This window comes from Malaya genurostris, chromosome 3 (assembly GCF_030247185.1).
Source record: "Malaya genurostris strain Urasoe2022 chromosome 3, Malgen_1.1, whole genome shotgun sequence".
Taxonomy (NCBI): Eukaryota; Metazoa; Arthropoda; class Insecta; order Diptera; family Culicidae; genus Malaya; species Malaya genurostris.
Genome location: NC_080572.1, coordinates 127,698,241 through 127,842,419, shown reverse-complemented (window position 1 = coordinate 127,842,419; position 144,179 = coordinate 127,698,241). Strand labels below are relative to the sequence as shown.

At 36.0% G+C, this 144,179-nt stretch overlaps 1 protein-coding gene across 1 annotated transcript; it reads right to left on the bottom strand.

Annotated features, from left to right (window-relative positions):
* Window positions 1-29,058: 29,058 nt before the first annotated feature.
* LOC131437037 (uncharacterized) lies at window positions 29,059-118,290 on the bottom strand. Its single transcript, XM_058606082.1, has 5 exons — window positions 117,144-118,290; window positions 100,010-100,055; window positions 76,906-77,035; window positions 35,152-35,273; window positions 29,059-32,160 (listed from the first exon to the last, which is right to left on the bottom strand). Coding segments are annotated over exons 1-5 (978 nt in total). The 5' UTR covers window positions 117,146-118,290; the 3' UTR covers window positions 29,059-31,482.
* Window positions 118,291-144,179: the final 25,889 nt, after the last annotated feature.

Below are 144,179 nucleotides of genomic sequence, written 5' to 3'. Positions count from 1 at the left end.
AACTCCATGCTTGAGGGAGTTAAGATACTCGAGTGCAAGCAATTGTATTCAGCATCTATTGACGATGGAATTAAGTCTTACCGGCCCTCAGATTCGTTTCAAGTAACATTTGCCGGATCTGCGTTACCTAGCCATGTCTATATCGATAAAATTCGTCTTCCTGTTCGGCTTTTCGTACCGCATGTTATGAATTGCACGAACCGTAAAAAATTTGAACATACAGCCACTTATTGTAGTAATAAATCTAAATGTATAAATGTATAAATGTGTAAATGGGGAGAGTCCTCATGATGATCTTTCAGTATGTGGTGCATTTAAGTTGCGTAAAGACAAAATGAAGCTTTCTTTTAAAGCACGGTATAAGCGCACATATGCAGAAATGATTAAAACGATCATTTATTTCCCACCTTTGGAAACCGAAAACGGTTTTTAAAATCTTGCGGAGCCAGAGGAATCTGACTCTGACGGAAATAGTGAAGATACCTCGTTGGTCACTCCTCAAGGGTCTTTTAAAAGGAGATTACCAAACCACGAAATACCAAAAAAGACACCTAAAATTACATCTTCAAAAAAAGTTGAATGTAAATCTAAAAGCCAAATTCAAAACCAAAAACTGTGACTCCTGGTTTGTCAAATTCACAAACCAATCCAGGAACTAGCACAAGAAAAGACAATAATCCAGTGAGCTCCGTTTCACAGCCACCATCAGGATTACTGAAGTTCTCGGAAATTGCAGAAAGGATTTTCGCAGCATTCAATATTTCTGAACCTCTAAAGACCATCATGACGGCATTCCTTCCAATGGCTAGAACTTTTTTGAAACAGTTATCAGCTCAATGGCCAGTTCTCTCAGGTTTTGTATCATTTGATGGATAATTATTCTTCCGCCGCGAATGATCCAATCACTGTCCTGCAGTGGAATTGTCAAAGCATCATCCCAAAACTAGATTCATTTAAAGTTTTGTTGCATAGTCAAAAATGTGATGTATTTGCCTCGTGCGAAACATGGCTTACATCAAATATAGCCTTAAATTTAAAATGACTTTAACATTATACGTCTCGATAGAGACTCTCCGTATGGTGGAGTGCTTTTGGGAATTAGGAAATGTTATTCCTTTTATAGGTTAAACTTTCCTTAGACTTTTAGTATAGAAGTTGTTGCTTGTCAAATAAACATTAAAGGAAAGGACATTTGCATTGCTTCGGTATACATTCCTCCAAGAGCTCAAGTTGGACAACGACAGCTTCATGAAATGATCGAAGCCCTCCCTGTTCCAGGATTGATTCTGGGAGATTTCAATTCGCACGGAATTATGTGGGGTTCCGTTTACAATGATAGCAGATCATCTTTAATATATAATATTTGCGACAATTTTAGCATGAAGGTATTAAATATGGGTAGCATGACACGGATTCCAAGACCTCCTGCACGTCCAAGTGCATTAGATTTATCTTTTTGCTCGACTTCAATTCGACTAGATTGCACCTGGAAAGTATTTCCTGATTTACACGGTAGCGATCATTTACCAATCATTATCTCAATTAGCAGTAACAAAGGCATTTCTAGTTCAGTTAATATTCCATATGATTTGACAAAAAATGTTGACTGGATTAAATACCAAAGTAATATTTCAAGTGTCTTAACTTCAATGGAAGAGCTCCCCCCACTTGAAGAATATGACTTCCTCGTTTGTTCGATTCTGGAGGCCGCAGAACAAGCCCAAACCAAACGATTTCTTGGTCCATCGTCTAACAGAAGGCCCCCAAACCCTTGGTGGGACAAAGAGTGCTCAGATGCTAAACACGCGAAACAAAATGCTTTCAAGACGTTTTGAAAACGAGGAGGAGGATCTTCTCAGAATTTTGAAAAATTCTTGACTTTAGAAACCAAGTATAAGAGCACTTCGGGCCAAGAAATGCAGCTATTGGAGACCTTTTGTCGAAGGTTTGTCAAGAGAAACCTCAATGAGCACTCTTTGAAATACGGCCAGACGAATGAGGAATCGTAACATAGGGAATGAGAGTGAAGAATACTCGAATCGATGGATATTTGATTTTGCGAGGAAGGTTCGTCCAGACTCTGTTCCTACGCATAGCATTATTAAGGAATCTTCTCCAAATGATGATTCCATTTATAGCCCCTTTTCTATGATGGAATTTTCCATAGCACTCATGTCTTGTAACAATAACGCTCCTGGGTTGGAAAGAATTAAAATCAACTTGGTGAAGAATCTGCCCGACCTTGCAAAAAGACGTTTGTTGGAATTGTTCAACAAGTTTCTTGAGCAAAATATTGTCCCACCTGACTGGAGGCAAGTAAAAGTTATCGCCATTCAAAAGCCGGGAAACCAGCTTCCAATCACAACTCATATATACCCATTGCAATGAAGTCCTGCACCAGAAAATTGTTCGAAAAAATTATTCTACGACGTCTCGACACTTGGGTCGAGACGAACGGTTTGTTGTCAGATACTCAGTTTCGTTTCCGTAGAAATAAAGGGACGAATGATTGCCTTGCATTACTTTAGTCTGACATCCAAATTGCCTTCGCTCAAAAACAACAAATGGCATCTGTATTTTTAGACATTAAAGGAGCATTTGATTCAGTTTCCATTGATGTTCTTTCATACAAGCTCCACCAACATGGACTTCCACTGATTATAAATAATTATTTGCACAGCCGGCATTTTTCACATGGCGATTTGGCAACATTCAGAATCAGCTATATGGGTCTCCCGCAAGGCTCATGCCTCAGTCCGCTTCTCTATAATTTTTACGTGAATGACATTGACAGTTGTCTAGTAACCCCATGTACACTAAGACAATTGGCAGATGATGGCGTGGTTTCAGTTACTGGACCCAAAGCTACTGATCTGCAAAAGCCATTGCAAGATACCTTAGATAACTTGTCCGTTGGGGATGTTCATCTGAGTATCGAATTCTCTACGGAGAAAACAGAGCCAGTTGGTGTTTCAAGAAAATATGATCCCGCGCAGCTCAGCTTTATCTGATGGGAAGAAATATCGCTTGTAGTTTGATTCCAAATGCACTTGGGGAGGACACATTAGCTATCTGATAACAAAATGCCAACAAAGAGTAAATTTTCTTCGAACAATAACAGGATCTTGGTGGGATGCTCATCCGGAAGATCGAATAAAATTGTATCAGACAACGATACTTTCAGTGATGGAATATGGATGCGTTAGTTTTTGTTCCGTTGCAAACTCCCATATTATCAAATTAGAGCGAATTCAGTATCGTTGTTGGTGAATTGCCTTAGGCTGCATGCTTTCGACACATGCAATGAGTCTTGAAGTTTTGGCAGGAGTTCTTCCATTGAAAGATCGCTTTTGGGCAGGGTTTGGATGAATGAAGCAGTGAAGAAGAGTATACATGCTTCACTGTTTATGATATTCATGAATATACCTGCTTTATGAATCATGTCGCTTTTGAGGAAGCGTGAGCCTTGTTGCTTTATTGAAGTGGCTGTCCATGCACGAGAATAGAAGAGAGCGAACAATATTCACCCCTACTACTGTTTCTCCTTCTCTCGGTAAGAGAGAAGCTCTAGCCCCATAATTCACTGCAAGCAAATTAGCTTCACGGTGCAAGATAGTGATGAAGATTGAATATTCAGTTTTCGCTAGCAGACTGATGACTGGCTCTTAACTGTCGCATGTTTCTTCGAGGTCCGAACGCGATTCACATTTATACAGAATTGCACATACAGGTACAGCCACCGCTCGATCGTTTATTAGAGTAAAGGTTTTGCTGTAATGGTAACATGTGTTTCTTACAGCTCTCGAAGCTCATAGCAATATACAATGAAAATTCAATGAAAAAATGTTCAACGCGGAATACTGATTGAAAAACTTATTTTTTATCCTACTGGTTGATTACCTATCATGCACTACTACGATTAAACCCAATTAAACACTATTCAGCAGGAATTTGATTTACACAAGTAACAAGAGTTCAGGAGCTAGTTTCTCTCTAACAGCCAGCAAACGAAGCGTTTGTTTGTTTGCAGTATTTGGTGAGATCACCAGATCGCCATTGCGAATTGCTTCGCTCCTGTTACTTCTGTTTACAATAATCAAGTATAACTAAGAATTCTTACCCTCTACTAACTTGACACTAGTTGAATAAGTGATATGCACCAGTTTTCGTGGCATAAAGTCATCATTAACAGCCGTTCGCGTCGGAGAGCCAGTCATCAGCCTGTTAGCGAAAACTGAATATATAATCTTCATCACTTACTAGCCCCGTGAAGGTCGTAGCATGCAATGAATTGTTTGTGAGAAGAACGACGTTCAGGACCACGAGAGAGCAAACTATATTCACGGCTTCTGTGCTTCATGAAGACACTAATACCAGCACACTATACCATCTGTGCATATGTGGAATATATTTGCTTCCACTAGCATTTTGTTTGTGTGGTTCTTTTTGGCTGGAAAGGCGTCCTCTTTGTGAGCGGTGGAATTGTTCGCTCACAATGCAATGGAAACTATATATTCATTCACCAGTGAATGAATATTCCAAACCCTGCTTTTGGGAGCTTTCATCACGACTGCTAATAAGATGTGAGGTACTGAATCCTTTGGTTATTAATAATTTCCAAAGGCTAGTTGAGCTTCAATCTCAAACAATATTCATGACAATATATTTTAACCATATGTCACAGGAAATCAACCTTTCAAGATTTATTCCTATCCGTGACAGCCTCCTAAATGTTCCTGACTCAACGTCTATGGGTCTATGGTGATTCTTCAAGATCTATGAAAATTCCACTAGTGGGCTAAGAAGGGTTTTGCCTTTCTCTATAGCAAGGTATTAGAATTGCTGGAAAACTTTTGAACGGAGCCTCGGAGACCCATAGTGTTATATACCATTCGACTCAGTTCGACGAAAATGTTCGCAAAATGTCTGTGTGTGCACTTTTCGAAGATATTTATACGCGTTCAATTTTCTCAGAGATGGCTGAACCGATTTTAACAAACTTGGGCTCGTTTGAAAGCTACTGTCGTGCCATTGATCAAGTTCAAAGATCAAATGGCTGTGACTTTTGGTTCCGGAGATATGATTGTATTAGTGACGTAACCTACAAAAAGCGTTGTATTTTTAATCGCTCAATTTTCTCAGAGATGGCTGAACCGATTTTTATAAACTTACGCTCGTTTCAAAGCTACTGTCGGGCCATTGATTAAGTTTGAAGATCAAATATCTGTGACTTTTGGTTCCGGAGATAAGTGACGTAACCGACAAAACATGTTGATTTTTACCGCTCTTATTTATATAAGGGTGCCAATATTTTGGGATCACTTTAATTTCGTAAAGCGCTAGTGCTCAAAAGTTTAAGCACCTCGAAAAATGTCCTCATGCAAAATTTGAGCTAAATCAGACATGCGTAAGTGGTGTTGGACGGCGGTTAAGGTTTGAAAATTTTCGATCTTGAAAAAGCACCATAGGGGGGAGTACATGAAATTTTCAAAATCGATTTTTTTTTAAAGCCAAAAATCTTAAAATTGCATGAAACGTCGAGATTTAGTGTTATTTCTAAAAAATTTTTTTTAGAAAAAAAAGACTTTCTAAGACTTAGAAAATTTTTGATATATATGAAGTCCCAAACAGTTGATTTTTTCAAAAAATTTTTTTTTGGAGATGACACTAAATACCACCTATGGTGATTTTTCAAGATATATGAAAATTCCACTAAGTATACTTAGAAGGGTTTTGCCTTTCTCTATACAAAGGTATTTTTAGTTTAGCATCACTCTTCTCATACAAATAGGCAACGCAAATGTATGCACTAGTTTGGAAAAATGAAGCTGACTGTGTGACATAAACACTGAAGCATGCTTTGGTGAACTACTCGAATCAATCTGTATCAATTGGTGTCAAAATTAGTATCCGAAATTATTTAATAAAAATATGAAATATATTTTCATGATAGAGTTATGAAGGAAGGGAAAGGCATTATCACACCACTAGGTGGATTAAGAAGGGTTTTTTTTTCTTAGCCGGAGCATCTGCTGTATGAGCAGCTAAATGTTTAGAACAAACTTTGGCTTGCTATGCAGCAGCCTGCATATCACTAACAATTTTTCACGATTTGTCCAATAAAACGGGGTGCCGGTAACCGAAATCAGTGGACATTTTGAAAATGACAAATCAAATCTTTGGTTACGAAAATTTTGATAGCATCTGGTATTAAATCACAACAAAACCGATTTCACTTCATAAATATTCAATCCACTCACCTTTCCGATTGATACTCTTCAATTTATGGTACTATAAAAAAAAGTCGAACAAAAGGCGGGTGGGTAATGTCAGAGACATAACTGGATGTCGTGAATACGAAAACAACTGACATGTTCCTTAACACTTCCGAATATCGATTAGTTGATCAATTGTATGAATTATGCAAGCATTCCCCTTTTCCACATTTTTCGCAAAACCAAAGAAGGCTTCACTTGATCACGCAGTGGCGATAGAATCCAAACTAATCCAATTTTTGTTGAGAGGTTTCTTTTTACGTGATTTCGTTTGTAGCTTTTTCACTAAAGGGCGGTCCTAACGGCTATAAAAATAACCGCATACAGAATTTGAATGTCGATTATTTCATTTCGGATTTGCATAATTTATTGAAAGAAACTATCAATATGCTGTAGGGATTCGTTTATGGCATTCAGAAGGGTCAAATTGTGGAACTCACTGCGATATTAAGCACTGTTCGGAAAATTTTCTGGAACGATTTATTGTACAGCAGCAGATATTTTGTTCTCTTCTACATACATACATACATACATACATACATACATACATACATACATACATACATACATACATACATACATACATACATACATACATACATACATACATACATACATACAAACATACATACATACATACATACATACATACATACATACATACATACATACATACATACATACATACATACATACATACATACATACATACATACATACATACATACATACATACATACATACATACATACATACATGATATGAATCATTTTTCGCAAATTGAAATGCTCAAAAATTTGAAAGAAAAGTGCGTCATCCAGAATATTGACATTGTAAAATAAATTCTAACGAAGTATTAATTGTCAAGGTATTTGCACTTAATGTAACTTAATGTTGAAAACTTCTCCATGGGGGGGAGGGGGGGGTTTAAACCACCAAAACCCCCACCCCCCTGCGCACGGGTATGTTCCAGGGTAAAAGTCACAATGCGTATCTCAAAAATTTGCGTTGAACTGCTTTTATTCTCGTAATCCAATTGTTACATTGTTATAGGCTCACAAGAGCTTTCAGGTAGTTCAGGTAACTTCATATCTTCATATCTTCATATCTATTTATTATATTTTATATTTCTAACAATACCAAATGAAGAAGCATAAATCATTCAATGATCTGGTATTCAAAACGAATAAATCTGATGTTGAAAATTTGTTTTTCAATATATTCTGTGTTAAGGTTGAAATCAATTTCGCATCGGATATAAGGCATGAGTAATGGGCGGAACAAAACGATAATCATTATTTAACAAGTGATAAAAAGTGTAACGTTTAAGGCGGGTCCCTTTCGTCTAGCAATACCATTTCTACAGGAACAGTTTTTATTGCCTTGGCTGCTGTGATGAATCAATTTAGTAGGTAGCGCAGATGTGATATGATGAAACAGCAACTGTGGCTTATACTTCAGCTTGTCATGTCCACGGTGAATCTGACTTTTTAGCTACCATGCCTGCACCGTCTGTTACCCAAAACAGAACGTAAAGCGCCCACCTCTTCGTACAACGGAAAACAGCACAAAGCGCACAAGTTAATTTACAGCTTCCGATTACCTTTGACCGGATAACAGTCAGTCAGTGTAGGACGCCGCACCTCGGTTTGCTTTCTGGTGCGGTTGCCGAATAAAAAGATATAGCTTTGTCCGCAGCATGAATATTCTATTGTCTGCTTAAATTTGTCAAGCTTCATTTTGCACCTTTTGTCGCATTGTTGTCTCTTTTGCGGAAGGAATTCCGCTTTGGATGAACTGTTAAGCACGATTAAGCTTTTAAAGAATGATGGATAGGTACCACATGTGCAAAGAATATAATAAAACGACTCGTGTTATGAGATTAGCTATGGGTTGATGAAAGCCGCAGAAAATCTAGAAATGGGCGTGTTCATAATTATGTCTCAATTTCTGCGAATAGCAGATGTGTTATAAATGTTAAAGAATAATCTTTGTGTATTATTTTACAAGCATGCTAAGCATGCTGCTATCCCTTGGCATGAAAATACGCTAAATAACATTCCACATAAAAATGATACTATAATAAGGACCTTCTGAGCATTCTGGATTAATGATTCAGAGATGACTGGTATATAAAAAAACTCATAAGCGTTGGAAGTTAGTTATATCGTTTCATTGCGTACCTTTAAACAATGGATATGATAACTTATTGGCGGATTACACATTGATTTAGATGTAATTCCTAGTTCAGAAAAGCTAATAAGAACTGCTTACCTTCTATATCAATACGCTTTACCTTTTGCCTTTCTCATATAGAAAGGTTATGCAATCACTGTGAAAACCGACTTTTGAACCGAGGCCAGGAGAGCCGAGTGTCATATACCATTCGACTCAGTTCGTCGAGTACGCAAAATGTCTGTGTGTGTATGTGTGTGTGTATGTGTGTGTGTATGTGCGTATGTGTGTATGTAACGTTTTTTTGCACTAACTTTTCTCGGAGATGGCTGAACCGATTTTCACAAACTTAGATTCAAATGAAAGGTCTTGTGGTCCCATACAAAATTCCTGAATATTATTTCGATCCGACTTCCGGTTCCGGAATTATGGGGTAAAATGTGCAAAAAATGTGAAAATAAGTGCACTAACTTTTTTCAGAGATGGCTGAATCGATTTTCACAAACTTAGATTCAAATGAAAGGTCTTGAGGTCCCATACAAAATTCCTGAATATTATTTGGATCCGACTTTCGGTTCGAGAGTTATGGGGTAAAATGTGCAAAAAATAAGAAAACATGTGTTTTAACTTTTCTCATAGATGGCGCGACCGATTTTCACAAACTTAGGTTCAAATGAAAGGTCCTGTGGTCCCATACGTTATTCCTGAATTTCATGCGGATCCGACTTCCGGATCCGGAAATATAGGGTAAAGTGTGGTAAAAATTGTACACCATCACTGAAAATGGGGAAAAACCTTAAAAAAATTTCTAAATCGACCTCAAATCTTTTCCAATTTGATGGTTTTTATAAGTAGACGGTCAAACAAACCGATTTCGGTTATTCTTTTAAGAATCGAAGAAAAATAATTTTGAAGAATACCACAGTATTATATATGATAGTTTGATTGATATGAGAAAGGCATCATTACACCACTAGGTGGATTAAAACAGGTTTTTTATATATATAAAAAAATAGGTATAGAATTCGCTCAAACTTTAGAAAAATTTTCCGACCAATGTCATACACCAATCGATTCAGCTCGACGAACTGAGCAAATGTCCGTGTGTGTATGTGTGTGTGTCTGTATGTGTGTTGTCAACTAAGAGGTCGAGATCTCAGAGATGGATGAACCGATTTTGATCAAACTAGTCGCAAATGAAAGGTCTCCCCGTCACCCAGAACGCTATTGAATGGTTTTGAGATCGGATGTTTACTTTTTGAGTTATACGAAGTTTTATGTCAAAATTTTCAGTTTTTTGAAGGTATCTGTCACAATTGACCTTGAAAACAGAATATATTTTCAGACTTAGATTCCGCACGGTAATACCTATTCAACAAGCCATAGATTGTTAAAATCCATCCATTTTTAACGGAGATATCGAAATTTTTGTGTAAGCGACTTTTTCCCCTATTCCAGCAGTAGAAGTTTTGAGCGCTGTCTGGCAAAGAAATGCTTGGGAGCAACGTGAAACACGATTTTCTATACTTTTACATACAATTGTTTCTAAGTACCAAAAAGACTGTGTACAGCATCTTTTTTCATGACATAGTTGCTCGAATATGCCATATGTAAACCAGATGATGGCAGAATTTTCGAGTTGAAAGCAGTTCCATAATCATATTGTTTTAAACTACTTGTTGGAAGAACATAACACGAATATACCATTCGAATCAGTTCGTCGAGATCAGCAAGTGCGTGTGTGACCAATAATTTCACTCAATTTTCTCGGAAATGACTCAACCGTTTTCTACAAACTCAGATTCATATGAAAAGTCGTATGCTCCTAAACAAGATTCCTGAATTATGTTTGGATCCGACTTCTGGTTCCAGAACTACAGGATGATATGTAACGAAATTAAAACTGTGTAGCTCATTTTTCTCGTAGATGGCTGAACCGATCTAAGATTCAATTGAAATCTAAGAATCATCTAAAATTCAAATGAAAAGTTTTAAGATTCTGTAAAACATCTTGCTTTTCAGTCAGATATAACTTCCGGTTTAGGAGATACAGGTTGATTGGTATAAAAATGTCTATTTCACATAAATTAATCAGGTTTATCGGGTTAGCAGATTTGAATAGTCGATAACCAAATAAACTTATTGCAGATTTAGTGATATTCAGTTTCCGATTCGGAAGGTACCCAAAAATTTGATTCGCACTACGATTTCTCAAAGATGTCTACATTGATTTTCAAACATTTTGAAACAAATGTATACTATACAGCTACTCAGGTGAATTTGTCTGACTTCGGCTACATTTCGGTTCCAGTATCGAATCGTTTCTCAAAGCTCAATCGTTTTCTCAAAGAAAGCCGAAACGAATTTCAGAAACAAAAATTCAAATTAAAAAAAATCCAATTTTATCCAATTCTGACTTCCGAATCTGGAATTGTAGGATGATGAATAGATATAGAAGATGACAATCCCAAAAAGCTTTAAAGTTGGACTCGTTTTCTTGGTTTTCAGGTATGTTCTGTAAATTTAAGGTCGTTGATTTGACTTGTTGTCTAAACGAACGAGCGTTTAAAATTGTTTCCCCTACACACGGAACGACCGAAATTAGCTCTGCGCCTAATTCGTATTACTGTTTTTGAATTAGTTGATTCTAACAACAAAATTTCCAAAATAACTATAAAATTAGTTAAAATGTAGAATTTACTGTGCTGAAAAAAACTCTTATTTTTAGAGAATGTGTTTAGTTGGCGAATATTCTGGACACAAACCAGCAATATTTCAATCCAACACGAAATTCTCATTGACAACTAATTTCGTTATTAAAATCAGAAACTTTGATTCTATTTATCTATCACCGTCATTACTGAAGGACAGCAGTGTCAAAGCAAAACAATCCATTAAAAAGCTAAAAGGGACAGTCTTGTTGAAACTGCTCGCAAATTGTTTAGATGTTTTTCGCATGTGTTACGATATATCCCTATATAATTTTCTAAACCGATATGTAAAAATGACGTAAACTGTTAGTGGAAAGTGTATTTATTCAGAATTTGTGCGCACTTGAAGCGATTGTGCGTAATAATGTTTTTACGCGGAGCAGTGATGTGAATTTCGAATGTTTCACTCTAATTGTGATGAAGTTTTTTTGTATCTTCAAACCTTCCGAGCTGCGCCGTCCGGTGTACTATTTGTATTCGGTTTTTGTTTTCCGAGTGCTCAAAGTTTTCAGTGAGAATGAAGAAACAGTGATTTAGAAGAAAAAAAATTCAAAAAGATGTTTACGTTTCGTTTATGTCTTTTTCTCCAACACAACATCGTATTTATACCTGCCAATATAGAAAAGACAACCGCGTCTGAATTTTTTTCGGCAGTAGTGTGCCATCTAGTGGCTAGTAGTCATTAAGGTGTTACCGTTTCGGTGACAGGGCGCCATATAGCTGCAGATTGCAGAAGCCAATTCAACCATTCATATTGGTTGAAAACAACATTATATTTCTTTAATTCAACTAAAAAATTAGTTGACTGGATATGAAGTGTGCCTTAGCTAAGAAATGACAGTACGTTTAATTTGTGAATTCAACTAAAAAAATAGTCATTTCAACAAATATTTTATTATTATTAAGGGAATGAGAATAAAAAATCTAAATCAGCAAAAGTAAGATTTTTTTAGTTGTCTCAAAAAATAACTAACTAAAATCAGCAAATCAACTAAATTTTTCGCGAAAATGCTGATTTCGGTCGTTCCGTCACGGAACGACCGAAATTAGCTCTGCGCCTAATTCGTATTACTGTTTTTGAATTAGTTGATTCTAACAACAAAATTTCCAAAATAACTATAAAATTAGTTAAAATGTAGAATTTACTATGCTGAAAAAAACTCTTATTTTTAGAGAATGTGTTTAGTTGGCGAATATTCTGGACACAAACCAGCAATATTTCAATCCAACACGAAATTCTCATTGACAACTAATTTCGTTATTAAAATCAGAAACTTTGATTCTATTTATCTATCACCGTCATTACTGAAGGACAGCAGTGTCAAAGCAAAACAATCCATTAAAAAGCTAAAAGGGACAGTCTTGTTGAAACTGCTCGCAAATTGTTTAGATGTTTTTCGCATGTGTTACGATATATCCCTATATAATTTTCTAAACCGATATGTAAAAATGACGTAAACTGTTAGTGGAAAGTGTATTTATTCAGAATTTGTGCGCACTTGAAGCGATTGTGCGTAATAATGTTTTTACGCGGAGCAGTGATGTGAATTTCGAATGTTTCACTCTAATTGTGATGAAGTTTTTTTGTATCTTCAAACCTTCCGAGCTGCGCCGTCCGGTGTACTATTTGTATTCGGTTTTTGTTTTCCGAGTGCTCAAAGTTTTCAGTGAGAATGAAGAAACAGTGATTTAGAAGAAAAAAAATTCAAAAAGATGTTTACGTTTCGTTTATGTCTTTTTCTCCAACACAACATCGTATTTATACCTGCCAATATAGAAAAGACAACCGCGTCTGAATTTTTTTCGGCAGTAGTGTGCCATCTAGTGGCTAGTAGTCATTAAGGTGTTACCGTTTCGGTGACAGGGCGCCATATAGCTGCAGATTGCAGAAGCCAATTCAACCATTCATATTGGTTGAAAACAACATTATATTTCTTTAATTCAACTAAAAAATTAGTTGACTGGATATGAAGTGTGCCTTAGCTAAGAAATGACAGTACGTTTAATTTGTGAATTCAACTAAAAAAATAGTCATTTCAACAAATATTTTATTATTATTAAGGGAATGAGAATAAAAAATCTAAATCAGCAAAAGTAAGATTTTTTAGTTGTCTCAAAAAATAACTAACTAAAATCAGCAAATCAACTAAATTTTCCGCGAAAATGCTGATTTCGGTCGTTCCGTCACGGAACGACCGAAATTAGCTCTGCGCCTAATTCGTATTACTGTTTTTGAATTAGTTGATTCTAACAACAAAATTTCCAAAATAACTATAAAATTAGTTAAAATGTAGAATTTACTGTGCTGAAAAAAACTCTTGTTTTTAGAGAATGTGTTTAGTTGGCGAATATTCTGGACACAAACCAGCAATATTTCAATCCAACACGAAATTCTCATTGACAACTAATTTCGTTATTAAAATCAGAAACTTTGATTCTATTTATCTATCACCGTCATTACTGAAGGACAGCAGTGTCAAAGCAAAACAATCCATTAAAAAGCTAAAAGGGACAGTCTTGTTGAAACTGCTCGCAAATTGTTTAGATGTTTTTCGCATGTGTTACGATATATCCCTATATAATTTTCTAAACCGATATGTAAAAATGACGTAAACTGTTAGTGGAAAGTGTATTTATTCAGAATTTGTGCGCACTTGAAGCGATTGTGCGTAATAATGTTTTTACGCGGAGCAGTGATGTGAATTTCGAATGTTTCACTCTAATTGTGATGAAGTTTTTTTGTATCTTCAAACCTTCCGAGCTGCGCCGTCCGGTGTACTATTTGTATTCGGTTTTTGTTTTCCGAGTGCTCAAAGTTTTCAGTGAGAATGAAGAAACAGTGATTTAGAAGAAAAAAAATTCAAAAAGATGTTTACGTTTCGTTTATGTCTTTTTCTCCAACACAACATCGTATTTATACCTGCCAATATAGAAAAGACAACCGCGTCTGAATTTTTTTCGGCAGTAGTGTGCCATCTAGTGGCTAGTAGTCATTAAGGTGTTACCGTTTCGGTGACAGGGCGCCATATAGCTGCAGATTGCAGAAGCCAATTCAACCATTCATATTGGTTGAAAACAACATTATATTTCTTTAATTCAACTAAAAAATTAGTTGACTGGATATGAAGTGTGCCTTAGCTAAGAAATGACAGTACGTTTAATTTGTGAATTCAACTAAAAAAATAGTCATTTCAACAAATATTTTATTATTATTAAGGGAACGAGAATAAAAAATCTAAATCAGCAAAAGTAAGATTTTTTTAGTTGTCTCAAAAAATAACTAACTAAAATCAGCAAATCAACTAAATTTTTCGCGAAAATGCTGATTTCGGTCGTTCCGTGTAGGTATGAATAAAATTTATGAAGTTTCTCTGACAAATGTCGGATAAGACGTTCGTAATCTTCCAATCCATCAACCAAGAATCGACATTCTCCTCTTCGTCTGATTTGAAATGATACTTTTACTACCGCGAGAAAAGTAGAAAGCTCAGTACGGAATACTTTGAAGTCGGAGATCATCACCGTCACTGGAGGCATAGATTGTTGTTTCTTCCCAGAACGACATGCGTCCATTTTGGGAATTTTCGAAGAATTTTCTTCTATGTCGCTACAATCCGATTCAGGAAGAATATCGTAAATATTGTTAGACGGCATAGGTTCAACGGAAGGGAAGTCCGTCCGTTGTCTTTTATTTCTACATTCAGATTCTATAAGATCGTCAATGTTATTAGAAAAAAATAGAATAACGGATTAAGACTTCTTCCGTATTGAGTTATTTTTAGCCTTAGGCTTGTTGCCTTTCCGGTTGGACGCAGGCATTTTGGAAAATGTAAATTAACTAGTTTAAATTACTCTTCGATTAGACTCCTTGTTTGCACAAGTCTTGATAAAGACTGATTTTGTACTTTACCTTACCTAACAGCTATAGGCCTGGGGTGTCCTTTGCTGTATCAAGCATACGTCTTCACATAACTCGGCCCATGGCTGCTCGTCGCCAGCCACTCAAGGCACGGATGCTTCTGATATCACCCTCCACTTGATCGATCCACCTTGTTCGATGCGCTCCTCTTCTTTTGTACCAGTCGGATTAGATTCAAGAACCATTTTTACTGGGCTGTCGTCCGACATACTTATGATATGCCCAGCCCATCGATTTTAGCTGTCCGTACGATGGCCGTCTCCACGTTCCGTCTTCCATCTGCACTCCGCCATAGATGGTCATCAGTACCTTTCTTTCGAAAACACTGAGGGCGCGTTGGTCCTCTGCCAGCATAGTCCAGGTCTCGTGGCCATAGAGAACAACCGGTCTAATGAGCGTTTTGTAGATGGTCAATTTCGTGCGGTTGCGTACTTTTTTCGATCGGAGGGTTTTTCTGAGTCCAAAGTACGCACAATTCCCTGCCAAAATACTTCTCTGTATTTCTCTGCTGGTGTCATTATCGGCGGTCACCAGTGAGCCCAAATACACGAACTCGTCAACCACCTCGATATCGTCACCGTCTATCAATATTCGTGGTGGGAGGCGTAGTGTTTCTTCTCTAGAGCCTCTTCCTCTCATGTATTTTGTTTTCGACGCATTTATGGCCAGTCCGATACGACTAGCTTCAGCTTTCAGTCCGATGTAGGTTTCTATCATCTTCTCAAGGTTACGTGTCACAATATCAATATCGTCAGCGAAGCCAAAAAGTTGTACGGACTTTCGGAAGATCGTGCCACTCGTGTCGATCCTCGCTCTTCTAATCACACCTTCCAGGGCAATATTGAACAAGATACAGGAAAGTCCATCACCTTGACGTAGTCCTCTCCGAGTTTACATTTGTTCCAAAATGTTTGAAAATCAATGTAGACATCTTTGAGGAATCGTAGTGCGAATCAAATTTTTCGTACGTCCGAAACGAAAACTGATTACAACCAAAATTGAAATAAGTTTATTTGGTTATCGACTATCCAAATCTGCTAACCCGATAAACCTGATTAATTTATGTGAAATAGACATTTTTATACTAATCACCCTGTATCTCCGAAACCGGAAGTTGGATCTGACTGAAAAACAAGATGTTTTTTAAAATCTTAAAACTTTTCGTTTGAATGTACTTTCTGTATTTTTCGTACCGCTGAAAAATTATCTTTGGATGGAAATTATTTCGAACACTAACAAAATCAGAATAATCAAACGACTTGTGTGAAAGTCGGTATCAGAAGAGTGTGGTCATGATTGTTCGCGATCAATGAAGTTGAATGATAAAATGAATCTCAGCAAATTTTCAGTTTGTGAGAAAGTCGATGAATCGTTTCAAACAGGTGAAAAATGTCAATGTAATGATTTCCAAACCCCGTTCAATCGATGATGTCCGTAAAAGCAGCAAGAGTTGTTAGTTAGAGTATATTGTACGGATCTGTTCATAGCCACATAAACGCAAACAATTTGAAATGTCGAAGAACTCTGCAGAAACCGATGTTTAGAGAAAAATATGCCTAAATACATCTCGAGCGGGTTGATATAATTTCGATCGTGTCTGGGCCAATTGAAGACGTTTGGGCCCACATGAATCAATGGCCCCAATTGGTGATGCTAGTTTTATTTTTTGGGCATTGGTAATGCTTATATAAAACTTAAGCCGAAAAAAACATAAAACATCCTTTGGATTCAAATGGAATTGTCCCATTGCACACTTCAATCTTGCTGTTTTTGGATAAAAGTTCAGCGCATTGTGAAGGCAATCGTGAAGATAGAAATTCACATTTCTGGAATTTAAAGAAAACAACGAATTATAAAATAACGTGCTCTCGTCAATCACTTTCTTTTTTATTTCGTTCTTTAATTTGAATTGACGGCATTGAACACAATTTATATATAAAAAAAATGCTGTATGCTGTTCATTTGGCGCCTATATCTAATTGAACATGTGGTTCAAAATAAAGAAACACGTGAATCAAGTAGGCTCAATAAATTTTTTTAAATTAATAATCTAGTATTCATATTTTGCTCTCCAGCGAGCAAGCATTACACAACTCGATATGCGTCAAACAATCATCGAAGATCTAGCATGCATTGAGCGGAAAATTTCCAAGTCCATACAAAACATTTTTCAAGATTTTCTCCACTTTCCCGAAGGATTTTCTTTATGTAATATAAACATCACCTTTCGAACAAAAAAATCATTTGTAAATCGGTATTTAAAGATTTGAAATTTAACAGTGATGTTAAATAATTATTTGAATATTTTAAATTGGAATGCTTGATCATTAAAATCGAGTGAAGATGAATTTTATAATTTTCTCAAAGTTCACAAAATTCAAATTGCCATTGTGACAGAAACTTTTCTTAAACCAAATGTTAAAATTTTTTAAAAGCAATTCACATTATGTGGTTCATCGATTTGACAGGTTTACTGGAATGGGTGGTGGAGTTGCTATTTTCGTCCAACGACTAATTAAACATCGAATTTTACCTTCTTTCAACACTAAAGTTATTGAAAGCTTGGGAATCGAAGTTGAATCCGTTCACGAAATTTATTTCATTGCTGGAACATATTTGCCATTCCAATGCACCGGCGAACAATTAAATTTCTTTAAAAGCGATTTGCAAAAGCTTACGAGATATTGACCGAATTTTTTCGTAATAGGGGACTTGAATGCAAAGCATTTCCAGTGGAATTGTAGGCAACATAACAGTAATGGTAAAATACTTCATAATCAACTCTCAGCTGGTTACTTCACAGTTCTTCATCCCAGTAATCCGACTTGCTTCTTTTCCGTGAAAAATCCCTCTACGATTGATCTGGCTCTAACAGATAAAAGTCACATTTGTAGTGAACCGATTACACATGCTGACTTTGACTAAGATCATCTTCCTGTAACATTCAGACTTCCCAACGTAGCTTTAATTAATCCAATTAGTTCTATATCCAACTATCATAGAGCTAATTGGTCAACTGCTGTCTCGCCCAACAAAGTTCCTGCAGTGCTACTACGAAGCCGCGGATTTGAGGCTCATCATGCAGCATTCGGTCGTATCCTGGGAAGCCAAACGATTTGCCGTTTCATGTGCCAAAGACGGTAATCAGTCGCTCCTAACATCGAGAAAAGACACTGTTTCGAGCCGCTCCAACATGGAGAACAGACGCTCGGGTAGTCTCGCTCTATGTAAAGAGAAGGCAAGCCCCTCTTCCTTGTCAGCATACGAACAAGGTCCCACCGGGGTTGGTTACTCCATCTCGTTACTCGTACCCCAGGCGGTACTGCGAGGAGATAGGGATAAGAGTTACTGGACTAGAGGCTAAGAAACACATTGGGGCCTGAATTGCGCATTGTCCAGTCGTTTACCAACCACCAATTCATGCCAAATATAATTTTCAGTTACTCGAATTGCCAGAAGCAATGGTTCGGTTTCGATCATGGAGAAGTAAGCAATCGTTAATGTTTTCCTCCTTAATATTCGGTAATTCTTTGCTAAGCTTTAAGAAAAGGTATTTTTTTATTTGTTTTTTGTTATCTCGTAATTTGGAAAACTTACTCATGAATTGCTGATCATATTTCCGATAGCAAGGAGAAAAGTTTATGTAAATCATAAAAAGGTGTGCCTTGGTAAAGTTGAGCGTATTTCCGTCAAAAGTTTATAGAAAGGATGGATCGGAGAGGAAATGAATGTCGGAGGTTGAAGAATGTCGGAAGTCGCAGAATGTCGGAAGTCGCAGATTGCCGGATAGAATGACCAGCTGTTTCAAGCGGAAGAAAGAAAGAAGTCCTTCTCTAAATTACACAAAAAGGAACCTAAAAATTCACCATCGAAAAAGTCAAATTCAAAACCGAAGACTGTGCCTCCTGGTTTGTCAAATTCACAAACCAATCCAGAAACTAGTACAAATAAGACAATAATCCAGTGGGTTCCATTCTACAGCCACCAACAGGATTACTGAAGTTTTCAGAAATTGTAGACTGGATTTTAACAACATTCAATATTTCTGAGCCCCTAAAGACTCTCATAACAGTATTATTTCCAACGGCTAGAATATTTTGGAAGCAGTTATCAGCTCAATGGCCAATTCTCTCTGGGTTTGTATTATTTCATGGATAACTTATCATTCGCCAAACTTGATTCATTTGAAGTTTTATTAAACAGTCAAAATTGTGATGTATTTGCTTTGTGCGGAACGTGGCTTACATCAAACATAGCTTTAAATGTTAATGACATTAACATTATAACACATGGATCAATAAGTCCCGAGACTAACAATGGAAACAACATTTTTTTTTGCAAAAATTTTTTTTTATTCATCAACATAATCACCTTTTAGGGTGATACAATGGTTCCAACGTTTTTCCAATTTTTCAATACCATGTTTATAAAAAAAATTATCTTTCGCTTCAAAATAAGCTTCAGTTTCAGCGATGACCTCCTCATTTGTGCCAAATCTTTTTCCCTGAAGCATTTTTTTAAGATCAGCAAAGAGCCAGTAATCACTGGGGGCTAAATCTGGTGAGTATGGGGGGTGGGGAAGCCCAATTCGTTCAATTTCGCCATTGTTTTCATCGACTTGTGGCAGGGTGCATTGTCTTGATGAAAAAGGATTTTTTTCTCTGCATGTGCGGTCGTTTTTTTGCGATTTCCTCCTTCAAACGCACCAGTAAGTCAATATAATAATCACTGTTGATCGATTTACCTTTTTCGAGGTAGTCAATGAAAATCACGCCATGCGTATCCCAAAAAACTGACGCCATGACTTTGCCAGCTGACTGCTGCGTTTTCGGACGCTTCGGAAGGCTTTCGCCAGCTGTGCTCCACTCAGATGACTGCCGCTTCGACTCTGGAGTGTAGTGATGTTTCCATGTTTCGTCCATGGTCACGTAACGACGCAAGAAATCTTTTTTGTTGCGAGTAAATAGCGATAAACTGCATTCTGAATCATCGACTCGTTGCTGTTTTTGTTCCATCGAAAGCAATCGCGGCACCCACTTGGAAAAAACCTTTTTCATGCTCAATTTTTCATGAAGGATAGTAAATACACTTCCATATGATATCTGTGTCATCTCAGCAATCTCACGGAGCTTCACTTTACGATCTTTCATTATAATTTTTGTCACTTCACTCACATTTTCCGGTGTAACGGCTTCCACAGGTCTACCCGAGCGTTCCGCGTCATTTGTGTCGGTACGACCACGTTTAAACTCGGCGAACCACTGACAAATCGTTGCTTTTGATGGACAAGAGTCCGGATAACATTTTTCAATCCATTGTTTCGCTTGCACGGTGTTTTTACCCAATAAAAAACAATCTTTTAAAAAAAATCGAAACTCGGTTTTTTTCCATTTTTTAAACAAACTACAAAACGACTTTAGACGCTAAAATGAAAAGCTTCATTAAAGCTAAGAAAAGCGGTTATTGGCGTCGATTCGTAGACGGATTATCGAGAGAAACATCAATGAGCACTCTTTGGAACACAGCCCGACGAATGCGCAACAAAAACACCACAAACGAAAGCGAGGAATATTCTAACCGCTGGATATTCGATTTCGCTAAAAATGTATGTCCTGACTCTGTTCCGGAACAGACAATCATGCGCGTCGCTTCATCAAACAGAAACGAAACACCTTTTTCGATAGTCGAGTTTTCACTTGCGCTTTTATCGTGTAACAATAAATCTCCGGGGTTAGACAAAATCAAATTCAACTTGTTGAAAAATTTGCCTGACTCTGCCAAAAGGCGCTTATTGAATTTATTCAATAGGCTTCTTGAGGATAATATTGTCCCACATGACTGGAGACAAGTAAGAGTTATTGCCATTCAAAAACCAGGGAAACCAGCCTCCGATCACAATTCGTATCGGCCGATTGCTATGCTTTCCTGTATCCGGAAATTGTTCGAAAAAATGATTCTGTTTCGTCTAGACAATTGGGTCGAGACTAATGGCTTACTTTCAGATACACAATTCGGCTTCCGCAGGGGCAAAGGAACGAACGATTGTCTTGCGTTGCTCTCAACCGAAATTCAAATGGCATTTGCTCGTAAAGAATGGCGTCAGTTTTCCTAGACATCAAGGGGGCTTTTGATTCAGTTTCCATAAACATCCTATCTGAGAAGTTGCATCAGCATGGTCTTTCACCAATTTTGAATAACTTTTTGTATAATCTGTTGTCCGAGAAATACATGTATTTCGCGCATGGTGATTTGTCGACAATACGATTCAGTTACATGGGTCTTCCTCAGGGCTCATGCTTAAGCCCCCTTCTATACAATTTTTACGTAAACGACATCGATAAATGTATCAACACATCTTGCACGCTAAGACAACTTGCCGACGACAGCGTTGTGTCTATTATAGGACCCAAAGCTGGCGATCTGCAAGGGCCGTTACAAGATACTCTTGTCAACTTATCCACATGGGCTTTTCAAATGGGTGTCGAATTCTCTACGGAGAAAACTGAGCTGGTTGTATTTTCGAGAAAGCGAGAACCAGCACAATTACAGCTTCAACTAGGGGGTGAAACTATAGCTTAGGTCTTCACATTTAAATATTTGGGGTCTGGTTCGACTCCAAAGGCACCTGGGGATGTCACATTAGGTATCTGAAAAGAAAATGCCAACAAAGAATCAACTTTCTTCGTACAATAACCGGGTCGTGGTGGGGTACCCATCCAGGAGACCTGATCAGGCTGTACCAAACAACGATATTGTCCGTGATGGAATACGGATGCTTTTGCTTCCGATCCGCGGCGAACACTCATTTCATCAAGCTGGAAAGAATTCAGTATCGTTGTTTGCGTATTGCCTTAGGTTGCATGCAGTCGACTCATACGATGAGTCTCGAAGTGCTCGCGGGCGTCTTACCGTTGAAAAACCGATTCTGGGATCTCTCATATCGATTGCTAATCCGATGCGACATCTTGAATCCGATGGTGATTGAATACTTCGAAAGGCTTGTCGAGCTCAATTCTCAGACCCGTTTTATGTCCTTGTATTTTGATTACATGGCTCAGAATATTAATCCTTCTTCATTTGTTTCCAATCGTGCTCATTTCTTGGATACTTCTGATTCTACTGTGTATTTCGACACATCCATGAGAGAAGAAATTCGTGGAATCCCGGATCACGTGCGCCCTCAAGTGGCCCCAAATATTTTTTATAATAAATTTAGAACAGTTAACTGTGAAAAGGTGTTTTACACTGACGGTTCAAACATCAACAGGTCCACAGGCTTCGGCATCTTCAATCAAAACCTCACCGCTTCTCACAAACTCAATGATCCGGCTTCAGTTTATGTTGCAGAATTAGCTGCTATTCAGTACACCCTTGAGATCATTGAAACCTTGCCCAAAGACCATTACTTCATTGTCACGGACAGTCTAAGCTCAATAGAAGCTCTCCGGGCAATGAAGGCAGGAAAGTATCCCCCATATTTCCTGGGGAAAACACGGGAACATTTGAGAACTTTATCTGAACGGTCTTATTCAATATCGTTAGTCTGGGTCCCTTCGCATTGTTCCATTCCAGGCAATGAAAAGGCTGACTCGCTGGCTAAAGTGGGCGCATTAGAAGGTGATATTTATGAAAGACCAATCTGCTTCAATGAATTTTTCAGTATTTCTCGTCAGAAAACTATCGAAAGTTGGCAAACTTCATGGACGAATGACGAACTGGGACGATGGCTACACTCCATTATCCCTAAGGTATCGACGAAACCTTGGTTCAAGGGGATGAACGTGAGTCGTGATTTCATTCGCGTTAAGTCACGGCTCATGTCAAATCACTATACATTTAACGCACATCTTCGGCGTATCGGGATCGTGGAGAACGGGCTCTGCACCTGTGGTGAGGGTTATCAGGACATCGAGCATGTCGTGTGGTCGTGCGTAGTGTATCGCGATGCCAGGTCGAAACTACTGGAATCCCTCAGGGCCCGAGGTAGACCGCCTCTCATATGCCAGTACCTTAAACACATTTATATACAAGTGTAATGTGTTATCCCTCGCTCAGAAAGTATAAACTCCACCTACAGGTTCGACACTAACATCCGCCCGATTCTCTCGATCCCCGTCCCTGTCCACCATCTTCATTGGAACTAACAAGATCTTTTTTTGTCACTAACTTATTCGTTACCCCTTCCCTGTCTTTTTACCATCTCGATGGCAACTAATTAGATCTTTATCGTTTTCAAACATTTTGTTCCCACATCCCCTTTTTACCTCGTTTCCACAATATTTACTTTTTTTTCATTCTCTTCCGTAACATCACCATCATCGTCCACGGAAGGCCGCTCCAGTCGAAAACCAGCATGCGGGCCACCCGCCGGGCCTTCGTAGCCCGGGGGTGTTTCCCGCGGACCCACACGGACCGAAGGACGCGGCCAACATGGATCTTCGCCAACGGCATATGGAAGACTGAATTCTCGAGAATCCGCTACCGCTACATTACATAATGATACTATTCTAGTTTTAAGTTATTCGTAATTAAGATTAGTAAATACCCTTGGCATCTTAGAGCTTAAGCAGTGTGCCTTAAAAATTATATTATAATATTGAATAAAAAAAATACAAAACGACTTTACTCCAACCTCGATAACTCAGCTGTTTCTGGTCGGATCGACTTAAAATTTTGACCCGTTTCAAGCAAAGGTTAGTACTCTAGAAAGACGCGGTTACTGGTTCACTACGAGCGCCATCTCAGCTTTAGTCTCGGGACTTATTGATCCATGTGTTACGTCTCGATAGAGAGCCTAGAGCTTGCTTCATTTAGAATTGGAACAAACTTTTGCTCATATTGTGCCGCTCCTGGTGGACGGATTTGGAAGTTCTTGGCGCCCACGTGTCGGGAATTTTGTCAGCTTCACGTATGATTTTTAACATTTCGAAAATCGACTGTACTTTGTAAACAATCAACATGGAAGCCGAAAGAAGGGAAAAAATTGTGCACAGCTATTTGGAAAATCCATTGTGGTCTGCATCTAGGTTAGCTAAAGAGCTGAAATTGCCCAGAAGTACCGTATGGCGCGTTATCAAACGGTATAAGGAAACATTGACGACGATTCGGAAGCCTCAAACCAATCGTCGGAGTGGAACTGTCGACCGGAAACTGCGGACCATAAAACAATAGTGTGGTCAAAATTCGTGCTCGGAAACTATATGACCAAGTTCGACGGGTGTCTTCTGATGGACGATGAAACCTATGTCAAGGCTGACTTCGGGCAAATCCCAGGTCAAAAATTTTACTTGGCAACGGCTCGGGGGGATGTTCCAGCCAAATTTAAATTTGTTTTTGCCGACAAATTTGCAAGAAAATTTATTATTTGACAGGGCATTTGCTGCTGTTACAAAAAAAACGAAAGTTTTCGTTACAAATAAGACAATGACATCGGAACTATACCAAAAAGAGTGTCTCCAAAAACGTTTTGCCGTTCATTCTATCCCACATTCATCCTGTAATGTTTTGGCCAGATTTTGCAAGCTGCCATTACAGCAAAGTCGTTCAAGAAAAGTATGCAGAAAAAGGGGTCTAGTTTGTTCCGAAAAACCTTAACACATCCAACTGCCCCCAGTTCCGCCCTATTGAGAAATACTGGGCAATCATGAAAAGGAAACTCAAGGCAAAGGGAAAGGTTGTCAAAGAAATCAATCAGATGACGACCTGGTGGAATAAGGTATCTAAAACGATAGACGAAGAAGGTGTGCGCCGCTTAATGAGCCGTGTTACAGGAAAAATTCGAGAATTCCTTCGAAACCGTGACGAATAATTTTATCCGTATTTTTGCTTAAATGTATGAAGAAAACGCTACATTTGTAAAAAAAAGATCTTGAATTCAAAAATAAATAACCGAAATACAGGCAATTGTCTTCGTTCCAATTTTATATGAAGCAAGCTTTACGAATGGTGGAGTGCTTTTAGGAATTATGAAATGCTATTTCTTTCATTCCTTATTATTCCTTATTAAGCATTTCTTCGACTTCTAGTATAAAAGCCGTATAAATATTCAAGTAAAATACATTTATATAGCTTCGGTATATATTCTTCCAAGAGTTCGAGTTGGACAACGACAGCTTAATGAGAAGGTTGCAGCCCTTCCCCTCCACGATTGATTCTGGGAGATTTCAATTCGCACGGAATTATGTGGGGTTCCGCTTACAATGGTAAGAGATCATCTTTAGTATATAATGTTTGCGACAATTTCAACATGACAGTTTCAAATAACGGTTGCATGACACGGATCCTAAGACCTCCTGCACATTCAAGTGCATTAGATTTTTCTCTTTGATCGACTTCGACTAGATTGCACCTGTGAAATTTTCACTAATACAACAGGGCATGATAACTGGAAAATATTGACTGATTTAAACGGTAACGATCATTTACCAATCATCATCTCAATTAGTAGTAGCAATTGATAGAAGGCCTCCCAACCCTTGGTGGGACAAAGAGTGCTCTGCGGCTAAACTCTTAAAACCTAATTCTTGCCAGTCGTTTCTAAAACGGGAAGGAGGAACTCCTCCGAATTTTGAAAAATTCTTGACATTTTATATATATGATATATTTGATTCTTGACAAATACAAGAGCATACTTCGGGCCAAGAAATGTAGCTATTGGCGACATTTTGTCGAAGATTTGTCAAAACAAAACTTCAATGAGCCCTTTTTTTTAACACGGCCAGGTTAATGAGGGATTGTAACCTAGGAAATGAGAGTAAGGAATACTCGAACCGATGAATATTTGACTTTGCTAAGAAAGTTGGCAAGATTCATTTCCTGCGCAGAGCATTATTCGGACTTCCAGCGGATATAAATAATTATTTGCACAACCTTTTGTCAAGAAGCGCATGCCTTTTTCACATGGCGATTTGGCAACATTCGGAATTAGCTACATGGTTCTCCCGCTAGGCTCATGCCTCAGTCCGCTCATCTATAATTTTTACGTAAACGACATTGACAGCTGTCCAGTAGCCCCATTCGAACACTAAGACAATTGACAGAGGATGGCGTGGTTTCAGTTACTGGACCCAAAGCAGTTAATCTGCAAAAACCATTGCAAGATACCTTAGATAACTTGTACGTTTGGGCTGTTCATCTGGGTTCGAATTCTCTACGGAGAAAACAGAGCTTGTCGTCTTTTCAAGAAAGCATGATTCCGCGCAACTTCAGCTTCATATGAGGTTGCATGCATTCGACACATACAATGAGTCTGAGATTCCACCACGACTGCTAATAAGATGTAAGGTACTGAATCTCCTGGTAATAACTACGGAAGGCTAGTTGAGCTTCAATCTCAAACAAGATTCATGACAATATATTTTAACCATATGTCACAGGAATTCAACCCTACAAGATATTTCTATCCGTGTCAGCCTCCTAAATATCCCTGACACAACTTTATTTTTCGACACATCCATGCAGCGTGATGTGCGTTGAATCCTAAATTCCTTATGCTCGATGGAAATCCCAAAAATATTTTCAAGTATGTTATGGCACATTGACTCTGAGAATATTTTTCATGCGAACGGACCACGAATTGATGAGGCTACTAGGTTTGGTATGTTCAACAGTAATGTTTCGGACTTTTTTTTGCCGAGCAGCAATTAAATTTAAGTGTGTACATGGTGAATTTTGAAAAGGCATAGTAAAGTAAGTCGTATTCACGACAAAAATAATTTGTCGATTACGTCACTTGTATGATTATATCTCCGAAACTTGAAGTATCAGCCATATGATCTTCGAAAACGACCTTATAATCTTCTAATTCCGAACGAATCTAAAATTATCGCATTATTTGTGATACCAGCCAATATTTCTTCTATCAACATTCACTTTGAAGAGGAATACCGAAAGACTCTGTACTCGCTGAGAGTAAGTCATAATAGTAAACGATAGAGAAAAGTTCTCTCTTTCTTCTGGTGTTAAAAATAATATTCTATTTTTTATAGCTAGACCGCAATTTCATTCCAAAATGGATGCATAAAGGTTGCTTATTGGCCTTATAACATTGTTGTCACGATAATCGCTCTTGGTCACCCTAGAAATAAAGTAGCGCCAAAAGGTGGCGAACAGTGGCAGTTTTTATTATAAAATCACACTAGCAAATATTTCGCATTAAACTTCCTCCTTTGATTGAATCAGGAACATATCGTTAGAAACATGACGTTAGAATTGAGTTTGAGTGTTTATATTATCGGTTTGAAACCAAAGCGCCAGGGTCAAGATAAAATACTAAAAATTGTAGATACAATGATGTAGCATTGCTTTCGAATAATAAAATAGAACTATGCAGTTGAAGCTGATCAACACTCAACTGAAACATCGACTGTAGATATGCTATCAGAATTCAATACGTGTCCCGCCCTTGTCGCAACACACATAAAACGTGTAAATTATTGATTTCGGCTAACCCATATATAAGAAAATTGACGTTTTGCCGTTTATGTCACTTATACCATTACATCTCTGGAACGAAAAGTAACAGCCATTTGATCTTTGAATTTTATTAATGGCGCAATAGCAGCTTTAAAACGAGAATAAGCTTGCGAAAATCTGTTCAGCCATCTTCGAGATAATCGAGCGGTAAGAAAATAAGAGCGTTTTATTTTTTAGGTCACTTATACCATTGTATCTCCGGAATCGGAAGTGGTTTGATTTTTGAATTTGAACAGTGGTACAATAGTAACTTTCAATCGAACCTAAGTTTGCGGAAATCGGTTCAGCCATCTCCGTAAAAATTTAACAGCAAAAAAATTCGAAAGGTGCACACACAGACATTTTCCTAACTCGTCGAGCAAAGTCGAATGGTATATAACACTATGGCTCTCCAAGGCTTTATTCGAAAGTTGGAGTTTCCAGCAATTCTATTATCGTTGTATACAGAAAGGCAAAAACATTTGATAATGATTAGTACGCTATATTTTACCTGAGTATGAAATCGATGGATTGACGAAAATAAATTGACTAGGAAAAATAACAACAACAAACCGTTCCAACAAACGAATATTTCGTTAAGTATGCCGTCCAACAAACGCCCAACAAGATCCAACCGCTTTCTCATTGGGACCGAGTCGAGATTCCAACTTCTTGGATGTATGCACAAGTATTGTTTTGCACTGAACAGACACAAGAGTGATCAAAATGCATCTGAATGAAAATCGTGAAGGCAGTACTTGCCAGAACTTGGAATCAAGCGGTTTCCTCCAAAAGCCGATTAGCCTGATTTTGTTGGATACGTTTGAACAAGTAAGTCCATTTTTAAGATGGCCCCAAAATGCAAGCTAGCAGGTTCGTCACCTCGTCAGCGATATGACACCCCCAACAACAATACGTTTGACAACAATAACACTGACAATGGAATCCATGATAAGACACGTAACGAACCAAGAGATCCTCAATCCTCGCTGGATGGAAATGGAAACTCCTCTCCCACAAGAAAAATGGTAACAACTAGGTTCAATAGTATATTGAAATAGTTTGACTTCCAAAAAACTGCTTATTCGGTCACGTAAGGCTTGTACGCAAATATGCCTGAATAGAATGTTTTATTGAATAAAGAAATACTTTTGCGAGGCTAATCTGTTGTTCAAAGGGCTTCCTAAAATGTATAATTTAAATAAGCTTATTTAGAAATTATCGTAATCCACGATTTTGAAACTGGATATTTTCTCATGCGAAAAAATAATCTTGGCTTTTACAAAAATAGTAACTAAAAATTTAGTTTGCTAAACTTTTCATTCGAAGATTGTGTAAAAAATTTACAATTAAATGGATATTCGGCTTCCCTTGTTTTCGACACAAAATAAAAAATAATCAAAACCATTGTAGACGAGTAATTCACCATTTGCTTATCTTTCTTTCAATACGTGATTTCTACTATTATCAAAAAGGTCTGATTCGCAAAAGGAAATTTCGGAGAAAAATTGAGGTTGCTTTAAGATTTCCGTTATTGTCATTCATATTATAATTTATTGTTAAATAATCTTGTTATTTTATATGTACTCATAAGTTAAAACGAAACTCTAAACCATTTTACTGTTGGTTCAATTCATTATTAAAAAGAAAATAATATTTTGTCATTTTGTTCAAATACTACTCTCTGTAATCATAACATTACTTACTAAAAGTTGATATCAATCGTATTTATGAAGAAAAACTAAACGTATTTTAATATAAAGGGTAAAATTATTACAATATACATTTATAACAATGCAAATTCTGTTTGTTCGTTTCCTCCTAGCGGTATGTTTCTTGTTTCATTTGTGAATGTTCATTCGATCAGTTCATAAGCATCATCGATATCAGAACGATCTAACAGTATATTGATTATAATGGAAGAAACTTGGCAAGATTTTATCTCTTCCGCCCACAAATAGATTTTGCGATGTTGGAAAAGAAAACTCTTTTTATTGATTTTTGAAGGATCGAAGACCTGAATGTAAATGATAATATGTTTGCTATTGTACAAATGAAAACCATCGAAAAATCTTATATGTACACATAAAACGCGGGTCATCATTTTTACAATGATGTATCGGTTTCTGACTTTAGAATAAAACAACTGTACAAATCTTAAATCAATGACTTATTTTGTTACGTCTAGTGGAATGTTCGAAGAAAAACAACTGTCTCCATAGGATAAAATTCCGAATCGATCTGAATGGATCTCTTTAGTTGGTGATGGCTAAACCTAAAGTGTATGTGAGCATTTCAACGATCAAGTGACGTTTGAAGGTTAAGTTTATATTGTCAAATTGTTACTAAGTGGGACTGAAACCAAGAGACGAGTATTGTTGTAACTGTTGTTCTACTTTTGGCAGTAAGGTGTAACCCAAACAACATCGACTAACGATATATTTATTTCCAAACTCTGTGCTTGAGAAGAAACATGTTTTATTTTGTTTAGTTTTTAATTATCTCACTAAAATTATAATGTGTTTAATACTTCTGCTTCTGTCGACTTTCTAGGGTTTAAATGTGTCATAATGTATATTTTCCACATAATATTTTAACTTTCTTTTTGGATTCCCAATAGTTTGAGAATTTTGGAATGAAGCATGTATTCACCGTCGGAGGGGAGCCTATTAGGAGATTCGTATAATATTTGAGATTTGTTTATGATCAGCAGTTTTACCTTTTCATGTATATTTATTATAATCCTACTCAAGCAGCTGGAGTCTATTGTTCACTGTTCGGTTGCTATCAATATATGTACTGTAAATAGCATTTGGTTGCTTTGCGCTCTAAACATGCTCGCTTAAATACACATTAACAGACACTATTAAGTCACATTTTTTGTGCAAGTTCACATTAGCAGCGGTTATTGTAGATGTCGGGTTTTTGTGCTTTTATCTTTTGAGAGGTATATAATTCGTTTCTAAAGAAAATCAAGAGACAAAAAGGAAATGGCACACTGATGAAAGAAAATGAAACTGTGTTATTATTACTACTAAAATATATACAACGGAACCTTTTATTTTAAAAAGAAATACGCACTTTGTACATTACACACAATTTTTTGGGTCTTGAGTTTAAAGTGAAAAATTAGTTGAAGATTGGACTAAAACCCTTTGTAGATATTCGATGCTATGTGCTTTCAAAAAACAGAATTTATATCAAAACGAAAAAAGAAAAGAAAACTATATTCTAGTATTCTCAGAAATCGGCTAATTGTATTGAGAGCCAATAAGGCATACTTCATTCATAGCTTGAATGAACGACTAGCGATAGACACATTCAATGCACTGAAATTATGTTTCTATATATTTAGACATCGCACATGCTTCTCGCCAATAATGTGTTGACTGTTGATTCCATTTTTACAAGGTTGTACTAAACAACTTTTAAGGCATCTAAAAGCTCTCAGCGTTTTCTAATGCTCGTGGTATATTGTTAAATATGTTTTATTAGAATTGCTGCAGCAGTTGTTTTAAATACTGTGAATCTTGTCGCTGTATGTGCTGGATGTCAGTAGTATAGTTCAGTCATTTTGTGAATAATACTTTTTGAGTCGAATAGCAAATATATAGATGCAGAATTGTGTTGGCAATTATTTTTTATATCTTGCTTAAATAAACTTCATTGATGCTTAGAATCAAATTTAACTCTAATAAAGCTTTCTCGGTTTTGTAACATTTTAATACAAATTTATCAATCTCTAGTAATCTATATTCGTGAAAACAAATATAGATAATTGAGATGAACAGAGAGATAAAGTGTAGGTAAACTTGACAACATAGTAGGCATGTCTTATTACGCCAATGCACTGCAGCACCAAGCAGCGCACAAGTTCCCTTATATTTCGGTAATATAGAGAGATGTGAAAGCACAGCTTTAAACAATCAGAAAAATAAATGCGCTGTCCTCAAAGTTTAGAAGCATTCGGAGCTGCCTGAACAATGTTCAGTTTGCTATTTCCATTATCGTAGTGATGATGATGTCTAACACTGCTATTTCGACTGCTGCTTTCGTATAGGATAACCTTCTTGTTAGTTTTCCCATGACGCTTCATTGGTTTCACTTGCTTCTTTGTGTTAACTGATTTAGTCGGCTTTTGAGTTCCCGTGTGTACCTCGTTACTCATCAATGTAGCTTTCTGAGACGGCACCGAGGGAGCTATAAACCGTGTTAGGCGACCAGCATTATTTATGAAGGGAAGTTGAGATGGCATGGATTGCTGTGATGATATAGCTTCCTGGTCAGCGAGATTCTGTGATCGGTGCACATTGAATTTGCTGCGTGTCCTCCTCTGATCACCCATGCCATGCTTATGTCGATGCGGATGAGTTGCTTTAGTTGTACCGGTACTTTGACTATTATTGTATTCAAAGAACACCGGAGGAAGTGCAGAAGCATTGGTGCGCTGAAAATTGTAACACTTTTCGTCGATGTGGCGCTTCACCTTGTAGTTAATTGGTTTACCGCTGCCGATAAAACCTATGTATTTTGTTTGATTGACGACTGACTGGTAACGAAAATATCCTCTCTTCAGAGTTTCGTAGAAATGACAACGTGATCGATTCACAATATGGCCTTTGTTTTTCTGAAAAGAAAAGACAAAAAATAATATCATTAGATATTTAGTCTCGAGTATTCGAAAATTTTCAGTAGCACAGCATGTAGCATTTTTACCGCCTCGTGACTTTTTTATTTAGTTACCAAATCTTGAGACACTATTCACAATATAGTGTCATCTTTACCTGACGAAAAAAACCTTTTTAAAGTAATGCCGTGGTCTCATGCGTTTCAACATTGTTCCGTTCTATTCCTTACAAACGTCAGGTAATAATTGAACGTGCCTGTGTAACGCCTTATCTAAAAGGCTATAGAAATGTATCCGAGGAAACGCATTCGATGAGGTAAAATTAGATTTATGACCATATTCCCAGAATCATTACGTCTTTTTGTTCCAAAGCATACAGTAATGAAAGAACTGGATGGATTTCTGACCACATGCCGAGTGTCTTTTTACTTTTTGTAAATCGTGGACGTAAAGTATCGGTGCGAAATCAAGCATTCAATGCTCAATATGCATTTCAAGTTAGAATCGATATTTATATAGTGCTGTATTGATACATAAGCGAATAAGTAAATCCAATTCAATTATTCAATAAAGTAATCAAAATTTGAATCAAACTAGATCACTTGAATTTTCAAGTAGTTATTACATAATAATCAATCAACACACTGAATTAGAGAATTAAAAGCAAACCGGATCACACAGAACAGTATTTTGTTATATCAGCTTGGTTCAGTGTTGCGATAACGATATTCATTCCATTGATGATAAATTGAAAAAATCGTAGAGGCAACGAAAAAGAGTGTCGTTGGCTGTATATGACACTAATTTGTCGTTTCAAATCAGTGCGTCCAATATGAATACAAGTAGGAATTAATGATAAACTTCTAAGGGCAGTTGTACCGATCTAGTACATTATGTTATTATTTTATGCGTTTCGTTTTCGACATTGTCATGTCAAAGGTTAAACTTTAGGAAAAATAAATTAAATTCTGAGTACAAAGCAAAAAAAACTACCTTTTTTAATCTATCTAGTGGTGTAATGATGCCTTTCTCATTTTTCTTATGTTTTCAAAAATATCACTAGAAGATTCTGTGAAGAATTTTTTTTTCAATCTTGAATAAAATAAGAAACTTTCTTTGTGTATAAACTAACATTAAACTTTTCAATTTGTTAATTGTTATGTCAAGTTAAAAAGAATTTTTCTTTATTTTGCACCGTCGCACTAAATGATGAAACACACTTTACCCTATAGTTATGGAACCTGAAGTCGGACCCGGATGAAATTAAACAGCAACCTATGATACTATAGTAACTTTTATTTGAGCCTGTTTGTAGAAATTGATCAAATCATCTCTGAGAAAATTGAGTGAGTCTCGTTTTAAACCTTTTGACCACTTTTTCCGGTACTTCTGGAACCGGGAATTTGGAACCAATAAAGCCGAAGTCGGCTCGTTTAGTAAATTACTAATATAGCCTACAAATTGAATCAGTTTTAAGCCAAATTTAGAAGAATTTTACCCTTTTTTGCATCGTCGCTGTAAATGATGGTGTGCGTCTTTAAACACAGTTACCCTATAAAAGCATGATGAATCTCAATAGCAACCTATGGGACTACAAGATTTTCTATTTTATGAGTGACATTATTTGACACATACTCACACACAAACACGCACAGACACATACACTGCTCAGCTCGATGAACTATGTCGAATGATAAAGAACACTTACCTAGGCCAATTTGCACTAGACAATTTTTCAAGTGATTGATTAAACTTTCTATATGAGAAGTGTACTTTTATAGAAAAGCATCGTTATCATGATCTTGTAATAACACTAACAAGTAGGTACAAATTGAATAAAAGAATTAGAAATTTACATATTTTTCACTTGAAAAATATAAATTTTAATGTGGCAACCCTGCACGCTATACGAAATTGAACAAAGCAAGCTGCGAACGGAGCAAAGCTGCACGTACCGTCGCGTACTAGTTTTGCATCGTCATTTTGAACTACGATTTGAATGTTTTGATACTCAACGCCTTATAATTTCGGAACCGGAAGTTGGATCGGGATGAAATTGCACAGTATATTTTAGGACAATGAGAGCTTTCATTTGAATCATGATTCGTGAAAATCGTCTTAACCGTTGCTGATTTGCGTTTTTGGAAACTTTCTTCATTATTATCGGTGCTTTCGGAAGCGGAAACCGGTGACTAGTACTCCCAAAGTAGTTTTATATATTCACTAACTAACAAGATCTGCCAACTAGATGAATTTATCAGTAAGTTTTATAAAAATGTGCACCTCGTTTTGTCATCGCTTGTGAAAAAATACTCATGAAATTGAAAATTTTCACTAATCGCACTGTAATGCCGGAACCGGAAGTTGGATCTGGATGAACTTTTCGGTGACTTTTCAAAGAATTTCTACACCTTTTATTTGCTTGTTTATTTGTGACAATTGGTTGAGAAAATTCCGAGAAAATGGAGTGCGCATTATTTTTTAATGATTTTGCACATATTTCAGCACCTGAGAGAAATATTTTGAAATCTCTCGCTCAGCACAGTACGTTCGAGATAATTCCAATTTAAAGTATTCGCATATGTTTATATCTGATTTCGATCAAAGTTATGGTAAAAAAGCTGAATCTTTTCTTAAAGTTGTTGCTTCGAAAGATGAAATTGTGAGTATAAATGGGAGCAATACGTTTGATTCTGAAAGCGAGAAACTAGGATTGAAACACAAAATATCCAAGAAAAATTATTCTACCGGCTATGTCCAAAGATCGATTCAAAGATAATTTATCTTACATTGATGGTGGCATCAAATCATTCTACGGTAAAATGAAATTTAAATCTTATATGATTTTAAATGGAAATAAAACTTACTTAAAATATCAGAATTCAGGATAAAAATAAAAAAAAATGCCTCAAATTCGTCAAGTTATTTTGTTTGTTTGGGCTACTGAATAATCGCACGTCTAACTTTCATAATAAACATTCAAAATCTTACCATGCCTTTGATTTTCCAGTTTCTGTCGAAGCATAAGTACATATTGGTTTCTTCGCAGCGTATCGCTACTCCTATAGTGAAATTTTTCTTCGGCAATGGAAACGCTTCTATGGTGAAAGTCTCTGAAATAAAAAAAAATCTAGAATTATTTTACGTTAATGATAGTAGCAATATAGTTTCAAAAATTCGTGCCATGTTGAATGAACACAGACAGGATTGATACAAATAAGATTTTATAGATATACAATCGATTAAGTAAGAGCGTGCTCATCATGACTTGCCACCGGTAAGTAGTATCGATTTAATTGTTTTTGCCGTTAATACGACTTACTTTACTATGAGGCGCCTTTTCAAACTATACCCTGTTCAAGAATGAGTAGAATTCAATCGTGAAAATCTCTTGTTGTACATAATCCAACAACATAACTTTTTTACAATCTGTCGGAAATATGATCACGAATCAGGAAACAGTGTAAGATAATCATAAATAACTCAAAAACAAAGTTTTCTAAACCTTTTAAAACTATGAGGAAAACTCGCTTGCCTTTTTCGCACCCGACGGTTTTGAAGTAGTCAGGCACAGAATCAATCCTGATGTTCAACTGGACGAGTATAGAAGGTGCGTTGGACGGAACTCGATGTCGTGGTGAGGTTCTTCGTCCTTCAGTTATGTCTGTGACATTACCTCCCCGTTTTTTTTGTTCGCAAAAATTAATCTCGGTCACCATTTTCTGGTACAAATGCTGTGCAGATTCAAAATTCGATTTTGTACGCATAAATAAACGATTTTCGGTTTTGGCTTCTTTAGGAAAGGCGAATAGTGCTTGTGAGACCTGGGGTGGCATTATGTATCTCGATTCGACTGAAATTTCATCGAATCGACCACGTTTCGTATTATGGTTCTCGATTCGAAGTCGATCATCGAGCTTCGTTCGACTTCACTCGAAGAAGTATTAGATTATCGAGAAGTTTTGGCATTATGGAACCAAAACAATCGAGCTCGTAAACGACTGAACTCGATAAGAAATGGTCGAAAGCCTTATTACTATCGACTATGAGTTTTCGAATACGTTTCTTTTTATTTAGGTAGTTATCGATAACATCTTAGATTTTCATAAACATATTAGTATTGATAATCTTTATTTTAATGCATTGTTTTGTATATCGTTGTATATATTTTGTGTGTTTGGCATATTATGTACAAGTCGAACTGTTTAGAAAGCATATTAATTGAAAGCGTGTTTACTTAAAATAACAAAAGTAAGTCGAAACTAACCTATGCCCAGTAACTGTAGTTTGTAATAAAATTTCTGAATCCTGTGGAATGAAAACGTCGCTCAAACGGATTGTAGGAAAAAGCTTATTCGCTCGATAACAATGAGCAAATGATGTTTTTACCCATATATCTAACTCAAGTAAATTGAAAAATTTGTCCAAACACCTTGAAAGTATTTAGAATATGCCAAAAGCATCACAATCTCGTGCTATTAGCGTGTATTTGACTCTTCAATAGTACCTAAATAGATTATGAATACTACAAAGGATGGGTTGCTCCTGGGATATTAGCTAAAGCAATATATCCTAATAAATATGAAAAAAAAACTACATAGAAAGCTGCAAAACCTAAAAGCCTTTGATTAAAACTACACATATGGATGACGTAAATTATATTAGACTTGAAACAATACATGAAAAATACAGAATTTTTTTTATTATAATTTCAAAAGTACATCGATAAATTGTGTACAAGAACACGCTTGAAAAAATTCTTTACGTTTTCAAATGGAGTGGAAACGAATCTGCTTCTTGATTTAAATTTCAGAAATGTGTTCATGTTAACCGCAGTATTACAAACAGTTTGCTTCTTTTCAGTACTTGAACTGAATAAATGTATTCGAAAATACCCAAACAATAATTCAGTTTAATTTTTTTCATGATTGCCATGTATATGGGTTTGTTTACCTATGTATGTTATGATCAGAGATGCCAGATATTTTCATAGAAAATCTGTATTGATTCGTATAAAATATCTGTATTTATCTGTATTCGCTAATAAAATGAAATTTCTACAATACAATTATGTTAAAAAGTGTTATTCCAATAGATTATGGTTATAGAGTGGTATATTAAATTTCATATCTTATATTATATTCATCGACGAAATTTTATAGTTTTTTCCTATCAACAACAATTGAATTATGGTGCTATATACTTGTCTAATTTGAAAATGTTCACTTCATAAGTTGAGATGGATTTCCAAAACCCAATATGCAACGTTAAGTCAGGTAATACAACTATCAGTCTGGCAATAATGTTTCATGATGGCAAGACTTGTCTAACTTTTAAGTTCAATTTAGTTACAAATTTTAATATAAATGGATTTCAGTGTTCTTCATTAAATATCTGCACAAAAAATATATATTTTAAAAAGTGATTTGTTCGTTGATTCCTATACGTTTATCTCGTCATTGCAATCAAATACTAATAGATAGCTCAAATACTAATAGATAGTTTAATTTTTTCCTTAATACTTTTGGTGAAATCTGTATAAATCCGTATTAAATTTAAGAAATCTGTACTTTGTATTAAATCTGTATGCGCATGTTAAAATCTGTATAATACAGATAAATCTGTATAAATGGCATCTCTGGTTATGACAGTTCGAGCAGCGTCAGTCGAAATCTAGTACCACATTGTTAGGATCTCGATCACAAGGTCGAAAGCGATACGTAATGCCTCAGTTCAGTCGAATCGACTTCAAAAATAATCGTTTCGAGCAACTCGATTCGAGATGCATAATGTCAGCCCTGTTTTTTTGCTCGTCAAAAAGAACCTCGATCAACTATCTTTTATATTCACCTTATGTTAAACACACACACACCCTATATTTACATCGCATCTTCTATATGCACATTCTGCTCATGCAGAACACTTACACTCACACAAAGAAGCACAAAACGTCAATTGAATCTCGCGCATTAAAAGTATTGAAGCTACCGCACGCGTTTTAACTCGTTCCTCACGTTCTCCGAAAGCCGTGACACTACTTCAAAGGAGAAGAATTCACCGTCATCGCTTAAATCAAAATTCCGCTGTGAATCTATCACCGATGGATCATCGTTCCAATCGTCGTCTCAAACAATAAGTGATGAAAAACCTATTTAATCCACCTAGTGGTGTAATAATGCCTTTCTCATATCAATCATATTCTCATATATAAAGGGTGATTTTTTACTGTTTTTTGGCAACACTGTTTTTAACAGATCACTCGTGAATCGTGTCTTTAGTGTCAATGTCATATTTCTTCGATTTGGTTTATAAGACCAGTCAGAAGCATTGCAAGAGCTACCAATGCATTCGAAAAAAGTCACTGTTTGGTGTGGATTATGGGCCGGTAGCATTATTTGTGAAAATTCCAGCCGATATGTTAGAGACAGTGTGCCAAAATTGGACTTTGCGCATGGGTCATCTATAGCGCATGCATGAGATCATCTTCAAACATTAAATTATATTGACCGTTCTATCGATTTTAATAAAGATTTCATCAATTTTCTCAATTTGCTGTGTTTTTTTTAAATCAAATCCTATACCACTTAAAAATCACTTCTTAATACTGTGGTACTTTTTTATATAACTCATTTTATCCCGGCTTTAATCAAAGAGATTGTGTGTGCATTAACTAGTTATTATATTTTAGTTTTAGTAAATGTAAACGAATTACACTGATCGCATTATGCGATGGCTTCACTTATCTGTCATCTTTTTTGCGCTTCCTTCCGATATTGTATTCGCTGAACATGAGGTTCGATACTATAAACTTAGAGTTAAATAAAGAAGTCGAAACTTCGTATCTTGTTAATTAAATACATAATAGTGGTGTCAGAAGTGGGATAAAATGTCCATCCCGGCAGAAGCACTAGAAGGGCTTACAACCGCGTTCACCATTGCGCTGAGGGCAGCGGTACGAGAAGTTACTCATGCACAAGCAGCAGCCGCCGCAGTTGCTGGTCCAGCACAGGAAGGAGGAGTGAAAGCAGCAGCTTTTTCTATTGGTGAATATAAGGCCGTCTACTGTTCGTCTGTTGAGGACTACTTTAAACGATTCGACTGGGCACTAAACCTCAGCAAAATCAGGGAAGCTGAGCACGCCGCATATGCTCTCGTTCATATGGGAATCGAGTTGAACAGCGCACTCAAGTTCCTGATCAGCCCTTGGCAGTCAGAATACGCGGAAATAAAATTGACTGTAGTGAAACATTTTGACAGGATCAAATAAGTACGCCGAAAGTATTAAATTTCGTCAATTACGACAGCAACCGGATGAAAACATTGCGAATTTCGCGTTGCGATTGCGACAAGCTATTGCATACTGTGAGTACGGAAATTTCCTGGATCGGATGCTGGTCGAACAGCTGCTTTTTGACTTGGAATCAAGAGCAATATGTGACGAAATTGTTGCCAAAAATCCGGAGACATTCGATGCTGCCTATAGAATAGCACATACAATGGAAGCTACTCGAAAACAGCAGTTGAGGTAACACCAAATCCAGCAAACAAGTTAGGTTATGCTCCCGGAACCAGAAACCGGGAACCAGGACAGCCGAAATCCGTGAAACAAAAATCGTAAAAAAACCTAAACAGGACTGCAAACTACACAAATCGATAGCCATTATCAATAGGCAGCTAATATTGATAATGGTTATCGAATTGTGTAGTTACCCTATAATTCCGGAACCAGGAGTCGGATCCGAATAGAATTTGTGAATTCCGTATAGGATCACGAGACATTTTATTTGAACTTAAGTTTGTGGAAATCGGTCGAATCATCGCTGAGAAAAGTGAGTGATATCCGTTTTGGAATATTTCGTTGCTTCCAGAACCGGAAACAGGGAAACAGGATAGCCGGAATCGGATTGTTTGGATGCTTACTGATAATAGCTACCGATTGGGGGACGGGTATAGTGTGATGGGTAAGCCGATGCATTTCAAGCAGCCCATCTGGGTTTGATTCCCAACCCCGCACATAGGGTCAGAAAGTTTTCTGGCCCGAAGAGGCGAATGACCTTTATAATCTATAAAATTAACAAAAAAGCTACCGATTGGTGCAGTTTTGAGGCCAGACGAACTGAGTTGAATGGAGTATGACATTTTCACTGGTCGATTCTCAAGTGATTGCATAAACTTTCTTTACGAGAAAGACAAAAAAAAACTCGAAACGACTGTTAACTGTGCAACGATCGCTATTGCATTTATTTTAGTAATCGTTTGCTATTTCTAAATGATACACACCACTTCTCTGTTTTTCCGTTCCATTATTCGAAAATAAAACAACTTTTTGTGATGGTGAACATAGTAGATTGATTTTAAAAACCTCATACAAGTCAAAAATCTAAACCATGTGTATAAAAAATTTGACAAAATTAAGTCGTTTAGTAAAGTATATATAAAGCTTTTGAAGGTTCTTTATAATTTTGAAAGTAATAATTACGCTGTTTATCAAGACTCTATCTCAGTCTGAGTTTACACGGGTAACACTGAGATATTTTTTTTTATTTCTCGGTATTGAATTCTTGTGTGCATCATGGTTCTCTTCCTGCACGACCGATCTTTATACACCGAACAGTAGACTACCAGAATGCTTATGCGCTAAAATAGCAGGAGGTGGAGATTTACAGATAAAAATCTTGACCACATCACGTGCCACATCAAAATCCCGGATCGTCGAGTTCCGAAGTGGAATGCAGTATCTTTGTTCGGGTTCCAGCGACTTACCGTTCCACGCGAATGAGATAAAATCACACATCCATTAAAATTTCCAATAAATTAAACAATTAGCATCAATTTGCAGATTATCATTTGTTGCTGTTGGGGACCATAACGCCGTTAGATCGGATTATACAGAGAATATATCAAACAATAGTTGCAGTCAATAAAATAACTTTATGTACACCTTCCGTATAGATTTTTGCTGCTTTGCGTAGAAGATAACTAAGCTGCTTTTTTCGGAGCACCGTTTATTGAAATAAAAACTAACTTTCAAATCAACTGATCAAGTATGAGTTTAGTGAATCGATTCTACCTTTCTACATTAGGATTCCAGCAAACGATTCAAATCTGTACTATCTTCACAAACGAAATGCTTTTTAATCAGAGCTGCTATCTTTACTATCCTCCAAAAGTATATATGAAATATATGATTATTTTATTTATTATATTTCTGTCACAATAAAGCAAAACTTCGAATCGAACTAATTCTTTGGGATGAATGAATTGAGGTACATATATCCTGCATAATTGCTTAATTCTCCAGCAAGATTATTGGTCCTTATTTCAAGGTACTAGTTGATTGTGTATACTTCAAAAACACATGTCCCGTCATTGCCGGTTGTTCTTAGTTCCATCGATGATTTTAATTGGAATATAATTTATTATATTTATCAGAGATTTTGAAATGCAGATTAAAATCAGCAATATCAATTTCAACATAATTAATTTGTGCATTGAACATCATCATTGAAACAGGGATCTCGCCTTCTATAAGGTTGCAACGTCGCAGCGAACATCGTCAACGGACTAGATGGCAAACGGGAGGATGTGCTTTGCTTATCAACGCGACAGTGTTCGTCGGTCATCGGACCAGCGGTGACAATCGGAGCACTTTCATCTGCCTGGCGGAAATTGAATCATTTCCTGTAAGATCAATTTTAATTTTAGTCCCAGTAGAGACTAGATGTCCGGTGCCTGCGTGACTATCAGAGTTGATAGCTTTATCATACATGGAGTGAGAATATAATTGAATTGCAGAATCTAACACCTAATTTTGTATAATGAAAAGGAATATTATTATAAAATAGCTTGTCCTGATATAGGTATCGATGTACCCCGTTCACACTTTAAGAGAAATGCACGAGTTTGACTTCTTAAATAGTAAAATATAAAAGCAACAAATTGTGTTCTTTTCAGCCATCACCAATGGTGTAAAGATGCTATTCTCATAAGTGCATGCATTACTGTATGATTCTTCAAAAAACTGTACTTTTAATGAAGACGTTCGGACGGCAGAAACAAAGTACAATATAGTGTAGTTGACAATAGTACGACTTTGAAATGAGCAAATCAAATGGTGGTGGTTCAATGCGTAGGGTACTGGTCGTACAAGCCAGTTGTCGTATGTTCGAGCTGCGACCTGGAAGGACTACTAGCGTCAGTAGGATCGTATCACCAGCCATGCAATGGTTCTGTACGCTATGATTCGACTGCGAAGTCTGTTGAAACAGAAGATTAAATTCCACAAAAGAAATGTGGTAATACCAAGGCTTTTTTATGTTGAGATGAATGCGATATCCAACTAATGGCACTAACTTCCGGTTCCGAAGATATAACGGTATAAGTGACATAACCCACCAACTTCACTCATTACTATTTGTTAAGTTTTCTCGAAGATGACTGAAACGAATTTGACTACCTTGAGCTTGTTTATCTATTCAGTTTTGTCAGATATGCTGATTTCGAAAGTCTTAATAAAATTTTTACCAGGAGTAGAAACCTTTTAAATTTTTCCTGACTATTATTAAGTAAGTTTAATAATTGCTACAGCATTTTGTCTTTATTTCGTACAATAGTTAAATGTAAAATTAATTCAGCGATATCATTTCACTCCAGCTCATCTTGGTACATCTATACCCAATCAGGTGGTAATAACAAAATTATAACAACTGGAGTAAATTATTTCAGAAATATTTTGTAACAAATTTTGAAACAAATTTGGCTGATAGGCTGTTAAAATAACAAAAATCATAACATAAAAAACTTCAGCGGGAGCAAAATCGTAACAGATTTTAGAACGTTTGTATCACAATTATTATGGAATTTGATGTAACTATAGAAGTCCGAAAGCAGAAACTTATAACAATATTGTAAAAAATTAGATAGCAAATTTAACACAGAAAAACTATTTCACAGCTAACTTTTAGCATCGTTTCAATCCAAAATTGTTGACTGATTTTTTTTATTAAATGAATAATTTATTTAGTGATCTGATTTCTTCTTTTAGTTTTTTGAAATTCTGATCATTATATTTCGATATAAAGCAACAGAAGAACTCATTTTTTTCAATTAATGAACTTCATCATGAGTCTTGCAAATGAAAATAAAACATCATAACTGATTTAGTTTAGGACTTTAGTTTCTAGCCAATGTTCATTCAAATATCACCATTATTTTGCAGTATTATATCAATTGTAATCTTATTAAAGAATCCTGAATTCAGTTGTAATGGATGATACTTTGATATTTACTTGTTTTGCTATGTTGTATTTCACTTAAGATCATAGCTGTGACTTGTTAAAAAAATTGAGCTACCTGTTTTGTTTTGCAATTTTATTAGCGAAAGTAGTGCATGTGAAGTTCGTTTTCATTTGTGAAAAAATTAAAAACACATTGTTGAAATTAGTATTACAGAAAAGTAAGCAGCGAAACTGTTACTAATACTGATTGTTATTTCTATTTCTTGTCCTAATCTGATCTAACCTCATTTATTACCTTATTCTTGAAATTTTTCTAATCATACTTAAAATTTGAAGAAAGTAAGAATAAAAACAAATAATATAAGATAGATCTGAATGGACAGAAATTGAATGAGCTGAATGATTTGTTTCGAAAGTAACCACGAATTCGATTGCAATTATGAAAACTACTCGTCCTGTCATGAGCCCAAAACGATTCACGTTAATGTTATACCAAATACAAAAAAAAAATTGTATTTGGTTATACTATGTTCACATCTGCAGAAAATAACATGTTTTAACGATAGTAATATAAAGTTAGAACTTAACTGTTAACACTTGTATTATGTTATACGCATGACATATTGTTTGTTATTGAGTTTGTTTATAAACAAACTGCAAAATGTTTACGTCGCAAATATTAAGCACTTGTTGAGAAGATAAATTACTGTGGAACTTTACTGGGTTCCGGAATACTCATAGAATAGTTTGTAGTACTTCGGAATAGAATCTACAGTGAAAAAATTAAAGATTGCATTCCCGGTTTCAAGAAGAATGGTTTTTCACAATGCCTCGGAAAAATTGGTAAAAATATTATGTCAATCGCTTCAATTTTCCACTTCTTCACTCAGAAAGTTTTCTTCTACGTAATAAAAAGTCGTTTTGGCCATTGGTTGGTTTTAAATGTTTATATCACGTTAGTTGTCAACGTTTCGAAGGGTATTTGCTTCGAAACTTTGGCCATTCACGTGAAATAAATATATTTAGCAATAAATGACCAAAAATGTCATGTCTTTAAACAAAAAAACAAGCATGGTTGTACAAGTTTCCTGTTCTGTTTTGTCATAGCTACTCTGATGGAAAACTGTTTCGATAAAAGCTTGTCAATTGACATAGTCGAAAAATGACGGAAAATGCTAGCAGGGCTGTGCTTGACTTAATGATCAGTCAATGTTATTTTGGGAAAACATGTTTTAATGTGACGTTTCTGAATATGGAATAACACGGAAGAAAAACATGTTATTTCGCTTAAAACATGAAATCAGAGTTAAAACTCGTTTTAAACCGTTGTGTGAACGTGGTATTAAAACTTGTTTTATCTCATAGTGTGAACATAGTATTATGGTTTGCGTTTTAAGAATAATGTCTCTGAGCGTATTTTTTCCAAAAAATCATCTTTTCCGTGAGTTTTTCTTTACTTCACTCCTCAATCTGTTTTTCGCTTAGTCATACAAACCTACACAAAACGAAATCATTATCAGATGATATATTTTAGGTATGCATAAAATCGGGAAAGAAATAGTGTTAAACTTGTTTGCACGCTGCTATTGCAAATTAAAATTGCTCATGGCGTACACTTTCCGTTCCGGGAAAATAACCAACGAAGCGCATTTTTCTCTATTCTTACCATTTTCTCGATGACGAATCAACCGATTTAGACAATCTCAGGCTTGTTTGGAAACTACAACGTGGTTACGGATTAATGGTACATAAATGATGGTGGAAACTTTTGGCTCCGAAGATAAAACCGTGTGAGTGATATATATATATATATATATATATATATATATATATATATATATATATATATATATATATATATATATATATATATATATATATATAACCGTATAACCGACAACAAATCGTTCTTTTTCCAATGCGAAAACTAATGAGGAAACCTGCAGTAACTAACTAAATAAGATCCAGCAATTTGCATTTTCCTTTTATCAGTTGATAACAAATGAAAGAGAGATTTTTCGGAAAATATTGATTTTTAATTGAAGTCATTTAAATAAAAACCATGTTCTCTCGCCAATTAGTGAAAAAAAAATTCTGCATTATGTTATTCCGAGAAAAGCTTCCAGTAGTAGGAACACAGAATAACAGACATGACAGTATGAGTAAATTCTTATAAAAATAATTTTTCGTGATGCACTAGTTTCACCTATATTGTACTGCGCGAACTATTTACTATCTGTACACCCCTTGTGTTATGTAAATTTTTTTTACTAGTTGGTTTCCCCTCGTTTGTCAACACCGATCAGCTGCTTGCAGGGATGCCTGATTTCATCAAAATATTTGAAAATGAATCGTCACAATAAATAAATATTATTTTTTATTGTGCTGGTAGTTTTCACTCGAATTTAAGTGGCGGCCAGAAGCAAATAAATATTGTAACAAAACGGGTTCGATTTTGTATTGCGTTGGAGGATGAGAAGTAGGTACAATTATGTATATAGTTTTGGCAATATGTATTAAATCTGTATCCTGCATGAAATTCGCATGGACGTGTACAAATCAATACATTACAGGTAATTCTGTATGATTGGCAACTCTGTTGGTAAATGAAAAAAATAAACACAGCCTAGATGACAGACAGGATGTTTTTGATAGGGTAACGTGGCGCCATCATGACACATATGAGTGCTGTCCCAAATAAAGGAATATTGAGTGTCCTGTCTGTTAGTCTGTGGTAGGACCCCTCCACAAGAAATCAAGCAATGGATTTTTTTATCTAACAATTACTCTCGTAAGTGTGATCATTTTATAAATGAAGAAAAATAATAAAATGTATATTATTTAGTTCTATCAAACATTTAAAGTCGAGCCCACTGTAGTGATCCCATTTAAAAGGATATTCAGACTCATACGCACACAAACATTGCGTTCTCGATTAACTGATCCCTATAGTAGGTATATGGTACTCAGCACTACTGGCTTCTGTTGAAAAGTTGAATTTCACAGTGATTGTATTATCGTTTTATATGAGAAAACTCGAGGGACGTATAACCAGAAGGTTGAATTTCTATAATCGAAAAAGGTTGTTATATGGGTCATACAGAAGAAATAGAATAACCAGCAACATGTTTTAAAGATTCATATTCTTTTTTTCCTGATTGCTTTTTGTAATCTGTAATTTCAAAATATCAATGAATTGATATCACTGTTTTGGAACGTTAAAGCTTTTCTGAGAACTTCGGCTTGCGAAAATGGAACACAACCTTTAAAAACTAGTTCCGGATAGTCAGCTATCAAGAACGGTATGAAAGCATAAAACACCATAAGGAATGAACCACAATGAATCATTGATCAGTAATCGATGAGGTCTTTCATAGTTATATATCGACAGCATTTTCCGGCTAACTAGGTTTACAATTAAGAGGGTCCAGTATTATTGCTTCATTTCTAAGAACTAACATCCAATATAATGTGAAAATGTATGCAATATTTTTATTATATCAGCGAGAAAATTTGAATCGAATGTAATAATTTCAAACTTATCTCCTGATACAGTGCATTGAACAGAGAACACAGGTATTAAATGAATGAGTTTAATGTGATGTACGTGTGAGTTACAATTCTACACATGATTTCAGTTGAGCTATACACGATTATTGAACCACAGATAACAGACGTCTAAGTCCAATTTTTATTGTGTGTTAAAAACAAACTGACCTTTTGTCAAGTGATCACTAAGTAGCAAATAGACTACAAAGGCAATTGTAGCGGCTCCGGCAAACGCTCTTATAATCGAACTCGTCTACAACTGTAACCCAGGTCGGCGGCTCAGAGTAAATGGTGCTAGTTTAATAAGCCAGATATCGTATGTTCAAGTCCAGACTTGGAAACAGAAGGTCAAGTTCCGCATCGGTATGTTTTACTTTGCTGCAATGGCAATCATGCTTAGAAAATCGTACTCAAGAGAGATTTGGATCCAATTTTGATTTATTTCCTCTAAACAGTTTATATTCCTTCGTGCCCTTATTTTATTTCTGAGCAGTATTCGATATAATGTATTTTTTAATTTATTGATTTTGAAACATTTTTCCCCAAATAAAAGTCAGAACCATGAAATGAAACCAGTTTGATAAACATTTTGAGATTTCTAAGACATTCGTTGAATGTTAACCTGTTTCATGAGCATCACAGGATTCAGTCCGTAGATAATTTAATAATAATTTCATTATCACCTATTTTATTGAAAAAGTTGCAAATGAAGGAGAGGAAGTGTGTTCACTGATGGAGGAGGTCCGTTTTTGTGTTCATAGTTTGTATCTATGAATATTCAAAGGCTGCGTTTGCAATGCCACGTTACGAGCAATGATGAGATTGCGTTCAATCTATTCAGTGTCGGCAGCTGTTACTGCTCGAGCTACGGCCACGATGTTCAGTTCAGCCTGAGCAGGCGAAACAGGTAGGATATAAGTCATGATAAAAGTGCGCGCATCGTCGGTGACTTGACACCAGCGCGTGGGGGGTCTGAGAAGGAGCAAATTTTATTTATCTTTTTTATTTATTTTGGCGCCATCTTATTTACTTTGTAATATGTAAAAAATGAATACATTTAAATACATTACGACATTTAACGGGTCGACGTACCACCACACGATCAACTGAATCGACCAGATTGTTGGTCATCGACAGGAGTAGATAGAAAATATTGTCATTAATCATTCGTCAATTTTCGAACAATTTTGAACCATAGTCGGTGTTGCTACTCGTCTACTGGATCGATAGCATGGATACACCGGTTTTCTTCTCTTCCATTTATTCAAATTAATTCCATAAAATATCAACGCACGAATTTGATTTATGATTGGTCAGTGTTTCTTAAATTGAATTATAAAAAAATTATACAATATTGATTATGTTGGATATTACTATGCGGAATATTTCTTTGGTCAGCACGGTCATGTAGACAAGAAAGAAAGCTTGAAATGGAATTTAGAAAAAATGTGTTATTTTGTATGAAACTGAAAATCGTAAGTTTCACATTACAAACCCTTTTTTAGCGCGCCACACAATGAAAACGAAACGCGGTGATTTATTTTGAATATTGCGATTCACCAACAAGTATAAATATTCAATTCACGTTCACTCGCATTGTCACACATGTCCAAATTTAAATCATCGGAGAAGATTTAACCTAACAGAAATGCTAGTGTTGGCATTCAAAACATTATAGCAATTTACCCACGTGCAGATTTGTATGACGGAAGAACATCCGAAAGCAAAGATATCAGAAAGATTATCTGTTCGCATGTCGGATTGCAGTTTGTCGTCAATGAGAACTTGGAACGACAAACAGTAAAAAAAGTTCTATGCCAGATTTATCGATAAAATAATATATATCGTGCTGAAGTGCAAATAAGCCATGTAAGCTTAGATCTCTCTTGTGTTTCCAGGTCTACATCAATTATATGGTCAATACAGGACCAAATTCTCTTCACAGCGAAACTTGATTTCACCTGCAACGTATTGATTACAATAATGGTAATGGCAATGAATATGGTAATGAGAAAATAGAGCTTCGCAGGGTTTAAGCATGCCCTACAAAGTTTTATTTATAAGATACCGTTTAAAATTCTAAAACACAAATGATCGAGTGTCGGTGAATCAAAATTGTTCAAACTATTGATGGAAATGTCCGTGAAAAGGTGAGGCACATTCGTCGATGACAGCTTTTCCATTATTTTTTCTCTTGAAGTCGTGTGAAACTAATGTACACAGAGTAGATTCCGTTGAAATGTTAATGTAAGAATTTGTATTACTAATCGAGAGTATCCCTGGAGAGATATAGATTGCTAATTTATAAAATTAGCAACTCTGATATACTTCTTAAACTAGAATGCGCACTAACGTATGATTAATATGTAATTAAATCGTCATGCATTCAACACAAATTTATATGATGCTGTATTGTATTTTTCCATTTTACTACTATACGAGTACATATGCATAGGTTTACAATTACCAAAAAGTGGAATCCACATATGCATGCGCTAGTTCAAACACAAACAAGAAGTAAGACGTGATTGTTTGAGAAGAAAATAGATTATCGTAAACGAAAAAATAATCAGACCGTATAACTTTGCCAAACCGATGAACCAAAGTCAATAAAGCCGAACAAACATGTACGGTGACTCTACTCATAAGCAAACTAAATAATGGAGTTATATTAAAATAGTTGTGATTGGTAAATAAGCGACAAGCGAGTATTATGATTTTCAAAGCAGAGTTTTTAAATTATGGGTGAATGCTTTAAGTAATGAAGGACCTGTGTAATTGTTAATCTGTATGTCTTCATGACTCTATTTAGGAAAGAAAAAATTTCATTACATATAATGATTGATTGTGTCTTTGATGAACCATGTAAAGGCTCAATCCCAAATCATTGGGCATCTAGTTTTGTCGAATCGTAAATGACTGGGTTTCGCAATAATTATTTAGATACATGTTCTGGTAGTGAAGACAAGATATTTGCAAGATATTTTCCTTAAGAGTTCAGTTTAGTGATTTTGTGTCAAATGACGGAAAAAACAAGAGAAGTTGTTTCAAAATTGAGCACATGTTTTAAAACAACAGGATTTGCCTCCCCTATCGTTGGTTTAGTGTACAAAAAAATAGCTAAACTACATCTCCGGTAAGAATGCTGAACTTAATCTCCGGAAAGATCTTGGAAGGTTCCAAGGATGTTCCAAAACGTTGCACCCGGGGCAAATGCCCCCTTTGACCTACCCCACCCCCTCCCCTCCTTGGATACGTCACTGCAAATAACGGTTCTATTATTATGAATGGCTCATGTTTGTAAGAGTTCGTTATATTTAAATTATGCTTTGTGAATATGAGACCCCTCTCTGGGCGAACGTACTAACACATCACTCAGTGAGTCGTGACCAACTCAGAAAAACACTTTTTTGCCAAAAGCCAATTTATTTATCAATGTAATCTTTGGTTTTACGGTAAATGAGAAAGCAATTCGAAGTGTCATTTGTTCAATTACATCGACTTGTGTATCGGTACATTGTCTTAGTGAAACAGTGTTTTTTATTCGACATATGAAGTCGTTTTTCCTTGATTTTCCATTCAATCAATCCAGCAACGTTATGCAGTGTTCGTTATTGATTTTCTTTCTCCAGATAGTCGATGAGGATTATACCCTGTGCATATCCCAAAATACTGAGACCAGAAACTTCTCAGCTGACTGTTGTGCTTTTGGACGCTTCGGACGTTGTTAACCAGCTGCAGTCCGCTCAGACGATGATCGTTTTGATTTCGGAGTGAAGTGATGGATCCATGTTTCATCCATTGTCACATATCGACGCAAAAAAATCTGATTTATTACCCGTAAACAAGGAGAAAGGTTGCTCTGAATCATCAACACGTTGTTTGTTGTTTTTGATCGGCTGTGAGTAAACGCGTAAATAACAATAAAACGCAGAGATGTTTGTAATATTCTGATGTGCAGTTAATCATTATTAAAATTGAAGGGGAATCCCAGGGAAAAAGATTTTTTTTTAGGGATCCACAGTTTTGCATAAGTTTCTTACTGCACCATTTGAGTACTTTTGAGTCCGATATTCGTTGAAAACAAAACACAGGCCCGAAGATTTTCTTATACAGAAATATTCATAATCTCTCACTGAAATTGACATGTCTCTATAAACAAACTCATTGGCGCTGTCATGAATGATCTTGAGAGCAATAAAGTGGGAGAATGGTCACGGCTAGTAGTGGACCCGACACCAACATATGCTTCGCGACGGGACCAATCGCTCAGTCCGGCTTGAGTTAACAATCTCCAGTCAAATCAAGCCAATTAGCCTCGGTTGAATGATAAAGCAATGAGTGCCGTCGATTTTCGTTTTTCTTTTACTACATGATAGGCGCCTGCTGGTCAGTTAGTAGCAAGCTGCTGTATAGCTTTCACGTGTCGCAATGATGAATGGGTGTTGGCAATTGTGAAACTTCAAGAACTGTGCTGCGAACCAAACGACGAACCTTCGACGCAAAGATTCACATCCGCAATTGTAAGGATTTGTATTTTTTGTCACCGGGCTCGCTTCCTGTGCCAAGCTAATTAGAATCAGATTCGATGTTCACAATATGAATAGACTATGTTTTTTAGTGTATTGCTTTGAGAGTTTATTTCTCTACAACTAGTACTTGAAAACACAAAGTATAGGTATAGATGGCATAATTATATCTAAGATTTAAACGTCTTCAAGAAGAAGAATAGAATGTATAGAATGTAAAGTATTACCTTACTCCGATTAAAACTCAACTGATAGTGAAAATTTCGCAACATCTCAGTTGGAATCCATATTCAAAAAGAAGTAATACTATCTAACATTAACAACATATAGTAATTCTGTGCTCTGCCCTCAGTCTATGTTATTTTCCCAGCTCTCAGTGTGCGCGTTCTTTGATCGAATTTCAAGGGCTATTGAACTCAGTGATCTTGTGGCGCACTAGAAGATTATCTTGCACATTTTTTCCTTGTCTCATTCACCAGCACATACGATGTATTATACCGACGAATGAGTAGCGAGCGGTAGTGAGGATTGATGTTCGGCTTTAATATGCGATTAGAAGTGTAATTAAAGGATGAGAGCTTTTATGTCAATCGCCGATGCATGCGATGGGTTAACCTTCGTCGACAACTCTCCCAGAGATTATTATGCAAGGCCAAGAGGAAGTTTAAAACGTAGCGAATCCTTTCAGGTGCATTCAGGTGCAATTACTGTTGAATTGCTGCAAACATCATCACGAACAATTTACGATGCAAGGTCATTTGTAAATTTCAAAAGTATTATCTGCTTGGACACAAAGACACATCTTAAAATGTCACTCATGATTTGTAGAAGTCATATAATATTACTCTTGCTTTTTATTCTTTCTTATTGCATATAGATCTCGATTGAAATGCTAATGACTGAATTGGTATTGAATGTTTGACAAGCAAAGATCGGTGAGCCGAATCTATATAGAGCAACGGTACCCCATTCATCTCAGCTGCAGTAGAAATCTCATATACAAAAATCATTAGTTAAAATAAGATCTTCTGCCTCCGTTCGATAGATGGAATGGAAGTGTAAGATGAAAATGACACATTCGCTTCGAGTTTTAGCGTCGCTATAACATTAGTAGAGCACATTTTTTTTGCGGTATTGCTTCTTATTGCCGAAGCAAATGTAGTGTATCCGACTTGACCACAATTCGTCGACTCTGCTAATAAGATGACTATTAGTACAATAGCCCTATATACAGTAATTCTATGAGCAAAAGAAATGCGATCCCTCAGAAATTCGAAATAGTTGGTAAAATCGTTCTCAATCAAAAATATTAAACCCGTATTTATGTTTTCATTTTGTTAGTTGGATCAGAAAATTATTTTATTTCGATTTTCTTCAAAAAGGACTTTCTTAAATTCATAACTTTTTAACCACTGTGTGTGATAAAGTTTGTGGTTGACGCTAATTATATGAGGTTTTAGCGAAAAAAACGTAATAGAGGGGAGAAGGGGAGGGGGTGGGGACTAAAAATAATGCTAAAGTACTATTAAAGACTTGTTTGATGTTAATGCGGAACTGGACTTCCATTATCAACAATCAGCTACAGATTATAGTGCTAGATTTTGAAGTGTGGCAGCTAACTTATGGAGTTATTGTATTGCTGATTTGACTCTTGAAACATCAAGTTACGAATTTCAAAAAAAAACTTTAGCAAACATGTTTTAATTAACTTAAAGGTGTAACAATACGTTGATCATACATCATCATACACTGTACTCATCTTTGAATGAAAACAAACTGATAGTAAATTGAAGATCATTAACTGACAATTACCTCATTACAATCATTCTGTATCGATTTCAAGCGCTGCAATGTTAGAACAGCAGCAAACGTAATTGAAATTTTCTAAAAACGAAAATATCCAAAATGTACATGAAATACAATTCCATAAGGCTGCTACTACGTGTATTTCATGTTTAGACGTCAACGAAACCCAATTACATTCGCTTCAGTTAACAACGAGATGCACAGTATCGAGTAAGACAACGTAAAATTCAAAATCCCTGTGTACGCGGTACATGGTGCTATAAAAGTGTGTGTACATGACCTTCCATCGCTTTCCAATAAGCATTACATTCTAGAAGCTATTTCGTAGAACGAAGAAATTCTTTACATCGAAAAGGAAGTGTGGCGGTATTTTCCCGGTGTCCGGAATGCGAGTGTGCGATAGAAATGGTCAGGTTTCGGGTATTTGTATCCGGAACCAAACCCGGACCAGAACCAACTAGCCAACTTATTTACGCGCTTTATATATGTATATTTGTATTCATATATGCACGTTCATGTGCATATTTCATGGGGGGTACATGAAATTTTCGAAATCGAAAAAAAATTTTTGATGTCAAAAGGCTTAGAATTGCATGAAACGTGGAGAATTAGTGTCATCTCGAAAAAAAAAATTTTTGAAAAAATCGACTTTTTGAGACTTAGAAAAAATATCAAAGTCCCAGAAAGTTGATTTAAAAAAAATTTTTTTTTTGAGATGACACTAAATCTCGATGTTTTATGTAGTTTTTAGAGTTCCGGCATAAAAAAAAATTTTCGATTTTGGAAATTTCATGTACTCCCCCCTATGGTGCTTTTTCAAGTTCGAAAATTGTCAAACCTTTACCACCGAGCAGCACCCCTTACGCATGTCGTATTTAGCTAAAATTTTGCATGAGGACATTTTTCGATATGCTTAAACTTTTGAACACTAGCGCTTAACGAAATTAGAGGTGATCCCAAAATATTGGCACGCTTGTATGTATAAGAGCGGTAAAAATCAACGTGTTTTGTCGGTTACGTCACTTATACCATCATATCTCTTATACGTCACTTATATACAGGGTCCGGCACTCGAAGTGTAACCAATTAAAAAGGCCATAAATTCAGTTTGGAAAATTACTTTTACTTAATTCAATGTACAAAATGTGTAAAAATAATACAAAATTCAGAATCAATTCACTTTTGCTCGATATGACCACCTTTTGCCTTGACTATGGCCTGACTGTTTCATTCTGTAGGTTGTACTAGTTAATGCACAAACAATCCCTTGGTTTCTTTCAATAATCGAAGAGAAACATTTTGAAAAGAATACCACAATATATATATATATATATATATATATATATATATATATATATATATATATATATATATATATATATATATATATATATATATATATATATATATATATATATATATATATATATATATATATATATATATATATATATGAAAAAGGCATCATTACACCACTAGGTGGATTAAAAGGTTTTTTCATTTTAAATCTAATACGCTTTGATTGTTTTTTCTTTGTCTATGTTACCCATGAGGATATATCATAGAAAGAATAAACAAGATTTCAAAAAATGAACTCAATCTACAATTTTGAAAGTGGAAATAAATGTTTTGTTTTGCATTCGCATAGTAGAGTATAAATGATGATTGATGAGTGAGTGGAGCATTAGTAAGGAACTGAGTGAAAGTATCGAATGTCTGAGAACGTCATCTAAGAGGAAGCTACATTTAAACGATATATAAAAAATGTAACCAATCTACTAGGTGTGCAGATTTTGGACTACGTTGTCCATGCTGTATGTGGCTCCCAAAAGTAGTATAAGGGTTTGACTCGGTCGTCATACGGTCAAATGACTGCAAAAGAGATAAGGTTTGATTAATAAATTGTTTCTCTTATTAAAGATCAAAGCGAACTATTTGTTCTAGCATGAACAATGTCTGTCACATTTGGCGTATTCAAAATAAGGAACATATTCATTTTCTTGTTTCTCCTTCTGTGTATTGTTACTTCTTTTTGTCAGACATCACCCATGGCATCGTTTGTGTGCATCCTTCTCCATTGAGTAAGGATATTTACAAGCCCCGGGATCGTGATAGCATAACTCAATCGGTCTTAAGGTTGTGCTAATGCCAAGGATAGTTTTCATTCAAATTTCAAATAATTCAGTTTTTTGCAATGACTGAGCGGAAATATATATTGGAGAAGCCAATTGAAAAAAAAAATAACAGAAAAGATGATTAATTGGAAAAAGATACGCTCACAAACAAGACTCGAACCTGTGCTCTTATGCATTCCGTGTATACGCGCTACCATTTCGCCACTCTGAATATTGTTTTAGTCACTCTAAAACGCCAGTCAGACATAGTAAGACGGTACATCGAACATGGTCTACATCCTGGCCGTCACCCGACCGATACCTTACATCCAAACATCTTCTCTCTCCATCAAACACTAGTCTTCTCGCTTTATACCTATTTATCCGATGAAGCATTGAGTAGGAGAGTGTATTTATAATCGCTTGTCACCTTCTTTAATGGTGCCAGTCGCTGGCCTGACTAAAACAAGATTCCGAGTAGCAGAATGGTACCGCGTATGCACGGAATGCATAAGAACGCAGGTTCGAGTCCTGTCTCTGAGCGTATCTTTTTCCAATGAATAATCTTTTCTGTTAGTTTTTCATTCATTTGGCTTCTCCAGTATATGTTTCCGTTAGGTCATTGCAAAAACTGAACTCAGTTTTGGCGGCTTAACGTCAAACCAACTAAAATTAATAAATCGTTTTCAAATAATTTTTTTAAGAATCCTCTAGCCAAGGATAAAGTGTCGCCCGGAGGAAAGACTCGAACTTTCACCCTTCTCCTTTCCGAGGGACGCTTTACCAACTAGGCTACTCTGAAATATGTGTAGCGCACGATTCATAGCGCAACAGATAAAATAGTACTGAACTTGTGTGTGATACTGCACACAAGTCGAGTAAGATTCAACTACAGCCCTAGCTGCTGGTTGAGTTTTTTTTAAGTTTTTTTTTCACAGGGGATGCGGTAACGGTACTTCATGTCATCTGATATGTATAATTGCCCTGCAATGACGCACCTGCATACTTTTCAGTATCCTATCGGGAATGTTATTTCCACGTTCCTTTTATCATTCCCTCGTCGTCGAGAAAATTATGAAAAGTCATGGTAAGGTAGAATTCTTCAAACAATCAAGAGAACGTGCCACTTGAGCCAATTTGTTCTTATACCTGAAGTAAAATCTTGCAACACGTGTGGCTCCGTTCACTTATGGATAATCAATTAGTGTTGCTGTTTGGTTTTTAGTTTATAGTTAATAGTTAAAACATCGTGCTGTGAAAATAGCTCACAATTGGTATAAAAAAATTAGTATTCACTGGCGGATAAGAAACCAGACCGATCGAAGTTAGCCAACTAGTCGGTACCGTCCGAAGAAACCGGTCATACTTCGACTGCGCTTTTTTGTAGCGGAGAGATTGCGACGACAAGGATACCATAATAACAGCGAGCAATAATAACATTGGATGGCATCAAAAGCTCCCTCCTGTGCGACACTTCATTTATTCCGATTGTATTTATGAATTTCAGTTTTCGAATTAATTGAATTATTTTTTTTACAAACATCTTCTGAGTGGAGTGTGTCATGCTGTAGTGTTTACTAATCACGAATGTGTATGATTTTATGACAAGTACGTGAAACGTTAATAAATATATCTCGCAATTGTGCAAACGAAAAGCGAAAGACATCATGCTGAACCCTGCGGGATCGCTAGTTAATTATGTGAAAACCAAGTTGACTGCGACTTTAGCGCTCGGCAAACTCGAGTAAACGGGTTGGCGTAGACCGACAAACTTCGGCTTTACATAAATGGCATCAGCACATTTCAACTGCTACAACTTGCTTGTAAGGAACATGAATCAGATGAAGGACAGAAAATTTGATATTCATGTTCTAGGCGCCAGTAAATGGCATTGTACGTACTGAAATCTCAAGTCATATGCCAGAACCAAGTCTATAACGATGTGATTCACATCATAAGACGCAATCTAGCGGAGCTCATCCTTCTTCTTCTTCTTCTAGTCCTTTAGACGAATTGTATAAAATACCAATAGCAATTAAAACTGTATGTACATTGAAGACTAAACATGTCACAAATGAATATTCATGACGATTGTTCTAGTTTTATTTCATTCTTTCTACTTCGCCTTAATTTTGCTCCTAATCAAGTATGAATGATATGTGCTACTCGTGGTGACTTGATTCACGTATGTATGATAGTCACTACAATAAATGATGCATCACTGAATGAAAGTAATATTCAATTAGCGTTACTGGTTCGTTTCTATGTCAGCAACGAATGTATGAGATATTGTTGATCTCTGACGTGCGGGACCCTGACATAACAGACAATACATCGCATATTCTGCCACCCAGCTTGAGGTAAATGTTCGAATTCGATCGAATAGAAAACACCCGAAGCGCCATCAAAACTATATTCAAAATAAATGTCTATCAACTCAATGATCTATAAATGTCCAATATATCACCGATTTTATTAGAGTTTTATAAAGAAGTGTGTATACTGTATGCGTTTTTGTTTTTGTGAATCTATAAAAAAGAGAACAAAATTGATTTCTTATCTTTTTGTATCTGGACTGTGGCGGCATCTTTCAATGATCAAATGGGGGAGAAAATGATTTGGGAAACGTTATAGGAGGAGTGTACGAACGGGAATCATCTTGCTAAGCATTAAGAATGCGAGCAAGAATCTGTTTGAACCTGAGCTACCGCAGATGAGTCACATAGCTATCTCATAACGCAGATATAGCACTGGAAACTCAATAAAGTTTTTAGAAACTGGTGGTTCAGTTCCTCACCACTGGTCGAAATGGAATGCAGTCAAAGCACTTTGCATCGCAAGTTTTTAGAAGGTTGTGACTGCCACCCGTGTAGCAGGAAATCATGGACACGGAGTCTTAACACAACGCAGCATGGTGGGAAAATCAACTCTTTTTCCCATACTATCTGCCATTAATATTTCCAATGCCTGGCAGTATTCATGCACGTTTATGTATATATGTGGATGTATACGTAAATGGTTGCGAATAGATTCCGAACCCCCATCCAACACCATTAGTTGGTAACAGCGGGAATTGGTCGGTTCAGCGAATTAGCGCGTGGGACAAGCATGGTTAAAGTGATTCTCGTTTGGTACAAGAAATGATAGTAGTAACGCCTACGAATAGAAAATAAACACCAATTAAAACGCATATTATTTTGTAAAATACATCCCACTTTTTAGTTTTCGCCAATCGCAGCTTACGCCACTTAGAAAAAAAAGAAGGCTTTGCAAACTGACGAGTTAGAGCTGTGCTATGTAAATGAAAGTAGAAAATGTATGTTCCTACATATACGTAATCATGCTATTCGAAACGGGTAGGAGAAAATACTGTAAACGGCGATAAACAACTTTTCACCATTTAGTTGAACATTGAACGTTTTATGTCCCACTACTATTAGTTTTAGTCTGATCAACCAATATTCTGGCTAAATTGGGAGCTCCGTGCAAGCTGCCATATGGCATATTTTAGTAGCAGATATAAAAATTTCTCTCCTTTATTTCTTAAAACAATTAAATTAGCTAGACGATTTGAACTTGCGTGAAAACTTAATCAATATGAACAAGTGTAGTCCCGAATGCTTTTTTAACACAACCTTTGGGATATTTATCTTTTTCAGGATCAAACTAATGAAAAAACAATTTGCAACTATGTTTATTTAAAACTCTGATTATTAGTAGATTACAACTAACTGGAGTACAACTAACCTTTGAATAACAAAGTATTGTTTAACCTGACAATAAAAAAGTTAATCACACATTTTAATCTTTAACGACAGGTGTGAAGTAAGTAACCAGAGTATCAGAATGGAGGCGTGATGTTAAATTTTTGAAGATGAAGACATCAGTGCGTCGGTTGAAAATGTAAGACGTGCGAACAGAACCAATTATGAACTGATGAAATTTGGGGAATAGCTTCTTAGATCGTCGATCTGATATTTTTCTCTGTCATTATTTTTCCGTCTTTCATGACAAACCGGTAATAAAATCTAGATGAAATGTTCAACATTCTTTCTTACTAGTGTTTCTGTTGTTCATGTAACATGTTAATCTGTAGCAGAAAAAAGCTTTAAGTTATGGACACTCTTTCTAAAGTATTATTTATATTAAACACCCTATCCCATTCAAACAATGCCCAAAGAAGGCTGAATTTATCTTGTCAAAAAAGTCACCAACAAAAAAATACAACTACAAATCTTGCTTCGTAGACGATTCGATTCATCGTTCGTTTAAACCAGAAACATGTTTCAATGCAATTCATCCGTCATAGGAATTTCTTCAGACTTTGATTTTGTTACAATGTTATTGCGCCCACGCCACAGTTTTGATTTTGCTTCTCTCATACAGAAAGGCTACGTAATCACTCGAGAAATAGACTTTTCAATCGATGTCCGAAGGGGATATGTGCCATATACCGTTACACTTTGTTCGAAGTTAAAAGCTCATTCTAACAGGTCCGACTTCCGGTTGTGAGTGTTAAAAATATCGTACCGTTATATACGAAACGACTCGAAAAAGGTGCGAAATCTTCATATGTGATCTAAGTTCTATTCCACACTAGATCCACAGATGATGAGTGTGGAAAATTTAAAGAAGCCCTATAAAGGGCTACGAAAAATATGGTACAATGTTATTTGAACTGATATCAAACATACTAAACAAATATATATATATATATATATATATATATATATATATATATATATATATATATATATATATATATATATATATATATATATATATATATATATATATATATATACATATATATATATATATATATATATATATATATATATATATATATATATATATATATATATATATATATATATATATATATATATATATATATATATATATATATATATATATATATATATATATATATATATATATATATATATATATATATATATATATATATATATATAACAAGTTGTTTTCGAGCCAGGATGTTATAGAAATTACATCAATCCTTTATATACACGCCGATCAAATCAAAACGGTTGATTAAAAAAGGTTTATAAGGGTGCAGTCGCCCCAGGCACAACGGTTAAGGCGGAAGGGATATTTCGGCTACAAGATTTTTTGTTGGTTGCTTGCTTAAAGTACGTGGCTAAGTAAGGACCTGGGAGTGGCAAATCTTTCTATATCCCTGGCGCTCATTATCCTAGGTAGGCCACTGAGCAAGAATTATGAAATTTACAGGTGACAAAATTCTTGAGAACGTAAGTCGTAAAACGAAAACAACAAAATTCTAAAGATGAGAAAGAAATCGTTTAAGTATACAAGTTTGTAAATAAATACATTTTAGAACAACAATTTTGAAAATCAGTTGAAAATTTTGAAGTTTTGCTCGCTCATATGGAACCACCTCGTTATGAACGACTGTTATTTGGAATGTAGTATTCCGATCTGAATGAAATTTTACACATATCACTCTGATATATGTAATATGTAATAAAACAATTTGGTGAGCCCCACAACTTTGTATATATCCCCTAAAAGCATTTATTATAACACACTTTGAATAGATAATTTAATCGATGCAATCGAATTTTGCCAGCTAAAACTCAAATCAATGCTTTTTGTTCAAATATGAGTGTGTCGTACAAAAGAAACGATTTTACGAGATGCACCATATTCGAAAATGATTTTTTATAAAAAATATGGGAACCTTGAGGAATTTAAGTAAAAGTTTATAAAAAAACGGTCTTATCGTTTACAAGAAATCGAAGTTAATTTTTAATCATTATTTCGAATACTTCCGGAACCGATGCTGCCGAAATAAGTCAACAATTAATAACAATAGTTTTATTTTTGAATTTTTGAAAAATCAGAAGAGAATTTTTAAAAGTAAATTTTTTGGAAAGTTCGATTGATTTCCTACAATTTTTTCTAAGACAAAATTTTCGTATAAGCTATAGATTTCGAGTAATGTGTTTTTCATGTTCGGTAAACGTCATAGTAAGTGATAATTAAAAGAAATTCACTCGCACGCACATCTACCCTAATTATTAATTATGTAGCTAAACAACCGCAGATACCTAACAAAGTAAAAACTTAATTAACACAGGTGTGTATTCAATTATAAATTTGCTGATCGTCTTTATTTCCGGGTTGAGCGGTGTCCATCCCGCTGAAAAAAATTCTAAATGTATTATCGTTTTTCGGTTTACTGGAATATTACCTGTACTACCTTAACTATCCGCATGGATAAACGAACGCATTCAAAAAGAAATGAGTGGAAGCAGTTTCAATTAATTTAATGACTTTAATGATAATTTAAAAAGAAGCCCGCGCCTGAGCAATCCGATGTCAGGGCTAATGGCAATGGAAGCACGATTCGTTTCCAACACAGTTAGTAAATTGAAATGAAACAAATTAATGGAAAAGGAGGCTCGAGAGATCGTGAAAGGGCATCAAGGATGTATTTTTACATGTGTTTGCCTTCGTGAGCAGATGCGATCCAATAAATCCTACAAATATGTTATCAAAATGTGTCTGTTCCTTATTTAAACGTGCGGCGCTCTGGTTAAAGCCAAATTGAAATTGCTATGAACAGCTGCTTGTACGATTTATAGTTTGTTGCCATGTGAAAAGTGTTAACAGGACAATATAACGTAGTGGTTATCGGCGCAGTTAAAAAAAATTATTTATGGTCGTTAGATGGATATAGATAGCAATACTGGTGATGGAATAAACTCACTGTAATGAATGTTACCGTTAAATTATTACAGTTTATTACTATGCGTAAATATATTCTGAAGTAATGTACTGCGATATGCTGCAGCAAGATATAGATAATTGATCAACATATCGCTAGCAGAGTAATAAGAAATTGGCATTCACTAAGGTATTAATTGAGCAGGTGTTCTAAAACTAACAGACTTGGAAGAATGTGTGAGACCATCAATAGAACATGTACACAAATTTTTTTTTAGATAATTTACACAAGCTTATCACTTGAGTGGAACAGAAATCAGATAATTTTTATTATCTTTTGTTTTCTGATACTTCTATGTTACCCAACAGAAAAGACAGCAGAAATATATACAACAAAATGCAAAACTGTACGACCGTGATAAAGTAATATACATGAATGAATAAGATTAAAAAAAATATTATGAAACAGAGACGTTCTGACAAAGAAAAACTAATATATAATGTCTTATGAAATAAACGTATTTAAACTTCCAAGCAATTGAATCCTCGTTATGCAAAAAACCCTAAAAATACGCTTATACCGGATGTCTAAATCGATGAACTAAATCGATACTGTTTCTCAACTCAGCACGCTTTACTCGAACCCACGTCTAACCCCCATCCCAAAGAATTATATTCGACTACTTGCGATCCTTCTGCTTCTCCGTCCAGCTACGGCTTTTTACATATTGGTTGCGCAAAACACGGGCTCAGATCTTGTAGAATTTTATTGCAGTTTGGCTTCTAGTAACCATTGCCTGATCGTGTTAAGGCTGACATGAATTAGGGCTATTTCTAAATATCTCTTGGTCGTGCTTCCATAAACTTGGTTTCCAATAATTACAGTCATAAGTCTTTCTTGTACCATTAGACCAGGGGCTCCCAAACTATTTTGGGTCATTGATCCCTTTACTAAAATAAACTTAGACCTCAGACCCCCATTAACAAATTCCTTTGAAAATTCAATTTCTTGCTTTATTAATATTGGTGTAAAATACTTACCAATTTCTGCTGATGGTCAAATAAACACAACTTTTTAGCATGGATATTTCAAATAACAACTTATATCAAACAATAAGGGGTAGATTTCTAGATCTCATCAACCCCCACAGACAGTTTATGTTTACGTCGACCCCCGCAAAAAGGACATCGACCCCAAGGGGCTATATCGACCACTTTGGGAAGCTCTGCATTAGACTAACATCTCAATGAACAATAATTTTAGCGCAGAAAGACAGCCTTAAAACGCTTCAATAATCCAACTGCTTCCTTTGAAGTTCCGAGTAACACGGATTCGTAGCCGACTGAATATTGCCTATATATATATATATATATATATATATATATATATATATATATATATATATATATATATATATATATATATATATATATATATATATATATATATATATATATATATATATATATATATATATATATATATATATATATATATATATATATATATATAATATATATATATATATATATATATATATATATATATATATATATATATATATATATATATATATATATATATATATATATATATATATATATATTCCCCCAAAGAAAAGTAAATTGGGTTAATTTAATGTCTATCTATCTGAAGCTTTAAAATTAGTTGTAAATTTACACGAATTTTTCGACTATAAAAAACCACTGATTCTCTCTAAAGTATCTAACATATTCTCCATGAGAACTTTTACGCTTCAGAATACACATACTGCTCTGGGAAATCGTGTCGTCCTCAAAAACGTTTTAGGTCGGAAGTTCATTCAGTTGTGAACTCATTCCAATTCCTTCTTTAATCGGATTTGCAGAGACTTCGCTTTACTGTCATGAAATCAGCATATTATTGCTTTCTCCTAGACGAGTTTCTTTTTTCGTCAGTCGATAGTGTGTTTAGATTTTCTACCTATTCGGTTATTTTTCGTCGCGTCCAAATTCGCAAATCAATTTTTTCAAATAATGTGTGGTTCGGATCTGCGTTTTCAGTTCGAAATATTAGTAGGGATTAAAATTAAAAATATGCATAGAATAACTTATAACTTGTTACATTTGGAAAACACTTTTGTTGACATGCCAATACCTGTCTTAGAAAAAAAAAACAAAACATTGAGATGTTTTTTGACAAATTTTCTTCCTCCCTGCCTAACTGATCAAATGTGAAATCGAAACACTAACCAGTGTACGGTGAAAGCCGACTTTAAAATATTTTGTGTGGAAATCCAACTTTTAGGAAAGATCAGTAAATCACGTTGCTTTTACAGGTAAAAAGAAACAGGAAGAACAGAGAAAATAGTTTAAAAGCCGTTGGTGGCTAAGCTGCCCTTCAGAATAAAAACAAAACCGATTTGAAAAATAAAGAGCCGGAACACCAAAGCAGACTGGTAAAAAAGCAAATTAATCCCTCGGGATTTGGCAGGCAAATTGAATTATAAGATGGAAAATCATTTTTGTCGGTTTTCTATGGTTCATGACTGTTACCTAAAGTATGTGTGATTTGTCTTTCTTCTTATAATCAGTAGGTATTACATACAAAACCTAAATGTCAGTATAAGTATGATTAATTTAAAGTTTGAAGAGTATTCTGCGAGCCGTTGAACGAATCAGGAAATTGTTACCTTTCTAAAAAAAACCGTCAGCAAAGCATTGAAAAGATCTTTGCGGTTTGGGCGTAACAATCTGTCAATTTGTTTATGGGATGATGATGTTGAGTGTTAGTTTCCCTTCCGTACATGCACTTTTCATCTTTCAGCTATAGTCATATTATGCATCATCAGTTGTGTATCCCCGTATATTCACATCATCGGGAAAGGTTACAAGTTAATCGCTGCGGTGATGTTTCTATTCCTTACAATAAATAACCTGATGACGGCGTCTCTGGTTTTCTGGTCGGAAAGTGCAGTTACTTTCCATTCATCGATTCAGAACGTTGCATAAGAATAACCAGAAAGTAGCAAAGCGCTTAACAATATTATCCATTGTACCGAATTACTAACTAAGCGATGGTGACATTCTCGAAAAGCAGATCTAAATCATTGGTGGACCAAATGAGTTGGAAAGCCTTTTGTGTGGTTGACCATTCTTCATTATTATTATTATTATTATTAAAAATGTTCGGTCTCAAGGCAACCGTAATATTTTTTTTACATTGCAGTAGAGTATATCTGTGTGTAATTATCGACGACGACATAACTACACAGGACTGGCATTATGAATGTAGTCTCTTGAAAAAAATATTTTTGAAGTCGATTCAACCAAACTGTGACATTACCCACTGAGAAAGCGGTTAGATCTTGTTGGGCGTTGAGCGTTCGTTGAATAAGATACTGAACAAAGTAGTCGTTCAGATTGTTGAAACGATTTGTAGTTGTTTTCTTTCCCCAAAAAAAAAGTTTAAATAGGGTGTTTTCTTCATATAAAAGGAAAATTCTAAGCGAAAAAGAAGTATTCTACATGTATGTAGTGTTTCTTCAGTAAAACTAGTCCAACGGGGCTCCAACTCCACATATTGAAAATGGGCCAACAATGGACCTCTATCGACCGAGTTTGTTGATCGAAAAAAATGGCACTCGGTTCAACGGTCTGTTTCAAAATCGGCAAACGAAGGTCCCGAATCGGCCTCCCGTTGGACGATTTGTTGGACATTCATCGGACAAACGGTTATGGACGGTATTGGACTAACGGAGGACTTCCGTTGGACGTTTTTTTTTGGGCACGAATTGTGTTCGATCGAACGATCGATGGTACTAGATTAAAAAAATCAGTGACTACCATAATCATAAAGTACATAAGAACATGTTGTCAGTTTCGTCATTTATAAGAAATTTATGAAAAAACGAGCACTCAACTTTCTATAAAAACTTTTAACCGATTTTCAACAACTCACGAAATGTCGATCCGGATGCGACTTCCGGTTTCGGTGTTAATTTTCAATTTTATGAATATCTGTTCACAAGTGATGGCAAAACAAGGAGAATATTTGTTATAAAACTCACTAGTAAATTCATCTGGTTGGCAGATCTTGTTAGTTGGTGGATATGTAAATGTACTTTGGGACTACTAGTCCCGGATTTCCGGTTCCGAAAGTACCGATAATAGTGAAGAGAAACTCTAAAAACGAAACTCACTTCAAATTTTCAGTAACAGTTAAACCGATTTTCACAAATCTTAATTCAAATTAAAACTTTCATTATCTTAAACAGAAACTGTGCAAATTCATTTAAATCCTAATTTCGGTTTCGAAATTATAGGGTCAAACCGTCTTACAAATAGACGATGGAGAACTGGAATGCATTGACATGGACTGGTACGGAAGACGAAAACACCACCACCTTTGGGAACGAAGCAAAATGTTTCTCTTCGATTCTTAAAAAAACCAAAGAGATTGTATGTACATGAACCTACATAATGTGCTTAAAACGACGGTGTTAATTTTTGTTGAATCCGAAAATTTTTTGTTTCAACGTTTTTTGTGACGGTATACAATTTTAACCCACTTTATCCTTTAATGCCGGATCGACATGAACCGAGTATATATATATGTATATATATATATATATATATATATATATATATATATATATATATATATATATATATATATATATATATATATATATATATATATATATATATATATATATTTAGTTTTTTTTGTGATTTGTCACAATCATTTGAAAAAATAATTCGATGATATGAAATGAAAATGAAACCTTATGTTCGCTACAAGGATCATATTCGGACATTCGGACACATTTTAGAAAAACCTTTTTACGCTTTTCATGGAAAATCAACGAATTTCATATAACCGATTTCGTTGATTTTCTATGAAAAGCGTGAAAAGGTTTTCCAAAAATATGTCCAAATGTAATCTTTGTAGCCATCATAAGGTTTATTTGAAAAAAATTGTCATGTCATCGCATTATTTTTCCAAATAATTGTGAAAGAACACATAAACACTCATTTTTCAGAGCTATTTTTGATAAGACTCGGAAAATCCTCCGAATCTTTCAGCTATTTTTGTCCTACAGATAGATAAAAGCTTTTCAAAGGTCTGTATGTTTTTGGTTTCGGCAAATTTTTCAAAATTTTCCATCGAAAATTTCCTAAAACCACCCGCGCGCATGGTACTTGGACGATGGCCTTAAATTTTAATGACTCTAACATTATACGTCTCGATAGAGACTCTCCGTATGGTGGAGTGCTTTTAGGAATAATGAAATGTTATTCCTTCTATAGATTAAATATTCATTCGACTTCTAGTATAGAAGTTGTTGCTTGTCAAATAAACATTGAAGGAAAGGACATTTGCATTGCTTCGGTATATATTCCTCCAAGAGCTCAAGTTGGACAGCAACAGCTTATTGAAATTATCGAAGCCCTCCCTGCTCCACGATTGATTCTGAGAGATTTCAATTCACACGGAATTATGTGGGGTTCCGTTTACAATGATAGCAGATCATCTGTAATATATAATATTTGCAATAATTTTAGCATGACGATCCGCACTTTCCATACCGGACGAACTAGGCTATGGTGCCCAAATGAACACTAGTAACGAAGGAGGAAACCGGCCTATCATTGATAGGTTCCCTCCAGCATGTAACCCAAGCGACAGATTCCTTTACGGTTATCAATTTGCAACAAAAGATACGAATATCTTCTATTGCAAGTTCACCAGAGAGTTTGTAACTTGGGCAGGAAGTGTGTGCTTCACCCTGTAACCAGTCAATCATTGAGTCGTGCGTCTGTATCGTATTAGTATTTGGTCACCCTACCAACTGCTTCTGTGTCTTAATTGTCCTCGTCGATGAGACTTTGGAAAATTTCGCTTTGTATCCGCTTCGGTCTTGGCCCTGCTTTCCTATATAGTCTTTTATGTCTGAAGCGGTACAAACGATTATTACTTTAAAGTTCCTAAATAGATGTAGATATGTTTGGTCTGCTAACACTATCCATTCTAATCTGCTCGGATTATTTCTATCTTTGTCGAAGTTACGTTACATTTCCTTTTTCCCATTGCATCGCTTTTTTGACTATGCCGGAGAAACCTGTTGATATCTCAATGTGATAATTTATCAAGAATAAAGAAATAATAATAATTGCTATAACAATAATAATATTAATAAGAAATAATAATAGTGATAATCACAACAATAATAATAACAATAATGTTTATAATAATACAATAACAACAACAATAATAATAAAGATAATAATAAAAGTAATAATATAAATAGAAATATTGTGACTTACCAAAAGTTAATATGTCATCAAATGAGTTATTACATGAAAATACCAATTTTTCGTCGTTTTGATGGGGCTCTTGATTTGTTTTCAATTTCCTTTCGGTATTCCTGTGGCACCCTAGGATTTTTCGTTCCATATCGTTTTTGTCTATAATCTTTTATTTCGATAGTTTCTCGTGATAAAAATAAAATAAAATCAGGTGTTAGTATGCTTGTTAAATTTTTTAATGTAAGGATGCGCATTTCACACTAGATTGCCCAGGATAGTCACAATACGTAAACAATGGAAGGATTGCTTGAAATTCTGTGAACTTTTCTAATTCTTTAGTTAACGCACTTAGGCACACTGCACTAGCTTTTATTTATTCTGTCACAGTTTATATTATTGACTTTCTCTTTTTCAATCATTTTGACTGCTTTTGAGCAATTTAGGTCTAAACTAAGTTTTGGGCCTTCTAGTGTTGAGCACGCATCCAGGAAACAAGAACTACATGTATTTCGTGAAGAAATACTAGGTGTGATTGGATGAAATGGTCCACGTGAACCGTTCTCTTCCAGAAACACACATCTCACACTCTTAGTTAGAAGGTGACATCTGTGTCCAAGTTGGAGAAATCTAAGTACATTCAAACCTTTCCCGATTTGAGAGTGTATTCACACCTGATTAATCAGTTTCGCCGTCATTGCAATTTGTAAACATCACCGATACCGAGCCGGATCGGAAAGGTTTGAAAGTTCCTAAACGGTTCATAAGATATCAATTTACTCCTATTCCTGATAACAATAGTCCTCCTCTTAGAATTAAATTCACCAAGTTCAGGACGAATATGATATATTAATATTCATCCCAACTGGATCAAAATAATTCAAATTGGTGATTGGGATTCCAGGCATAAGAATGCTCGAAACCACCTAATGATCTATTGTCAATTTCAAGCATTATAAGTCCTGTCCACTCCGTGATCGATCCAGACAACATAATAATTTTCATCTTTCGCATTTATAAGCGAACGATCGATCTCGGTATGGTCCGACTTTGTCAATACGCGAAGTGTAAATTGATTTCCACCCCCATTCACCAAGCGGGGGTACGCACCCTGTAGCTCATCATCCAAAGCCCAGGGTCGAACCGATGGATATTTGATTTTGCGAGGAAAGTTTGTCCAGATTCTGTTCCTACGCATAGCATTATTAGGGAGTTTTCTCCAAATAATGGTTCCATTGATAGCCCCTTTTCAATGATGGAATTTTCCCTAGCACCTATGTCTTGTAACAATAACGCTCCTGGGTAGGACAGAATTAAATTCAACTTGGTGAAGAATCTACCCGACCTTGCAAAAAGACGTTTGTTGGAATTGTTCAACAAGTTTCTTGAGCAAAATATTGTTCCATCTGACTGAAGGCAAGTGAAAGTTATCGCCATTCAAAAGCCGGGAAATCAGCTTCCTATCACAACTCACAGAGACCCATTGCTATGTTGTCCTGTATCAAAAAATTGTTCGAAAAAAATATTTTTCGGCGTCTCGATACTTGGGTCGAGACGAACGGTTTGTTGTCAGATACTCAGTTTGGTTTCCGTATAAATAAAGAGACGAATGATTGCCTTGCATTACTTTCGTCTGACATCCAAGTTGCCTTCGCTCAAAAACAACAAACGGCATCTGTATTTTTAGACTTTGATAGAGCGTTTGATTTAGTTTCCATTTCAGACATGCTCCATCAACATGGACTTCCAGCAAATATAAATATTTATTTGCACAACCTTTTGTCAGAGAAATGCATGTATTTTTCACATGGCGATTTGACAACATTCAGAATTAGCTATATGGGTCTCCCGCAAGGCTCATGCCTCAGTCTGCCCCTCTATAATTTTTACGTAAATAATATCGACAGCTGTCTAGTAACCCCGTGTACACTAAGACAATTGGCAGATGATGGTGTGGTTTCAGTTACTGGATCCAAAGCTATTGATCTGCAAAAAACATTGCAAGATACCTTAGATAACTTGTCCGTTTGGGCTGTTCATCTGGGTATCGAATTCTCTGTGGAGAAAACAGAGCTGGTCGTCTTTTCAAGAAAGCATGATCCCGCAGCTTCAACTTCATATAATGGAAAGAATTACCGAGTAGGTTTTGACTTTCAAATACGTCGGGGTGTGGTTTGATTCCAAATGCACGTGGGGAGGACACATTAGGTATCTGATAACAAAATGCCGTGAGTAAATTTTTTTCGAGCAATAACAGGATCTTGGTAGGGTGCTCATCCGAAAGATCTAATAAAATTGTATCAGACAACGATACTTTCAGTGATGGAATATGGATGCGTTTGCTTTCGTTCCGCTGCAAACTCCCATATTATCAAACTTGAGCGAATTCAGTATCGTTGTTTGCGAATTGCTTTAGGCTGCATGCATTCGACACATACAATGAATCTTGAAGTTCTGACAGGAGTTCTTCCATTGAAAGATCGTTTTTGGGAGCTTTCATCGCGACTGCTAATAAGATGTGAGGTACTGAATCCCCTGGTTATTATTAACTTCGAAAGGCTAGTTGAGCTTCAATCTCAAACAAAATTCATCACAGTATATTTTAACCATTTGTCACAGGAAATCAACCCTTCAAGATATATTCCTATCTGTGACGCCCTCCTAACTGTTCCTGACTCTACTCTATTTTTCGACACATCCATGCAGCGCGAAGTGCGTGGAATCTCGGAACACCTACGCTCGATGGAAATCCCAAATACTTACTTGTAAAGGCATATTGACTCTGAGCAAATATTTTACACGGACGGATCACAAATTGAAGAGGCTACTGGGTTTGTTATATTCAAGAATAATGTTTCGTCTTCATTTAAGCTTCAAGAATCTGCATCTGTTTATATAGCAGAGTTATGAGCAGTTCATTATAGCTAGAATGTATTCGTAACCACTATTTTCTCTTCACAGATAGTCTGAGTGCAATTGAAGCCATTCGCTCAAACGCTGCTGGAAAACATGAACTGTTTTTCTTGGGCAAAATAAAACAGTGTCTGAACGACATATTGAATAATAATTATCAAATCACAATAATTTGGGTTCCGGCCCATTGCTCCATTCCAGGCTATGAAAGAGCCGATATTTTATCCAAACGTGGTGCTATTGAAGGTGAAATTTATGAGAGACCGATTGCTTTCAACGAATTCTATAGCGCGTCTCGCCAAAGAAAACTTGCCAGTTGGCAAGCTTCTTGGGATAGAGATGATCTGGGTCGGTGGATGCACTCAATTATTCCTAAAATATCGACAAAGGCATGGTTCAAGAGACTGGATGTGTGTAGGGATTTCATTCATGTGATGTCCAGACTCATGTCCAATCACTACACGTTAGATGCACATCTCCTTCGAATTGGCCTTTTCGAGACTAATCATTGTGCTTGTGGCGACGGCTATTGCGATATTGATCATGTCGTTTGGACATGCGCGGAGTATCGTGATGTCAGATCTCAACTAATAAATTCCTTGCGTACCCAAGGTAGACTATCCAATGTCCCAGTTCGCGACATTCTTGCTCTGCGTGACCTTCCTTACTTCTGAAACTACTTTATCATTTCATTAAGTCCATTGGAGTTCCAATTTAAATTTTATTTTATGTTAGACTTCTTTCTCTGCCATGTGTTTAACCAATAGCCAGCTATATTATATGAATAAAAGTGATGAACTGATACAAACAAACCTTAAATAGTTATAAGATCATAAACAAAATAAATGTATTTTATTTAATGTAATTTATAATAGCAAATCGCTTGATAAAAACAGTGTTTAGATTAACTAATGAATACCAATATACTAATATGATATTCGAAATGTATTAGGTATAAAGTACTATGTATTGTGGATGCCACGGCGAAGAAAAACTTATGCATATTATATGAAATAAACGTATTGATGGAAAAAAATAGAGCTAAAAAATTTTCTCAAGGCACAAAATGTACGTCTTTTACTTAGCTTTCACGTAAGCGATTCCATAAAACAACCTTTAAGGTTAATATAATGAAAAAAGGTAAATATTAATAAACAAATAACAAATAATTTCAAACTTGAGTCTATTTTTTCTTTTTTTAGTTGAAAAAAGAAGCAGGAAACGTTGCTGACAATAAATTGTCAAAGTTAGGATGCGATCAGTGGGGCGACATGTGTCGATAAGTTAAGCCCGTATCAGAGGGAGTTGCGCTGCGGTACACTCCGCGCGTGCGAATCGTGATTGAAAAATTCACTGCTTCGAAAGTATTAATCTTTCCACTCTGAAACTGTGCCAAGATTGAGTTAAACCCCTAAGGCTTCTTTTTTTCAACTAGAAAAAGAAAAAAAAATAGGCCTAAGTTTGAATTTTTTAATTTGTTCAAATTTTCTATTAAATAAACTATAAAGGAATCGGTTGTTTGAATGTGATAAATGAAAAGACGCACATTTCATGCCTTGGACGAATTTTTGTATCTTTATTAGATTTTACATAAATAAAAAAATACGTGTCGAATATGTTCGAGTTCTTTACCAGAAAATATATATATATATATATATATATATATATATATATATATATATATATATATATATATATATATATATATATATATATATATATATATATATATATATATATATATATATATATATATATATATATATATATATATATATATATATATATATATATATATATATATATATATATATATATATATATATATATATATATATATATATATATATATATATATATATATATATGAGAAAAGCAATATCACACCTTTAGGTGGAATAATATAATACAGCAGCAATTAGGAACAACACCTTGAAATTTTGTATTGATCAGTTCATCGATGTTTGTTATACTGTAATTAACACAAATGATAACATAGTGTGTTTAAGGGTAAAGGCTTCAAAATTTTCTCGATTTTCTTACGAAGATAAAAAAAATCCAAATATACCAAAACATGTACAATTCGATGCTTTCTAGCAACTACCGCTTTGAGAAGTTCGATGGCAACCCATTTACCATGCACCTTAATGTATATTTTGATGTAACTTGTGGACATATTAAGAAACACAACGAAAATAAATAATATGGATGAATAAATAAAATACTTCAAAAATAATTTGATTCCTAGGGAACAAATAAACACTTGAGAGGAGCGCCACTGCCTTTTAATATTCCACAGAAATTCAATATATAATTCTAAAGAATAAAATGTCTTCTTCTAATATCCCTTGTGATGTGCACTGGGCCAAATCTATTGATACAAGTTCGATGCGTCGATTTTTCTTAGGGTCCCTTGACGAATTTGTACAATCATCATCTCTCCTGAGCGGTGTGGTCAGTGTGGTATGAAGTGGTCAAGGGAATTGACAAAAAAAGGTAAAACGAAAATAGTGTTTTAAAGTCTATTCGCACTATTCCGGGACGGGACCATCCGGGACGATCCCGGTGCCGACGGTGCGAAAAACTCGGCGAGGAACATCGGTGGCAACAAAATGAATTTTATGCCGGATCCGGTATTCCAATACATGCACACGCCGGCAGCTCAGTCATCGCCGATGAGGAAAAAAAACGCCCCGGAGCGTCCCGAATGGTCCCGTCCCGGATGGTCCCATTCCGGAATAGTGCGAATAGACTTTTAGAAACAAGAGCAATAACTTTCCATGAAGTAGTCGCTGTGTTGTTGCAATAATGTATAATAACAATGAATCTCTTTTTTCCACGGTTACTTTTTATAAAGAAATTCTGATGCCACAATCTTTAATATGAACATGTGCCAATTCTTGTTCAATGCTCAGATAACACTTTACGGTGGATAAAATTTAGTGAGTGTAAAACACTGTTGAATATTTATGTTGGCTCGGATGGCAAAATTATGTTTTCCTAGTAATTGTTTTTGACGAAAATCAAACACTAGAAAAGCTCGAAACTCTATAGTTCACAAAGCGAGAATAAAACGGAGAGAGTCAGTAAAAGATTGACCGCCAGTATGCATCGTCTGAAGTGGAAGTAGGTGTTTGCCGGTGATATACCATGATGCTCTGTGTGTTTGCTTATAGCATTCCAACCTTTTTTTATAATCAGCTGGAAAGGTACAAAACAAATATCGTGCATTTATATTTACGAACCTCAAGAGGCTCGAACAGGTTGATCACTAATATTAAAGAAGAAGAAATAGTCTTTGATAAGTCGCCGATTAGTACAGAAACGTGAGTGAGGTAGAGAATCGGTCAGGTATCGTTGTTTATCAAATTGCTAGATGATTACATACTTCTGTCATAGCAACTAAAGGTGCACAGACACTCTTTTGTCTAGATTTTTCACTGTGTTCTATAGTTCGGAATGGTTAATGAAGCCTAATGAAGTCGAGTGTCTGTTGCTTTAGGAAGAGATACACAAACAAGTTGTGCTGTGTCATCCTCGGCTATCGCATCTCACAAACGCTGTATACATCGATAAAATATTTCAAATCTTGATCGGTACTCGCGCAGTTTAACCTCTCAATTTTCCAGGTTCACTCCAAAATTTCTTAGCAGATTAAGTTTTCTCGATAATTTTGTATTTCTTTTCCATCTTCTGGCACAGTATCGATGCATCTATTCACTTCTGTGCTATGGTTTTTGCTAGTGCTGTAGCCGGTTCAACTTCAAACGAAATTGATGGAATGCATGACGTAGGGTCCTAACATGCCTTGGGAAAATTGACCAATGTTTAACGCCTACCAATTAATACAAATTATGGTGGTGTAGGATGTTGTTTGGACGACCAACGGTTACCAAATATCGATACGACTCGATGGAAGCATTTCAGAAAAGATTGCTTTCCGGAGCTTGTATTCGTATACTGCCAACACACTGTTTGATTCAATGCATCGTAAAAGAAAAAGGAAACACAGTTCTATTTGTTGATGTTTTCATCAGTAATGTAGTACCATCATTTGGAATCAGTTTATATCGTAAATTAAAGCCACGTGGACGAGCGGCTCATCTCATGTAAACGTGCCATTTACACACTAATTGATGCATTTTTACTCTAGTACCCACTCATGCATTCACCGCACCGGATAATAAACACTACTAATAGTGTTGGTGATAGTGATATCAACTCTCAGGAACCTACATTCAACTGAAACCTGCAACTTGAAACTTGCCTTTTAATGTGCAGGAGTCAACTGCCCAGATGATTTTTTATTATTTGCTTTCTAGAAGGAAAACAACATTATAAATGTTTCCCACCACGACGTAGTGCTTTACTACTGTAAAGTGACGCGTATCAAAACAAACAACATGCCGTGTAGCTTCAATCTAGCATTAAGTTAGACAAGAACTCTTCCTTTGTTTTCGAATGTATATTCGCCTTTAAGCCGACCATCGCTTAAAAAATGGTTTTCGGGAATCGATCCAATGAACAACATAATTAGTAGCAATCTTTTAATTGTAATGCACCCTGAGGGATGCACTCACGCAACCTATATATATATATATACCACCGTGAATGAAAATACATAAACTAAAAAAGTGTTTCAATATCGCGTGTCGAAATTGGTACAGATTGCAAAAAAACTTGCATATGTGTGGTTTGTTTTCGGAAACCTCCCAGAAGTGATGATTCCCAAAATTTCAGACATTTTATTAGACACTGAGAGCCGCCACAACATAATGACCGATACACGCGATGCTTTTTCATCAGGTCCTACACGCAAGTCTTTCGGAACTTAAAAGAATGTATAACTTAATCATGCTTTCACACCATTTTCTTATCACCAGTTTAATGCAAATCATATCAATATTTTATTTTTTAGGTTTTGAACAGAACTGTATTTTACAAATAAAGCTGGTATCGCATTTCGAACGATGCGACTCATTTGAAAAAGGATACTAAGATGATCGCTGAAATGACCTATAACTTAGAAAGCCATTATTAGCGATGAGCAATATAAAACCAGTTCCAACATATCGTCGGATGATGAAACTGGACATGGCATTTATGTTATGCCCTCGTGAGTGAGGATCTATTTTTGAGAGACTAGCCTTTTAAAATGGAATATATGCCCCATTCTGACAAACGCTGTTGCTTGTCTGTATCTCCGTTTGACAGTCGAACGCTTATGTTTAAAGGAAGCGGCAATATAATAAAATGGTATCAAAAGAGAACCATTCCACACAATATCAACAAGCCAGTATTGATAATAATAATAGTTATGTGAGACATTTCATCACTTTGCAGACCACCCGAAATGAAACCGTTTTTACTCCATTAAATTTTATATCTTAATTGGTCTAATCCTGGTATTATATATACATATATATCTTGTTTCTGTGAATTTTCAACCATGTAATTTTTTATTCAAAACTAATAAACTAGGGAAATATAGCAGTATCTGGTAGGATAGAAAAGGAAGTAAGAAAGTTTACTTCCGTAGCGGAATGCGTTACCAAGGCGTTTGTGTTTCATAAGGAAATACTTTAAATTGATACTTACGTGGTCGACCACTTTGTCCGTTGTCGTCTGCGTAGACTGTGCCATTTTTTGCCACTATCCGGACAAACTTTGATGAGCAGGCCGACTGAAGATACATGTATTCGGGTGTTGCTCCCGCAATCATCACCACCTAGAATACAATGGTAAAGCACAATTATGAATCATGAAGAAATGAAACGCTAATCTAATGCAAAGTCTGTTAATTATATACATTTAAAAAATTATCAACAAAGAATAATTGTAGGTGATTCCAAGTCCGAAGTCATAATAAATTTGTAGGTTATATATTTAATGATTTCCATGAACACAAAAAAAACAATTACAAGTTCCTATCATAGCTTCGTTATCAGCACATATTAGTTATACTTTCAAATGTACATGTCTTCAAATATGAGAATCCCCGGTCGGCAAACGGATGTCTAACAGCTATCAATAGAAGTTGTCAAGAACTGATCTTCCTATACAATACCTACTGCCTAGCTTTGATATTATATCGCGAAACTGCAGTCTGATAAATGACAATGGCCTTCATTCTCAGCTAAAATGAGTAATCATTGATTCATATGATTATACAGCCCACCTACAACTCTTTCCACGAACGGTAGGCAATGATACCAATTTTGCAAACGATACGAGACACACAATGGGTGCACAGTAAAGTAAATAATTTCCTGCATTCCTGAATACTGAATTTCTTACAGGTGTCTGATACGACGCCATGAACTTGAATTGTTTTCCCATTACTGCTTACTTTTTACCGAACATTTCAATTGTAATAAAATAAGGATGTCATTGATGTGGATTCCACTGTAGTTTTACTGACAATTTTATCAAAACAATCAAAATTCAGAAAAGCTCATTTGATTGAACTCTGCTAATTAGACCTCGCAGGTGCGTCCCAGACTATAAAGCAAAATCAGACTATAAAGCTTCGTAACAAAAATTAGGAACGAATACAATAGGATGCCAAATCTCGACATACCTTAATTTCAATCTTTTGTGAGACTGACGGCTCAACTTCCAGCTAACTAATGTCTGTCTGTCACATGATAGCGCGTTTAGAACGTCAATCTATGAATCGAAATAATTACAGGTTTATAAATATCTGTCCTATCCTGTCTGTAAATAGCTGTCCGGTTAACCTCCGTGTCCGGTCTAGCCCCGGTCCCACCTAATAATTTCTTGAGTTTGGGGGAGGGGTTGAACTCCTAAAATCTCCCCTGTTCACGCGCCTGAGCCCTAGAATTCTGGACAGATATCAACAAAGTTAATATTTTGCTGTTCGCTAATCTAGTTCATTAAACCTTTCAGTATACCTAAAAAGCCACCGATGTTCGGTAAAGGATGTATTATACCGAAATTATTGGAATTATTACCGAACGACCAGTAAAAATACCGGTTGAACATACAACAAACTTCGATTCCCAACCCCACACATAGGGCCAGAAAGTTTTCTGGCCCGAAGAGGTGAATGACCTTAAGGTTAAAACCTCTTGAATCGAAACAAAAAAATGATAATTTGAACGGTTTTACGCACAAGTGGGATGATTGCTACTTAGTTCCGTTTATCCGTTTGAGTATTTTTGAAACCGTTCAAGTATTTTTGAATGCAAAACCTGGATAAAAACATTGAGAGCAAAAACCGGACACGGATTTTGCAATTCAAGCATCACTTAAAAACATCTTTTTTGCAAGTAATAGACAAAAAAAATTGAATGCAAAAATCTGACAAAAGCTTAACCGGTTCAAAGTTATTACCGACTACCGCTGGTCATTTTTTGGGCAATACATGATTCAATTTCATTATATGCTGTCGTTTAAAAATAGTGTTTACAGTTCTCCTGGTTTGAGAAGCTCTTGGCCCAAGACTTCTTTCAGATCTCATCTAACAGCATCATTTTCTTTCCGAAGCGATTGGCTTTTACAGTTGATGTCAATGCGGTTGGCTGGTTAGTAAAATGGAATTTTTAATAATTTCTTGTGTATTACAAGACGTGATAGTCATCGTGCTAATTTTTATCATTGTATACGTCTATTTGTAAAATTCACCGCGTTGATTTGGACGAAATTGATAATAAGTATTTTATTTCTAACTAGCTAAATAGTTAAAAATCAAATATCAAATTTGTAGCACGAGCCAAGGAGTTCTAAGAGTGAAAGTAATACTATCGGGATCAAATATTCAGAAATTTCATCAAAAAATGCAATTTCAAGCTCCATTGTCATATCAAGTCAAATAATTTCATCCGTAATTCGGGATATATCTTGACGTTTCATGCATTTCTAAAACATCTGGTCTTAAAAAATCGATTTCGGATGTATGATTTCATTGTCGGGTTTCCAATTAACATAGTACTCTATCTTAGTCTCTGTTGATCTTAACCAAGAACATGGTTTGACCACTATTATTCAGCATTAAGCTAACTTAAGAGATGTATTTATGCGATGTCATGAGCATCAATTCAGATGAAATCGACCATGAGAATGTATGTGATTTCGTCTTGTCCATTGAATTACAGATTCCTTAGAAAACTTATTTACGAACCTATACGGCACTAATTAAATAGCGCTACCAATGTTCACATGTGATGCAATATTCAATTAAAATACTATTTGAATGGGTTTCACAATTATCAGTACACAAACTTTTAGCTTTATCGAGTAAAGGAACGAATCACCTCTAATACTTATCTACTAGAATATGCATACTCGTGCAGTGTATGTCGGCTTAAGATCTTGAGCACAGGCCCGTACCCAGGATTTCGTTTCGGGAGGGGCTCAAAGATAAAAAAATGTTACTGAAGATTGCTGATGTACCTAATTCTCGGTGTCCCTTTTATGGGTGTTTTCAATAGACACTTTAAACTTTTCCACCGGAATAACACATTTCTATAACACATGTCTGAGACCTTCTAAATAACTATATATTTGTTTTTGATTTCGGGAGGGGCCAAGGCCCCTCGGGCCCCCCTCTAGATACGTGACTGCTTGAGCAAGGCGATAAACTTTTTCGCTACAAGTCTACCACCAACCAAGACATGGAAAGAAAATTATCAAATGTCCAGTAATGTTTTGCACTCACACACTTTTTATTTGGTTTTTAAATTACTATCTCACTTATATATTCATACAATAAGACCATAAGTTTCTAAATAATCTTGCGTTACTGACCAGATTCTGTTGATATATAGTAAACATTTGAAAAATTGTTTCAATTTTATTTGATTGTAAAACCAGTAATGGCATAATATTGTATCGATTTGTCTAAGATTGATATGTTGTGTTAAAAACTATAGCTCGATGTGAAAACGTACAAGATCAACACAAAATGCACTAGGTGGAATGTACTAGGAATCGTATGAAATTATAGAGTCGCCAACCAGTCGTTTGTCTACGTTTAAGACCAGAAATGTATAAATTGAAATACCCGTTTTCTCATTTCGCTAAAAAAAGGATCACAAAATGAGACGATATAAATACAAAGTACAATACTGGACCGAAATGGCGGCAGAAGTCTAAACACCTTTCTATAAACATAAATAAACCTTAGCCGTTTCAAATGCAACAAGCGATTGCAAAAAGTGCCTATGTGGTGACTACGATTGCCCAGCTACATTAACAACTCCGGAGCGAGAAGTGGTTGCATTTCAAGATTAGACGAATCGGAACATATAACTGTCGTTTTGTTTCACAAAACATCATGCATAAACAGAACCGAGCGAAAACATGCAGCGAAGAAAATGTATTTGGAAATGTGATTTACACACTTTAAATATGTCATGGAAAGGAAGTAAAAGGAACGATCATAGCAAAGTTAGACGATAGCAGGAATCGTTAAGGTGTTGTTTAGCTCCGGTCTCTGTATTACTAATGTCTGCATTTGGTTCATGTTCTGCCAATCGTACATTGACAAGGTGTAATCGTGCTTACTGCTGAAGATTGGGTTCGGGAGCAATCTCTAAAAGCAAGTCCGACTGTGAAATTTTTTGTGTGGATCTGGCGGTAAGTTGGTATAAACTTATTTAGTGAATTCATACTTGCTTCAGATCATCCTGCAATCAATTACGTCGGTTATTATATATTTTTGCTTATATGCAAGAGAACCAGTGTATGCACAACAGTGAAGCCGTTATATAAGAGCACATCGTCGAAGGGCGCAAAATTAGTCACTGCACAGTAAAGAAAAAAAACTTTTACTGTGTTCGCAAACATCTTGAAATGAATCAGCTTATATGCAAGAGGTAACGACTTAGACACATTGAGATATGAAAGAAACCAATGTAAGAATAATAAAACAGTTCTATTTACTCTCAATAACTACGAGTAGCTAAAAAAGTAATGACCACGTTTAGTTTGATTAGTAAACAGAACAATAATTTTATGAGCAAGAGTATACATATGAAACTAATCCTATCTCAATGGACCTGATCGATTGTGGCGCCTGAGTTGAAGTTTGACAAACGAAGAATCATTTTGGTTTATTGTTGGGTGTTTTGCTTTGATACCTATAAATTTAATACAAGTCTGTTCTCTATGATCCGTTAGAGTTTCAGTGATCAACGAAAAAGAAAAATTTGTCAACAATGTATTTCAACGAAAGGTTTGTACGATAAACAGGAATTCCAGCTATGTCAAGGCTTTACCACAATTCATTACCATCTTATCGTCATATTTAAATAAGGAATTCCCCACGAGACGGATGTTGTACGACACAATCAAGTAACGCCAATGGCGATACGAGATATTTGAACAGTTACGGCAATTTAGGTTTGGCGCAAATGATCAACAAAGATTTTGTCTATTAAAATTTATTTCAACTGCCGACTACTGAAGTACGTCTGAATGGCGCCTCAGAACTGTCAACAAAAAAGCATATACTTATGTGTGATCTTGTGAAATGATTTCATTCAATTTAATCCGTAGACATCTACTAACGTTTTAACATTCAATGGTAAAGCGAACCATACAGAAGTAAATAATATTGACCATACACAGTAATCAATGATGGTATATAAATTATATGAGATTTATTCAATTGGGATTTTTATATTTACGTTGTTATGTACTGGAAAGTGCGTACTTGTTATGACTGTCATCAACCATCACCAACCAAAAATAACCGATTTCTAATCAATGTAAATTACCATTCACGTAGCACTATTAAATCCATATTATATCACCGAATCAATCCTTGGGTGTCCAGAAAAGGAATATCTGACAATTCCTAATAATAACTGCCTGCCACTTCATAAACACATCATGATAGCCAACGCCCGCTCGTTGAGATATCCCTCGATTTCTAACGAATGGAGCAAAAATGTGATGTGTGAAATATAACAGTTACATACTTTATTTTTTATTTACTTTCCGCCATGTGTGCTTCACCCAGAGGGCAACAAGTGGCAGGGGTGTTTCAGACAACAAATAATTTCCATCCGCATTAGCTCCGTGCTTACTGTTTTAACTAGCGAACCCAATGGCGGTAGGCCTGTTGAAATGTGGTATGAATTTTGTCGACAGGCGTGATTCGTGGGGCGAGGGCAAAATGGTAATGACCATTCAACCAGAATGGCATTGGGAATATTGCGCTACAACTGCATGCTTGCACTTGACAAGCGTATTAGTATCTAGACACTAAACTAGAAACTGCAGGGTAAAGTTATCCAATATTTTCCATATACTCTCTCTCTCTCTAGTTATTAGTAAGTTTATAAGTTTATACATAAAACTTCTTATTGTTTGTATAGTTCTACAACATCGAAATGCAAAGAGACTAAAACAATTACTCTAATATTCAACTAAATATCATATTTTGATAACAAGCTGATATGGAATCTATTATTAACTCATCGAGGAATCAAGGATTAGTTATTCCATTACATTTTCTGACAAGTAAAAAACAAAGAAATGATAAAACTACTGAGCAAAAATTTGTTTTAACCTACTTAGTGGTTGTGGAGTACCTAACAAGCCGAAATTGGTTTCGTATGAGACGTCATTTTAGACATTACACTCATATGTAATATCAAAAAGTGTATTGCAAAAAGCATTAACTTTACGTCTGCCTAGCGGTTTATGTTGAGCCGTCAGGTCGCGCCAGCAGTTCAACATAAACTGCTACGCACTGATGAGTCAAAGACGAAACGTAAAATAATGAGTAAATCGTAAATCAAAATGGGTATATGACCTAGCATAAATGTAGGGGTAAAATATGTCTTCCTCTTACAATTATTCATATGATACGTACTTTTTTATTTCAATATGATATGTGGAATTTTCGAGAAATGATTTTTTAATGTTCCGCGTTCAAAAATAAGAGCCTTTTTTCAACAGCCACATGAAATTTCCGAAATCGAAAAATAAAATTTTTATGCCAAAAGTCTTAGAAATGCATGAAACGTCGAGATTTGGTGTCATTATTAGGAATTGTCATTTATTGAAAAAATCGACTTTCTGGAATTTAGAAAAAAGCCTCAGAAAGTCGATTTGAACAAAAATAAATTTTTTTCATGACCCTAAATCTCGCCGTTTCATGCAATTCAAAAACGTTCGGCATCAGAAATTTTTTTCCAGTTTCGGAAGTCTCATGTACTCTCCCATAGTTATTTTTCAAGATCGATAATTTTGAAACCTTAACCGCCGGGTAGCACCCCTTACTCATATTCGATTTAGCTCAAATTTGGCATGAGGAATTTTTTGAGGTGCTTAAACTTTTGAGCTCTGCCGTTTTACGAAATTAGAGGTTATCCCAGAATATTGGTACCCTTATATATATATATATATATATATATATATATATATATATATATATATATATATATATATATATATATATATATATATATATATATATATATATATATATATATATATATATATATATATATATATATATATATATATATATATATATATATATATATATATATATATATATATATATATATATATATATATATATATATATATATATATATATATATATATATATATATATATATATATATATATATATATATATATATATATATATTAGAGTCGTTCAGTAATAACCATTTACTTAAAAATGGAGTTGGTCGTTTCAAAAACTCCATGCTTGAGTGAGTTAAGATACTCGAGTGTATCGAGTGTATCGAGCAAATGTACTCAGCATCTATTGTCGATGGAAATAAGTCTTATCGTTTCTCAGATTCGTTTCGAGTAACTTTTGCCGGATCTGCGTTGCCTAGCCATGTCTATATCGAGAAAAATCGCCTTCCTGTTCGGCTGTTCGTACCGCATGTTATGAATTGAACGAACTGTAAAAAAATCGGGCGTACAGCTACTTATTGTAGTAATAAGTCTGAAGGTATCAAATGTTAAGGATAATCTTTGCGATAAAAATATTGAAAAATGTGTTTATTGTTGGAAGAGTCCTCATGATCTTTCAGTATGCGCTGCATTTAAGTTGGGTAAAGATAAAATTAAGCTTTCTTTAAAAGCACGGTCTAAGCGCACATATGCAGAAATGCTTAAAACAATTATTGATGTCCCCCGACTCGATACAGAAAACGGGGTTTCAAATCTAGAGCCAGAAGAATCTGACTCTGATGAAAATAGTGTAGGAATTTCGTTTGTCACTCCTGAAGCTTCTGTTAAGAGGAAGAAGTCCTCCTCTAAATTACCAAAAAAGACATCTAAAATTACCCCTTCAAAAAAGATCCCCGTGTTAAATCTAAAAAGCCAAATTTAAAAGCAAAAACTGTGACTCGTGGTTTGTAGACTGGATTTTCGAAGCATTTAATATTTCTGATCCTCTAAATACCATCATAACGGCATCCCTCCCTATAACTAGAATTTTGTGAAGAAGTTGTCAGCTCAATGGCCAGTTCTCTCAGCTTTTGTATCATTTGATGGATAATTTATCATCCGCCGCAAATGATTAAATCACTGTCATGCAGTGAAATTGTCGAACCATCATGAAAAAACTGGATTCATTTGAAGTTTTATTGCATAGTCAAAAATGTGATGTATTTGCTTTGTGCAAAACATGGCTTACATCAAACATAGCTTTAAATTTTAATGTTATGTATCTATAGAGACTCTCCGTATGGCGGAGTACTTTTAGGAATTAAGAAATGTTATTCCTTTTATAGATTAAACATTACTCAAATTTCTAGTATAGAAGTGGTTACTCGTCAAATAAACATTAAAGGAAAGAACATGTACACTGAGAGAATTGGCAGATGATGGTGTGGTTTCAGTTACAGGGCCCAAAGCTATTGATCGGCAAAAACCATTGCAAGATACCTTAGATAACTTATCCGTTTGGGCAGTTCATCTGGGTATCGAATTCTCTGCGAAGAAAACAGAGCTGGTCGTCTTTTCAAGAAAGGACAGGAGGACACATTATGTATCTGATAACAAAATGCCAACAAAGAGTAAATTTTCTTCGAACAATAACAGGATCTTGGTGGGGTGCTCATCCGGAAGATCTAATAAAATTGTCTCAGACAACGACACTTTCAGTGATGGAATATGGATGCGTTAGTTTTCGTTCCGCTGCAAACTCCCATATTATCAAATTAGAATTTAGTGTCGTTGATTGCGAATTGCCTTAGGCTGCATGCATTCGACACATACAATGAGTCTTGAAATTCTGGCAGGAGTTCTTCCATTGAAAGATCGCTTTTGGGAGCTTTCATCACGAGTGCTAATAAGATGTGAGGTACTGAATCACCTGGTTATTAATAACCACCGAAGGCTAGTTGAGCTTCAATCTCAAACAAGATTCATGACAGTATATTTTAACCATATGTCAAAGGAAATCAACCCTTCAAGACATATTCCTATCCGTGACAGCCTCTCAAATGTTCCTAACTCAGAGTTATTTGTCGACCATCCATGCAGCGCGAAGTGCGTGGAATCCCGAAACACCTACGCTCGATGAAAATCCCAAAAATATTTACAATTAAGTTCAGGCATATTGACTCTCAGAAAATGTTTTACACGGACGGATCACGAATTGAAGAGGCTATTGGGTTTGGTATATTTAACAATTATGTTTATATAGCAGAGTTAGAAGCAGTTCATTATAGGTTGAGTGTAATCGTTACATTATCTCCAAACCATTATTTTCTCTTCACAGATAGTCTGAGTGCAATTGAAGCCATTCGCTCAATTGCTGCTGGCAGAAATGAACCAAAAATGGACAAAATAAAACAGTGCCTGAACGACATACCGAAAAATTATTATCAAGTCACTATAGTCTGGGTCCCAACTGATTGCTCCACTCCAGGCAATGAAAGAGCCGATACTTTAGCCAAACGTGGTGCTATTGAGGGTGAAATTTATGAGAGACCGATTGCTTTCAACTAATTCTATAGCGCGTCTCGCTAAGGAACACTTGCCAACTGGCAAGCGTCCTGGGATGCGCTCAATTATTTCTAAAATATCGACAAAGGCATGGTTCAGGAGACTGGAAGTGAGTAGGGATTTTATTCATGTGATATCCAGACTCATGTTCAATCACTACACGATGCACATCTCCTTCGAATTGGACTATCCGAGACTAATCATTGTGATTGTGGCGAAGGTTATCGCGATATTGATCATGTCGTTTGGATATGGAGTATCGTGATGTCAGATCTCAACTAATAAATTCCTTGCGTACCCAAGGTAGACTATCCAATGCCCCAGTTCGCGACATTCTTTCTTTTTGTGACCTTTCTTACATGAAACGTCTTTATCATTTCGTTAAGTCCATTGGAGTTCCAATTTAAATTTTATTTTTTATTAGACCCCTTTCTCTTCCATGAGTTCAACCAATAGCCAGCTATATTAATTGAATAAAAGTGATGAACTGATACAAACAAACCTGAAATAGTTATAAGATCATGTACAAAATAAATGTATTTTATTTAATGTAATTTATAATAGCAAATCGCTTGATAAAAACAGTGTTCAGATTAACTAATGAATACCAATATACTAATATGATATTTGAAATGTATTAGGTTTAAAGTACTATGTATTGTGGATGCCGCGGTTTAAAGTACTATGTATTGTGGATGCCATCATATCTCTGGAACCAAAAGTCACTGCCATTTGATTTTCGAACTTGTTTAATAGCCCGGTAGTAGCTTTCAAACGAGCCTAAGCTTGTTAAAATCGTTTTATCTCCGGAACCAAATGTCACAGCCATTTTTTATTCAATAATTAATATACTTTTAGGCACATTGCTTGAGCACTAAGATGCCAAGGGGATATCACAGCCATTTGATCTTCGAACTTGATCTATGGCCTAATAATAGCTTTCAAACGAGCCTAAGCTTGTTAAAATCGGTTAAGCCATCTTTGAGAAAATTGCGCGTTAAAAAACCGTTAAAAGGTGCACATACATACATACACACACAGACATTTTCCGATCTCGTCGAGCTAAGTGATTGTTATATAATACTATGGGTCTCCAAGGCTCTTTTCGATAGTCGGTTTTTCCAGCAATTCTAATACCTTTCTATAGAGTAAGGCAAAAATCGTAGGTTATCGCGGCATTTGGCATAATTTTTTTTTTCAATTTTGCCTTTTTTTTTCATCGCGAATGTCAAAGTTTCGCGGTCTCTAAGTCCCAAAGTCGATTTCCCGAAAAAAAAATTTTTTTGTGATTACACTAGAATTGGACGTTTCATGCATTTCTAAGATATTCGGCATAAAAATGTTCTTCAGTTTTGCGGTTTATTTACGAGGATTTTCGAAGTTACGCAGGAAATATTCCACTGTATTTCCGTCCTATAATCAGCTCAAATGGTGTAAGTCAAAGTTCAGTTCGTCGAGCTGAGCAATGTTTATCCGGATCCGACTTCCGGTTTCGGAGTTATAGGGTAAAGTGTGTTTAATATTGTACATCGTCACTTAAAGCGGCGAAACAAAATACGAAAAAGATTCCTAAACTGGTCTCAAAACTATACAAATCGATAGCCATTATCAGTAGGCAACTAAAACACCGATTCCGGCTATCCTGGTTCCCGGTCTCCGGTTCCGAAAGCACTTTTCTCAGCGATGGTTTGACCGATTTTCACAATCCTAGATTCAAATCAAAGGTCTTATGGAATTCCTGAGTTTCATCTGGATCCGAATTCCGGTTCCGGAGTTATAGGGTAAAGTGTGTTCAATACAGGGTCCGGCACTCGAAGTGTAACCAACTAAAAAGGCCATAAATTCAGTTTGGAAAATTACTTTTACTTAATTCAAAGTACAAAATGTGTAAAAATAATACAAAATTCAGAATCAATTCACTTTTGCTCGATATGACCACCTTTTGCCTTGACTATGGCCTTGAGACGGTCAAAAAACGAATCACAAGTTGCCGAATGTGACTTGCAGGTATTTAGGCCCACTCGCGGACAATAACTTTTTTTCAGCGCCTCGAGACTGGTGTATCTTTTAGTTCGGACTTTGCTCTCCAAAATGGCCCAAAGAGAATCCATTGGATTCGCATCTGGTGAATTCGAGAGCCATTGTGTGGACGTGATGAAGTTCGGAACGTTGTTTTTCAGCCATTCTTGGTTCACTCGAGCTTTGTGAGACGGTGCCGAGTCCTGCTGAAACGTCCATGGTCTGCCACCGAAATGTTTGTCTGCCCACGGCTTCAAAGCAACCTCCAGAACACTTTCCCGATAATATGTCGCATTTACCTTGACGCCAGGCTCGATGAAAACGATTGGAGAGCGCCCATCTGCGGTTACAGCGGCCCAAACCATTATCTGTTGCGGGTGCTGCCTCCTGGTGGCCAATCGATGACTCAAATTCTCGTATGAACGGTCGGTCAAGTAAACCCTATCGTTTTGAGAGTTTACGAATTGCTCAATTGGAAAAATTTTCTCGTCAGAAAATACAATGTTCGGAAATTGACCGCTTTCGGCCAAACGAAGCAACTCCTTCGCTCTCTCAAGTCAAGATTTTTTTTTCGCGTTCACTTTTGGCAAAATGCTTTCTTGCGCTTGTAAACAATACAACTCCGAACTGTCATTTAGCAAATTTCTAGAGAGCTGATGCCCGTGCGTTAGCTGCGCGAGCGGTCTGAAGTTGGTTACACTTCGAGTGCCGGACCCTGTATTGTACACCGTCGCCTAAGCCGGCGAAACAAAAAACGTAAAAAAAATTCTAAACTGGTGCAAAACTACACAAGTCGATAGCTATTATCAGTATGCAACTAAACAAATCGGTTCCGGCTATCCTGGTTCATATAGTGGTCATATATTCCAAAACGGGTCTCACTCACTTTTTCAGCGATGGTTTGACCGATTTCCACAAATTTAGATTTAAATGAAAGGTCTCGCTGAAACTTAGATTCAAATGAATTCCACAAACTTAGATTCAAATGAATTCCATACGGAATTCCTGAATTTCTTCCGGATCCGACTTCCGGTTCCGAAGTCTGTGCGGCATCAAGCCAAATATAAAACAATTATAAAAACACAGGAATATTTTTTGTAACTAAAATTCTTTTCAGTCCAAAAGTTTACAAAGAGAGGCAATGTCACTAGGAATATTCTGGACAGTAGCCTAAATCGGTTATATACAACTCGATTCACACATTCTTTTGAAAATGTCATCATCTGAATTTTTATCTCCACGGGGAGTAATTTAGAAACAGCTTATCGTATCGGACACCCAACTGCTTTCTGTTTTTCGCTTTTGTAAAAAAATACATCCTAGTGAACAGTGATTTCGCGCTAACCGTGAAATTCAATGCGCACGCCGCTGGACTGGTGTCTCTTGATTAAAAATATTTATTATTGCAATATTTATCATTGGCGGCGAGAGATTTCTCACAAAATAATAAACATGTTTGACAAATAATAAATCTTTGGGGTCGCGTGGAAGTTTCATCGTTTGTAATGTTGTGACTACTCTGCCAGAACGACCCAAGTGGAGGAATATTTTATGTTTTTTGCGCATATATATCATCGATTGGAGCTGTCTCGACCCTTGCTTGGATTATGGGCCTAAAACGAATTATCGTGTTTTGCTAAGCTCTACTGACAACTCAGCATTAAGGTATTTTTCGCCTTATGTCACTCTTCGTCCTTGATGGTATGCACGGTACGTGCTCTTGTGAATCGCGCATAATTTTTCACGACAGGCGTTAAAATGACTGTAAAAGGTACTATGCAGATAGATATATAGTAGACATGGCCTAGGTCAACGCATAACAATAATCTTTAATCTTAACCTGAAAGATCATAGATACATTAAATATAAACTGGTATCAACTGGACAGATTTATTTCTGGGTAGCAGAATAGAGTTATTGCCCTAATATAATATATATACCAATTGGTTTATTTATTCAGAAGAAATTTTGAGATCGCATTTTGACGTATATGCGTACTCTATTAAATCAATGAGTTGTCACTCGTCACGAATTCGAAATAATGTGTGAAAAATGAAAAATGCACCATATGCGCTTTCACAACGTTTCACCGATGCCGTAGTCGCTTACAATACGATGACGATGGCTGAGCTATAGTTAAGTCTGTGCAATGGGAATGAAATGGTGAAACATTACCCCGAATGTTTGCATTAAATATGCTTGCGTTCATGTGCTCAAACAACCGTTAAACAGGAAGTTCGAGCTTATCCATTTGATGCAGTCAGTGCATGTAGAAGCTTAGCTTATGTGCATGAAGTGTGAGACATGGCAAACAGAGAGAAAGTGATATATAAGTTGTGTATATCACCCAGGAGAGCTTGACACCTTATCCGCAATTGGCTCTTATGAAGTGTTTCGTTTACTATGAACCTATAAAAATGTTTATCAAATTGGAACTTCGACGCAGCTATTATATTGCGCTTCAAATTTTCTAACCAGCGTTATCGGTTCTCTCTGGCAATCTGTTATCAGTAATCGACGGGCCTACAGTGAATACCTGCATTTCTTAAGTTTTGGTTTCCACGCTTATCATATTTAAAGTCGAGTTCTGAATGAGTAGATTTTCCGCAATCACAATTCATAGCTCAATGAAAATTTGAAATAGGAACGTATACTATTGAAGTTTATTACATTGTCTTCCAGTTCGGCAATATAACGAAAAATAACTAGATTCTACAATCCCTGCCTTAAAACGCTTACTGTATTTTATTTAGTGTTATCTGGTGCATAGCTAAAATATATGAATTTTATAGATGGATTCTAGATTGAACCAGTCATGAAATTTGATCGGAATAGTTAGACTAAGTAGGTTCAATTCAACTTAAGAGGATTGATGCTTCAAAATTGGATTGATCTTTCAAAATTGAGAATAGTTTTTCGCTACACTGTGACGCTGACACAGACCGGTTGAGATTTGATGCACCAATTGTATCAATAATGATCTTTGTCGTATGTTTGAGTCCTGACCTCGAAGGATTTCTAGTGTCACTAATAGTAGTACCAGGAGCGCATGTTTAAAACACCATTTTTTCATCAAAAATTCTCCAGTATTCTAAAACGATGACGAAATATTTTGTATTCAAGTATTGGCTCTCGCTTTCCATATATTTTGTCCATATCTTTGTCAATTGTTAGCATCATAAAAAAAACTTGAGCTTTCATTGACATCCACTCATCGTAATTTTAGTACATTTTCGAAAGTTTTGAAATGTTGCTCAGCCAGTGCGTGCTCCATCGATGAAAAGAGATGATAATCAGAAGTCACCGGGTCTGATGAATAGGGCGGGTGTGGCAGATGTTTCCAACCATGCATTGAAAATGTTGCTTCGACTAAATGTATAGAAGAGTTGTCATACTGCAGAAGGACTTTGATTTATATTTGAGCCCATTTGTTTTTTTTATTCGACGATACATTTAATAAGGCGCACAGTCTTAGCTCTAAGATGCCGAGGACATTTCGTAACAGTACTTAAGACTAAGATAATTTCATGAATTATAACAATGTTGTATTTGGTTCACGTTGGCGTGTGCTGATCTCCACAACTATGGGGGATTTAGTTTCCAGTCTGCAATAGCTGATGGGATGGAATTGCATGGGTATTGTCCAGATGACGTGGATACTCATCGATGGCGGCTGTATCCCATGAGGATGTTGCCGAAGAGAGTGAAAGAAATATAGAGAAGTAAATGTTGTGGAAAACATAGTGGAACAAGGGGAAACGAACTGACTAAGAACAATAAAGATCTAATTAGTTGACAACGAGATGCCGAAAAGACAGGGGCAGGGGGAGCGAAAAAGTTAGTGACAGCAAAAGATCTTGAAAGATTCCATTAGCTCCCACCTGATGTCGCGATTCTCTACGCACGACCACACGACAACATTGATGGAACAATTTAGTCTAGAGTGACTCTGGCGTGTGCTCTTGGTGTGCAACTGGATGCCAAGCTTACGTTCGATGTCCAACGGTCGCTAGTTATTTCGAAAGCTTCCCGTCAGCTGGGATTCATCTTTAGAATTGCCAAAGACTTCAAAGATCCGCTTTGCTTGAAGGCCTGATTCTGGAAAATGCTTCAGTAATCTGGTATCCGTATCAAATATCGTGAAGCCTTAGACTTGAGCGTGTTCAGAAACGCTTTGTTCGCATGGCGTTATGACATATGCCTTGGAGAGATCCTGTAAACTTGGCACCATATCCGGACAGATGACAATTATTGGGAATTTATTTGAGTTTGATGAGCCTTTCCGTCGCTTCGCAGAAAGAATGAGACGAACCATATTAAAACGACAATTTTTATGTGTCAATTTATTTTACCTGATTTAAGACGCATTGTAATTACATTTTGTTTTGTGTTTATTGTTTAAAAGATAGTGGTTTTTGCGCCTGTATGAGAATGGCATGAAATTTGTTCATCTCATATAGACCCAATAAAAATCAGACATATGTCCGATGAACCCAATAAGAAATAAATAAATAAATATTGGTCTTTCATAAATATCACCTTTCAATACGCCCATTTAAGCCAATGAATCTGCCTTTTCATTGCCCGAAGTGGAATAATGCGAAAGAACCCAGACTATTAAATAAGGCCGTTAAGATAAAGTTCTCAAATGTTCCCGTATTTTCCCCAGAAATAATGGGGGATGCTTTTCTGGCTTCATTGCCTGGAGAGCTTCTATTGAACTGAGACTATCCGTGACAATAAAGTAGTGGTCTTTGGACGAGGTTTTAATGATCTCAAGGGAGAACAGAATAGCAGCTAATACTACGACGTAAACTGAAGCCGGATCACTGAGTTTGAACGAAGCGATGATGCTTTGATTGAAGATGCCGAAGCCTTGTGGACCCATTGGGATTTGACCTATCTGAGCAAAACATATAAGAGTACCGAGATCGTATCGTATGAGTCGATTGCATGCAACCCAAATAATACGCAAACAACGATACTGAATTCTTTCCAGCTTGATGAAATGAGTATTCGTCACGGATCGGGAGCAGAAGCATCCGTATTCCATCACGGACAAAATCGTTGCTTGGTACAACCTGATCGGGTCTTCTGGATGGGCACCTCACCGCGATGCAATTATTGTACGAAGAAAGTTGATTCTCTGTTGACATTTTTGTTTCAGATACCTAATGTGACATCCCCAGATGCCTTTGGAGTCGAAGAGACCCAAAGATATTGGAATGTGAAGACCTGTGCTATGGTTTCACCCTTTAGTTGAAGCTGTAGTTGTGCTGGCTCTTGCTTTCTAGAAAATACAACCAGCTCATTTTTCTCCGTAGAGAGCTCGATACGCATTTGAAGAGCCCATGTCGACAAGTTGTCAAGGGTTTCTTGTAATGGTCCTTGGAGATCAGCAGCTTTGGGTCCTATAATAGACACAACGCTGTCGTCGGCAATTTGTCTTAGAGTGCATGATGTGTTGATACATTCATCGATATCATTTACGTAAAAATGGCATCAAAGGAGACTTAAACATGAGCCCTGAGTAAGACTTATGTAACGCAATAGTATTGTCGACCAATCACCATGCGCGAAATATACGTGTTTCTCGGACAATAGATTATACAAAAAGTTATTCAAAATAGGCTAAAGACCATGCTTCTCAGATAGGACGTTTATGGAAACTGAGTCAAAAGCCCCCTTAATTGTTAGGAAAACTAACGCCATTTGTTCTTTACGAGCAAATGCCATTTGAATTTCTTTTGAGAGCAACGGAAGACAATCGTTCTTTCCTTTACCCCTGCGGAAACCAAATTGTGTATCTTAAAGCAAGCTTGTCTAGTTGAAAGAGTTTTCGAATACAGGAAAGCATAGAAATCGGCCGATACAAATTATGATCGAAGTCTGGTTTCCCTGGTTTTTGAATGGCGATCTCTCTTCCAGTCATGTGGGACAATATTGGAAATATTGTTAAATTATTTCAACAAGCGCCTTTTGTCAGGGTCAGGCAAATCGTTAAACAAGTTAAATATGATTCTGTCTAACCCCGGGGCTTTATTGTTATATCACAAGAGCGCAAGTGAGAACTCTTCCATCGAAAACGGTGTTTCGTTTGTAGTTAATGTCGTGGCGCGGAAGATCTTACCGGAACAGAATCTGGACATACCTTTTTAGCGAAATCGAATATCTAGCAGTTGGAATATTCCTTGCTTTCATTCGTAGTGTTATGCATTTTGATGTTTCTTTCGTAAAGCCGTCTACAAATCAACGCCAGTAAATGCGATTCTTGGCTTTAATCAATTTTTCGTAAACCGATTTTTTGCTGAATAATAGAAGTCATGCAATTTTCTCTGAAATGGATAAGATTATTGAAGAACATAAAATAATTATAACAAGTTAATTTAAGAATACAATCCAATCTAATCTTTTTATGAAACTATCAAACTGAATGGAGTTCCGTTTTCTGAGTTGTGTGTTTGAATACTCATACTCACCGATTCAAATGAATGCAAAATTAATTCAATTCTTAAGTGATTAATATTCCTTTCTCTTTCTTCAAGCTTTGTTGGTATTACTATTTAAATTGCAGAACATGCCAAACTTAATTTTTGTAAGAGAGCTGTCGCTTTTTGAAGCCAGCGTAATCATTACCACCCTAAAATAAATTATGTTTTATCATTAACATCGTCGCCAATATCTTAATAAAAGGAGCATAACAGCAACAACGAAAAATTCACGCTTCGAAATGAGAATGAGATTGAAACCCAAAACCTACTAAGGACCACAAATTACCAGGCATTCATTTGGCTAAAGAGGCATTCATTTGCATAACGTTACCTTCACTTATCAAATCTGCAAAATCAGGCCAGCGCTTCGTTCTCGTGGCTTGCTAACTAGCACTTTCCGTCAAGATGAAGACGAAATTTGATGCGCTCTTTATTTTATAATTTGATCAAATGAGAAAACCTCACCGTGAGCAGCTGTTGGTTGGAAACTATCGTATCCTGAGCAAAACCCGCCAAGGAAATCGCAACCATGCTACTGATCCGCTGTTGGCTACAACCAAAACATGCTAAAACGTGGGAATAATGAAACGCGAATGAAATCATTGTAAATTGCGCGCCTTCTGCGATCGCTTGAGGCGTAGCGGCGCGTGTTTAATATTTATATGCTGCAGTTGAGAAATCAACGATCTGTCTTACATGCACTCATCTTGTTTCAAGCTGTTTGCCACGGTGTTGCCGCAAAACAATGTGTGAATTTTCTTTTACATCGTTTAAACCGTGTGTCCAGTAGGCACAGTTTGGCACTCCATCTGCGAAATTGCGATTATACATACTTGTTGATCTAGATTTTGTATATGTCAACGCTATTTCACATGGTGCTCGCATGTTACACTTCGGAGTTACTGGCAACGCTTTTGACAATGATGCCTAAGTTGGAAGCCACCAAGCAACATACCTACATCCATGGAAAGAATTACAAGCAGCACTGGGTAGTTATCGCAATCAGAATATATTCATCTCTGTTCGTTTGCAAATTACGCTTTGGGATATACACAAAAACGGTCATTTACGTGAATTTATGGTAAAAGCATTATCACGATGACCATGCACATAAGTGGTACTTTCGATGTAACTGTTACCATTCGTTTTTTTCTAGAGTTTTCTTTCCAGATGTGGTAGATCGAAATGTTGATAATTTTCGCACCGCCTGCTACTCTTGCTATCAAATTATCACTTGCAATTTTCCCACTAGGTCAGCATCGCACACCATGATCAGTACTCTTACCAAAGTGAGAACAAGCCATTCTCTACTAACCTTTGTGAGAAATAGCACTACAGAGGTCCAGCTCCACTTCTGCGTTTCAATCTTCCAGCAACTAATCGTCATTCTCATCTCCGTCTCTGTCTTGAATACTGCTCACTATAAAAATCACACCTTTCGCGGTTGATTACCCATTTACAATTGTTCAAGCCCCTTTTATTAAACTTATATCCTGATGGAAATACTCTACGAATGAGATACATTATCAAAGCTTCAGTCAGGGCGCGAATGGGTTGAAAGAGACACGGAGGAATTTATAAATTTTAATCTCCTAGGCATTTTTATTGGACACTGATAAAATTTTTTCGTGACTTTGTTTCCAGGTATGACAATCTCTAGGAAAGCCTTTATCTGCCCAACAATTGCATCGATCGATGGCTTAGCATTCCACATACTTCAAATCAGCTGACTTTTTGGTGATTGTTCATAACTGACTGAATTCCTAGATATTGGTCGTCACGACCTCACTACTTAAAAATTCGATAAGGTTTTCGTTTTGATTGTAAGCGAGTCCAAGTGTTAAACATGATACAACTCTATTTAAAATAAAATAATAAAATAATAAATACATATACATCGCATGAATTGCAAACATGCAATAGACATAATTTGATTCTGGTGCCGAAAATTCCATTACACCAAATGTATATCAGACAACAGATTCCATTAGGCCAAACATATATTGAAAATAGGTTCATCACTTGAAATATTTCTATAAGTCTGGTAGAACAACATGCGAGTTAGTATTATTTTGCGATAAAAAATATTAGTAAAATAATGAAAACAAGAAGACAAGTTACCAAACAATTTGTCATCTGACAAAAGCATGTATAATTCAGCTTCCTATACGACGCTCATTATATCAGGTAAATATATTTCGAACGGATTGGAAATTGATTACATGGCTCAACGAAGCAATTTGTTGAGTGAAATTAAGTCAAGCAATGAAGAAGTAATTATGTGCAGCCCAAGCTCGCACACCGGGCATTTCGCACGGGCGGTGCTACAGTTAGTTCAATCCATTTCCTTTAATCTATGAAAACTCCTATTCCAAGAAAACAGTTTTCATTAGCTGCAGAATCGTTTTATCAGTTTAATAAATAAACTATATATTATGAAGATAGAATCATATTACTCAGAATGATGTTAGCCCTCTACGTTTCGAAAGGAAGCAAGTGCATTTTTGCTGAATAAACCGAAGTAGGGAGAGTAAGACGAAAAGATTGCAAAATGTAAGATAAGAATGGATTAATAATAAACAACAAATATGATATCAGCTAAGGCCGGTCATCGGTCGTCGTCGTTGTCGTAGTCGCCACCAGCTTCACCGCTGTCTGTAAATGACGCAGAACACTTTAGTTAACAGACTGAACGCTCAACCATGCCCTTGTCCGGCGTGCCACCGAAGTCACTTATTCGCTCCGATATCAGTGCTATACTACCAGCACAACCCCCTCGCATTTGCTTTAGATTAATAAATTGTAGTTTAGACGCTGCAGCGATGGACACAAAACGTAATAATTACAAGAATCATTGACAATAATTAGTATCTGGCGCCTGTCATAATGATTGCCTGCGCTAAATGGCTTTTTGCACCCCACAAAAATCATATACAGACGAACATGCGACGGGTATTACAACTGCGATGAAATATTGGTAAAATAATAATAAATAAATGGATTGTTTGTCAAACTTGAACTCAGATGTTATAGTACATACTAGAATATTAGAAAGTGATTAATTTAGAGCCACTGCGTTACTGCTAACAAAAAACAGCTACGCACTGATGAGTCAAAGAAGAAACGTAAAATAAATTTGAAAATTGGTATTTGCACCTAGCTTAAATTTGAGGGTAAACACAGGGTGCTCCATCTTTTATGTCGGTATGTAAACGCTGAATAATTTTCACATTTACCAACCGAGCGATTGCATCAGATATGTTTTGGATATGTTAATTCAGTTCAATTTTTGCCATGGATCGCTTAACACCGAAACAACGCGCTGAAATAGTGACAATCTACATCAAAAACATTTGTTCCATTGCATGACTTCAACGTGCATATCAGAAAAAAATATCACGAGAAAGAGGCACCATCCGATTTAACTCCTCCGGACCTCTTTTTGTGGGGTTATCAGAAAAGCAAGGTTTGCACCAACCAGCCTCAATCTATTGACGAGCTCTAAGCAAACATTCGTGCTGAAATCGACTCTATAACACCCCAGATGCTCTATAAGTTAATAGCAGACGCAGAAAAAATGGAGTCATCATGTAATTTCTAATAAAAGTGGCCATTTCATTTACTATCCAAACCGGTAAAAGACCTTTATCACTACTTTACGACATACCAGCGACTTGGGGACTCGCATTGATCAGATGCCTAAGCCCGACTCTTCTGGTAGAAGGTAAAAGGTAAGTTGCCAGAAGATTTCTGTTTGTTTAAATGACCCTCTGTCACGTCTCACGTTTCCGTTCTATATATTCACATCTCCCTTGATTACTACCATTCTATAATTTCCATTTCCTGTTTCTACAAAATAGTCTCTGATTAGATGAATATTGAAATAAGAAAAATGAAATATTGACTACTACAGTCAATAGAAAATCTATATAGAAAGAAACTAATAGTAGCTTTCAAACGCATCTAAAATTATCTAAATCGATTCAGGCTTTTCCTAGAAATTTTAGCGTGTTGAAATTTTAGCGTGTGATTTATCAATTACATTACCTAAAAATCAACATCTCCTGTTCGCTATAAAACTTCCAAAGACTTCAGAGTTGTTTTTAAATAAGCCTTAGTTTTTCGAAATTCGTTGAACCATCTCCGAGAACACTGAGCCGATAGGAATAAGAATTGACTGCCGTTTGATCTTCGAACTTAACCGATAAACTAACAGGTTTAGCCATCTCCGTGATAATTATGTGGAAGAATATCTTTGAAAGGTGCTCACACATAAGATATAACTGAACAAATAGGAACATTTTCTCTCGATTTCGTTAGTCTCACAAATTCAATTAATTGCTTATGGCGAATCGAAATAATAAAGGTGCAGTTCACAAATCAAGGGATTTTGTAACATAAGGTTCTCGATTAACACTCAACTGTCAGTTCCTCACTTCGATTCGAGCTGGCTGTCGGCAAAGAAAAACCATATGCATATGCAAATGCAATCGAAGTCAATTAAGTGCACTACTGGCAGACAGATTACATTGCCATTTAGTAAACCACAATGCTGACGACACACGGTTGTATTAGTAAAACATTTGTTAGTGACCGAGGAGACATTCCTTGCATTCGAGACGCGCAACGTTGGTCACGTACGACTGTTGCGGTGTAAATAAAACAGATTGACTTTACGATGCCGACTTGTCAACTGAAGCCACTATGTCCACCAGTAGAGTTGGAAGAACCAGCTAGTGCTAGTGGGTCTTTTATCCTCTCTCACACAACTTCAACTCAGCCGATCATTTGTCTTTTGAGGAATACGGAAACCTCCTTGTCAACACCAAAAAGTTAGGCAAAGTACGTGTTGTCATTTCGTTACATTGCACGAAACGCCAAATTTAAATAACTAGTTTGTTAGAAACGTAATTTGTTTAATACTGTCAAGATATAACTTTTATTCTCAACCACCAGTTAATTTCACTCGCAGTTCAATTAAAAAAAAATTGTAAAGACCACTTTTTTCAATTGAGCTCTATCATAAAGCCGTCCACCACACTGTATACGGTTTTCATGGTTACCCTGACACACCATATCATACAACAAACCATGTAAAGTCCTAGCATGCTTTCTTCTACGATCAGGGATAAAACTCAAAGAAGGAAGAAATCGTGACGATCATTACGATCATGCGTTTTGCCGACCTAATGTATTTATAGCCTATAAGAGATGACGGTAAAAACTTGAAACAAACTTACCATCAGGAGGCACAAAATCTTGGCATAGACGGTAAGCTGTGGTAACCTGTAAATAAATAAAAGAGAAGTGGTTAATTCAACTTGAACATCTGAAAACTTTGTATTAACATCGCCTCCACTGGGCTGTGATTTTTTCACACGTATAAGAAAAAAGCACTCTGATGTTAAACATATTTCAATAGACTCTGGGAGTTGGAAACGAGCAGTAGGGTAAAAGTTGGCTGGATTTTCCGAAAACCAGAAACCATAATACATAATATTTTTTAAACGATGCTGAAGCTAGCACATTTTTGCATGGAAACATAAAACTACCTTGAATAAATTTAATCAAACCGATTCGCTCATATTCGTTTAGTAAGCGAAACATTTGCATGAAATTGTAACCGCGATTAGGATTCTATGAAAAGAGAAAAGTGTTATTATACAAAAATTCTCTGAAGTAGAATTTGTTATTTATTTTGCAATATTCGTCGTTGATTAGATCTATATGACAGTATGTACGAACAGAAGATTATCTTATTGAAATACCACAACGAGAGACCATGTTTCAAATGCTAAAAATACGTTGACGTGTATTTCGTATTTCGTATATGATGATCTATGTTCTGATATCACTGCAAGGTGAATTATTTGTATAGCTGAGTTGTCTCTCTATATCTCGTTTTGGTTAGATACTGTTGATATCATTCTTGATCGACTCGACAATTACAACACACAACTGAGCATGCAATGCAGATCTCGCAAACTAGAGCGTGGAACGTGATCCGACCGATGAATCATAAATGAACTTTTAGCCCAATATGTTTTGCTAGTCTCGGAAAAAAAACTTAAACCGACACAGCGCTTCGCCGTTGAGACTCATGTTACGCCCCGGTTGCACCTGATGTCAGTTTAACGTCGCATCACCCACCTATATACCAACGACCAGCAAACATAATCGAAGGCGCAAGCTCTGGTTACCAAGATCAGGAATTTTTACATATAGCTAAATGGAGGGTAAAACAGTCATATTAAGATTTCTCATTTTGTTGCCACTTATATCAGAAGAATGTGTTCCGAGCGGTAATGAAATTTTAAAAATAATCTGATTCAATTAGTACATACATTAGTACATACAGTACATTAGGACTAAAATTGAACCACATTGTTCTTTATATATTTAGAGTGTTCAGTGCTGTAGATGCGATTACGCACAGTAAGTTTATGACTATTTAGCTTTCGAAAGTGAACTTGGGAAGACTGATCACTGTATCAGTGTTCGTAAAATCGTACAGAAAAATATCACTATTTTTTCAAGTGTTGATAATTGGGTTCTATTTGTTCATAAAAATGACTTTTCAAAAGAAACATAAAAAACTGTTTTCTAAAAGTTATTGTTAATAGAAATTTCCGTCAAAAAATACCATTCTTTAACAAATAAACATATTTCAATGAAACTTTCACAGATCACGGATATTATAACAACCATAAATTTATCGCATAAAAATAAAAATAAGAAAGAAAAATTAAAATTACTTGAAAATACTTTTTTCATGACGAATAGTATGACCCGCGGCATGGAGTTTTCACACGCGCTGGGTGAAACGCGCATTTATCAACACTCGTGAAATTTTCCAATGAACGTTGACGTAAATCGTCAAAATTCATGATTTTTACAGTGTATTTTACAGATACGCGGGCTCATAAAAGTGCATTAGTGCATAAGATTGGAAATATGGTACCCCACGGTGGGACAAAATGCTCAAAGATCACACTCCGGAGAAAAGGCCTTTAAACATGGTCGTTTCAAGAAGTAATCACAAAATATTAATTAAAATTATAGAGAACGGATTATAAGTATGTGTGCGACAAATTAATATCCAAAAATATTATATATAAATATTGATCACTGCAGGGAATTCAATACAAATCGATCAAAATAACAAACCATTCAAAGTTCTGTGTAGAATTAAACTTATCGTCTTCACATTCAAAAGTTATGAAGTGGTGTTAAACTTTGCTGAAATTAAAACGATCCGATATTGTATACTTATTCCACTGTAATCTGGAATAATCACCATAGTAAACCGAAATACAAGTGGATTGATTTGTAGAATCAAGAAATTCTAGTACCTCATTCGGAAATGTTGACAAAATTCGGGAATTGGTATTAAGATGAATTCGTTAAGTTCTGGGATTACATTTATAGTTTTACATAGATTGAAAATAAATCAGAAAAGATTTTTTTATATAACAATGTATTCTCTCACTAATTATTAAAGGATTGTATTTTAAGCTGTATTTAAAGCTTATTTTTTCGTACAGTGCATATAGAGAAACTTTTTATGTATTTGGGATTGTTTGATTCAGTGTACTGATTGGAAAAGTCACATGTGCATAATAAAAATTGTGGTGTATAAGTAATCTTTTTTTGCCACCACCGTGTTACTGAAATGCCCCAAGAGAATCGCAAGAGTGATCCATATTGATATATAACACAATTGTTAATACCCAAAAATATTCATGCTAAAAATTTATCTTTTTGCCCCAATTTTCTCTGTCATACTTAAGATAAAAGGTATAAATTTTTGAGAATATTTGCTAACAACTAAGAGCATACCTTTGAGGAGTTTGATCTTAAAATAAAATCGACTATTATCTCTGCGAATCCAAAAGAGATGACCGGCCATCATGTAAGATAAACGATATGAATTAAATAGGTCTATTGCATCAATAGCCATCTCAGTAAAGTCGCCATATTATTTTGCCGATTACTCGACTTTCAATCAAATTTCCTACTTACCCTGAAAGACAATCTATCAAACAGAGACAGCAGTTCTCACTCTAACTAATGGTTTTCGTATATGAGATGACTACTGGAGCCTTTACCCTATGTATGATTGAAATATTTTCATCATTTCCGCCTGTCGGCTTTACTTGCAGTTTTTGGTGTAACATATACATTTGCCGACAAATCATATCAATTTATATCACGATGTGAACCTGATACAAGGAGCCTAATTTCGTTACAACACACTCCCGAAGATATGCCTGAAACATCATCCATTCAACTGTCGCATAAGAGTGTGGTGATGATGATGATGATGATGATGATGATGATGATGATGATGTCGAGATCGATTGACTAGGAAAGAGTCGTGTCCGCAGCCCATGTCTTCAAACACCAAGTAAGCAAGCGATGGTGAAAGCACAGAAACTGGAGAGGCGCATCAATCCGTGCCGTATCATCATTACCAACATCAGAGTAATAGAAGGTTGTGGCTTTATTTGCTGTTAGAGCCGATGAAAGAAAAGAAGACGATATCGAGAAATGCCTTCTGAATCTGATATGCATCTTCCACCTCGGTAAAGTTCCAGCAGCATATGTAATGTATGTTTAGTCCCATGTCACATCTGAGTGCTTATATCTACATTAGTGCTTACATCCACATTACCGCTTTTCAACGAGCAACTGCCGATATATTGAAGCTCTACAATAAGTTTATTTTTATGCAGGCTTTCCATTAGAAATGGATTAATTTATTTTTATCCTATATTAGGTATATAGCACCACAGTAACACGTGATCTAGCTAATGCTAACAGCATACAGTATTACAGTGTTTCGATACTAGATTTAAAGTACGTCAACCGAATATGTTGCTGCTATATTATTCAAGGTCATTTCAACTTGTTTCAGTTGCTTCTAGTACGCTCTTGTAATTTTAACGTAAATGAACGTAACTGATCTCGTAAACGAATTGAAATCTCACTAGAATTACTAAGTTTCAATGTATTTACAAATAAACGGCATGGTTTCAAACCGAAACCTTTCGCAGAGAAGCCTCTATAATAATATTTACTATGGAATATTTTACTTAAAATTATACTTTGAAAGCAAAAATAAACTCTTTCTAAATATTCAATCTTGTGCATTCAAAATCAATGCGTTCCAATTTAATTTGTAAACGATATCAAAAAAATTAAATTCATATCGATATCGATCTCGGTTTCAAATCAGATTTTCAAATCAACTGATGTCTATTTCATAGTATTATTGATTAACATATAAATTTAATTAATTTTGCCTTTCTTTATAGAAAGGCAATTGAATTGCAGAGAATCCGCTATTTAACGGAGGCTCGGAGACCAATAGTGTTATATACCAATCGACTCAACTCGACGAGATCGGAAAATATATGTGTGTGTACGTGCGTGCATCTTTCAACGAGTTCTTTTTACCGCGCAACATCCTCTAACATGGCTGAACCGATTTTAGCAAGCTCCTTTGAAAGCTACTGTCACAGCCATTTGATCTTCGAACTTGATTAATGGCCCCATTAATCAAGTTCGAAGATCAAATGGCTGTGACTTCTGGTTCCGGAGATATGATGGTATACTACCTTGAATTAAAAGTTCCCGGAATTTATTCAGAAAATTCAAAATACAAGATTATTCATCAAAATCGATATTGTCCCCTTCAAAGTACTCCCCTTCGACTGCAACACACTTATGCCAGCGCTTGATCCAATCCTCGAAACATTTTGCCTTTCTTTGTAGGAAGGTATTAGAATTGTTGGAAAACCGACTATTAAACGGAGCCTCGGAGACCCATAGTGTTATATACCATTCGATTCAGTTCGACGAGATCGGAAAATGTCTGTGTGTATGTGTGTCCACTTTTCGAAGATATTTTTACGCGCTCTATTTTTCCAGAAATGGTTGAACCGATTTTAACAAGCTTAGGCCCGTATAAAATCAATTGTTAGGCCATTGATCGAGTTCGAAGATCAAATGGCTGTGACTTTTGGTTCCGGAGATATAATGGTATAAGCGATGTAACCGACAAAACACGTTGTTTTTTACCGCTCTAATGTTAATAAGGGTACCAATATTTTGGGATCACCTATAATATTGTAAAGCGCTGTTGTTCAAAAGTTTAAGCTCTTCATGCAAAATTTGAGCTAAATCGGATATGGGTAAGAGGTGCTGCCCGGCGGTTAAAGTTTGAAAATTTTCGATCTTGAAAAAGCACCATAAGGGAATGAAATTTCCGAAATTGAATTTTTTTTATGTCAAACGTCTTAGAATTGCATGAAACGTCGAGATTTAGTGTCAGACTTTTGTCAACCCTAAACCCTCCCTCCCCCCAGCCCTATGGTGAATTTACAAGATATATAAAAATTTCACTAAGTGAACTAAGAAGGGTTTTTTAGATTAGCATCACTCTTCTCATTACGTCTCATTACGTCCAAATAATACTCTTTGTTGACGGTCTGGCCTTGAGGAAGGAATTCATGATACACAACACTCTTGTAATCAACGAAAACTATTAGCAAATTCTTAGCAAATTCTTAGCTGTAAGCGAATTCTTTTTCGACTGAAAACGACGTGGTTTGGCCGCGGAACATTCGGTGTACGCCATTTACTCGCTTGATATAAGGATTGCACCTACACCTAAATCCACGTGTCGTATCCAGTAATAATCCGTTTGATGAGTGATGATCCTTTTGATCACGATCAAAGATCACTTGTCTGTCACTTTCGGCTCCGAAGATATAATGGTATAAGTGACGTTATTTTCTTAGAGATGGCTGAACATATATCAACAAGCTTAGGCTCGTTTGAAAGCTTCTATTGAGTCATTGATCAAGTTTAAAGATCAAATTGCTGTAATTTCCGGTTCTAGATGTATAATGGCATAAGTGACGTAATCGACTAATTCAGCTTTTCTCATCGGCTCAAACTTCTCGAAAATAATCAACGAATTTCGATAAACTTAGACTTATTTAAAAGCTAGGCTCTGATCAAGTTTGGGACATTATTCCAAACATTCCCGGATTTGGGAGATGTAATCTTATATATGACTTAACCGACAAACGTGTTATTCAGTTATTTGATAACCTCACAACATAACCGTTCTACACATAACTGTCCTGGAATGGAATGCAAAATATAATAGATTGAGGGTATGATCTCATAAAAGAAATTATGAGACTTTTTAATTGGGAAGAGAAAGACATTATCGCACCAATACGTAGTAAGGATTAGTAAGAGTTTTTTTTCTGTGCATGTTTGGCACGAGAAGATAAAATTTATGTTTTATTACGCATTATTTGATCGCGTTTATTTTTAAACCATGCATATATGCCACAAACTCTTCGTCAGGTCAATTTTACATGGAAATGACTGTTTGGTTTCTGTCAGAACATTCACAGTATGAAATCATCATTTATTGTTTATTCATTTATTTGTATCAATTTCATTCATACCTAAAGAAACACTTCTAAGACTATCTGTAAATCCCTATCACATATTCGATTTGATCAAAGTGTAAGGTACGGGGTATGTTCCTTCCATGAATGGTAAGCGTGTCATCATAACGAAAATTGAAAGTGCGCCCGTTTACATCCCACGAAGCTGTTTAGTATTTTTTTTTTGTGAAACTTAATCCGACAGGACACAAAAATAAACACGAGCCTTCAGTGATACCAACAACACGCTGGAATTCTAACATGCAATGGACTGTGCACCAGCAATCAACGAAGCGTTAAAACGGCTCATCACTTTTCAGATTTCGAGAAAAAACCTGGCCACAGGAGACCGACTGAGATGCTCTTCAAAGCCAATGAAATGCAACCGCCAAAGTTTGTAATAAATTATTTATGAATGAACACCGATGGGTTTTAATAGCACAGCCGAGATTATGATATTTGATACTTTTTGATTTGTTCGCTTCCTTTGTTGCGACTGTCCTCGGAAACTTTGAGCCACCACACAACGTCACATTCTCCGTACGGGAATGTTTCAGAATGCGGTGAATGATATATAGCGTAAACTCGAAGTGTAAAAATGATTGACGCAAAGCTGAAGATCCGGTTTTCAACATTTGTTTTCGGGATTTAAAAATTGGACTGCAGCCACATTGATTGGCGTAAGTAATCATCGAATGTGTTTCAGGCGGCTTTAATAAGCTGGAAACATGTTTTTGGTTTAGTGAACCGCTAAATGATAACTGTACCTTCGTTAGGTGTCGGTAACAATGTGGGTGTAGGAATTCATCATCAGTGTCATATTGATTTACACAGGTTTGGATAACTATCAGTGTCCAGTTGTTGGATGTTGAAGCATTGTCAGCGAAGGAAAAAAAATCAATTGATAAACCATACGTAATTCGTACGCCAATCTATGAATAATCATACTACTAGAAAATATGTTTTTTGACATATCATATATCTATAGTATGATATGACATTAGAACATATATTCTAATTATGTTTCGCATATTCTGATAATGTTTCGTAGTTTTTGTATCATTAAACAAAACACGCAAGGAAGAAACTCAACACCAGTATTCCATATACAAGTTATATGATGTGATGATTTGCAGTCTAACAAATAAGTTATAAAATATAAATCGTCGTTTGAAATTTTTGAAATACTGTAAACCGAATTTTGGATCCACAGTAAATCGATAATCGGAGGTCGGATCCAGTTGAATTCGAAAGTTTATATAAACTTGTTCAGTTTTATTTAAAATGCAGCAGCAATTTACTTCTGCTGTATCGCAATGGATAGGGTGAATTATCATGGTGCCTTCTCATAAGTTTACTACATAAAATGAAGTCTTTGAAACATTATACTTCCAGAAAAAACTTAGTTTGCAGTGAAGAAATATGAAAATGAAGCCTTCTTGATAAGCTTAGGTCTTATTGAACGACCGTTGGTAAAATCACACTACATAAAATTAAAAAAAAAATTCTCGCAGCATAATGTACTACTATTGTGACGTTCGTCCTAAAAATTACATAATATGGTGCAATTATTACATGGAATGAGATGTCCGGGGCCTAACAAAGGAAAAGTCGATTTTTTATCGTAAAAACTTTTTTATTATTCAGTATAATATCCACCTAGAGAGCTCCACTTGACCCATGGATCCTCCAACATTTTGATGCCCTTTAAAAAAAATATTTGTTAAGGCCTTCAAGGCTTCCATTTCTGCAATGACCTCAGCATTCGACGAAAAGATAATAGTCGCTGTGGGACAGGTCTGGAGAATACGGGGGATGGTAGACCAATCCGTGCCGCAAATCATTCGATTTCACAGTTGCTGTTTTATCAGGACACGAAAATCGTCTTTTTCCATAGCTTGATGAAAATTAGAGCTCTTCTGACACGATCAGCTATTATGCAAACAATATTGAATAGATTGTCATAAATTTTGGCATTTGGCCGTCATGATGTTTGTTCTCAAGAGAAATATTCAAAGTTCGAAACTATTCGCGTCTTTTTTGTGAGAAGCCCGGGACGTTTCATTCCATGTAGTAAGTAAAATGCTGTTTTTTGTCCATCTATCGTGGTTTCTCAGTAAAAGTTAAAAGAACACAAATATGTTGACCTGGATGACCTTTTGTTATCGGTAAGACTCCAATATGTATGCTTTTTACAATACGGATGACTGCAGAAAGATTCGCTCAAATTTCACATCAACTGTGGCTGTACTTTCAAGATTTAAAATATCACCGGAAGAAAGGGCAATAACAAAGTAAATTAACATTTTTAACCTATAAATTACCTTATTTATGAGTGTTGGTGCCACATGAGTGTACATATCTATCTTCTTTTTTTACGTTTCGTCTTCGACCTATTAATGCATTAGCAGTTCATGTTGAACTGTTAGCGGTCCAATACATTTTGCACCATCTTTACTGAAGTTTCGGAAGGATGAAACTTTGTGACGGCTTTTTGGCCGTCAGTAAATAGTATTTTTCTTTACGTTTCGGCTTAGAAAAAAAAACGGTGCCCTAAGCATAAACTTAGATTAACCCCTAAATGAGCAAATAGTAGTTTTTTAAAGGTTTTGGTACTGGTTCGTACTAAGTGCACGTAACTGTTTTCTTATTCTTCTAAGCTGGTGCAGTGTTTATTGAAAGATGTTTTCGGAGTTTTGTAGTTGGATTTATATTATTCAACAACCAATCTGTTCGAAAACATTTAACTTAAACATGTACAGAAAAAGCATTGATTATTTTCAATAAGTACTACTAACAAATTGGATTGTATTTACTCATATTTGAACAAGTAAATCAAAGCAGGTCATCACGCCGGGTGTCGAACATTATGTCTTTTTAACGTCAGTTTCAGTGAATTAACTAATATTTTTTGGTATAGTCAACATTTCTGTCGATTTGTGGAGTACAAATTATTCGATGGACAGACTTTATGAATATTCAGCGTATATGAGTGAGTATTGGCCTACAATACTCTCCAAACAAATCATGTCATTTACTGCATGTAATCATTCAGGTCTCCCAAAGATGGCAAACTGGGTATGTTGCAAAACGACAACATTTTGAATTTGACCATAAATTGGTACTTATGAAACATAACTATTATAAAGCTTGCTTCATTTAGAATTGGAACAAACTTTTGCTCATATTGTGGCGCTCCTGGTGGACGAATTTGGAAGCTCTTGGCGCCCACGTGTCGGGAATTTTGTCAGCTTCACGTATGATTTTTGACATTCCGAAAATCGACTGTACTTTGTAAACAATCAACATGGAAGCCGAAAGAAGGAAAAAAAATTGTGCACAGTTATTTGGAAAATCCATTGTGGTCTGCATCTAAGCTAGCTAAACAGCTGAAATTGCCCAGAAATACCAAATGGCGCGTTTTCAAACGGTATAAGGAAAGATTGACGACGATTCGGACGATTGGAACTGTCGATCGGAAACTGCGTGGTAAGATGTTGAAGACGATTAAGAGGAATCCTAATCTGTCGGACCGTGATTTTGCCAGAAACTTTGGTACTGCCCATAGTACCGTGAGAGAAACTCGACTCCGGGAAGGAATCAAGTCGTATCGAGGTAGCAAACAGCCAAATCGAACCATAAAACAGAATAGTGTGGTCAAAATTAGTGCTCGGAAACTATATGACCAGGTGCTGACCAAGTTCGACGGGTGTCTTCTGATGGACGATGAAACCTATGTCAAGGCTGACTTCAGGCAAATCCCAGGCCAAAGATTTTACTTGGCAACGACTCGGGGGGAATTTTGCCGTTCATTCGATCCCACGACCATCCTGTAATGTTTTGGCCAGATTTGGCAAGCTGTTATTACAGCAAAGCCGTTTAAGAATGGTATGCAGAGAAACCCAAGTAACATTTTTAATATTATTAAATACTTGTAGCTGTCTTCAATGCTACATAATAAATCTTGCAATAAAACTTTAAACTCCACGAAAACCTACTGAAAACCTCTATAAGAGCATGTTCCTGCAAAGTGGACCATTCTTCATAAGGTTTATAAATCAAAATGAAGAATCAGCATAAACCTGCTTTAAAACTCCAAATTCAAGAAAATTTTGAAACCAGCTTTACGATCAACATTAAATTTCTTTGGATGGAATGAATTCCGCTATGAATAAACTGTCGTTTTGATGATATTTTTCTTGACTATGTGTGTCATATCTACTTTGAATGCAATCAGTAAGAATATATTATATTTTACTTACGAGTTTGAGACCTTTTTCCGAATGTAAAAACTTTATGCGCTTTTATTTTTATCGTGAATGTAAGGATAAAAATAAGAATTATAACTAATCGCCTTGAAATAAATGCGGTTTTTGCGAAAGTCTCCATGATTTATGAAAATTATTTTTTGTGATTCATCGTCATTTTTGTATAAAACTATTCTGTGGCGATAAAACTTGTGCATACGATCTGAAAATGAATCATGAAAGTCCAACATATTGCCTCGTTTTTGCATTTCGAAGTTTATTTGATGTCAATAAATGCTACGGTATAGAACATCATAATCACAGACTAACAGACATGACAGTATGTGTAAATTCTTATAAAAATAATTTTTCGTGATGCACTAGTTCCACCTATATTGTACTGCGCGAACTATTTACTATCTGTACACCCCTTGTGATATGTACAAGTTTTTTTACTAGTTGGTTTCCCCTCGTTTGTCAACACCGATCAGCTGCTTGCAGGGATGCCTGATTTCATCAAAATATTTGAAAATGAATCGTCACAATAAATTATTGGATTACGTTGATAATATATTTAACTTTTTCGCGATGTTGGAAGGTAACCATTTATTTGACTCAACGTCCCAAATAAAGGAATATTCAAAATGACCGTTAAAATGATTGAAGAATCTAATTTGAGTGTCCTGTCTGTTAGTCTGTGTCATAATGGCGGCCATGAAATTCCTTTTAATGCAAATTACACTTAACCTAAGAAGCAATAAATCAAATAGCCTACAACTAATGTGTCATAAATGTACTTTAGAACCCTCAAATTTACTCTGAGTGAAATTGTCATAGAATGAACACGCACACACACAAAACTAGATTTATGAAAGAATTTAACTGGCAATAATGTTTTAAAGAAAATGTTTGAAAGCAATATTAAGAGTGTTTGCATGGTTTTATTGTAGTGCAAATTGTTTTATTTTAATTTTATTTTTAGTGCAGGTAAAGGGTTTTTATAGAAGCTTTGAAACATATGATATTACTGGTTAAAAGAGACACTTATTATAGTTGGCATAAAACAGGTAGTGATTGAAAAATCAATTACAAAACTCCTATAAATTATAATCAAAACCATAAGGCATTCGAATTGTTACTTGGGAAGTGGTCCAGTTTGTTCCGAAAAACCTTAACCCACTCAACTGCCCCCAGTTCCGCCCTATTGAGAAATACTGGGCAATCATGAAGAGGAGACTCAAGGCAAAGGGAAACGTTGTCAAAGACATCAATCAGATGACGACCTGGTGGAATAAGATAGCTAAAACGATGGACGAAGAAGGTGTGCGCCGCCTACTGAGCCGTGTTACAGGAAAAATTCGAGAATTCCTTCAAAACCGTGACGAATAATTTTATCCGTATTTTTTCTTAAAAGTATGAAGAAAACGCTACATTTGTATAAAAAAAGATCTTGAATACAATAATAAATAACTGAAATACAGGCAATTGTCTTTGTTCCAATTCTATTTGAAGCAAGCTTTAATCGTTTTAACCATAGTAATTTCAAAATGAGTGTGACATAACTTTCAAGAAAAGTTATTTTGTATTATTTTGAATCGCCAAAATACCATAGGATAAGGATTATAGATTTCATAGATTACCAAAATATTGAGACAAATTCTTTACTGAACTAGGAAATAGCGCGTTTAGTGAATCTCTAAAATGTAGTTTTAGACTATTAAATGAACAAGTCGTTTTCTAATAAACTAGAACTCGTTCCTAAACTTCTCGTTTGTGATGAACGCTACGAGACTGTATTGTTCTATATATTCTCACCCCGAAGACCAAAAATGTGTAACAGCTCCAATAGTCATCTCAGCTACAGTAGTCATCTCATATACGAAAACTATTAGTAAGAGTGAGATCTGCTGTCTCTGTTCGATAGATTGACCTTAAGGGTAAGATGAAAACAGTGCATTTGCTTCGAGTTTTCGCGTCGATGTTGCAGCAGTATTTAACAATGTTCAAACTATTTTTTCTGCGAAATTGGTGCTTAGAGCCGAAGCAAAAATAATGTATCCGATATAAATACAATTCGTTGATTGAAAGCCGAGTTATCGGCAGAATAATATCGCTACTCTACTAATGAGATGACTATTGGTACAATAGCCCTACATGAAAGTGTGAATTCGGAAGTCAGGAAGCTTATAAAAAATTTTCGCCCCTCTAAGTGATGGTATAAAAATTTTTACAAACTTTACACTATAATTCCGGAACCGGAATTCGGATCCAAATTAAATTCAGAAGTTTTGTGTAGGACCATAAGACCATTAATTTGAATCAAAGTTTTTTGAAATCGGTCACGCCATCGCTGAGAAAGGTAAAATTTTTACATTAATCATCTTTAACTCCGGAACCGGAAGTCAGATACGAATGAAATCCGGAAGTTTTGTGAAGAACCATGAGACCAGTCTATCAAGTCTATCAGTTCAATCTAAGCTTTTGAAAATCGGTCATGCCAGAAAAAAAAGAGAATGAGAAAAATTAATACACATATTTTGATTTTTTGCACATTTTACCCCATAACTCCGAAATCGGAAGTCAGATTCAAACAAAACTCAGGAATTTTTTATGGGACCACTAGAACTTTCATTTGAATAGAAGTTTGTGAAAATCGGTTTAGCCATCTTCGAGGAAAGTTGGTGCATTTATTTTCACATTTTTTTGCTCATTTTACCTCATAATACCGGAACCGGAAGTCGGATCCCAATAATATTCAGGAATTTTGTATGCGACCACACGAACTGGCATTCTTCAAAATAATTTTCTTAGATTCTTAAAAGAATAATCCAAATCGGTTTGTTTGACGGTCTACTGATAAAAACTATCAATTGGAGAAGATTTGAAGTCGATTTAGAAAACTTTTTACGCTTTTCAGTGATGGTATAAAATTTTTAACACTTTTACCCTATATTTCCGGATATCAGGAATTACGTATGGGACCATAGGACCTTTCATTTGAACCACATATTTTCATTTTTTTGCACATTTTACCCCATAACTCCGGAACCGGGAATCGGATTCAAATAATATTCAGGAATTTTGTATGGACCACAAGACCTTTCATTTGAATCTAAGTTTGTGAAAATTAGTTCAGCCATCTCCGAAAACAGTTGGTGCACTTATTTTCACGTTTTTTTGCACATTTTACTCCATAAAACCGGAAACGGAAGTCGGATCCAAATGATATTCAGGAATTTTTTCATGGGGCCACACGACCTTTCATTTGAATCTAAGTTTGTAAAAATCGGTCCAGTCATCCCGAGAAAAGTTACTGCAAACATACGTACATACGTTACATACACACATACGCACACACATACGCACACATACACGCACACACACGCATACACACACAAACACACACACACACATACACACACACACACACACACACACACACACACACACACACACTCATGATATATGACACTAGGCCCTCCGGTTTCACAGTGATTACATAACCTTTCTATATGAGAAAGGCAAAAAGAATTGATCTTAAAAATGTGAAGTCAAATTAAAAGAACTACAATTCTTTATTGCAATGAAATTTTGTTCCAACATTGATAATCATGTTCCCTGCCAACATGTATTGTAAGATGCGAAATTTAAAGAGAAAACAATTATTCTAACCAAAACTTTTTCTAATTGTTTGACACAATTATTTGACACTTTATGAAAATATGGGACAACTATCACGTGTACAACTTTGCTTCCGCCGTTTTCCTATAGGTGGCTGTACCGGCTGAGGCTGGTTAAAATACATAGATGATAATGCCTTTAAAGTGAGTGTGTACAGTGCCTAACGAATTGTCATCGCCGTTTCAGTGACAGTTGTTCTTGTTTTCGTATTATTCACGCTCGAAAATGTTTGTTTATGTGCCCAATTCTCGCCATTTGCAGGAAGTATTACTTTTCTGTTACAATTCGAAAAAAAGCATCGGCCTCACGTCGCAAAAGTGGTCAAAAAGTACCTGGAAACGCTGAAATGGGAAGTCTTGCCCCACCCGCCGTATTCCCCAGATGTCGCTCTCTCTGACTTCCACCTATTCCACGGTGGAATAGGCACACGGCCTGACAGATCAACATTTTCAATCCTTCGAAGTGTTGGAAAAATGGATTGCTTCATGGATAGCGTCAAAAACGGACTCCTTTTTTCGAGCCGGGATCCGGAAATTTTCGGAAAGATGGGAGAAAAATGTCGCTAGCGACGGACAATACTTTGAATAATACATCTGTAAGCACTTTTTCGCAATAAACCTTTAAATTTTGGAAAAAAAAAACGGCGGAAGCAAAGTTGTACACCTAATAGCAATAAGGTATTCGATTAAATTTTCTCATAAATTATGTTTCATTGAAATCTTGTATTAGTTTGGACAATAAATAGTTTTGGTATGAATTTTTTTTCCTTGAAAGTGCCCATCTTGCAATATAAGAAAAATATATTGATAGGGACCATAAACACCTATCTTGGGACAACATTTTATCAAAATCAAAAAAAAAATACTACAAAAATGTCAAACTAATAATTATATCACATGTCTTATTATGGCTGAAAATTAAACAAATTGAACATTGTCTTTCATATTAGATTTTATATAGTTCCCCTTTCAATATAAATTAAAACTAGGCAAAGGGTTTACTTCTATTTTTCATTTCTATCTGTTCTTTTCAACTACAGCTCAATTTCACACAGCTTCTCAGATTTTACAAAATCTTTCAACCAGATTGTATATCAAGTTTATTTATTTCGCTAAAGATTATTACACTAGACTGGAGCGCTGAGAGTGTACCCTACTTATTCTTCACACCAAATTCCCATCCACAACAGAACATTTGTTCAGAAAATTATTGCTCATTAGCAATTGTTGGTGATCATGGCAGACACCGTTTTATCTCGAAGTGGTTCACTGGAGCTATATACTTTGTACTATTTATGTTTTACTTTGATAATCAGATTGGACTCTCCCAACATTGATAAGTCGGGTTTCATATGGCGCAATAATAAGATGCTGAATTAATTAGGAACTGTTATTCGAGTCTTGTTTGTATTTCAGCCAAAAGTTTTATGTGTTATAATACTAAAACTAAATTGGAAGGAACTGATTTTTTGATGAAGGGTGTGACAATTTAGTTTACATTAGTAAGGCTTTTGGTTCTAAAAGATTAATGATTGCCACAAAAAGTACAAGAGCGCTTTCTATCGAAATTCTACAGTTATTTGTTATTGTACTATTTATCAAATAAAGCAAATTGATTTAATGCAAGGATTGAAACTTTCACGTAAACTGTAAATGCACACTAATATATTTTTTAAGCAGCCGTTGGTTGTGCTGCTTTGAATCACGTGGCATGGCATCATTGGTATTTTCCCCGGCTGACAGCAAAAAAAATCATATCCGTCCTAGACTACTACCGAAATAGGGGTTGCTTCTACCCTACGAACATTGGAAACATTGTTTATTTATAGGTATTTCTGTATGTCGATCGGTGCGCTACCGAGCAATGGAAATACAAGGCGCATGCAAACGGGTATGTGAGGCATCGCGTCATAGCAAACAGTGCTTCATGCTAGCACATGATAGTCCCGACGTCGTCATCATCATCACGGTGTGGTTAATATTGCAAATACTTCAATAAACATATAAACATTTACTCAGATAGCGTTAACCAATATAATATTTTACGCTGCAGAAAGTTCCAAATATGTTATAGCTGGGATTCAAAAATATTTCAACTGATCTGTCATATGTTCTATTCACAGACTCCACATAATCTCCAGAAAAGCAATTAACTACCAATCGGTTGTGAAGTGGCCAGAATTTAAGTAACAAGATTCCCGATCATCACAAATATTTATTTAAAACTTTTTCAACGTTCCTCATCACATCAACAACTCCGTTTCGTTGCCCTCGGGATCTTAGTGCTAAGGCAGTGTGCTTGTAAATTGTTTATTATAAAAGAAACTCCGTTTCGTTAGTGAGTATCTAAGATACTTTAAAACTAAATACACAAATCATTGTTGCAATAAATACACCGAATCCTCCCGGTGAACGACCGACGGCTTTTTGTATTTACTTGAAATGTTTGCTATTCGCTAACTCATGATCCTTAGAACGGATTCATTTTAACATTAAGCATTTATTGATTAGCGATATGTTTAATTCTTGCTTCTAATGAACAAATGAAAACATTCCAGTTCCCGCATTAATTTCAAATGTCAAACAAATCAGAAAACATTAACGCTATTTACAAATCGTCCTTTTCGAACCCACCTAGTAATACTTTTCCCTACCTTTCACTGTTCAATTGTAGAAGAAATTTCAACACTCGATAAATTTACCCTCTCTATGTGCTTTAATTAGAATTTCATCGTGGTATTCATTACTTTCGCCGCTTACTTGGTTGTTGGTGTTTATATCCCCGACACAATATTGTACAAACGCAACCGCAGCTATTTTGCATGGTAAGCGGCTTGTGTGTTGTAAAAGATTTCAATGAGTATATGTCAGGACTCGCCTAGGATGATTGCTCTCAATCAAGAATGTTTTAAAGGTAATTTCAAGAAGGGTCGGTGAGTATATACTTCAGTCGAGTACTGTGATGGGCATACTTACATCGTATTTGTTTGGCCTCATTGTACCTTTTTATTTTTTATTAATAAAATGTCACATTCGTTAATGCTACTGAACAGATAGCCACCGATCCAGATTGCGGGAGTTATTTCCGAAAGGTTTGATAAACACATATAAAAACCGTTTGTAAACACCACTCAAAGCAATGATTAGAAATTGATTATGAAAGGAATTTTTCCACGAACTTGGCTGCTTGATTTTTTTTAAGGATTTATTACGCTACTTTCTCGTTTATCACTTTTCACACATTTCGAGAGGCGTCACGAGAAGTTGGTTAATGGAACTTTACAAATATTTGTTCAGTATTTACTTGGCACAAATTTAAAACCACATTGGTCCACTGGATACACTGAATATCAGAGCTTTCATTTCCATGTGCTACTTTGCCCGTTTTTACGCGTCAAACTTTGAATTTCCAAAGAAATATTTAAAAAGCTCGTCTTTTTTACATTCAATTGAATATTTATTTAAGTTTAACTCTATCATCAGCGTCGGTTACATCTGCTTCTTTCTTATGCTTTTCATTCATAAACTCATCATCTTCAGTGCACATTATACTTTCAATTTTATTCCTGTGCTCTTTTGATGTAAGGAGAATCGTAAAACAATAAGAAATTTTCTTAATTTCCAGCTTTAGGTCACTTGACAAATTTTTCGTTTTCACTTTTTTTGCTTTTCAATCATTCAATTTTTCTCATATGAATTTGGATATAACATCAACCAGTATAAACGAGCCGCTAAATTCACGTGCATGCACCCAAAGCTCAGGTTGAGGACGAATCGAAAATAAATCGTTATCAGGAGGCTGATAATTTTGTTGATTAACCGAAAGCGCGAATCACATAACAGATACTCTTTAATTTCATGTAAACACTCTGCTAAGGTTAGAATTGTGATGATTGAAATCGACTGAAGCACTTTCCCGATGCAGGTAATATACGGAAGGAAAAAAGTAAATCACATTTATACAGCTTAATGGCACTGTATGTCCACCGTCGGCCCGCAATCTTCAATCTCTTGCGCTAGTATCCCTGCAATCGAGTCCACCACAATTCAGCCTGACTATACAAAACATCACACACATTAGAGTTGTTCACTGTACGAGGCGCAAAAGAGTACTAAATGCTCGACACGAGCTGAGTGTGTTTGCAACCGTGTGCCGGTTGGCTGCAACGATCGCAGTCTGCTGCTGCTGTTGTTGCTGGATAGTTTCTTCACGCAGCGATTGCTCTCATAGCGATTTCCGCCTTAGAGGAGTTCACTGTTTTGTGACTGTTGTACGAGGGTTCGCTTTGTCTCACCGAACGTTTGCAATGTGACACAGAAAGGGGTTTCAACAGTAAGATTCTTATGTTGAGTAGCCTGCAACATTCCCGGGGGTGGGTGACGATGTTCAGTTACATGACGTTACTTCGACGGTTGAATTTTGCTTGAAATTCAGAGAAGGTAGAACAATATTTTGGTAATAACAATAGACTATTCCATTATGTATTATACGCATTTATTTGAACGGTCAATCATATTGATGATTTAAAATTTGATAAGTCTACGTTTGAGGGATTTTACGTGAACTGTTAGATGATCTAGTAAAAAATGTGTTGGCTACTTGTAACATTACACTGAAAATAATTATGAATTTTACTAGTGACATAATTCTACAAACGATACAAATACGATTCACTTAACTTTTCAAATGACGCAATATTCCATTCGCACAGAATTTTATAGGCTCCGAGTGAAATTTGCATTATGTATCAATTATTCATAACCCGATATGTGCTTCTGTGGTTCAGTCGATTAAATGGCGTGTTTTGTGATCGAATGTTTCAAGTCGCGCTGTTGCTTATCGATCTTTTGTTTTTTATTTCATTCGATTTCTAGCCATATAATTTTCAAATCACACAATTTTACATGTTTTTGAATATAAATTTGTATGAAATACGACGTTCCGACGTTTCGACAGGATCTTATGAGATGTAAGATTACAAGATTTTTTCGAACTGTATACCGTTACATTATAGAATCGTATTGTCGACAAATCACCATGTGCAAAATACATGTGTTTCTCGGACAATAGATTATATAAAAAGGTGTTCAAAACCGGCGAAAGACCATGCTGGTGCAGCTTCTTAGATAGGATATTTATAGAAACTGAATCAAAAGCGCTCTTGATATCTAGAAATACTGATGCCATTTGTTCTTTACGAGCAAATGCCATTTGAATTTCTGTTGAGAGAAACGCAAGACAATCGTTCGTTCCTTTACCCCTGCGGAAACCAAATTGTGTATCTGAAAGCAAGCCATTAGTTTCGACCCAATTGTCTAGACGGAAGAGAATCATTTTTTCGAATAACTTCCGGATACAGGAAAGCATAGCAATCGGCCGATACGAATTGTGATCGGAGGCTGGTTTCCCAGGTTTTTGAATGGCGATAACTCATACTTGTCTCCAGTCGTGTGGAACAATATTACCCTCGAGGAACTTGTTGAATAAATTCAACAAGCGCCTTTTGGCAGAGTCAGGAAGATTTTTCAACAAGTTGAATTTAATTCTGTCTAGCCCCGGGGCTTTATTGTTACACGACAAGAGCGCAAGTGAGAACTCTACTATCGAAAAAGGTGTTTCGTTTGTATTCGAAGTCGCGGTGCGAGATATCTTCTGTTCCGGAACAGAATCAGGACATACTTTTTTAGCGAAATCGAATATCCAGCGGTTAGAATATTCCTAGCTTTCGTTTTGGTTGCGCATTCGTCGGGCTGTGTTCCAAAGAGTGCTCATCGATGTTTCTTTGGTTAATCTGTCAACAAACCGTCGCCAGTAACTTAGTTTCTTTGCTTTCACTAAGTTCTTCATTTGCTTATCTAGCGCTGCGTAATTTCTATAATTATCAGGTGTTCTATATTTTCTGAACTTTTTGAATGCTAAAGATCTTTCCGCGTTCAGTGATGAGCACTCTTTGTCCCACCACGGATTGGGAGGACGAATGTTAGTATTCGCGCCGGGTATACGTTTCGTCTGAGCTTGAATCGCAGTGTCGAGAATCAAGCCAGCCATAAACGTATACTCTTTCTCCGGAGGAAGTTCTTGTGTTGTTTCTAGTTTCTCAGATATCGATATTGCGTAGCAATCAATATTTAGTGTGAGGTCATACAAAACATTGATTGTTTCCGATGGTCTTAATCCGCTGGCGATTGAAATTACGATAGGCAGATGATCGCTACCGTGGGGATCAGGGATTACCTTCCACGTGCAATCCAACCGTAGCGATGTCGAGCAAAGGGATAAGTCCAGCGCACTTGGTTTGGTGGTGGTGCGGGAATTCGTGTCATTTCTCCCGTATTCAAGATTGTCATATTGAAGTTGTCGCAAATATCATAAATCATAGCTGATCTGTTATCATCATGAAGACAACCCCATCCCGTACCGTGAGAGTTAAAGTCTCCTAAAACTAACGTCGGTGCGGGAAGAAGTACCCAACTGAGGCTCTAGGGGGAATATAGATGGAAGCAATACAAAGGTGCCTTTAATTGTGACATGACATGCGACAACTTCAATACCTGATATCGAGGGGAGGTTAATTCGAAAGAAGGAATAGCACTTTTTGATCCCCAAAAGTACTCCTCCGTAGGGATTATCTCGATCCAGGCGAATAATGTTAAAATCGTGGAAGTTTAGTGATACATCAGAAGTTAACCAAGCTTCGCACAATGCAATTGCGTCACATTTCAGATTATTTACTAAGTATTTAAAAGGATCTATTTTCGGGATGATACTTCTACAGTTCCACTGTAAAACAGTGATCGAATCCTTGTCCTCGTTCGAAAAATTAGCCATCGAAGGAAACGATTGCTGAGAGGAGGGGCCATTTTGCAGTCAGCTGCATCAAAAACATTTTAACTTTTGGTAGGAAAGTCATCAAAATACCTTTTAGGGGGTCAGAAATGATGAAGACGGTAAATATAAAGTCCCCGGAAGTGTTGGATATTCTTTCTCCGATTTCAAGTCTCCGGAACTAGGAGCTTTTGGCTTCGTCTTTTCGTTTTTTTTACCAACACTTCCTTCTGCTGTTACTTTTGCAGGGCCTTCAAGAGATATCTTCGAACCCTTGCTAGGGAGTTTAGGAGATGATATATTTTTCCTCTTCTTAAAACTACGAGGGACAGTTGAAGATGTACCTTCTTGAGGATCGTCAGAGTCGCAATCCTCCGCAGACAAGCAGGTGTAGGTGGTGTGGCGATTTTCAGCATTTCTGCGAACGAACGGTTTGATCGTTGCTTGAGAGATCGTTTCAAATGATCTCCACGCAATTTATACGCAGAACATGCTGTGAGGTCATGCGGGGCCGCCCCACAGTAAAGACACTTTTCAATGTCTCTGTCGCAAACGCCATCCGCATGACTCTCTCCACACTTCGAGCAGCGGGGCCGATTTCCACAATGGGAAGCTGTATGTCCTAGTTGTTGACAACTAGTGCAATTCATTACCCGTGGTACGTAAAGTCGTACAGGTAGACGAACCCTGTCCAGGAGAACGAATTTCGCAAAGCCGAGCCGGAGAAGGTCACCCGATACGAGTCTGAGTGGGGATAAGACTTTGTCCCATCCGCGGCGATCGATACTGAATGCAAACGTTTGCAGTCCAGTATCTTGACATTCTTAAGCAAGGGATCTTTAAAACATCCCCCCCCCTCCGTGATCACTCCGTCTATCTCGACTTCGCGAGCTGGTATATAAACGCGGTAGTCCCGCGTAAAGTGATCGTTTCGAGCGATCTCATTAGCATGTTTCAGACTGGTCAACGAGACACTGAGCTTATCGGAACGAATTTTTGAGATAAATTTCAATGTTGTTTATTTTGACGCCAAGTCTTTAGATATTTTCAAAATATTAAGCGGTTTATTCTTCTCTTTGGTCCGGAAATGAACCACATAAAGGCCGGCCGAGGGTGAAGGCTCTTCGGGATACTGTTTAACTCGGTGAGTCTTACTATTTGGAGCAGATTTAGAATCTGTTTCCATTTTATCTTCGGGGAGCAGGGCAGTATCAAATGGACTTGCCATGGCGCGGTTGAGGTTCCGCGCAAATTATAGGTGGAGTCAAAATATAAGACGATAAAGGGACACGAAGGGAAAAAATATAATACTTAGCTAATGATCCGTAGCAACTCGGCCGCTGAGGCCAAGCGTTAGTTACAACGACCTCTGAGAATTAATAAGCACACAGCACCGGTTCACGGTACCACACTAAGCGTCCGTTTACTGTTCGTATTGTTTTAACACAATAACACCCGGCACTGTCTAACGGTATTTATTGTTTATACTGTATTGATCTATTGCACAAGCTCACGAATACAAAAGATTTGATATTAAATGACCTTGAAACGGATTAGAATGGATTAACGCACAGCTGCTCTAATGCAAACTACCATCCGATCGATACGACGGTCACGAAAGGAATGAATAGAATATGATGTCATTTGAGAAGTTAAATAGTTATGACTTGTATCGTTTGAAGAATTATGTCACCTGTGAATTTCATAATTTTTTTCTGTGTATCATTTGAACACTTTATTACTTCTGAGCAGTGTAATGAAAACCTAGAAAGAACGTATACATTTCTTAAACAATGCAAAAACACTATTTTTAGATAGTAAATCATTCACTTCAAAAATTAAGTCCTATTACTAAATACTACTACAGGAGCAGATGATGGATGAATTTAAAAACCTGTTTTAATCCATCTAGTGGTGTAATGATGCCTTTCTCATGTATAATATTGTGGCATTCTACTCAAAAATTTTCTCTTCGATTTTTGAATGAAACCAAGAGATTGCTTAAGCATTAACTAGTATAACACAGAATGTAACAGTGCTTTGCTCGCGTAGGTCATCCTTAAGAAAACGAGCTGGGTTCATTATTATACGCACTTCCGGCACCGGAACCCAAGAACCGGTATAATCGAAGTCGGTTTGTACGGCCACCAACTAACATGGCGTACAAACTCTACTAGTTTTTAAAAAATTTGAAAATTTTATGCAATTTTACTACACTACTTTAAATGATTTAAATGTTTGTTGTATCCTAAAATATGCAGTAATTTTTGGTAGGACCATAAAACCTAAGATTGACGGTTTTGAGTCCAGTATATAACATTTTTTACGGTTTTTGATCCGCCAGTTTATGTAACGGTGTACAATATTCAACACACTTTACCCTATAACTTCTGAAACAGAAGTCGGATCCGGATGAAATTCAGGAATTCCGTAGGGACCGTGAGACTTTTTATTTGAATCTAAATTTGTGGAAATCGGTCAAACTATCGCTGAGAAATGTGAGTGAGATCCATTTTGGTACATATGACAACTATTTCCGGTGCTTTCGGAACCAGATACCGGGAACCAGCATAGCCGGATTCAGGTTGTTTAGTTGCCTACTCATTATGACTATCGATTTGTGTAATTTTGAGACCAGTTTAGAAATATATTTACGTTTTTTGTTTCACCGGTTTAAGCGACGGTGTACAATGTTGTACACGCTTTACCCAATGACTCCGGAACCGGAAGTCGAATGCGGATGGAATTCAGGAATTTCGTATGGAACCATGAGACCTTTCATTTGAATCGTATACCGTTTTCGTTTATTGATCAGAGCAACCCGAGAGCTGACCCAGAGTCGCCAAAACAACTTTTGATGAGTTTGTTTTAGCAAACAAACTCGCTCTAGATCGGGCTCAAATCGCGTAGTTTCGTCTGAAAATTTTCTCGGGTCGCACCACGCATCCATGCGAGTTTGTTTATATTTTCTTTTTTATATGAGTTGTTGTTTAGGGCGCGTACCAAGTGTTCGTTTTACTCGGAGTCAGAGTCGCCCGCGTGTAGGTTCTAAAACGAAAACGGTATTAGTTTGTCAAAATTGGATCAGCAATTTCCGATCACACACACACACACACACGCACACACAGATATATATATATATATATATATATATATATATATATATATATATATATATATATATATATATATATATATATATATATATATATATATATATATATATATATATATATATATATATATATATATATATATATATATATATATATATATATATATATATATATATATATATATATATATATATATATATATATATATATATATATATATATATATACATATATATATATATATATATATATATATATATATATATATATATATATATATATATATATATATATATATATATATATATATATATATATATATACATATATATAGAGAGAGAGAGAGCTCGATGAACTGAATCGAATGGTATAGACACTTGGCCAATACTTACTAACCATAATTTCAAAACCTTTCTATATGAGAAAGGCAAAAAATACCATGTACGCTTACACACGACCCCTCTGCCGGTAAATGAATTTAGGCACGATAGCATTTAATCATACTATTCCAGATACATTCACAGTTATCAGGGAGATTCTAGCTTTGGCGTCACTTAATTGAGCGATAAGTCTATATCGTACGACGACGCATGCATACTGTTTATTCCGAGAATGTTTCGTCGATAAGAAATCATATCGCTTACAGATAAAATCCGTTTTCACTTGAAAAAGATGTACAAGATATATAACTAATTGAGAAAGTGGAACTGTTTTTTGGGGTAATTATTTCCATTACTTTGTTACAGATATCAAGATTCTAGCAAAAGATTTCACTGCGTATCTCTTAATACAAAATTTGTTATGAGAATCGATGTCAAAATAAACTTTCTTCAGGCCAGATTATTATGAATCAAAGCACGTTGCTCGCTTTTCGAAGTATTGTAACCCACCAACTTTCCAAAGTCCTATTTAGTTACACTGGGCAATTGTAGAATAAACAATTAATTTTATAAACTTTTTTAATAAAAATCAACAATTTTAAAATTTCGGTCTACCATACGTGGCCGTCTAACTAAATTCTGATGAAATTTAACAGCAAACCAAGTTCGAACCAATGAGTTCATCATTTTTACGCCAGGTGCTTCCGGAACCGATATACTAGGGACCAGTATGATAAAGTATAATAAAGTCAGTTCAGCAATCAACTAACTGGCGAACATATCGAGTATCTCCCGAGACTGGTTTTAAAAAAGTCGGTGGTCCGTTCACACGATATTTTCCGAAGTTGAACTCTGACACTTCCTAATGATGTATCAAATTGATCAGGGGACTTTTCTCGAGTGCGTGAACCTCAACGTGAACTATGTGAATGTTTAGTACATATAAATATATAAACACATTAGAAAAGAAGGTGTTTCTTGTTGTTTCTATTAAAAATAAAATATTGAAACTTTTTTTTACATACACATATTAGAAGTTCACGGGCTTCTCTGTACAACGTCTTACAACAAAACAAAAGATTCGTGTTAAAGTTTATGTGCTTCGATGGAATGGCATGGAATGAGTAAATTCAAAAAACAATATCCCCACAAATATTCAAATTACAGCTTTGAAAATTTGAAATTATGTTCTTATTATCGATTGAAACAATAAATGAAAATACGATTTTTCATAGAGTGCCTCCCTTACGATAATTTACACAAGTTTATCTTCGCTGGAGCATCCATTTTGCATAGAAACAACCTTATACAGATCCACAATAGTAACAATGATTTGTATTCAATAAAACATATTTCAATTGATTCATTTTTAAATATCATCGTAGTTTTCTACTATCTAACATTTAACCTAAAAACAAAATTTTTCTGGAATTTGTAGAGCAATTATGTGCTAAAGATTACACAAAAAAGTTGTTTTTGTATTGGTCTCTTAAATTATCAGTATAATAATGGTTTGTAGCTAATGTTACAATAAAATTTCTTAGTCAGGGTTAATAAGGATGATCACTCAGATAGGAATATATATTGAAAAGTTGATTTTCGGTGACATGTAGTTAAAATACACTGTCGCGAATCTTGTTTGGGATTGACGGTCGACAATCCTTTCGAAGTTATCGATGACCAGTGGATTTAGTACTTCACATTTTTGTAGCAGACATGATGAAAGCTCCCAAAAGGGGTTTTTTCAATGGCAGAGCTTCCACCAGAACTTCTGGACTTATATATGTCTAATGTATGCAGCCTATATTGGACTTGTTTAGAAAGATTTATTAGCTCCTTCTGACTATTGTCTAAATGAAATAAAACTCAAAACTTTACAACAAAGCAGTTAACTAAATACGTGACTTTTTTCGTGAAATAAACTGGGATGGTTCTTCAAACTCGTGAAATTCCTCGACGGTCGTGAAGGCTTGAATCATTGCAGTTGTTTGTTCGAAATACCCAAAAGTAGTGCGATGAAAGTGTGCCTCAAGTAAAGTGCTACTGCGAAGAACTCTCGGAGGAACTCGAAAATTTAACATAGAGAGGAGCTCAGAGCTATCAACTTCACCATTCAATTACTTAACCATAAAACTACCTTGATGAATACACCGATGCCGTTTTAATGGAACAGATCGGCTGAAAAGTTCGTATCGTTTCTATGAGAGGGTGACACTAGAATTAAATCCTTACCATTTTCAGTTAGTACCAACCTTCAAAAGATACGTGTATAAATTTGACAGCTGTCTGATTATTAGTTTGTGAGATATTGCATTTTGAGTGAAGCTACTTTTGTTATTGTGAAAAAAAATGGAAAAAAAGGAATTTCGTGTGTTGATGAAGCACTACTTTTTGATGAAAAAAAGTGCCGCCGATACCAAAAAATGGCTTGATGAGTGTTATCCAGACTCTGCACCGGGCGAAGCAACAATTCGTAAGTGGTTTGCAAAATTTCGTACTGATCATATGAGCACCGAAGACGATGAACGTCCAAAAGAGGCTGTTACCGAAGAAAACGTGAAAAAAATCCACAAAATGATTTTCAATTACCGTAAAGTGAAGTTGATCGAGATAGCTGACACCCTAAAGATATCAAAGGAACGTGTTGGACATATTATTCACGAATATTTGGATATGAGAAAGCTTTGTGTAAAATGGGTGCCGCGTGAGCTCACAATCGATCAAAAACAACAACGAATTGATGATTCTGAGCAGTGTTTGGAGCTGTTATATCGAAATAAAACCGATTTTTTTCGTCGATATATAACAATGGACGAAACATGGCTCCATCACTTCACTCCGGAGTCCAATCGACAGTCAGCTGAGTGGACTGCACGCGATGAACCAAACCCAAAGCGTGGAAAGTCAACAATCGGTCAACAATCGGCCGGTAAGGTTATGGCGTCTGTATTTTGGGATTCGCATGGTATAATTTTCATCGACTACCTTGAAAAGGGAAAAACCATCAACAGTGACTATTATATAGCGTTATTAGAGCGTTTGAAGGACGAAATTTAAAAAAAACGGCCTCATTTGAAGAAGAAAAAAGTTTTGTTTCATCAAGACAATGCACCGTGTCACAAGTCGATGAAAACCATGCTGAAATTGAACGAATTATGCTTCGAATTGCTCCCTCATCCACCGTATTCTCCAGATTTGGCCCCAGTGACTTTTTCCTGTTCTCAGACCTCAAGAGAATGCTCGCTGGTAAAAAATTTAGAAGCAATGAGGAGGTAATCGCTGAAACTGAGGCCTATTTTGAGGCAAAGGACAAATCGTACTACAAAAATGGTATCGAAAAGTTGGAAGATCGCTATAATCGCTGTATCGCCTCTGATGGCAATTATGTTGAATAATAAAAACGAATTTTGGCAAAAAAATGTGTGTTTCTATTAAACGATACGAACTTTTCAGCCGAACTGTTATCTATGCTCAATAATAATTTGAGATTTGTGAAGATGTCGCCTCGGTAGATTACGAAGTGCCAACCTGATGAACTGTACGTTGTTCATTTTCAATCCTTAAACACTACACCAATTTATTGGGCAGCTGAAGAACAGATATGTTTTCTGAAATTGGACGAACGAGTGAACAGTATAATGCTTTCAAGTAGTACGGATCAGTGAAATTCTTTGCAATTTTCGAAAGAACCCAAATTTTCGATTGGCTGATGGGAGTATGCTACGAAAAAGAAAGCAAACGCATCATTGGAAGTATCGTTGTCTGATACAATTCCCGAAAGAGTACCTCACAAAGAAAATTTACTCTTTGTTGGCATTTCGTTCTCAGATACCTAATGTGTTCTCCCATGTGCATTTGGAATCAAACCAAACCCTCTATTAGAAAGTCACAACCTGAGTCATTATGCGATCGTCATCAGAATCTGAAGCTGAGTGGGATCATGCTTCCTTGAAAAGACGACCAGATCAGTTTTCTCCCTAACATTGACTGCTTCGAGTCCGGTAACAGAAACTACGCCATCATCGGCCAGTTGTCTCAGCGTATATGGAGCGACAAGACAACTGTCAATGTCATTCACGTAAAAATTATAAAAGGGAGATCATGATCCTATAAATATTTCAGGTTTGTTTGTATCAGTTCATCACTTTTATTCAATATAATAGCTGGCTATGGGTTGAACTCATGGAAGAGGGAGGAGTCTAACATAAATAAAAAATCAAATTGAAACTCCAATGGTCTTAATGAAATGATAAAGAAGTTTCATGTAAGGAAAGTCACGACAAGCAAGAATGTTGCGAACTGGACATTGGATAGTCTACCTTGGGTACGCAAGGAATTTATTAGTTGAGATCTGACATCACGATACTCCACGCATGTACAAACGACATGATCAATATCGTGATAACCTTTGCCACAAGCACAATGATTAGTCACGGAATGTCCAATTCGAAGGAGATGTGCATCTAACGTGTAGTGATTGGACATGAGTGTGGACATCACACGAATGAAATCTCTACTCACTTCCAGTCAGCTTTGTCGATATTTTAGGAATAATTGAATGCATCCACCAACCCAGATCATCGCTATCCCAAGAAGCTTGCCAGATGGCAAGTGTTCTTTGGCGAGACGCGCTATAGAATTCGTTGAAAGCAATCGGTCTCTCATAAATTTCACCCTCAATAGCACCACGTTTGGCTAAAATATCGGCTCTTTCATTGCCTGGAATGGAGCAATGAGCTGGGACCCAAACTATTGTGATTTGATAATTATTATTCAATATGTCTTTCAGGCACTGTTTTATTTTGTCCAAGAAAAACGGTTCATTTTTACCAGTAGCGTTTGAGCGAATGGCTTCAATTGCTCACAGACTATCTGTGAAGAGAAAATAATGGTTTAGAGATAACGTGACGATTACACTCAAGCTATAATGAACAGCTGCTAACTCTGCTATATAAACAGATACAGGTTCTTGAAGCCTAAATGAGACCGAAACATTATTGTTGAACACACCAAACCCAGTAATCTCTTCAATTGGTGATCCGTCCGTGTAAACATTTTCTGAGAGTCAATATGGCTGAATTTACTTGAAACTATTTTTTGGATTTCCATCGAGCGTAAGTGATCTATGATTCCGCGCATAGCGCGCTGCATGGATGTGTCGAAAAATAAAGTTGAGTCAGGGACATTTAGGAGGCTGACACGGAGAAGAATATATATTGAAGGTTGTATTTCCTGTGACATATAGTTAAAATATACTGTCACGAATCTTATTTGAGATTGAAGCTCGACTAGTCTTTCCAAGTTAATAATAACCAGGGGATTCAGTACCTCACATCTTATTGGCAGTCGTGATGAAAGCTCCCAAAAGCGATCTTTCAATGGAAGAACTCCCGCCAGAACTTCAAGACTCATTGTATGTGTCGAATGCATGCAGCCTAAGGCAATTCGCAAACAACGATACTGAATTCGCTCAAGTTTAATAGTATAAGAGTTTGCAGCGGAACGAAAGCAAACACATCTATATACCATCACTGAAAGTATCGTTGTCTGATACAATTTTATTAGATCTTCCGGATGAGCACCCCACCAAGATCCTGTTATTGTTCGAAGAAAATTTACTCTTTGTTGGCATTTTGTTATCAGATACCTAATGTGTCCTCCCCACGTGCATTTGGAATCAAACCACACTCCGAGGTATTTGAAAGTCAAAACCTGTTGGATCATTCATCCCATCATATGAAGCAGAAGCTGCGCGGGATCATGCTTTCTTCCCATGTAGCTAATTCTGAATGTTGCCTAATCGCCATGTAAAAAATACATGCATTTCTCTGACAAATATTTATATCCGCTGAAAGTCCGTGTTGGTGGAGCTTGTCTGAAAGCACATCAATGGAAACAGAATCAAATGCTTCTTTAATGTCTAAAAATACAGATGCTATTTGTCGTTTTTGAGCGAAGGCAATTTGGATTTCAGACGAAAGCAATGCAAGGCGATTGCCTTCCCTTTATTGCTACGGAAGCCAAACTAAGTATCTGACAACAAACCGTTCGTCTCGACCCAAATATCGAGACGTCGAAGAATAATTTTTTCGAACAATTTTCTGATGCAGGACACCATTGCAATGGGTCTATATGAGTTGTGATTGGAAGCTGGTTTCCCCAGTTTTTGAATTGCGACTTTCACTTGCCTCCAGTCAGATGGAACAATATTTTCTCAAGAACCTTGTTGAACAATTTCAACAAACGTCTTTTTGCGAGATCGGGCAGATTCTTCACCAAGTTGAATTTAATTCTGTATAACCCATGAACGTTATTGTTGCAAGAAATGCGTGCTATGGAAAATTTCATCATTGAAAAGGGGCTATCAATGGAACCATAATTTGGAGAAGACTCCCTAATAATGCTATGTGTAGGAACAGAATCAATTATGCTCTTGTACTTGGTTTCTAGAATCAAGAATTCTGAGGAGTTCCTCCTCCTCGTTGTAAAACGTCTTGAACGCATTTTGTATCGCGTATTTATCATCTGAGCACTCTTTGTCCCACCAAGGGTTTGGAGGCCTCCTGTTAGACGATGGACTCGTTTGGTTTGGGTTTGTTCTGCGGCCTCCAGAATCTAACAAACGAGGAAGTCATATTCTTCAAGTGTGGGGGGCTCTTCCATTGAATTTAAGACTTGAAATATTACTTTGGTATTTAAACCAGTCAATACTTTTGGTCAAATCATATGGAATATTAACTGAATTAGCAATGCCTTTGTTACTGCTAATTGAGATGATGATTGGTAAATGATCGCTACCGTGTATGCTTCGATAATTCCACTGCAGGACAGTGATTGAATCATTTGCGGCGGATGATAAATTATCCATAAAATGATATAAAACTTGAGAGAACTGGTTATTGAGCAGATAACTGATTCAAAAAAGTTCTAGCTATAGGGAGGAATGCCGTTATGATGGTCCTTAGAGGTGCAGAAATATTGAATGCTTTAGAAATCCTGTTGGTGAATGTGAAACGGAGCCCAAAGGATTATTTTCTTTTCTTGTGCTAGTTCCTGGATTGGTTTGTGAATGTGACAAACCAGGAGGCACAGTTTTTTGTTTGAAATTTACCTTTTTAGATTAAACACGGGGATTTATTTTTTTGAAAGTGTAATTTTAGGTATCGTTTCTGGTAATTTAGAGGAGGACTTCTTCCTCTTAACAGAACCTTGAGGAATGACAAACGAAATTCCTTCACTATTTTCATCAGAGTCAGATTCCTCTGGCTCTAGATTTGAAAACCTGTTTTCTGTTTCGAGTGGGGGGACATCAACAATTGCTTTGAATGCAGCGCATACTGAGAGATCGTGAGGACTCTCCCCACAATAAACACATCGCAAAGAATATCCTTATGAGGCCCTTGACATTTGATACATTTTTACTTATTACTACAACAAGTATCTGTATGGCCGATTTTTTACAGTTCGTGCAATTCATAACATGCGGTAGAAAAAACCTAACAGGAAGACAAATTTTATCGATATAGACATGGCTAGGCAACGCAGATCCGGCAAATGTTACTCGAAATGAATCTGAGGGATGATAAAACTTATTTCCATCGACTGATGCGAAGTACAATTGCTTGCACTCGAGTATCTTAACTCCATCAAGCATGGAGGTTTTGAAGGGACCAACTCGATTTTTAAGTATATCATCGGCTGTGAGACTTGCTTCAGTGACAACACCGTCAATTTCCACCTCCTTCGATGGAATGTAAACTCGATATTCAATAGCAAATAATTTACAGGTTACAATTTCGTTTGCCTGTTTCAAACTGTTAACAACGACTCGAATTTTATCTCTATTAACTTTAGAGATTTCTACAAGTTCAGAGAAATGTGATGTCAAATCTTTTATAATTCGCATCAAATTTATACCATTCCTTTGGGTCGAAAATAGACTATCCATGGCCCAGTGGTACCCTCTGAATATCGGGAAACGCCCCGTATATTGCCTTTGCGATTAGTACCAGCAGTTTTAACTACCTGCAGTATAGAGTAGCAGCCGTTAACTCACGAGCCAGTATTATCGAAACACAACCTCTTCGATTGAATGGTTTTTACTGAATGATTTTTTATGAGGTTGATGAAATAAATATTTGAACCCCCGATTTGTTTACACGGACGCAAAAAAGCTATTGAAATCCATAAGAAACACTTATGATAGTTCGCTGCAAGTTTACCATATGGAAATTATAAGTCAATCTTATGATGTTCAGAAAAAAAATTGTATTTACCTACTTATGCATTACTTAAATCATACTTACGAAGTTCGTGAGGTAGACTTATGATTAATGTATAGGGTGATTTTTTAAGAGCTTGAGAACTTTTTTAAACAATAAAACGCATAAAATTTGCAAAATCTCATCGGTTCTTTATTTTAAACGTTAGATTGGTACATGACATTTACTTTTTGAAGATAATTTCATTTAAATGTTGACCGCGGCTGCGTCTTAGGTGGTCCATTCGGAAAATCCGCTTTTTTATCGACAAATTTTGTTCAGCGATGAGGCTCATTTCTGGTTGAATGGCTACGTAAATAAGCAAAATTGCCGCATTTGGAGTGAAGAGCAACCAGAAGCCGTTCAAGAACTGCCCATGCATCCCGAAAAATGCACTGTTTGGTGTGGTTTGTACGCTGGTGGAATCATTGGACCGTATTTTTTCAAAGATGCTGTTGGACGCAACGTTACAGTGAATGGCGAACGCTATCGTTCGATGCTAACAAACTTTTTGTTGCCAAAAATGGAAGAACTGAACTTGGTTGACATGTGGTTTCAACAAGATGGCGCTACATGCCACACAGCTCGCGATTCTATGGCCATTTTGAGGGAAAACTTCGGAGAACAATTCATCTCAAGAAATGGACCGGTAAGTTGGCCACCAAGATCATGCGATTTGACGCCTTTAGACTATTTTTTGTGGGGCTACGTCAAGTCTAAAGTCTACAGAAATAAGCCAGTAACTATTCCAGCTTTGGAAGACAACATTTCCGAAGAAATTCGGGCTATTCCGGCCGAAATGCTCGAAAAAGTTGCCCAAAATTGGACTTTCCGAATGGACCACCTAAGACGCAGCCGCGGTCAACATTTAAATGAAATTATCTTCAAAAAGTAAATGTCATGTACCAATCTAACGTTTAAAATAAAGAACCGATGAGATTTTGCAAATTTTATGCGTTTTATTGTTTAAAAAAGTTCTCAAGCTCTTAAAAAATCACCCTGTATAAATGTAGATATGAATGTAATAAGTTATTTATATATTTCATAATTCCAACTAATGAAATTCATCGCTACTTTGTAATGGTTTTCATGACGATTGCTACTGATTTCCATGGTAAATGTCGATATATATATATATATATATATATATATATATATATATATATATATATATATATATATATATATATATATATATATATATATATATATATATATATATATGTATATATATAACTAAAAAACACTTTAATTAGTAAACGATGATTTTCTACATATTGGGATTTTTTAGGAATCTTTCCAAAGGATATATTTATGTCATGTGAAAACGAGTCCGGATTAACAAGAGCTCCCGATTTCTGGATATTATTTTCCTCCACAAACGCAATATTTTCTAATTGCTGTGTCATGCATAAACAAAGTGTTACTATCATGAAATAAAATATTGAATAGAGATTTACATTTCTTTTCGTCTAATCCGCAATCCAATTTCAAACAATTTCTGAAAGAATGGGATATTTTGAAGCCAACCAATTTATGTCTTCATCTAAACAGGCGATCAATTGTAATTTCGCTTTGCACAAAGGTTTGAAACAATTTTATTGTTCTTATAAGGAATGACATTTTCACAAAGTAGACCGTTATAAAAATCTTAAATTGTGTTTGAATCATTGGAATTGGTATGAATTTCATAAGTCATGCTTATGAAGTTCATATGTGTGCTTACTGAATGCATAAGTCTTCAATGAAATAAAAATTGTACTGGTTCATAAGTCACAACTTATGAAACTATTAAGTTTTTTTTTCTTAGGTGTAGCCGTTTTTTCAAAGAGTGCTTACTGAGATTTCTCTTGACAAGCCCTCTACAAAATTTCTCCAATAGTTCCAAAAGTAAACACTTCTCGGCTTGAAATATGATCTTTTATCCAAACATTTTTCAAAATTTTGTGGTGATTCCATCGAATGATGTAAATCCCGAGAAAATTATCCATTGATCCATCACATTCTTCAATGTCTTAACTGCAATAAATCTCTTCACATTTGATACATTCAGTATACGGTTGTACAATTCATAACACGTGGAATGAAAAGCTGAACAAGGAGACTAGCTTAGTCGATGTAGACATAACTAGGCAACGCAGACCCAACGACTGTCACTAGAAACGAAACTGAGGAAAGATAAGCTTTGTTTTCATCTTCAATAGATACTGAGTACCATTGTTTGCACTCGAAAATTATTATTCCTCAAAGCATAAAGTCTTTGAAACGACCAACTCAGTGCTAAAGTAAGTCATCGACTAACCGGCTCGCTGCAGTTACAACACCATCAATTTCTACAACTTTCGATTGAATGTAAATACGAAATTCTAGAACGAAGAATTCCAACAAATTACAATTTGATAAATCGCTTACAACGTAATAAAAATGATTTAAGATTACCCTATATTATCAGAGCCCAAAGTTATTAATTACTCTAGCTATAAATGCTTGTCATGGCGACATGTGAAAATAGCAATTTAACAATTTATCTAATGTGCTTGAATGCCTTTTTTCGAATCTTGATATCATTGAACCAATGCAAGTACTTCCTGTATCGTAAACTCGGCATGCCTTGTATTCCCGTAATCAACATGTTTCGTTAAAAAATTGGCCCCTTTTTTTGTTTTTCTGTTTTTCGCTCTCATCGATACAAAGGCAACTGATAAGATTAGTTTATTATTTCAACGGAAACTTGCCCGTTCGAGTTCAATTCTTTTATAGGACATTGAGAACGTGTTTGAAAACCTCATGTTGATATATATGTGCTTTGTGTCAGAATTGTAAAATTTTACACTCTAGCCAGTACCTTTCTGTTACTTGTGCTATACTATTATCATAACTGTAACCGTACAAATGCGTCTTTCACACATAAAATCAATCGTAGGTGTCAAAAAAAATCCGACATATCAGTTGATAACGCAAAATGGATTCAGAGCTTTGGCGCCGACTGATTGTTTTTGATAATTATGATAGTATTACATGTCCTTCGATTAGCGGATGTTTTGAATCAGTACATAATGCATTATAAATCTATTTAATTTGAGACAAATTTAACTCAAATTGGCATTAGATTGTCATAGGTATGTTGAATGTTATGACGTTAAAATACATAAAATTAGTGGGTTTTATTACCTATCCAATATTGCATGGTAATAGTACCAAAGCAATCCCATTGGAAATAGAAAAATAAATAGATAAATAAGTAAATAATGGAATAATAAAATAATTAATCTAAGGGGTTACACCAGTGTAGAAAAAAAAAGAGATAGACTTTTCTGGGGAATTATTTTGGGATACAAAAAATGGAGTAATCCGAATTTTGTATAAAGCACTTTTTAATATGTATATTTAAGTACAAAAAAATGATCACTTTTAAAAATTTAAAAACAAAATGGCGGCTTGACGGCTTGGCGGCATTTCCGCGAAAGTGCTGCATTTTGACGGCCGCAATATTCGATCTACACACCAAAAAAATTTGAATTTTACAGGTGACTTAATCCCTCATACGATGTAATTCATAAAGACCTAAGTTGTCAAATGACAGAAAATCTCATTTGTAATGACTTAATGTTAGATGAGCTTGAATTTTACTGGTTTCGACTGTAACTTGCGTTCTGCTAGCAGGTGTGACTGCATGAATTAAAATGCACCTTTTACTAGCCAAGCAGATGCATGCTTCTGTGGCTCGGTCGATTATCAGACGAACTTGCGATCCAATGATTCTCGGTTCAAGTCGCGGTGGGTTGCTACAGAATTTTTTATTTCAATGAATTTCATGTCATGGAGTTTTAGACACAATATTAAATGTTCTTCCACGTAAATTTGCGTGAATTGCGATGCTCCATTTATGTGCATCTAAAAAAAAGTAAAAATTTTTAAGTGTGTAGAACAAAAAACAAAGCATATTCTAATTTCATATTACAGTGTGCATAGAGGTACGTAGGGGTTTTTTAATTAATTGATTTTCTGTAAAATGGCAGCCCGTTGAAAATAAAACCGCATTTCATCACAAAATTGTTCATAAAAAAAATATTCACAATTTTTAAAAACCCCTACGTACCTCTGTGGAGAAAACTATCGAGAATATTCTGTAAAATTTTTGAATCGATTGGTCAAGATTTACTTGACTTATGTTTCCGCTCAGCTCAAAAAACGTGAAGTGAAAAATAACAACAAAATCTTATGATCCCATACGGAATTTCAAAATTTCATCAGTATTTTCGAAATTTCAGGATCAGTATCGGTTATGGAATTACAGGATGAAGAGTATTAAAAATTTTGATTTTATACCGTCACATGAAGCAGCAAAGCAAAAAATATAAAACATGTTCTAAACAAGGCTCAAAACTATTCCAACCGGTAGTCATTGTCAATAGCCAAAATCGTATAAAATCTTTTAACTGATTAAAATCTAATAGAGTTTGTGGATCATGTTAGTAGTAGAACTTACCACGTATTCTTAGAGATGACCTAACCTATATATTATCGTTTTCGTTTATTGATCAGAGCAGCCCGAGAGGAGCTGACCCAGAGTCGCCCAAACAACTTTTGAGATGTTTGTTTTAGCAACCTGGGGTCGCTCTAGAACGGACTTCAATCGCGTAGTTTCGCTCTGAAAATTTTCTCGGGTCGCACCAAGCGAGTTTGTTTATTTTTTCTTTTTTTATGAGCTGTTGTTTAGAGCGCGCAGCAGTTGAGGGTGAATTCACCACCTTATATTAGCAGCTTGTGAATGACAAGATCAAGGAATATTTCCGAATGTCAGAAGTCTGTTTCAACTCGCTGTTGAATAAAATTCATCTGTGTCTTAAAAGCATGACACTGCGTTCCGATTAGCAGTGACTGAGCAGAGAGGCTGGCAGTTTGTTTAAGATATTTTCATTGATTTATTAACAAGATTTCTTTGTAAATATCAAGAAAACTCCAACCATAGCTTTTAGTTACAGACTTGGGCTGTCTACCAGATTGTTCACGAGATATGTCGTGTGATTACCGATAAATTAATCGACGATGCAATGCCAAAACCAACTGAAGATATGTGGAAGGAGATTGCTAACGATTTTTGTGGAATTTCCCGCTGTGTCTTGGAGCCTTGGATGGAAAGCATGTGACAATTCAAGTGCCTGCCAATAGTAACTTTGAATAAACGCATGCTCTGACCGTGCTTCGAGCGGAATATTCACATGGAGCTGCATTGAACAAATTCGAAGTGTTACCCGGACGGGATCGCGTTCCGGCTACGTCACGGCCTAGTGTGAATAGCGCTTTAAACATGTTTTTCTCGATGCACGATCTCCAAAATTGGGCGAACTCATAGCAGCTACAATTTTTTTATCGATTGTTTCCAAATTTTGATTATTTTATTAACACCTTATCTAGTATAACACATAGGGGTTTCTTGATATGTTGTAAAGTTTTTTTTATAAACAATACAATATTTAATTTTTCACTTATATGTCTACAAGTTTTCGAAAAAATAGTATTTTCGAAGTCCTCTGCGTGGTATACTAGTTTATGATATATTCTTTAAAAAACTTTGGTTCGTCTACCAGCTTTAAATTTAAAGCCACAGCCGCTTCACCCGTTTTAGACCTCTTGGAAAACTAGTCGCAGCAACTTGGTCATAAAGAGGCTATTTTTTATGGGAATTCTGTAACAATATTTATTTGTACGTTGAAGTACACTTTATTAAACACTGAAAAATAAATTTCGATAGCGTTCACTATATTTCCGGAAAACGTTTATGAAATTGTCTTATTTTTTGGACACGCATGGTGGTCTTATCTTTTAATACGTAAAAGCCGCACTGTAATGCACCCATTTGCTTCACGGCACTTTTATGGCAACTATTGCAAATACATACAATATGCATACAAATATATAGATAATTCCATTAGATTCATGTTTAACACCCTAAAATGAGCTTAGAAGCTCAGAGGCTTAGATTTAGTGAAATCCATTTGCAAAGTGTGGTTAACAGGCAAGCGAAGAAATGTGTAACACCACTGTCAAAATACACTTTGAGTAAAGTACACATCAATTTTCAAGATTCACAACTTTCGTCAACTGAACTTGGTATAAAAGTCACCCACGAAAGTTATCGATCGAGAGATATTGCAGATTATTTATTTCGACTTCTTTCCTCTATATTAATAATAATAAAAATTAAATGTCATGCGATTCTAAAATCACTAGCTTTGAAAAAAATATAAATGTAATCAGTGCAAGATTGCAGTTAAGAGACCCGAGGGTAGGCCACCCAATGTGTCGGTGAGAGATGTACTAGCAAGTCGCGATTACACTTATAAGTACTCGATTTACATCTGTCTGAAAACTATTGGTTTTCAATCCAGTTACTGCTCCTCTTTATTTACATCCTTTACAGTTCACTTTTCCCCAAAATGCTATTTTGTGACGTGCTGATTGGATTTTGGTAACCACACATCGGATATTTTAAGCCGAAATGAAATGAAGATTACACACGGAACCCCTCGCGATCGTGAAACAATCAAAATATTAGTTGTTGTTCTGAATTTGATTGGTTAAAATTTGGTACAACTAATCGATTGTTGTTTTTTCTAAACTGTCATTTTTGTTTTTCGATCAACAGAAACGATGTTTGAAATAACAGAATTTTTGATTGAAAATAAGATGCTGTCAGTAAGTCAAGACACACACCTTTCAACTTCAATAAAGATTTTAGTTACAACAACCGACCTTGTTTTTGATTTAACAGTTATGTGAGATGAAAAACAAATCGGTTTTAGTTGTTTTAGAAATTACGATTAGTTATTTCAACTTAAGCAAAATTATTGATTTTGAATGACAATAAAACATTCCTTATTGATATACGTTCTGATTTTTTAATTGAAAATTCGGTATGTTTGGATATATAAAACCTGTTTTAATCCACCTAGTGGTGTAATGATGCCTTTCTCATGTACATATAATGTTGTGGTATTCTATTCAAACATTTTCTCTTCGATTTTTGAATGAAACCAAGAGATTGTTTGTGCATAAAATACAGAATAAAACAGTGCTTTGATTGCGTAAGTCATCATTAAGAAAACGAAATGGGTTCACTATTATATGCACTTCCGGCACCCGAACCCGAGAACCGGTATGATCAAAGTCGGTTCTTACGACCACCAACTAACTTGAAAAACAAATTCTTCTCGTACGCACTCTGAATTACGATTTAAATGTTTGTTGCATCCGAAAATATTTTAAGTGACAGTTTACAATATTGAACACACTTTACCCTATAACTCCGGAACGGGAAGTCGGATCCGGATGAAATTCAGGGATTTCGTATGGGACCTTTCATTTGAATCTAAGTTTGTGGAAATCGGTCAAACCATCGCTGAGAAAAGTGAGTGAGATCCATTTTGGTATACATGACCACTATTTCCGGTACTTCCGGAACCGGATACCGGGAACCAGGACAGCCAGAATCGGTTTGTTTAGTTGCCTACTGATAATGACTATCGATTTGTGTAGGTTTGAGACCAGTTTAGAAATTTTGTCGTGAATACGACTTACTTTACTATGGGGTGCCTTTTTAAAATTTACCCTCTGAGAGAGTGATAAGTTTTTGATCGTGAATATCTCTTGTTGTATCTAACGAATCAACATAATTTCTGCTACACCCCACCGGAAATATGATCACAATTTTATGATAAAATTTTCAGTTGTGTGACATAATCTCAAATAATTCAAAATTAAACTTTTCTGAAATGTTTGGTATAAACGAGTATCAAAGGGGATAATCCATAAGGCGCGTTTGCCTTGCTCGTATTTTTAAAGCTCATAGATCAGAGATCTGTGAAGAAATTTATATAATCTAACTACCAATAGAATCGAAATTTTTCAACTTAAACGTGTATAGCAAAAGCATAGAAGTACACTATTGAAAAACCTGTCTCATTTGACCCATGTCAACACCAACCAATCAGAACGCGTTCTGAGAAAGAGAACAAAATATCTGCTGCTGTACAACAAATCGTTCGAGAAAAATGTTTCGAAAAGTGTTGAATATCGTAGTGAGTTCCTCAATTTTGTCCTTCTGAATGCTAGAAACGAATCCCTACAGCATATTAATAGTTTCTTTCAATAAATTATGCAAATCCGAAATGAAATAATCGACATTGAAATTCTGTATGCGACTATTTTTATAGCCGTTAGCACCGCCAATTTGTAAAAAAGCTACAAACGAAATCAGGTAAAAACAAGCCTCTCAACAAAAATTGGATCAGTTTTTATTCTATCGCCACTGCGAGCAGATGTATTTTGTGTCGTTTGCAAAGCTAGTTTCGCTTCCGACAAGAGTGATTACGTCACAGCTGCGTCATTTGCATTGGTGAAAAAGCAACGGTGGAGAGCATTACACAAAATCAGCCGTTCTAATGGCTCTAAAAGTTTTCTGAAGAACTATTAGGATTTGTTGTTCGCAAATCGAAAGGAAATATCCTCAGTTTAGTGCCAATCTAGAACAGCTTGGTTAGATTTTTGCACTTTTCGCTGTGTGAAATTCACAGTAATCTAAATCAAGTGAAGCCTTCTTTGTTTTTTGCGAAAAATTTTCCAGAGTTTAATGTCGTAGAGAATTACGCAATTTGACCCTTCTGAATGCTAGAAACGTATCCCTACAGTATATTGATAGTTTCTTTCATTAAATTATGCAAATCCGAAATGAAATATTCGACATTAAAATTCTGTATGCGGCTATTTTTATAGCCTTTAGGACAGCCCATTAGTGAAAAAGCTACAAACGAAATCAAGTAAAAACAAGCCTCTCAACAAAAATTGGATCAGTTTTTATTCTATCGCCACTGCGAGCAGATGTATTTAATGTCGTTTGCAAAACTAGTTTCGCTTCCGACAAGAGCGATTACGTCACAGCTGCGTCATTTGCATTGGTGAAAAAGCAACGGTGGAGAGCATTACACAAAATCAGCCGTTCTAATGGCTCTGAAAGTTTTCTAAAGAACTATTAGGATTTCTTGCTCGCAAATCGAAGGGAAATATCCTCAGTTTAGTGCAAATCTAGAACTGTTTGGTTTGATTTTTGCACTTTTCGCTGTGTGAAATTCACAGTAATCTAAATCAAGTGAAGCCTTCTTTGTTTTTGCGAAAAATGTGGAAAAGGGGAATGCTAGCATAATTCATACAATTGATCAACTAATTGATATTCGGAAGTGTTTAGGAACATGTCAGTTGTTTTCGTATTTACGACATCCAGTTATGTCTCTGACATTACCCACCCGCCTTTTTTACGGTTTTTGTTTCGCCGGTTCAAGTGACGGTGTACAATATTGAACACACTTTACCCTATAATTCCGGAAACGGAAGTTGGAACCGGATGAAATTCAGGAATTCCGTATGAGATCGGAAGACCTTTCATTTGAATCTAAGTTTGTGGAAATCGGTTAAACCATCGCTGAGAAAAGTAAGTGAGATCAATTTTCCTATATATGACCACTATTTCCGGTACTTCCGGAACCGGATACCGGGAACCGGGATAGCCGGAATCGGTTTGTTTAGTTGCCTACTGATAATGACTATCGATTTGTGTAGTTTTGAGACCCGTTTAGAAATTTTTTTACGTTTTTTGTTTCGCCGGTTCAAGTGACGGTGTACAATATTGAACACACTTTACCCTATAATTCCGGAACCGGAAGTCGGAACCGGATGAAATTCAAGAATTTCGTATGAGATCGGAAGACCTTTCATTTGAATCTAAGTTTGTGGAAATCGGTTAAACCATCGCTGAGAAAAGTGAGTGAGATCAATTTTTCTATATATGACTACTAATTCCGGTACTTCCGGAACCGGATACCGGGAACCAGGATAGCCAGAATCGGTTTGTTTAGTTGCCTACTGATAATGACTATCGATTTGTGTAGTTTTGAGACCCGTTTAGAAATTTTTTACGTTTTTTGTTTCGCCGGTTTAAGTGACGGTGTACAATATTGAACACACTTTACCCTATAACTCCGGAACCGAAAGTCGGATCCGGATGAAATTCAAGAATTCCGTATGAGATAGGAATACCTTTCATTTGAATCTAAGTTTGTGGAAATCGGTTAAACCATCGCTGAGAAAAGTGAGTGAGATCTATTTTTCTATATATGACCACTAATTCCGGTACTTCCGGAACCGGATACCGGGAACCAGGATAGCCAGAATCGGTTTGTTTAGTTGCCTACTGATAATGACTATCGATTTGTGTAGTTTTGAGACCCGTTTAGAAATTTTTTCACGTTTTTTGTTTCGCCGGTTCAAGTGACGGTGTACAATATTAACACACTTTACCCTATAATTCCGGAACCGGAAGTCGGAACCGGATGAAATTCAGGAATTCCGTATGAGATCGGAAAACCTTTCATTTGAATCTAGGTTTGTGGAAATCGGTTAAACCATCGCTGAGCAAAGTGAGTGAGATCCATTTTGGTATATATGACCACTATTTCCGGTACTTCCGGAACCGGATACAGAGAACCAGGATAGCCGGAATCGGTTTACTTAGTTGCCTACTTATAATGACTATTGATTTGTGTAGTTTTGAGACCAGTTTAAAAATTTTTTTAGGTTATTTGTTTCGCCGGTTTAAGTGACGGTGTACAATATTGAACACACTTTACCCTATAACTCCGGAACCGGAAGTCGGATCCGGATGAAATTCAGGAATTCCGTATGGGAATTCTAAGTTTGTCAAAATTGGTTCAGCCATCTTCGAGATAACCTAGTGAGATTGTTTGACACATACGCACACACACACAGACATTGCTTAGCTCGATGAACTGAGTCGAATGGTATATGACACTTGGCCCTCCGGGCCAATGTTCACTAGTCGGTTTTTCAAGTGATTGCATAACCTTTCTATATGAGAAAGGCAAAAAATATGAAATATTTAATATAAATAATATATTATATTATGACGGTATAAATAAAAGTTAATGTTATTGTGCTTTATATTAAGGGGCGGGTAGGGTCTAACACTTTTGAAAAATCATTTATTGTTTTCTTTATATTGTCTTATAGTAAAACATTTCAAGAATATTCTGTGAAATTTTCAAGCCTATTGGAACGAAACTTTGGAAGTTATGGACCTTTATCTACGGCTATCTCATTCTGCGAAGAAGCAAGAGCTCGTCGCACAGGCTCAAGATTTCTACTTCGATTGACTTCAAAACTTGACAAAACATTCTTGAAAGGTTTCATTATAATAAATTATAAAAGAAAAAATATGATTTTTTGAAAAGTTTAGACCCTATGGGCTCACTGGAGTAATTAATTGTTACCATTAATTTTAAAGACAAAAAACTTAAAACGCTTTTTTCTCGAAAGCAGGCTTTGAAAGTCCGTGTCCATCGTCATTCAAAAACTAC

Excerpts from the sequence above, each read along its gene's own strand:
- LOC131437037 (XM_058606082.1), bottom strand. Across the intron at positions 77,036-100,009 it reads AGATTTTGTGCCTCCTGATG|GTGGTGATGATTGCGGGAGC; the intron begins GTAAGTTTGTTT and ends ATTGTATTCTAG. Across the intron at positions 32,161-35,151 it reads ACTGGAAAATCAAAGGCATG|AAAAACAAAGGCCATATTGT; the intron begins GTAAGATTTTGA and ends TTTTCTTTTCAG.